This window comes from Protopterus annectens, chromosome 3.part0, assembly GCF_019279795.1.
Source record: "Protopterus annectens isolate FY-2018-M chromosome 3.part0, PAN1.0, whole genome shotgun sequence".
NCBI classification, from domain to species: domain Eukaryota; kingdom Metazoa; phylum Chordata; order Ceratodontiformes; family Protopteridae; genus Protopterus; species Protopterus annectens.
Genome location: NC_056731.1, coordinates 1,587,877,397 through 1,588,021,575, shown reverse-complemented (window position 1 = coordinate 1,588,021,575; position 144,179 = coordinate 1,587,877,397).

The window sequence follows — 144,179 nt, the reverse complement described above, 5'->3', positions numbered from 1 at the left end:
TTAAGGTGGCACTTCTCATTTCCAGAAGCCCAAACAATAAGTTGCCTGATCTTGAGACCTCCTGCATTTGCAAAGCATCCGTGTCTGCATAGTTGCTGAGACTTGGTTTAAATATAAAGAAAGCACTCCCACTATTCCTGGGTTTTGCAGTTTTGCAGTTTTCATGTCTTTGGACCTGATGACAACTATGGTGGAGTAGCCATATGTGTCAAGGAACATACTACCTCCAGGCAGCAACCCCTGGGGACCCAGAAAATGAGCTCACTGAACTACACATCACTGCAGATGGATTAATTATTAATTACTAGGTCATTACGGAACACTCTCTGTGTTCTGAATGATCTTCATATTAGCAAAAATTCTATTACTATAGGTGACTTTACCTACCCTTCAATAAGCTGGTACACTTATACTTCTAACATAGGATATGCCCCAAAAGTCCTAGACTTAATAAACAAAATTTTCCTTGAGCAGTTTGGTAAACAAACCTGAGGTAGGGTCCTGCCAAGGCATAAATGGTCATAAGACTCAATATCCTTGAAATTTCTATGAATCTATGAAAATTATACATATGATGGCAGAACCCTTATTGTACTCTGTGACTGGGCAGTTACCACTATGGAATTTCATATTATTTGTGTATAGAAAAAAAGTGTAGCAGACCAAGCATGAATTATTGTGGTATCCCCAGTTTTCATGGCATATGAAGAAAAGATTATATTCTGATAGGCTACATCTTTGGATGGGGGCTTGTGAATTAGCTCTTGAACCAGTCCACTGATTTCTTGCTGCAACAAAAAACCTCAAGTTTGTGTAGTAGAACAGAGTGGTCAACTATGCTGAAGGCCTTAAATTAGTCTGAAAAGATGGCAGAAGGTTGCTTTCTTTTATCATAGAGCTCCTTTTCCTATGGTGACAAATACTATGTCCACTCTTGGGGCCCAAGACCTTGTAGACTTAAGCAGAGTGGAGCATCCTTTTTCTTGCTTCCTTGTTTAAGCCCATTGGCTAGATGCTCCTTTTACGGGCAAGCCAAGAGCACTGTCTGGTTAAGTGATTTTCTCAGAGTCATAAGGCCAGCTAGAGGAAATCAAGGAACTCAAAGTTAGAATTACAGGATGAAGCAGAAAGTAAACTCCTATGGGTAATGTGCCCAACCCTGTTTGTCTGTCAGTAGTAAGGGGAAGATACAACATTCTGCCACTATACTGCTGTTTCTGAGGTGCCCACTTCTTTTGAGGAGGGAACGGCCAAAAACTGACACTGAACAGTCTCAGGAGATATGAATTATGTTGAGTTAATAAGAATCAGTTTACTAACAGCATCTGTGAGATAGTTTATGTGATTGCCTTGCTTGGTTTCTTGTTTGTGTACATGAGCACAGTATGTGCCTGGTTGCACACTGTCATTTGGACTCAAGACAAAGCTCTGTAATGTTCCCATACAAGTAACATACAACTACATATTGTTTTTTATGTATTTATTGTCTATGTTGATTTCTGCTGCACTGGTCAGCACTATCGTGCATACAGTTTGAAACACAATTTATGAAAGAGCTAGGGTCCACCTTCAAAATTTTGATTATTGCAGTTGCATTACTGTTCATGCTTTTCCACATCTGTGAATAAAAAAAAAAACATTGTCAGTACTGTCAGAGACCACTTTTCTTATGCTGAACTGAGCTCAGGTTAAACTCCTGCATTCAGTTTAACAGCCATTTTCATTTTATCTTTTTATTTACTACATTTAACAAAATATATTAAGTTCCGGTTTACTTATTCAGAGCAGGACTTAGGTTCACATATTCTGTGCCTGTTTTCACATCTGCAGCTACCTGAGCTTTTACTATGTGCAGGTAAGACAAATAGAGGAAGTAGAAACTAGTAACATGCTCTTATTGCACTTGAGGTTTTTGCAAGCGAGTAGATCATAAGTTTGACAATTAAATCCATGAACTATAAGGCTGAAATGGGAAAAGGGTCATCTGGTGAGCAGGCAGTATCTATAGGCTCCCAGACATAACTAAAATTAAAATCAAATTACTCAAACATAGAGCAACTTATTGAAGAGGCAGGAAAAGAGTGACAGAAGGGAATTCTGTCTGCTGCTGAGTATCCTAGAATTTTCATAGACAGGGTTGGAGAAGAATCACTGTAGATTTGATTAATTGCCTGGGAACTAGTGCAGAGGATTAAGGCTATTAGCTGTTAAGAAGCTGCTTTCTGTAGTCTAAGGTTTGATTCCTTCAGATTTCATTTGCTACTGCGGACTTTAAATAACTCACTTAGCCAGACATTGCTTCTAGGCTGAGTCTAATAAAAGTCCATGAGGATCAGTGTTCTACCTTTGTTTACAAATAAGTAATCAAGAAGTATATCTATAGCAGCTGGAGGACTGAATAAGATGGGGAAAGAGCGCTGATGTTGTGTTGTGCAGGGAAAAGGATGCAAAAAGAGTAATAGTGAATGTACTTACTACAATTAATGTCTATGCTGCAGTATGCAGAAGCAGCATGGAAATGGACCAGGACTAAATGGGATTATGGAAAGCTAACAGAGACAGAGACAGTGAGGAAATAGGGGACTGGTGGAAGATCGGAGGAGAGAATGAGGCATAAGAAACCACAAGTGACATCATGGAAAGGAATGTGGAACGCACTGGGGAAAAAACAAAAAAAAAGAAGAAGAGAAGAGGAAAAGTCCCATGTGGTTAAATAATATGGTCAAGAATGCTCTAAGGCTCAAGGAAAGGGCATGTAAGGAGTGGAGGAGGAAAGCCAATCAGCACTGAGGCATGCAAACATGCTAGAAGGGTTTTGCCAGAGAAATAATGCAGGCTAAGACAGGTCTAGAAAAGAAACCACCAAAAGTGGTAATGAATGACAACAAAGCCATCTTCAGATACTGAGAGAGATAAAGAAAGCATAGATAGAAATAATGTGTTGGGGCACAAAGATGCTATGGAGCAGCTGACCATTTTGAATGAAATTTTTGTATTAGCATTTAAGCTGGGGGAGTACTGATGTAGAAGGAAAAAGCTAGAATAGATGGGACTGCAGAATGAGGCAGAATGGTAGAGAAGCTTAGGGGAGGAGAGGGCAAGATGTGAGGAATAAATGGCCTGCCTCTGAGGATACTCTTACAGCTAGTAGTTGTGTTAGTAGATCTGCTCTGATAGCTGTTTAACAGATCTCTAGAGAAGGGAGTGATCTCAAAGGACTAGAGGAGTACAGAGGTGCTGCCTAATCACAAAGAGGGATCACTATTATTGCAAGGAGCTATAGGTAGTTAACCTGACATTACTGCCAATTTAACCCTTCATTAACACATGGTAATTAACCTGAGAAATTATAACGTAAGGCTATAATATGTGCTGGGTGATGAACCTTAAAGACCTAAGAAAATGATTCATGGTCATTACTACAGAAAGCATAAAGCTTCAGACTCCATGTGAGAAGGCGGCAGCAAGGGCATACCAAATGTTAGGGTGTATACCAGGGGTGCATCTCCTAGGAATTGGAAACTAATGATGCCCATTATCTACCAGGCCCTAAGGAAATCATATCAAAGGTTTTCAAGAAGGAAAAAGTCACTCTGTGCTATAGAACAGAAAGACAGACAACTGGGATGGTACAGGAAAGGGAGGCTATAGGACAGAAAGACAGACAACTGGGATGGTACAGGAAAGGGAGGCTATAGGACAGAAAGACAGACAACTGGGATGGTACAGGAAAGGGAGGGATTTTTTTACAAAGTATGACCTCTTTGCTAGAAAAGAGAAGAGACAGCAAAACATGAAATGAGCATATAAGACATAAAGGGGATGTGCAATTAGATTAGTCGATTAGTCTGTGCAGAAAGTACAGAGTGGGGTAGGAGGGGTCATGACTTCCAGATTAAATAAATTAGAATTCTTTCCTCATGTAAAAGACAGCAGAATGTCAGAAGTAGTCACAAGAATGGATACTAATGGTGAAAATAACTAAGACATTTAAAAAAGCATTGACCCATGGAGCAAGGCAAGTGAAAGGTGAAGTAGTACTGGGCTAGCTGCAATACTCAGGCAGACCAGACAGAATCAAAGCCTCCTTCATCTGATATTTTCATGTTATATCTTACATTCATGTTATATGTTTCTTTACAATCACTTAAGCTTATGCTATCATACATTATGTTATGTTTTATATTTTAAAGGCAGGAAATATTATGGAGAGAGTCTTAAAGGATGGGCTGACAAGCTGTCTGGAGAACAATAACTTCTATAATAGTAGACAGCAAAGGAAAATGAAAAAAAAAATAGCTAGGAAGTCCCATCAGTCTAAAATAATTGTATGACTTGGTTAAAATGAAGTCGACAAAGGGAGGCCAGAAGATATAGTCTCTCTGGACCTCAGCAAGTCTTTCAGTTCACTCACTTTTAAGAGGCTAGTGAATAAAGTAAGTGGGTGAAATAAGTAGTAGAGTTTCTGAGAGTAAAGTGCTGGCAGGGTAGAAGGACACACAAAATCACAGCAAGAAGACAGCTGTCTATGAAGAAAATAGTAGCCATTAAGCAGTAGAAGTAATATATGTATTGTCTGTCAATCATTTCGGAAACAAATATACTATCCCAGCAACACAATGTGGTCAAAACTTGCAGACAAATAATATGCAAGTGCAAGAAATGCTATATGTTCTTCATATTGGTCACTGCTGCAGTACCTTAAGTTATATGGACTATATCTTGCTAAGGATTTAACAGCAGGCAAGCTTCTAAAGCTTCGGAATAATTTCCATGGACCCAAACCATTAGTCAGCTTGAGCTGAGCTAACTAAAATTCATGTTTGGATGGCAAACCCTTCAGAGCTTTCCTGCGTCTGAAGGCAGCAATCCTCTGTGGGTTTCAGCAAATGCTATTCCATTGCTGGGCAGATAAGTCCCCTTTGAGAAAAAAAAACTTCCACTGTTTGTGAAAGAAAACATACTTTTTTTCTGTGAAAATGAAATATTTAAGCTAGGAAAAAGTATTTTATTGACTGCCCTGACTTTTGTTCACTTTTGAGTGGGAGAGTTACTTTTTTACTTCTGTGGTAAAAAGTTGTTAAAACTTATTTTAAACTACCTTTTCTGTGGAGAAATGTGTTATTTTACTTTTCGGGACTGTGTTAAGTGCTTAAAGTGCTTTTTACTGTGTACTGTCAGAGCAAAAGTTACTTTTTTTACAATTTACCTGTTTTATCTACTATGGCTGCTAGGCTGCCCTGGGAATCAGCCACCTTTTTCAGCTTAATTATGGAGCATCCTTCTGGTTCCTCAGTTTTGTTTTCTTCTAGACCCAAAAAGAAGAAAATTGTGAAATAGCCTGCTAAAGTGCCTCAGCCACAGGTGGGTGACTGATGTGCCTCAGCCCACTCATGTCTTTCCTTGAGTCCAAATAGCCATCATTGACCAGGAGTAGGCCCGTCATCTATGGCTATTGGAATACCCTTGGCTGACAAGGGAAAGCCACTCTTATTGGTCCTAAGAAAAGGGGAAGAGAATGTCACTCTGTCTAGCCAAAATGTTGTGCCCATCTCTATGGAGGTTATTGCTGGCAACTCTTGGTTTGTTTCTTTAGAAATTCTCCTCAAAAAGAAACAAAATATTAAACATATGTCTTCTCCTGTCTCAGTTACCCTGGACAGGAGTAATTTATTGGGCTTAGCACAAGGTTTAGTGCCAGGTGTTGACCCTTATATATCTGTTTCTGGATAAAGAAAATGGGATTCTTCATTTTCTGAAGAGATTCAAGAAGTTGAGCATCAAAATGATTTTGAAGAGACAAGTACTGTTCTGTGTCCACAGACTTCTGATTCAGATTATGAGGAGAGTGTATCTTTAGCCAGTACCTTTGAAGGATTATCTTTCTCTGAGACTGTTTTCAGAATGAATCAGTTGTTTTTCATTCCTCCTGCAAATATGAATGATTTTACAATGAATTCACAGAACCTACACCTGTTCCTCCTGTTATGTCTGCTTTGGCGGGTGTTTTTGTCACAGCTTGCAATTTCCCTGACAGTCAGCCTGCTGTCCCTAAAAAAGCAATCAGACTGCACAAAGTATCTCAGTCTTTTATGTTTTTATACACTCACCCCAGATCTGAGTCAGCAGCTATTGCTTTAGTGAATCCAGCTGTTGCTAATCATCTGGTTAATTCTAATCCCTCTCCTTTAGACATTTAAAGCAATGCTTTTGATAAGTTTGGGAAAAAGGTATATTCTTGTTCAATACTTGTTTTTAGAGTTCTCAACTGTCAAGATCAGACATTGATGTTAATACTTGCCATTTTTGAGAATATGAGGAATATGCTGGCATTTGTTTCCTCTTATGATGAAAAATCTGCTTGTGTAACTTAATTTCTTCTGTATCTCAAGTGGGTATTCATTCTATGAAATCTGCATATGACTTGGCTGATGCCATATCAATAGCTGCTACCACTGGCATTGTATAGAGAACTAGTTTTTGGACCTTCTGCTGCAGAGGTCATTAAAAAGTGTGACGAGAGAGAGAAGCTGAGTCAAATGATCTCTCAGATTTTTCTTTGTTTTATAAGGGATTAACACTCCCTCCACAACTTTCAATAAACAAAAAACAAAACAAACAAAGAAAATAAACACTCTCAGCAATCTGCTGGCAAGCAGGTGTTTAAAAAAGCAATGACAGGGAGGTTCCAAAAAGAAAGCAGGACCCCCCACAGAAAAAGGACAGAGTAAAAGTCTAAATGACTATATGTGGAATTTCATTCCCCACTCCCACCCTGGCAGCCACTTAATTCTTCCAGAAAGGCTGAACCTCATTTCTCTCTTTGGCAATGTATTGTTTTAGACAGATGAGAGTACTTTATCAAGGGTACAAATGGAAGTTTATTCTTTCTTTTTGTGGGATTCCTCCTCATTTGCCAGACTAATTTCTTCTTTTCCCTCCTGTTGCCCAGCATATGCTGGCTTAGGGGTTGATATAAGCTTTCCTCCTCCTCAGTAAGAGGAAGGATTTTATTCAAGGATGTTTCTGGTGCCAAAAAAAGGACTATTCTTAGAGACCACATTTGGACCTTTTCTTTCTGAACCAGTTTCTGATAGTGCCCAAGCTCAAAACCTATTATCCCTTATTCTATATCTGAGTTTCCCACTGACCTTAGATTTAAAAGATGTACATTCCTAGAGATCCAGATTACAGACATTTCTTAAGGTTTCTGTATCTGGGTCACATTATCAGTTCTTTGCCTTACCCTTTGGGCCATCTAGTGTTGCAAGGGTGTTCACAAAGTGTCTAGCTCCTGTGATAGCCTACTACAGACTGCAGGATGTTTGCTTATCTTTGCTGAGTCTTTTGTAAAGTGTCAAGACTCTCTTACTTGGGTAAGGGATCTCCTACCCAGGCTGGGATTACAAGAGAACATTCTGACTCCTTTTCACAGGATTATTTTCCTGAGGTGTCTCGTGGACACTTCAGTTCAAAGAGATTTTCTTCCACAGGGAAAAATAGATCTGTATTTACATGTATTCTTGATTTTTTTCCACTCAGTCTTCTGTCTCAGCAAGGGAAGTCCTCAGGATTGTGAGTCTCATGGCATCTATGATACCCATGATAGCTCTTGTAAGACTCCACATAAGAAAGATCCAATGGAACCTGAGATCTTTATGGTCCAGCTTCAACATCCCTTGATTTCAGATACCAGTTTTAAGGTTTGGGAAAAGGGAGATTATGTGGTAGAGACACCAAATTTCTCAGATTCCAGGTCTCATATTCTCCCCTTCTGCTCCAGCACAGTCAGCTGCAACATACAGCTCAGACTTTTCTTGGGGTGCAGTGTCAACAGGAATAAATTTTCAGGGTTATTGGAGCAAAAGAGGGACCAAAACACAAAAACATAAGAGATTTTAACTCTTTTAAATTCTCCCAAATCTCTGTTAAAAGAGAAACAACAAACAACATCGCTAGCTTTTATTGAAATTGCTCTCAAGTTAATCTGAAGGCACTGGATAAGATTGTTAAACAGGCTACAAAAATCATTGTCTCCAACCTTCAATCCCTACAGGATATATATTCAAATAGATGCTATGACAAAGTCCAAAAATTATTGAGGGATATACACCATCCAGTTCATGGACTGTTCAAACTCCTGCCAACAAGGATGTGCTACAGAAGCATTAGATGCAGGACATCCAGATTCCATAATAGCTTCTTCCCACATGCTATCAGACTTCTGAATAACACACCCATAACCTAACGCACTACATGGGTAAAACATTACTTGTGTGCAATATGTCACTGTTGTTTACATAAACTCTTTGGATGGATCACTTCATATATCTCTATACGCACTAGGAAAACTGTGAACTGTAAGTTTATGGTATATATTGGTGGTGGGTAAGTTTACATGTGCGTCTCTCTTATTTATTACAGAACTGTTTTTTTGCATATCCTTATATTTCTACTGAGTCTATTCCTGCTGTTGTATTTGTTGTGTTTCTGATGGAAAGAGAGCTTTCAAATTTGTTTTACTTTATTTACTTTTTTGTATCTTTTTTATTTTTATTTAATTTAATTTAATTAATTTAATCTATCTTCCTTCTGTAAACTGTCATTCATATGGTACGAGCCTGAGTACAGAATTTCATGCATTGATATAAACTTTTTCCTCTGTGTTGATCTGCATGACCATAAACACCACAGTGACATAAGCAAGCAAGGAGGAACCAGATCTTATCCTCTGTGCAGACTAGTCATGGTAGCTTGGGATATAGCTTTTCAGCACAATCTAAATCTACAGACAACTTATATTCTGTTAGAGCAAAATTATGTGACAGACAAGCTGAGCAGGACCAGGATAGACCCTCATGAATGGAAACTGAATCAAAGGGTCTTTCAAAACTTGTTCCATCTGTGGTGAGTACCTCAAACAGATTTTTTTTTTCTTTCACGCTAAACAATCAGTTGGCAAAATTCTGCTCAAGGACTTTATACAAGATGGCCAGGAAGACAGATTATTTTTCTTTTCCTTGGAAAGGAATGTTCCTGTAGCTTTTTCACGCTTTACACTAATATCCAGGTTACTAAGATTCAGAAGGACTCCCCATAGATCACTGTGGTGATTTCCTTCTGACCCACGCAAAAGTGGCTCTCCCTTCTTCTGGAAATGGCCAGGGACAATTACCTCAAGCTTCTTCACAGACTGGATTAACTCACACAAAACCAGGGATGTTTGATACATCCCAACCCCAAACAACTACAACTGACTGCTTGGATGATAGTGTTTTAATACCTTTTAAACATGTTTTCACTGAGGATGTGTGTCAGGTAATATTGGAGGAAAAAATGTCTGCTCTCATATAATAGTAAATGGAAAAGGTTTCCTAACTGATGTCAGAAAAAAAGAGTCAGCATCTATTTAGTTTCTACAGAATTTATGCAAGTTATTATCATATGACCTGTCTTACTCCTCAGTCAAAGTTTATTTGTCGACCATTTCAGCAGAAAAATGCCCATGGATTTGTTTCTTTCAATTTAGTGTCAGGTAAACATTTTTTTGAAAGGGGTGTTGCATACAAAATCTCCTGGAAAGCATCTAGCTACTCCTTGAGATTTTAATTGTTTTAGAAAACTTGTGGTTCTTGACATGGAAAAAAGTTTTACCTATTGCTGTGACCTCTGCAAGAAGACTGTCTGAGTTTTAAGCTCTTATGGCAGGTCAAACTTATCTCGTTTTCCACAAAGACTGTTTCTTTAAGAGCTAATCCTTCATTTATGCCTAAAGTGGTATCCAAATTTACTTTAAGCCCATCTTTCAATCTCTCTGTTTTTTTCCCCAGAACCTAAAAAATGAGTGCAAAATGTTAATCTATACCTTGAAAGTCCATGAACAACTTGGGTACTATTTTTGCAGAACAAAATCTTTCATGAACTCTATTCAGTTGTTCATGTTTTGTAAAGGTAAGAAAAACAGACAGCCAGTGTCAAAACAGACTATTTCCATATGGTTATCTCATGCTGTTTCTTTGTATTTCTCCCACCACAGAGAAACTATACCAAGCAGGGTCAAAGCTTATTCTACCAAGGCCTTGGCTTCATCTGTGGTTTTTTGGAAAGGGTTGGATTCTAGAAATAGGCTTTGCTAGGATCATTCTCCAGGGACTCCTGAACCCTCATCTTTCTTCCTCTTCTCAGTCTGTCTAAGCTATGGTAATCAACCCATATAGCTTAGGCAACTGCAGCACTGATGAATAGGAAGAACATGGTACAGTTGTGTAAGTAAACTTACCATAACAGTAATTGTTCAAATGATCACTACTGTAGTAGCCACTCTCTCTCCTTCCACCCTCCATTTTTTTAATGTTTTTATGCCAGGTTATGGACATTTTAATTTTTTATTTCAGGTTATGGACATTTTAATTTTTTTTATGCCAGGGTATGGACATTTTATTTTTTTTATGCCAGGGTATGGATATTTATTTTTCTTTTCCTAGTATTGTCCTTCTCAAAGCTTCAGTCTCCCTCTCTCTGTTGTCATGAAAGCTCTGAAGGGCTTGGCACCCAAACTTGAATTTTATGCAGTGCAGTTAAAATGACTAATGGTTTTGACATGTGGAAGGTGACCTGAAGATTTGGAAACTGTCCGGCTGTTATATGCTTAGCAAGATATAACCCACATTGCTAAGGCTACTGCAGTGATCATTCAAACATTTACGGTTATGTTAAGTTTACTTACACCACTGTACTTTCATATTCATAGTTATGACAAGCCCCAGAGCCTTGACTGTTGCAAGCTTAGTACTATTCAGCTAAAAACTGCATAAATATTGGCAAGTAAATCATTTTGTGACCTTACAAGTTTCAAAATGGGGAAAGAGCACTCTAAAGGTACAGTGTCTGCTGCTTTGGTAATGGTTCTCTAAGAAACGTTTTCTGGATAGGTTAAAAAATATTGTGCATTTCAGTTTACACCGAGCTCACTCCTTGTTTCTGGCAATAGCTACTATATAATTGCTATTTCAGCTAACAGATGCATTCCACACATCTGAGTGACAAAAAAGAAAAAAAATTACAGAGTAAAATTACCTCCTTAAATTCTCCCAGTCTCTGCATGCCCTTGGGAACAATGAGTTATTTCACAAATGCTAAAATGATGTTTTAATAAATGATAAGCACATCCATATATTATCTGCTGTGTTTCTTTGTTACGTGGGCAGTTACAGATATGGACAAGCTGGGGGAAGAGTATTACTGTGTGTGAAATCATTTTTACTAAGATGCAGCTATGCCAGCGTAAATTAAGTTCAGTAAAATAAAAACTCTTAACAGTAGAAATATTTCTGTGTAATAAAGAACATTCATTAACGTTGCTTCCTGCTGTATGTGGCAACTGTGACTTGGTTCTACTTCTCCACTGATTTGATCAGCTGGTTATCAGTAAAGTTTACACATAGTTGTGTGATCTATTACAACATAATAATTTAGGGAATTAATACTGCCAAAGGCTACCGTTTTCCAATATACTTCCTACCTAACTAAGTTGTTTAGACTTATTTTTTTCTTATTGCATCCATTGCAAAATTTTAAGTAGATATAATAACAAACTATTTATCTGTGTTACTTTTTCTTTCTTATATGACATGCATTGCAGCAATCTTATTCTTCTGGTATTTTACTGTACAGGATCAATTCACCAAATAAAATAACACTTAAAACACCTCATTGGCACCTCTGATTATTTATAGATTTTCCTTTCTATTGAACATAGGTAAAAATGCAGGACAAGTTATCTGTCCTTTGAAATTTGATGCAAATACAAATAACATGAAATGTTCTGCATGCTTCCTACTGACTGCTCTATACACTAACTGATAATATCATTATGGCAAGAAGTGTTTGAAGCTATCGCAGTAGTTATAACTCAATGTTTCATGTATATACAGCTGCCTGAGGAAAAAAAAAACATGATGCTGAAATCACAGGACAAGCAGAACATGCTTCACAGAATCAAATGAACAGTATACAAAGTTAAACATTAAGCAGTTGTCTACTTGTGAATGTAAAATGTGCAGCACAAAACGTTAAACTTTAGGAGTTAATGTTTATATGACTATGCAGAGAAACACAATGCTGTTAATTATTCATAAATACTTTTCAGCTACCTGCAGTGACAGCATTCTTTTTTGGGTTGCTAGCTGTTTATTCAGCATAGAATGTTGGATCTGATGTCAGTTTTCAGTCATTCCTCAACAATTGTGTTCAGATCGGAATCTCATATTCAACTCGGCTGCTTTTTACAGCTTGTGGATACTGGAAACTCTTGAGTTTCTTCCATATCCATAATGGTCTAGTCTCCCACCATATCTCAGATCCCATTTGCTGCCTTCATGTACAAACATTGTCACTGTTAGCTGTCAAGCTTTAATGTTTCTGATTGGATAAGTAATAGTTTGTAAATTTTTCACTATCTTTATCACTTTTTTCTATATAGACACAGCAAAAATAAGGAAACTGGCAGAAAATCTGGCCTCTCCACAAATGTAGCAATGACAGCAAAAATAGAGTGTACCAGAGCCACAAGTAGTAATAAATCTGTTTATTCTGCTAGTAAAAACTTTCACAGTAGAACTGCTTCCTCAGGCATAAAGTAACAGAATAAAAAACAAGTAAAAAGCTCATCCTTATACAATACAATTAGATGGCACAAATCACATGATCAATTAAACCACTATACAGTCAAAACATTTAAATACCCAGGTATTTTAAAATATTCTTAGAAAACAACTTATATAAATCTATATACAGTCATATACTTGTATACAAACAAACAAACAGCACCCTATACATACATTAAAAGCCTCAAATATATTCCTGTATATGAACAAATATATATATACAAAGTCATACTGTCTGACTTTATTTCTAAAATCTACTAACTCTGGTTTAAGAGTATAAGCATCATTCAGGCCAGGTGGATGTTGAGCTCTAAATCTTAATATCCATTTATTTTCTTGTCTCTCTCTAAAATTTTTCTTTTTTATATAGCTAATTTATTCCTCCCTTATCCTAAACTTTTCTTAGTGCAATTTAATTACCATTGTTGATATTCTTTTCTCTTCTTTACTCTTGTGGTAATTTCTTTAATTATCGTTGCTGGTAATTTTTCTCACTTTTCTGCTTTTCTATTTAAAAAAAAAAATCTTAGTATTATAGTGTCTGTTTTTTTTTGTTTTGTTTTTTTTTTTTTTTTGTTAAGATGGCTGAAAAACCCTCTGGCTTTAAAAAATACAAAGAGTGTGGGCATAAGATACCTCTCTTGGATTCCCATGACTTGTGTGTTTATTGCTCGGGCCCAGCACACTTAAAGGTTTTCTGTGATATTTATAAAGCTTTTAATAAACAGACCCTAGCTAATTGCAAGAACAAGCTTAATTTGAAAGGTCTTCTGCCTATGACCTTTTCAGAGTCATTATCTAAAGCTCAAACCTCCAAATCAGACAAAAGGGAACCCAGAAAGAGTATGTCAGACTCTTCTCTATCCTCTACTCCATCTTCCAATCCTACTATTGAGTCAGCCTGTAAAACATCAAAATGGTCGGATTCTAATACTAAATCTTTGGATCTGTCTATCTCAAATGCCAAATCAGTTTCATCAGATCCGATACCTTTGGATCTGAAACTGCTCCCATGGACCCAATATACACCCCCTTTGGATTCTGTTCCTTCCTAGCTGCCATCACCATTTTTAGAGAGATGCTGCCATTCTAGATCCCCTTCAGTGGCCTCTTATTCTCGTTTTTCCAGGAGCCTGACAGAAGCAGATGTGGATAGAATGATGAGGAAGTTTCTTTCAGCACAGATTCAGATGGGACCTCTCCCAGCTTTTAGCCCTTTGGGTCCAGAGTCCTTTACAAGTGTTACTCCACCCATCATGGTTCCTTCTCCAATCCAGTCCTTGGCTTTGAGCCCTTGGATCAGAGTCCTCTGGGTATCCATCTGTGTTGGATCTGAACACTGTTGTATCTTCTGTTCCGATACATTCTCTGAGTGCTCCTGCTTTGAGTGTGTCAGAGCTGGACGACTCTTGGAGCTGTAGCATCATTGTCAGATTCAAGGTGTTAGAGTTGACTCTGAAGTTGTCAGAGCTGTCTCTGCCTCTTGGAGCCTCAGCAGTGGACAGCTCAGCATCAACCTCTGCCTCGGGTGGGCTGCCTAAGGGTTAGGGGGAGACAATGGTACAGAAGCAGGTCTTCTTGGCTGCATTGGCCTCTTTCTCCCTGGATCTTTCTGCTTTTGATTGTGGTGGAGAGAGAGTGTTTTCTGTTTCAAGAGGACAGATGATTCCACTCCCCCTTGGATCTTCCTTCTACATCTCGTATGTCTTTGTGCCTTGAGACTCAACACTCTACTCTGCAGGGACAGCTAGCCCAAAGTCTCCAGGATACCCAGCAGGCTATACTTATATCTTCTGATAATTCTCTGGAACATCCCACTGACGAAGCCCCTAGGAACAGAAAGTACAAGCAGAGGCACTTAGACTCTCCTCAAGAATTGCTCACTGAAGATACAGATTTTGTTGAGGGGGAATGATACTCAAGATAACTACCTAATGATGTTTCCTTTGGAGACATCCTGGAGATCCTCAAGCAAAAGGGTGGTTGGTCTACCAATAACCCTTCCCAAGAGGAATCGGTATTCCTGGAAATCAATGGGTCTGGCCCATCTTGGGTGACTCTGCCCACCTATGAGGTCACTGGTTTGATCTCAAGGTGGACATGGAAGGAAACTGATAGGATCCTGGCACCACTGAAAAGAAGATAGTTCTGGAACAAAGGAGTACCAGTAAACTCCATGGTCATAGCGGCGGCCACAAAGAAGGAACTCACAGAGCAGGGTTCATCTGTCCATTCACCTAACAGGGAGTCTAGAGTGATGGACAGATTTAAAAAGCATGTATATGTTTCAGTGACCTTTGCACACATGTCGCTGAAATATTTGGCACACTTCACTAGACTTCAGAGGGACTTGATTAAAGAACTTTCCAAATCCCTCTCTGGGACCATTACTTCTGAGGCACAGAGCTCTATTGCCTCACAGTTGGCTACCCTACAGTTCCTCACAATTTCATCCATGAAGCTTATTTCACATGCAGCTGAAGGTACCTCAAGGGTGGCGGGTTCAGGCATTTCCATTAGGAGACATACCTGGATGCACCCATGTGATTTTGAAGAGTCCTTCAAGTCCTCCTTTGTCAGTGCTCACTTTGATGGAAGTTCTTTGTTTGGCCCTAAAGTTAAAGACACACTGTCCAGGTGTGAGCAAGATGGTAAGACCCAGTCTGCCATAGGTGTACTTTTTTTGACTCTTCAAAGAACCTTCTCCAGGAATCAATGAGGTGGTCAAAAAATGTGGTTCAGGAAGTCCCAGGGTCCTTTCCATGATCCACTTGGAGATAGTTCACCCAGGGGTGAGGGGAAACTCTAACAGAAGATGCCATCCATGGGGCAGATGAGGCCAGCAGAACCAGGCATCCAGAGATTCTTTCTTTGACAGACCCTACCAGACTGTCCACCTCTGGAGACAGTCACAGCTGTCTGGTGCAGGAATAGATGACCTACTACTGTCTCCAGAGTGGACAATCATGGGATTGATGACCCGCAATTGTCCACCTCTGAAGACAGTCATGGGTCATCTATTCCTGCACCAGAGAGCCTGACTAGACATTACAGAAGATACATTGGTTGCAAAGGATTATTTCCAGTGGTTATATAATACCCCTTTCCCTACCTACACCCCATCAGCTCAACAGTAAACAAAATTGTAGATGTTCTAACCAGTCAGAGGAAAGAAGCAGCACAAGAAATAAAAAAGCTTCAAGAAAAAAGAGTCAATAGTGCTCAATAGATCTTCAGGATGCATACCATCATATAAAAATGAACAGATGCTCCAATGGAGTTAACTACACATCTGTCTGGGAACCAGGCATTATCAGTTCAGAGTTCTGCCCTTTGGCCTCACCACAGCCCCCAGGGTACTCACTAAATGCATGGCAATAGTAGCAGCTCACTTGAGACTGCAGGGATTCCAGGTGTGTCCATACTTGGACGACTGGCTCATCACCACTCTGAGCAGGCATCTTCTGATAGAAGCACAAGAGTATGTACTCCATCTTTGCTCTTATCTAGGTATTACCATCAATCGCAACTAATCTCAGCTAGAAATATCTCAGACATTAGAGTTCATAGGGGCCTTGTTCAATATGGTATCAGTGACAGCCTCCCTTCCCTTACCAAGGGTACAAACTGTTCAATTTCAAGTAAAAAAGATAATTCAAAATTCTTCTCTATCAGCTCGATTGATTCTACAAGTCTTTGATCACAGAAGCTTTCCAAATTGGGTTTTGGGAGGCAATTCTTGGAAAAGAAGGTCCAAGGCACTTGATCCCCCAAAGAGACTGACATGCATGTCAGTGTCTTGGATATGAGAATAGTACATCTAGCATTGCAAGCTTTTCAAGACTCTCTCCCTTCTGGGACTATTGCAATTCAGACAGACAATATGTCAGTGGTGTGGTACAGCAAAAAACAAGGGAGTTCCAGATCTTACCCCCTGTTTCAAAAATCTCTCAGAGTGTGGCAATGGGTGATCTCATTCAATTGATTTGTGATAGCAATGCACATTCCAGGTAAATCCAACGTAATAGCAGACAAGTTGAGCAGGTCCATTTTGTTGCCTCCAAATGATCTCTCAACATAAAAGTTGTGGAAAAGATATTCCACCAATGGGACCAACCTTGCTGTGACCTCTTTGCATCTCCCTTCAACAACAAGTGCAGCAGGCTCTTTGCCCTGATCTTCCCACTAGGGGAATCACAGAGGGATGCTTTCCTCCATGCTTACCCCCAACCTCTCTAATCCACAAGTTTCTCCAAAAAACATCTTGATTGAAGAATAAAGTCATCCTCATTGCCCCTTATTGGCCTCGACAGATTTGTTTTCCCATTCTTTGGCCTCATCTAGTTCATCCTCCATGAATTCTGGATACAACTCCAGACCTCCTGTCACACCCGACAGACATGATTTACCCAGACATTTTAGTCCTAAAACTGACCACATGGTTTCTACACTTCCACTGATAGCTAGACAATACAGTCTCTCCTCCTCTCTCAAGTCATATTCTTTTATCTTCCCATAAAGCTTCCACTAGGAAGATTTATAGAAGTAAACGGAAACGATTTGTTTTTTGGGTACAGCAGAAAGACACTGACCCTTTTTCAGCACCAGTATATACAGTTCTTGAGTTTTTGGCTACAATTTTTAATGAAGAGGCTAGCTCCTCAACTATAAAAGTACAACTAACTGCCATTTCTAATTTTCATATAGGAGTTAACAATTCCACATTAGCTTCTTCAAAACTTTGTAAGGCCTTTATAAAGGGTACCTTACTTCTGAGACCTGTTTTAAAGATCCAACTTTGCCATGTGACTTGTATTTAGTTTCACAAGCTTTAACTCAATCTCCATTTGAGCCAACAGCAAAGCATGAACTGAAATTTTTAACCTGGAAAACTATCTTTTTGATAGCTATAACCTCTGCTCGAAGAGTCTCTGAACTTCAAGTTTTATCTTCTAAACTTCTTATTTAATCTTCATAAAGATAAGGCAACATTACAAACCATCCCATCCTTTCTCCTAAGGTGATGTCAAAATCTAGCATCAGTCAATTCATTTTCCAGTTTTCTTTCCAAATTTCATGAAAAAAAGGAGAATACATGTCACATTTGTTGGATGTTCACAGACAGTTATGTTTCTATTTGGATAAAACAAAATAATTCTGAAAAAAAATAAATTATTTGTTTCTTTTGGAGAATTGAAATTGGGCAAGCCATTTACCAAAATAGCTTTAGCCAAATGGTTGACTGATTGCATTTCCTTTGTCTATAACAAATTGGGGGTTTCTATGTCAAAACCTTTAAGATCCCATTCAACCAAGTCCATGGCAACTTCATCAATATTTTTATCCAGGTCTTCCATGGATGATATCTATGCCTCTGCAACTTGGGCTAATCCTAATAACTTTATTACTCACTATCATTTGGATCTGGTCTCAAGGGGAAAAACAGCCTTCTGCTCAACAGTGCTCGGGAATATCCTTCCTTAGAGTCCTCCTGGGATTCAGGTAGCTGGAGACTCTGTCTGTCCCAGTTGTTGATCAATGAATAAAAATTGACAACATCAAATAAAGAAGTTACGTACTGAGCATAACGTTCCATCTGTGTTGTCCATTTTCATACTTCCTCAACTTGCCTCCCTCCAACCCCTGCCATTTTGTTTATAACTTCTGAAAGAATGAGAAAGTACCAAGGGAACCAATGATCATACCTTTGAGCTCTAGATATTGGTTTCTCATTCTAGTACTGTTTCTAAATTTCTATGAAACTATAAGGCTAGCAAACAAGATATGAGATATAGTAGGGGACTAGAGCATTATGGGTAAGGGAGGAGCTCAAGAGTTACCAGTAAAAAGCAGCCAAGTCAGATCCGAGGGTTGAATATGAACCAGATTGTTGAGGAAAATGAAAATGGACAAGAGAAATGGAATGTTATGGTGAGTAAATAACTTTTTTTTATAAACACTGCAATAGGTTCAAATATATATTGTCATAATGACATCATCAGACATCTGCCCATTTTCTGCTGTCTATTTTTGATGGTAGTAGTGTTTCTCTGCAATATGTTCTTTACAGTAATGTCACCAAAGGGCTAGATATTTATCTTGATGCAGCACATATTTACTAACATTTTCTTAATGTCATTTTATAAAGTATGACATTTGTTGGACTGCACTGTGGGTTGATATGCCCTACTTTCTTTTTTTATTTATCTATCTAACTTTATTCATGAGCTACATAGGCTTGTCCTACGTTTCTAGTCAACTGACTTGCTCAGTAACACAGTAGGCAAAAGGATGTTGTAGGACTTAAACCCTATACACTTAATTACAGAACAGCTCAGAGCTTTAATCCTCTGTGCTAACTTTTGGGCAACTGTGTGTGTTGTCTATATATATATATATATATATATATATATATATATATATATATATATATATATGTGTGTGTGTGTGTGTGTGTGTGTGTGTGTGTGTGTGTGTGTGTGTGTGTGTGTGTGTGTGTGTGTGTGTGTGTGTGTGTGTGTGTGTGTGTGTGTATGTGTGTGTGTGCACGTGTATATACGTGATTAAATCATCACTGGTCTACAGCATAAATTTCACAATACAAAAAATAAGAAATAAAAGGGGGGAGTAGAAAAGAGGATTAGTAATGGAGAAGGTAAGAAATAGAAACTGAAGTTATGAATTACCTGCAAAGTGAGAAATTTGTTGCAGAAAATCCAACTCAGGTACTGTCACAGTGTGAAGGAATAATAAGTTTCCAAATTAAGAAGAAACAGAATATTTGGAATATGAAGCATCTAATCACTTGCCACATGAAGATGTTCTGGAGTCTTCAGTAGGAAAACAGTGCAAAGCTTCAGTTAGAGTTGCAGAGGAAGGAAGTAGCAGGAAACAGTGACACTTTTGATTTTGTGGAGTGATGGGCTAATACGTTCCCATGTGAATGGCCAAAGTATGATTCATAATGCAGTTGAAGAAATGTCACAGGAGGAGATTTTGGAACTTTCTGTAGAATGCCGATGGGAAACAGAGAGCAAAGAATGTGCCCTCAGTTTAGAAGAAAATGATCTATGGGAAGATTTGATTGATTTAATAGAGATGGATAGACATATTAAGATCAATGAATGAAATAGAGTACAGAAAGTAAACAAGACCCAAAATGTTAGAAGTCTAATAAAAGAGATGAACACAGTAATCAAGACTATTACTGGAAACCATATAACAGAAGCAAATAGGATGCACAGCTAAATTAGTAACATTTAAAATCTTACCACAAAAATGTAAAGCAATAAGGGAAAGGAAGGGAAGAAATAAAATGTCATCATGGAAACAACAAATAGAGAAAACTATAAAACAATTGAAACAATAAGTGTCACTATTCGAAGAGTACAGAAAAGGAAACAGATCAACAAAACTACTTAGAAAGAGAGGCATGATAACCTCAATGCACAGAATCAGAACAGACCAAGATGCACTATTGCAAACAATAAATTAAAGATATCAGAACAGTTAGAAAAACTTAGAGGATATGCAGAGAAACATAAAAGAGAAGTACAAAATAAGGAATTCATTGATAACCCATTACAGAGAACTGGTAAATAAAGCAAAAGGAATAGAAACACCACCAAAAAAGAAGAAATAGACACGGTTTAGAAAAATATTTATGAAGACCCTGTGGATCATAATAAAGATGCTGAATGGACAGAAAAATTAACAGAAACAGTAAGGAGTTCAAATGTATAGGATATGAAAAGGGATAAAGTACGAAGTCCATTGAACATGTGGGAGAAACAGACAAATGCAGGCTTTGTAAAACAGAACTAGAAACAGTTGCACATCTTGTTGCTGGGTATGATACACTAATGGCAAAGGGCTTGTATACTGAAAGTCATAGTAATGTGTCAAGACTGTTGCATTGGGGATTGTGCAAACATTACATTCTTGAAGTAGTTCTGAAGCATTGGAAACATGAACCACAAAGCATTATAGAGAATGATGAAGTTTATACCACATGGGATCACCCATTACTAACAGTTCAGAAAATGGGTGTGAGAAAACTAGATATAGCAGTCTATGAAAAGAAGACAAAAGTAGCACTGATCATTGAAATTACTGCACCCACTGATTACAGTGTCAACTTTATCACTCTCCCCCCCCAAAGGACCAATCACAATACCAGAAGAATGCCAGGCACCCAGCATTACTGCAGCACAGGTTAAAGCTGCATTGCCCAAGGCCAAGAATACAGCTTCCATGGGACCCGATAATATCCCTGGCTGTGTTCCACATAAACTACAAAGTGAACTGGCACCATATCTGTGTGCCCTGTTCAGTCACAGCCTCACCTCAGGCTTTGTCCCTACCGAATGGCGCACTGCTACAGTCATCCCTCTCCATAAAGGGGGAGCGACTACAGACTCTGGGAATTATTGCCCCATTAGCCTGATGAGTCTAATATGTAAAGCTATGGAGCGGATCATCATGAACCTGATTAACAAAGATACAGGAAATTTTCAAACTCTAGACCCCACGTAATTTGGCTTTGTGAAAGGGAGATCATGCCTGCTCAAACTGGTTGACTTCTTTGAGTCAGTCACCAGGGCTGTGGATGAAGGTAAGGCAGTGCATACATCTGGCTAAGACCTTTGATACCATTCCTCACTCTGGAATATAGATAAACTCACCAAACTAGGCATCAACCCCTATATCACTAGGTGGGTTGCAAATTGGCTCATAGGTAGAACACACAGTGTGAAAGTAGTGGACTTCAAGTCAAATTTGCTGACCAGTCACGAGTGGAGTCCCACAGGGATCGGTCCTGGGTCATCTCTTGTTCAGCATCTACTTCTCAGAAGTCCAGGCCAACACAAAGGGACTCTGGCTGACCAAGTTCGCAGATGACTGCAAGCTGGAGACCATTATTAACTCCCCAAGTGATGCAGACATCCTACAGAAAGGCCTCACTGAGACCAATGACTCACATCAAAACCATGGCCTTAAGTTTAATGCCAAAAATGGGTCATCATATCCTTTGGTAAAAACTCATTTCCCACTAATTATCACATCAATGGGAGCCCACTGAACACTGAAGGCATTATAAGACATCTGGGGACACAGGTTGACAGCAACCTCTCCTTCGACCACCACATTGCCACTGTAGTCAGAAAGTCCTTCCATGTAGCACATCTCATTACCAAGGGTTTTGCATCCAGGAAGAAAGAGGTCATCGTCTCTCTCTACTCTCCCCCCATTTGGCATGTACCTCACTAGACACCTGCAGCAGCTGGAGAGGCCACAGAAGTACCTCACGAAGAGGATCATAGGCATTAAACACATGTCCTACATGGACAGACTCAAAAGACTCCAGCTATTCCCTGTCTTATATTGCGTACTTAGAGGTGAGCTCTGCTTGACTTACAAAGCCATATCTGACCCAGCTCTGTTAGAAATGCTACATCTAAGGAAATCCCAATCCCTCTGCTCCACATGCTCCAGAGACCTCAACCTCATTATCACAATCAACAGAACACGCTGGAGGGACAGGTTCATCACCTAGAGACTGCCCATGCTCTGGAATAGAATTTCCATACATGTCAAGCAGAGCACCTCGCTGACCCTCTTCAAGAGAAATCTTGATGAGTGGATGGGTAATAGAAAGTTCACTCCAGGGATCACTCCAGTGGCTCTACTTGATAGAGGCACTGGGAACTAACGTCGGGCGGCACAATGCCAGGGCAGTTCTATGGGCTAGGCTTGTAAAGGCTAGTACACACCTATGAACCTATGAACAGACAGTCAAAAAGTCATAAATACCAGGATTTGCAGGCAGAAATGAGAGCAGGTAGAAGAAAGATAACCAGGCATTCCAATAGTAGTAGTAGTAGCAATAGGTCTCACAAAAAAGAATTTACAGCCGTATGTAGATATACTGCCAATACATATAACTCCATATGAATTACAGAAGAAGTCATTTCTGGGCACATTGCAAGTGCTGAGAAGAGCACTTTTGGCTAACATCAAAGATTGAAACAATACTAATTTCATGAAATTTAATCATGCACTGACTTAGGAATGGGGTCCATTCCCATCATGGTATTAAAAACTCAAAAGACTTGGAGAAATTAAAAATTAAGAGTTTACTGGAATAGGCTTGCTGATGTAGAAAAAGCTGCTTCCCACTGGCTTCAGCTATTAAAAGGAATTGCCATTACCCCATTGTTAGATCTAATGTGGTTACATATCTTGCTGCATGGGGTAGCTGTCAAATTTTAAAGTGCTGTTCAGCTTCCTAAAATCATCAGAGAGCCTAACTGCTCCATCAAACTTTGAGGCTCTTCCATTTGCTTTTTGACACTGCTATCATTCACATATTAAGCACTTTGTACTTTCTTTTGTACAGTCTTTCTATATGACTCTAGTATTCTGTAAGGTTTTGTGCTAACATTTTTTTCTAGGAATAGTCTCAATATGATGTTGAAACAGTACTGTTCTGCAAGATAGTTATGAAAACATTATTTGTTTCTTAACAGAAACTCTCATATCTCGTTTCTGTTTCTTAGACAGTGTGAAATCCACCTGCACTGCAAGCAAAGAGATCAGTTTTCTTTCTTCAACAGAAATATCAGCTTCAGATATTAAGCTAATTACAGAGGTTTGCACATTTTCATGGTCTTAGAACGTGACTAATCCATTCAGGTGTTCTTTTACCAGTCTGTCTAACCATATTGTTGACATCCATCTCATTTTTGTAGTGTTTCAAATGAGCCTTACCATTTAGCCAAGAAACTGTTTTCGGTAGAGAGGAACAAAAAAAAAAAAAACACCTCATCTCCAGCTTTGATTTCGCAGGTGCTTATATTTCTATTTCATAACTCTTCTTGTGTAGTCTGGGCTCTTTTCATGTCTTTCCTTACCATGAATATTGCCACTTTCAGCCTATCTTGTAAGTTGATATAGTGTGCTGTGTCACTTTTAAATGCAATTTTCACTTCCCATGGTTCTCTGTCAATATTTAATAGTCCATGGTTGTGCCTACTGTATAATGACTCTAAAGGACTGACCCTGTCAAGGACTGGGATACTTTTGCAATAACAAACAGGAGGAATGGTATCAAGTCTCAGTTTGCTAGCTTTTTCAATAACTTTTCTCAGCATAGATTTTAATGATCATCTAAAGCAACCCACTAAACCATCTGTCAGGGAATGGTAAACTGAGGCTGTTAATTGTTGGACCTTAAAAGTATTGGCAAAGTCAGTGCATTATTCTGATCATAAATGGAGTCCCCTACTCGGTTAGTACCATTTCAATGGAAAATAATTAGACTACCTTCTTTGCTATAGATTTAGCATTATCCTTACATAAGGTAATAATCTCAATGTACTGACCTGCATAGTCCAAAACAACCAAAATGTATTAAAAAACCCATTGCTGGATTTTACCAAAGGTCCAACAATGTCCATAGCAATATTTTCAAATGGTGCCTCTGCAATATGTATTGGAATCAAATGATTTTTTAATCCTGGATGAGGAATTGCCTTCAGTCATTCAGAGCATCCAAAACAGAAATTATCAACTTCTTTCATTATCATGACCAATAAAATCTTGTTATGACCCATACTTTAGTCTTGTCCATTCCCAGGTGTCCTCCCAGTGCATGACGATGTTCTAATCTCATCATTAGATTCCTGAAAGGTTTGGGCACTAATCGTTAATGTATTACCTCCTCTTTGTCCTTAATTACAATGCACAATATATACAGTAAGTCATCATCCTACTATATCTTTTTAAAGTTTAGCTGGCATACCTGGAAGTCAGCCAACTCTGCATGTACTTGTCAACTGTCCATGACCTGTGCTCAAAATTTTGGTCTATCCCTCCTAAAAGTGGCAATTGTGGAAGAAAAGGTGTTACATTATACTTAATAAATAATTAATTACAGTAATAAATTTGTCTGCTTCAGAATATGCATGTTAATTCATATTCTCTTATTTTGTCACCTTCTCAAGTTAATAGTACTAATATTTCAAAAGTTTCAATGACTGTCCCTGATTATTTTTGTATTAGTCCCTGATTCTGGAGATAAGAAGTTTTGAGCTATGTTCCTCACGGTCAGCTTGTTATGTGATAGATGGCATTGTCTCATTTTTTTTACCAATACAGACACCGAGATCTCAGAGTTTAACCTCTTTTTGTAAGAAAAAAAGCTCCTTCCAATATTCTTTAGCATCACTTGCTATTTCTACCACAATATTTTTTCTTGTTCTTATTATTTTGATTTATAAACCCTATGAGGAAAGCCTTCTTTCTCATGTTTAGTTTTTCTGTATTTTGGTTGCATGGAAATATCATTATCAATTTCTTCAAGGTTATTTTGGCTCTCAGTATATACTACCTTCTTTTTCTTTCTCTTTTCTTCTTTAGATTGTGTTCAGTAAAAGTAAGCATCGCCCTCACATTTTCATTTTCTTCTCTAGGTTGTTCTGCTTTTGCAAATGGTATACCAAACAAAATTTGATTTCAGATTTACTTGTTTCCTAAATTATTGAGCTATACATGTTGCCTAGAATATTCCCTTGTGTTGTCTGTTTTCTACTGACAGAAATAAATGGGGTTAGAACTGTTTCTTTCTTTCTTTATTGCTGCTATGTTTTGCCTTCTCATCTTTTGTCTGCTACTTAAAAGTTCTTAATTTCTGAGGCTTTCTGTTTTAGCTTGACAGAAAGTTTAAAATCCTGCTCAGGTTGTGCATTTTCCATACTTATTAAATGGAAACTCCACTTTCTCCTACAGTTTAACTCAATATGATTCCAGCTCTGCGTATGATCCGGAAACCTGCTTATAGTTTATAAAACTTTTATTTCCTCACCTTGGAATCAAATGATGGGAAAGACCACCCACATTTTTTAAGCTTAACTTCTCAGATAATTTACAGAGGACTTTGTCCACACATGCATGACATACCACAGACACAGAGAAATTTGTAGTCAGGTACTGTTGATAATCTTACACAAGTAATTAGTCCTGCTGATGTCAGGAGTTCAGGCGGCTGCTGTAAACAAGATGGTGAGGTATGAAACTGTTTTCTATCATCTTTATTGCAGATAGGAGGAGGACTTACACTGATTCACAGCTGCTTCCAATGCAGCCATGTCTTTCATAGCAAAACAGAGCAATTAGATCAGTCAATGGTTCAAAGACGGTTGTCACCTCTTCTGACAAATTTATATAAGCAGCATCACAGAATATCTAAGCTTTAAAGTTTAAAGGTTTGTTGTTTATACTGTGAAGAAAATGAAAACACTGTCATCTGTGTTAGCATGTCTGGCAGGAGATTTGTGTATATTCTCAAATTTACTTGTATTGTATGCTAGCATCTCTAATTGTGAAAATGTAAATACGTTTTTAAAATGTCGAGCATTTCCCTGTTTATTCAGAATGTTTAAAGAATGGCAGTGTTTTGACACATTACTAATTGCACATGTTTATGAGGGAGATTCTAAAGTACAAACTGTCTGTGGAGGATCAGCTGATCATTAAGTGATGTTATCAGAATGTTCCTGGTTGCTAGGTGATTATTTGAACAGATGACTGACAGGAAAAAAGAACTTTTTCAAACAGCTGATAGTTATTTTTTTTTTAAATAAGACAGTTGAGACTGTTAACCTGGACTATAAAAGAGACTGCTGAAGTCAGTTGAACGGCAGTTAGTTAAGAGTTGCAGTCAGTGCAGTGCTGTGCAGTGGATACCTGAAAAAGGACTCACTGAAAACTGTAAGCCTGTCTTTGCTTTGCTGTTATGTTTTAGATTAGATCAGAGGACAGTATTCTCTAGTTAGATTAGATCAATGACAGATTAGGAAAGTTTAGCTATTTAGATAGAGTTTTTCTAAAATGATGGATTTCTATCCTACAGTTTAATTTTATATTTCTGGTGATTGAATGTTGGTGTTTATTGAAAATTATTAATGTACATTCTTGTAATCATTTTACTTATTATTAAATGTTTTTCATTACTTTACATTGTGGCTGGACAATCGGTATATTATTTAGAGATTGGAGAGTGTTTATACCTGTTTGATACTCCCCAGGTCACCTTAAATGCCTGGCTGCTTCTGGTCATAGCTATTATTTATTTTTATATTTAATTTTTAATACTTGGTCACAGTTTTAAGGATGTGTAGATATATCTGACTCTGGTGGCAGTGTTTGGCATTTGTACTGGAGAGGGGACACAGCTGGAAATCTGTGTCAGGCTTCCCAAAAATGTTTGAGTGTGTGAGATATAAATTTATTTTGAGTGTGAATGAGTCAGAGGTCTTAAACTGGAACACATTGCTCTGAAGTGTATAATAAGGGATTACATTTGGGGTGGACAGAGGTATATAGTCCAGTCCCAGTAAATATAACATGTTGCTGTTGTGCTTTTAATGGAAATTGTGGAATTTTACTCTTGCATGCTCTGTGGTCTGGTGTTTTCTATGACGCTGCCATACTGGAGTCAGTAGTGAGGATTGAGGCTCCTTAATTACTGACCTGAGTTTTAAGTGGAGTACGTCACATTATTTGTGGCAGTCAGGTGGGATATTAACCGGATGTCACATATACTATTTTACATTTTAAGATGTCTTGAATGTAGTATCAAAGATGTCTGTGATATTTAAAGAAAAGTCAGAAAATATTTTTTCTTGTAATTCTTGTAAAGTGTCAGCACATTTACCAAAGTATGAGTGTGTGTGTGTGTGTGTGTGTGTGTGGGGGGTGTCAATTCATCTTGGACTACAAAAAGATACTGCTATTTATCCACACTTTCATTTGCAGCTGTATCATTCCTTATATACTGTAAAACAAGCTCTGAGACACACAAAGATGAGGGCCATTCAAGAGATAAAAGAAGCAGTCCTGTTACAGAAGGTATATAAGAAGACAGTGACAGACACTAATCCCATTATATGTCAATGGCATGGTAATACACCACTATTTCCTTATGTCTACCATGACTCATACAAAGCAGACCTGAAATGGATTATGGGAAACAGAAAGCCTTGAATAAAAATAAGATCACATTAATGTTTCAAGCCCCACTGACAGCCATTTTGCAGAAAACATATTCAAATTCTATACAAAGCAGCCAAAGTGTTTTTGAAGAGTTAAAATAGCTCTGAAAATAGAGATAGAGTAAAAAACATAGATTTTTTTTTAGTTCTAAAGTGGAGTTTTCCTTTAACTTCATTCCCTTGGAAAATTCCCTTTCATTGAGTGATTTCCTTTCTTTAGTGTTACTAGTCACTTGTACTACTTACTTCACAACAGATTCATGGTGTAAGCATTTACTGTGTAACTTCTTTCCTTCTGCTATCTTTGTTCCTATGGTTTGCTCTACCATATATTTCTTTAAATTGTACCATTTTTTCTGCCTTTGCCAAATGTTGTACCTTTGGGGCATTATAATATTATATCTTGATCTTTTTCTGATTCTTATGAATGTCTCTGGTAGTTGTTCCTCCACCCTTTTTTCCAGGTTACATTAATGTATATTTCCAAGCTTATTCACTTGCCTCCCCTCCTCAGACTGATACAAAGACTGTCAGAAGGAATACATTCTTCCCATTGCCTCCACAAATCTTTACAGAGAGGAAAATATTTCCCTCTTATCAAATCATGTACTGACCTGGAGAGTACAGCAATAGAGTGAAGTGTTTTCCCCAAATGCAGTATGCATTTCTAGTTAAGTAACGGGATACAGTTTTCTATCTCCATGAATATAGACTGCTTTTTTATTAAGGGTTTTCATTTTACACACATAATGTGCCTTTATAAGCCTGACCATACTGTCTGAATCAAGGTATCCCTTTAACTTTCTGTTATCAATTAAAACATTGCACTTGATTAATTTTGCTGTAGCGCAATAGGAAAAAGCTGACTCCACTATTTTTGTAGACAGTTCGTGATATTCCATACGCAAAATACATTAGCAGGCTTTTTATGGTTAGAGTTTTCAGACATATAACAGTGCTACCATTACTAGTACAGAATGTAGCTATGTGGTTCTTTTTTTCTACAGCTCAAACATAGTATGCCTATAGTTGATTATTTCTCTGTGTCACCAGAATTTGGTACATGCTTTATTATAGGTCTAGGATGCTCAGCTTGAAATATTGTTTCATTGCATAGCAATCCCTTTACTACTAAAACAAATTGTTCAGCATTATTAGCTTCAGTTTGAAAAAAAACACTTTTGTAAATAAGCAGGCAAATTCATTTTAAATGTATCAATAGCTAACATTTCTGACATTTTACTTTTAGTATGCTGACCCTCAGGACCTAACCATGGTTTAAGTACATGCTGTGAATTATAAAACTGAGATCTTACCATTTTGTTAAGAGAAAATATCCATCTCTGAAACTTCAGAGTTTGTGAGTCAGAGATAACACCAGTTCTGGCCAACAATACCTTTTGTACCTGTCCATAGTCCTGATAATCAGTCCTTTATGTCTTCATGAAGATTTTTAAATGTTCACTAGTAAGTTGAGAGGATTGTAGCCTGGTCACTTTGGTCTCATCCATCCTGGTGGGCTTTCCACTTGAAGGCTACAAGGTATGCCTCAAGATCTCCTCCCTGGTCAGCTGTTTCATTGGTAGAATAGTCTTTGGTATCGGCATGACTCTGACAACTGTCACCACCCTCTTAGCTGCAGCAGCAATGGTTTGTAGCAGTTGCTGCACAGACATCATCTTGGCAAACAGGTAAAGTTCAGTGCATTCCACATGGAAGCTCTCAGTACATACCACAGGAATTTGTTCTGTTTCACTAGTGTAAATGGTAACCATTTGAAATGTTCGGACCCACTAGAGTAAGTCTCAAAATGCGAAGACTGAATGGCCAAAAGAACAGACTTACAGATACTAAGTCCGAGATGCCATTTCTTGGAATTGGAATGTTCCCTTTTCTCTATGGTATAGTGATCTTGGAGTTGGTATATATATAAACATATATATATATATATATATATATATATATATATAGGTTCACTTTATAACATCGAAATACTGAAATGTCGAATTTCAGTATCTCGAAGCTATAAAGTCGAATGTTAGAAATATGACGTTCATAATCGCGAATTTCATATATGTCGAATATATGTCAATTCGGTTATGAAGTTGCGCCACGTAATGTCGGGTTTGTGTTTTGGTGGCGTGCAGTGCGTGTGTGGATGTAGGTGTTATGTCAGGTAAGTGAGTGTTTTGTAAGGGTTTTGAGTGGGAGTTTGAGTGTGTGTGAGGGATTGGAGAATGTGCGTGTGTGAGTGAGCTTTTGTGTTGTGTTTGTGCGATCTTGGAATTAGTATATATAAGTAAGGGGGTGTGGGGGGCGCAGCCCCCCTGCTTATGTGTGTGTGAGTTGTGTATGTGTGGTTTTTTTTTGTTTATGTTGTGATGTCGGTGTTGTGTTGTATGTTTAGTGTAGTGTGTGCGGTGTTTTCGGTTATGTGGTTTCACGGTTTTTGTTTGTCGGTGTTTTGTGGATTCGGTTTTATAGTCTCGAGATACTGAAATTCGATATTTCAGCATTTGAGGTTATAAAGTGAATATATATATATATATATATATATATATATATATATATATATAAGTTTAAAAGAGAAGATCGATTTTCGAGAGTTGCTCTTCTCCAGGTCTTTTCGGGGGGGGGGGGGGGGCAGCTTTTTGGCACTTGTAATTTCAAGTGCTGACATTTCAATAGGGAACTGATGAAAATTTGCTTAAACAGTTCAACTCACAGCATACATCACAAGAATACTGTCTGTCTAGCTGAGAGAAAGATGTTCAAACAAATGGACTGTGTGTAGGTAGTGAAAGCTGGCACCCTGACCATCAGAAAAAAGCTATAATAACGGGGCAGATGGTCAGGGCAGCCAGAATGGTCAGCGAAGAAGCAGATTTTTTAGAAGAAATGAAATATATCATGCAATTATTCATTAATAGGGAATATCCAGAACAACTTTGTATTCAAATATTTAATGAAGTAATAAATAAAAGAAAAAATGGAACATATACAGCAATTTTAAGCACTGGGGCAATGTCAATTAATAAGGAAGGTATAACGGACCAACAAACTCGTAATAATATCCCATTATATATAATAAAATTTGACGATTGTTCTAAAGATATAGAACATATCATTAAAAGAAATTGGGATTTCTTTATTAATGACAAAATTGGGAGAAACATATTTAATGGAATAATAAAATTTGTATATAAAAAAAGCCCCTCCCTTAAAAATATATTAGAAAATAAGAGAAATATTGAAAAATATACATGTTTAAGAGAAGGTAATTTTAAATGCGGAACATGTAGTACATGTAGTTATATCCACGAAACAGGTACTAATATTAGGATTAATGAATGTAATATAAAAATACATGGGCATTATAATTGTTATACCAACAATGTAATATATATAGCTTTATGTCAACAATGTAAAGCTTTTTACGTTGGAAAAACCAAGAGAAAATTTAGAGAACGGATAAAAGAGCATTTATTAGACATTCAGCATCAGAAAAATAGTAACGCCTTGGCAAGACATATAGTGGAATACAACGACCATAAATTTAAATTTATGGTCGTAAATCAAATAAAACACGACTTACAAGGAAGGATAACCACGTATCACTTGGATATGGAAGAACTAAAATGGCAAATATTCCTTAATTCCTGTATACATCCGGGTTTAAATGAATATCTGACCATCATGCCATTATTGAAATTGAACAGAATATACAATAAATGACATATAATATCAATTATATATAACAACACATCATGATTAAATTTGTCAAATATAAATTCATCAAATATATTTATAACAATATTATATGAAAAAAATTTTTTAGTAATAATTCATCGAAATATATTGAAGAAATTGATTTGAAAATGAATGGGTTGCACACTATATACATACAACAACATACATAAAACACTTGCATCCAACAAGAAAAACATGTATAATTGGTATACTATAAAAACAACATAAAGTCAATTGATAACAATTAAGCATACCACTAGGACATAGTTTCATTTTTTTTATACAAAGATTATATAGTATATTTAACATTTATTTGGAACATTTAAAAACTAATGGGTTTTAAATAACTATATATATGTTTGTTTGAGTATAAAACACTATTAGTGTACATTATGTACGATTCTTTGTAGTAATGTTTTATATATGCATTTGTAAGAATAAATATATATATAAAAGATTAATTGGATAGTTTATAAGCAATTTTAAATGTGTAACTATGCATAAATAGTCAGTTAAGATATATATGAAGTAGAGATGTATAAATGCATTGTATTTAAATAAGAAAATGTTTTTAAACAAAATCATTACTGTTTTAAGAATTTATGGCGGGAAATTAATTTGTTAATTGAAGGATTATTGAATAATTAATGGTGTATAAAAGGGTGAAGTAAAATGATAGAAAGTATTCTGAAGAAGTTCGTAAGGATGAAACCTAGGTCAATTACAACAATAAAGCAGTGTTCGATATTAAGTTGGTACAGAGTTTTCTTTGTGGATTATTGGAGTTGGTTGGTACCTGTAAGTCTTTGTTTTGGAGTCTGTTTGGAGCCTGTTTCATCTCCTTATTGGCATCGGCCTCACCTTGCTTATACAATAGGTAGTGAAAGGTATAGGTTCAGGACTTTTGGAATGAACAGTTTTGTCAAAATATGCCCACATTATCCATCATCCATGCATTATCCATCATGCAGTATATACAAATGCAGCTCAGTCTATTTGTTCTTAAAAACAACATAGTTGTATTAAATGCACCCAAAAAGCTGCTGCACTCTTTTCAGATAACAGAAAACCAACGAGTAACAAAGTACCTGTTCTGTCAAAGTTCCCAAAAAACGAAACAAAAAAAAACAAACAAACTGCAAAGTCTGATATACAGGTTCCAACACAGTCCAAAAGCTTTCCTCCTTTTGGATTTCTTGCAGGAAGAATGCCCAGATTTCTTTGAAGAATGCTACAGAGGCTTGCCTTTACTGTTGCTCTTCACTGAGGACTACTGTCCTAGACAGACAGACACACACACACACACACACACACACACACACACACACACACACACACACACACACACACACACACACACACACACACACACACACACACACACACACACACACACACACACACACACACACACACACACACACACACTCAAACATACATAAACATTTCTCTTCACTACAGGCTATATTCTCTGACTAGCATATCCATAGCTCTCCTTTTTTTTTTATGACACCACTTTAGGGGAATAATTGTCTTCATTAACAAAAATTATGTGTGAATCATCTCCAATAACTTTTATCTGTTTGCCTTAATGGAACCTCAGATTTTAAATGTATTTATTTATTTAACACTTATTGACCAGGAAAGTCCGACTAGGACACAGTCTATTTTCTGCAGAGGCCCAGGGAGAAACTCTCCAGATGCATGTCTTTAGAATGTGGGAGGAAACTCTACTACCCGGAGGAAACCCATGGGAATGCAGAGAGGACATGCAGGCTGCGCACAGAAGGCAATAATCGAAACAGAAAACCTCTATAAGGCTATGAGGTAAGAACATTAACTGCTGCACCACTGCATGGGCCATAAATAAATAAATAATTGTATTTACAATATTTATAACCACACCTCTGTTTACAGATGCATTATTTACAATATTTTGCTTTAGTCTTAAATCATTTTGACACACCGCTTAGCAAAAACTGCCACACTGCATTACTATCTCTCTCTCTCCTGATATATATATATATATATATATATATATATATATATATATATATATATATATATATGTGTGTGTGTGTGTGTGTGTGTGTGTATATATATATATATATATATATATATATATATATATATATATATATATATATATATATATATATATATATATATATATATGTGTGTGTATACACACACACACATATACAGATATAACATACAAGTATATGCATACACACACACACACACATATAGATATTCATATGTACGTGTGTGTGTGTGTGTGTGTGTGTGTGTGTGTGTGTGTGTGTGTGTGTGTGTGTGTGTATGTGCCTAATATAAAATTACTTTACTAGTTACCGATCATTTCCATTTGCTATTAGTAGAATTTCTTTTTGTTTCTGTGTCACTGTAATTTATCAATGCCAGTCATTATTCTGTTTGATTTCCCCTCTTTCATGTAAATTACCTAAAAGGAATTCTCATGTCCTCATATCTTCACATCCTATACAATGTTATCATTTCACACTTCTGAATTCTTTATTTTCCATTATCTCTTGTGTCTGTTCTCCAATGCTTTCTAATTTTTCTTTTTCTTTCAGTGAGACACCTGTAAGCTACTTATTTTTCTACCTACAACCTGCCATTCTTTTCCTCTTTTTTAATTTTGAAACACTTTTATGAAATTATGGTTAAGTCATAGGCAAACATACATTAACAGAAAAAAAATCACATTAACATTTTTCCATTTACATACATTATACATCACATACATTTTCTTTGTATCATAAGTCCAACATTACATAAATGGCTAAATTTCTGCCTTCCCTTAAACATCACTCCCCCTCCTCCTGAACATTATTTTGCATGTATTTCTTCCACAGTTTCAATTTATTTATATGTAATTTACTCCTTCCCTATTCTAAAGATCTCTCTTCCAGTTCTTTTGCCATTTTTATAATATTCAGTACATCGAATACAGTTGGTTTAGACTTTGATTTCCATTTTCTAGTAATTGCTTTTTGTCAACCAACAGAATTAAACTTAATAAGGCCTTACAGTGTCAAGGCAGTTTCATATCCTGTGTCCCAACTCAAAAGAATAATTTCCATAGTTATAGACATTTGTTCACCCAGTAGTTCTGACTGAGTATGATGTAAGGAATTTTTAAAATGTGGCAACTCATTACACTCCTAAAACATATGTTCCCAATTATCTCTTTCTTCCCCATCACTCCTCCAATATTTCTTGTCTACTTGAAGAAAAATCTTTGGAGTCTGCTTGGGGTATAAAAATACCTGTGCAACCACTTCCATCCAAAGATGCTAAAGCTTCAGTACTTTGTTGCATACTTGGATGGGATACATATGTCCTTCCATTGTTGTCTTGTAAATTGTTTTTCCAATCTCTCTTCCCCATCTTTTCTAACCTCTTCTGATTGATTTTTATAGTTATCATGCAATATTGTATATGCCATACTACTTATCTCTTTTTAACAGCAGATACTGTTCTAGATTCAACTAAAAACTCTACCAGTGCAGTTCTTTCATTTCTCTTTGCCTAGCCTGATATTAATCCCTGGTGGGGAAGGCAGTCTCTAGCCTGCACTCTGAATATCTTCTTGGCTTCATCCCACTCTTATCTTTCTTACTCTATTTATTTGCTCCCAGTAACTTGGTTTCTTTGCCAGTTTCCTACAGTAAATCCAAGCCCTCTGTTTCCTATTTTCTGTACCCCTACTTGCAATTACCCCTATTGTGAAAATCTCCTTTCTCCATTTTCATGTTGGCTTAGTTCTCAGAATACTTGTTGCTACTTTATGAGTATAATATTCTGTATGTTTTTTATTATTTTCCTTAAGGATCTGCATCCAAAATCCCACTCTCTCTTTTATTTCTTGAACTCCCTGCACTTCATTATCAACCATTTCCATTTTGAATTATAACCTTCTGCTTGTGTTATGTATATGAGCCTTAACTGTTCAGATCAGGTAATCTTAAACTACCTTGTTCTATTGGAATGATGAACCTATCCCGTGTAACTCTTGCTCTCTTCCCCTCCCAGATAAATTTCTTCAACTCTTCATTATTTTTTCTTTTTTTTAACTTATTATTAATTATTGTCCACAACGTCTCCTCTGTTTGATAAAAATATGCCTGACCCATATATTAAACTAAAGGGACTAAAAATGTTTTCACTGCTTGTATCTTAATATCCATATCGATAAACAAGAGCTTCCAGTTTCTCATTGTTTTGTATTATCTTTTGTTTAGTGTCTTCCCACATATCCCTAGCTACCACAACAGAAGCCTTTTCAAGCTATACTCCTAAATACTTAATCTTATAGTGTCCACATAAATATGGGTATTGCTGAAGCAATTTGTATGTGGGTACATAATTTACGGCTATAGCCTTTGTTTTATCTTCCTTAATTTTATATCCCCAAAAGACTTGACACTGTCTCAAAATGTTCCATAACACTGAAATGTCCTCTTCTGGATTTATGAGCTACAAAGTAATGTCTGCAAAAAAAAACAACTTTTCTTGATTACCATACCGGCTGTATCCTTATGTTTCTGAGTCTCTTATTTTCTTTGCCAATGATTCTAACTATAAAGCAAATAACAAAGGGGAACGAGGTCACCCCCTGCCTGATTCTTGTGTTCAACTTATTAGAGAGGAACCCTCCCACTTTAATTCTTGTCTCTGATCCTTCCTTTATCTTCCTAATTAACCTTATTATTGCATCATAGAATGCAAATGATTCCATTGCCTTACACATAAAATCCCAACATACTCTGTCAAATGCTTTCCCTACATCAAGACCCACCAACAAGCATGTTATTTTCTTACATTCTGCTTCACACTCCATTATCATTGTTTTAGTAATGTTAAAAGTTTGCCTCCCCCTTCACAAAACTACATTGATCTATCTATAGCTGTCAATTTTGGCAACACCTTTGCCATTCTTTTAGCTAGTATAGGCATAAACACTTTATAATCATGGTTTAAAATTGAAATGGATCTATATGAAGGAGGATCTGATGGGTCTTTACCTTCTTTAGGTAATACAGCAACTAAAGCTTTCTTCCAAGATGTTGTTGCTTCCCATCCTTGTAAAATACTATTAAACAAAGTCTTCCAGATCTTTACCACTTTCCTCCTACCTAACATCCAGACATATACAGGAATACAATCTGTTCCTGGAGACTTTCCTGCAGATTGATTATACATCATCATTTTATGCCATCTCCTCCTATCATAACTGTCAGTTGTTGAGCCTCATTTATTTACTTATTTATTGGCATTTACCTCTAACCTTGGCATAATTAAGTCTTCTACAAATATTTCCATTTGTGCCGTTTCTTGACATTTCTCTGCTATTTACAAATTGTTATAAAGTTTCCAGAATATCTCTAATAACTGTATAGGATCTATCATTATTTTTCTTGTTATAGTCTCCCTATGTTTGGCTACAAGCCTTTCTACTTTCTGCTGCCTAAGTTATTGTGCTAAAATTTTTTGTACTCTTGAGTTATTATCAACAACAGTTGCTTAACAACAATCTTTCTAAACTCATGCATATTATTCAGGCACTCCCTTATTTTGCACTCTGCATTGTGCCTCTTCTTGTTCAGTGAGATTCCCCTTATTCTGAAATATTTTTAATCTTTGTTGGCCCCTCTAAGTAATTCTTATTACTTCTTAATCATATCTCTTTCTTATTTATTTATACCATGTTTTTACACTCCATTTTCATTTTATCCCACTCACTAGCTAACTTCTGGAGATATTTTCATCTGCTCTAATAGCTCTTAAATAATTTCCACTATCCATTCCTTAATTTTTTCTCTTTTTAAAATTTAAGTGAGAAAGTACCAGTGCCTCATTTTTACTTCATTACCCTGCATTTTTATCTTAGATTTTATTGGTGCATGATCTGAAATAGTTATTGGATGTGCATCAAAACTTTCACCTAAATCCACATGTTCCTGTGAAACATAATTTCTATCTAGTCTAGCCCAGTTATTATACCTATGGAAATAATATGTACATTCTGTCTGAGTTCCTACTGCTGAATTCACTTCTTTCATACCAAATATTTCCATACATTTCTTTAGAAATCTACCCACGTTTGCTATATTTTTCCTTTTAGGTTCCCCTGATGCATCCTAACTATTGCAAATCAAATTCCAGTACACACCAAAAGTAATATTCCCTGCTGAAGGCTGATTACTTCTACCAACATTTTCTTAAGCTTCATAACAGCAGATCTGATAGTGTCTGTTAAGTCCACTCCTTAATGAATGGGATTTGGATCCAATCTAGGATCTGACTTTAGTCACTTCTAGACTTCTGGATCCTTAGCTCAGGCTCCTCCCCTTACCCATAATCTCCTCTTGCCTCCAAGATTATCTCAGAGCTTGTTTGCCACTCATAGTGAACAGACGTGGTCTGCTTGGTACAGACTTGCCTCAGCTAAGTTGTTTTTTTTATTACTTTTTATAGTAGTACTTTCATACCTTTCTGGAAAACTGTATTGTTCTGCTTGTCAGGGAGTTCTTTTCCTAATTTCTGGATAACCTTTCTCTTACCCATAAACTGTTTAGTAGGAGCAAATGTTTTTGCACTTTCTCTTCCTTTCCTTCCCTTCTCTTAGACTTGGGCTACCTACTGTTGGGTAGTTCTTCTTAACCATTGTTGGTATTGTGTTGTTGGGCTTAGCATTAGGTATTGAGTTTACCATTGCAGGTATTTACAGTTTAAAAAAACCTTCTACGTCACATCCACTTTTTCCCTTTTAGTTGAGTAAATAACGTCTGACAAGCCTTCTAGGTTGAAGAAATGCATGGATTGCAGCCACTAACTTCCTAATTTGAATGCTCATCAGAAATGTGTCTATTGCTTGGGTACTGCCCATTTGGAGGAAGATTGCTCTATTTGTATGGCCTTTTGCCACCAGGCTGTAATTGAAGGTAGAAATAACCTGGTTTTAAAGGGACATCTCTTTCCTTCTGTGGGAGAATCATCCAAATCTGTTTCCTCACAGTCTGTTGCCTCCCTGTCCAGTAAGACATCATTGGACAGATCTAGAGGGGAGAAGAGTGACAAGCCCGGGAACAAGGGCAAGGAGAAAAGGAAGCACTTGCTTGGTTACTCTCCTTCATCTTAGTCATCTTCAGCTCAGGCTTTGAAAAAGTCCAGGTCATTGGATCAAATGCAGTATGATCCATAACTCCCCCTTTACTGGAGCATAGGTTTTCAATGGGGCTGATTCCTCCCAGGCTACATTCCCCTTTTCTCCAAAAGAGACTGATACAAAGGTTATCATGACCTCTGTCCACCTCATCCTTGAAAAGGTCTGCAAGATCTACAAGAAGCCTAACAGAAGTGGATGTGTACAGAATAATGAGGAAGTGCCTCAGAACTCAAATTCATCTGGAGTTCTCCCAGCTCTGTCTCCCATCAGACCCATGAGCTCTTTTGCCCCTCCTGTGGTTGTTCTGACCCCAATCCACCCACTGAATTTGGAGTCTGTGGATCTGAGATTCCGTCAAGAGATGTCCACATCAGATCCAAAGGTGTGATCATCTTCAACTCTAAACAAAAAAAAGCCAAACTAGCAATGTTAAAGGATAAACTCTTTAATAACACTTCAACTCTGGCAGCTACTCTAATTCTACCGTCTCCAAGTTCTTCAGATCCCAAGCGGTCTTGGAGCTTGAAGTTTTGTCTCCAGCTTGGGGCGGTAGTGGATCGACTCTGAAATTGTTGGATCCATCCCTTCCATTCTGGATCATAAATCAAAGATGTCTTTCTGCATTAGATAGCTTGCCTCTGGTATCTATGTCTGAGCAGAGATGACCTTGTTTCTTCGATCATTCAGGTGTGGAAGTCTCAGGTCCTACCAGCATGTCTTGGGGTTTTCCTTTGGGCACTGTTTTTGAGGCAGTTGGGAGAGCTCACTCCACGGTGGGGGACTGGACTTCTTTTCCTCTCTTGGTTCCACCCATTTCACAGCTGAAAACCCTGGATCCTGACTCTTCACAATCTATTCCATTGGGACAGGTGGTTTCTATTAGCCTTGAGATGATCCACATACAGGACACACAACAGTCTTCTGAGTCCTCTCTGGAGCATCCCACCACTGAAGGTCCTTGGAAACATTCATGTAAGAGGAATCATACTGACTCTCCTTAAGAGTCCCTCACAAAAGACACCAATTTTGATGAAGGGGTGGGATTCCCCAGATCACCACTTGAGGATGTCTCATTTGGGGAGATCCCAGTGCTGTTAAGATAGTAAGGAGGTTGGTCTTTCAAAGCCAAAAAGGTGTTTTTGAGGCTTCAGGATCTGCATCAGCTACTTCTTGGGTGGTCCATCCCACTGATGAGATAGTCCACCTGATCCTTCATCAGGCATGGAAGGATTCAGATGTGATGGAACTTATACCAAAATGCCAAATAAATACCTTGTTACTCTGAAAGACAGGCATTTTTGGAGAAAAGGCCTAGCGGTGGGCACCATGATAGTGGTGATGGCCACCAAAAAGGAGCTTGCTGAGAAGACCTCATCTGTCCATCTCCCTAACAGAAAGTCTAAGGCTTTTGATAGATTTGGGAAGTGGGTCTATGCTTCAGTTACCTTTGCCTTAAGGCTGCTGAATTATTTGGTACATATTACACGGTTTCAGAGAGACTTGATGAAGCAGATCTCCAAATCTCTCTCTCATGATCTATGTTTGCAGAGGACAAGAAAACAATAGACTTGCAGCTGGCCATCCTTCAGTTCCTATCAAATGCCTCCATGTGTGCAATATCGAATGCAACTAAGGGCATTTTGAGAATCGCAGGTACAGGATTTGCCATAAGGAGACATGCTTGGATGCACATGTTACTTTATGGAGCCTTTCAAGACATTCTTTATGACCCTTATGATTGTTCGACTCTTTTCAAACCAAAGTTTGAAGACACAGTCTCCAGACGTCAACAAGATGGAAGGATCCTTTCTGCAGTAGGACTTTCTCTGTAAACCAGAAAAATGTCAAGAAGCTGTGGTTCTGGAAGTCTCAAGGATTCTTCCCAGACACTTCTGGAGATAAGTCCTCCCATGGCAGAGGGAGGAATTCTAATGGGGGACATCACCCTTGAAGCAGAGGTAGACCACAAAATCAAGGATTCTGGGATCCTTTCCCAAACAGATCTTTTCAGTACTCCTGAATGATTAATCAAATGCTGTACTCAGGAAGCAATCATGAGTGGTTATCTCTATACCCAGAAGCCTGCCATCCATCACTGAAAATGTCTGGGTGTGGATAACCATAACCAGTGGCTATTCCATTCCCTGTATTCCCATGACAAAAAAGTTCCCAATGTTCCACCCTCACAGAGAAAGGCGGCAGCTATAGAACTAAAAAGATGCTAGACAAACAAGTCATCTAGTAGGTCCTAACAGCCCATCAATGATTTAGAACTTTTAAAATGTCACAAAAAACCTCACATAAATTCATGTGTGCAACGGCAAAGAACAACTGTACTAGTCCCGTGTGCAAGGTTTTTTGTGATGTTTCCTGCTCCTGTTTCTCGCTGGGGGCTCCGGAATGAACACATGGATTTATGTTTAAGTTTCAAGTGTGTGGAATTTTCAGCTGGTGAGTTTAAAAATAAACTGTGTTCTATAGTGCTGGCGTCTTTTTGAAGCATATTGAAGTTGTTCTTTGCCAATGCACTAGTCCTGCGTGCGAGGTTTTTTGTGATGTTTCCTGTTCCTGTTTCTCGCTGGGGGCTCCGGAATGAACACATGGATTTATGTTTAAGTTTCAAGTGTGTGGAATTTTCATTTGGTGAGTTTAAAAATAAACTGTGTTCTATACTGCTGGCGTCTTTTTGAAGCATATTGAAGTTGTTATTTGCCATTGCACTAGTCCTGCATGCAAGGTGTTTTGTGATGTTTCCTGTTTCTGTTTCTCACTGAGGACTCCGGAATGAACACATGGATTTATGTTTAAGTTTCAAGTGTGTGGAATTTTCAGTTGGTGAGTTTAAAAATAAACTGTGTTCTATAGTGCTGGCGTCTTTTTGAAGCATATTGAAGTTGTTCTTTGCCGTTGCACTAGTCCTGCATGTGAGGTTTTTTGTGACGTTTCCTGTTCCTGTTTCTCGCTGGGGGCTCCGGAATGAACACATGGATTTATGTTTAAGTTTCAAGTGTGTGGAATTTTCAGTTGGTGAGTTTAAAAATAAACTGTGTTCTATAGTGCTGGCGTCTTTTTGAAGCATATTGAAGTTGTTCTTTGCCGTTGCACTAGTCCTGCGTGCGAGGTTTTTTGTGACATTTCCTGTTCCTGTTTCTCGCTGGGGGCTCCGGAATGAACACATGGATTTATGTTTAAGTTTCAAGTGTGTGGAATTTTCAGTTGGTGAGTTTAAAAATAAACTGTGTTCTATAGTGCTGGCGTCTTTTTGAAGCATATTGAAGTTGTTCTTTGCCATTGCACTAGCCTTGCGTGTGAGTTTTTTTGTGACGTTTCCTGTTCCTGTTTCATGCTGGGGGCTCCAGAATGAACACATGGATTTATGTTTAAGTTTCAAGTGTGTGGAATTTTCAGTTGGTGAGTTTAAAAATAAACTGTGTTCTATAGTGCTGGCATCTTTTTGAAGCATATTGAAGTTGTTCTTTGCCGTTGCACTAGTCCTGCGTGCAAGGTTTTTTGAGACGTTTCATGATTTCTATCAAGACAGAACATGTTAGTAGTCTGGTACATCAACAAGCAAGGGGGAACATGGTCCTACCCATTGTGTCTAGAACCATGAGCAGTGGGTGCTCTGTTCCAACTGCTTTCTGATAGCAATGCACATACCAGGGAAGTCAGGTGCTTTATTAGACAGGTTGAACAGGTCAGTTTTGCTACCTCATGAGTGGCCTCCCAGTTCAACAGTTTCAAGACAAATTCTTCACCAGTGAAATCAACTATGTTGCAACCTTTTTGCCTCTCCCATCAACTCCAAGTGCTGCAGGTTGTTTGCCTGATCCTTCCAGATTTGGAGTCACTGAGAGATGCTGTAATAAATGTCTGGTCCTGTGGTCTTCTCTAAACCTTTCCTCCTCCTCTTTTAAGCCCAAACTTCTTACAGGAAACTCTGCAGAGGAAGAGCATGGTCATCCTCATTGCCACCTTCTGGCCTCAAAAGATGTGGTTCCTCCTCCTCTGGCCCAATTGATACACCCATCTTGGGTGCTGGATCCTGATCCAGGTCTTTCCTCTCACCCATCTAGCATGCCTCACACAGACATTTGAGCCCTCAGGTTAATTACTTTGTTTCTCCACTTACAGTGATGACCAGTCAGTCCAGGCTTTCTTCCCAAGTTATCCACATTCTCAATTCTTTCCAGAGACCATCTACCATAAATGGTTATAAGAGTAAATGGAAAAGATTTTCTATCTGGGTTTCTGAAAAATAATTTGCATCCATTTTTCAGCTCCTATTTCAGCAGTTCTGAATTTCCTAACTTATGTTTTCCATGATGGGGCCAGTTATTCTAGTGTTAAAGTTCAGTTAGCAAATATTTCAAACTTTCATGTCAGAGAAAACCATTCTACTTTAGTATCTCAGAATCTATGTAAAGCCTTTTTGAGAGAGATACCTTCCTGATTAGGCCACAATTTAGGGATCCTACTCTTCCTTCGGATATGAATATTTTGCTCTAAGCTTTGATCCAAAAACCTTTGAACCGGCAGGTAGGGTGGACATTAAGTTTTTGACTTGGAAAACCCTCTTTCTAATTGCTATTGCCTCAGCCTAGAGAGTGACTAAACTTCAAGCTCTGTCATGTAAGCCTCTTTACATTATCTTTAACAAGGACAGTGTGCCTTTATGGACTAATCCATCTTTCATACCGAAGGCAGCTACCTGAGATATCTCTTAATCCGTGCACCAACCTACTGGTTTTCTTTCCAAATTTCTCATATAAAGGAGAATATATGCTTCATCTGTTTGGGAGTGCATTGTCAACTACATTTTTATTTCCACCGTACTAAAACTTTCATAAAAACAGATCAGCTTTTTGTCTCCTTTTCCAAAGTTAAGCTGAGTCAAGGTGTTTCAAAAGTATCTTTAGCTAGACGGTTAGTCAGCTGTATTTCTTACATATATAAGGAAAAAAGGCTTGACTCTACCCAGACTTGCTAAGACTCATTCTACTAGATCTGTTTCAGCACCTTCAATTGATGATACTTGCACTGTGGCCACATGGTCTAACATTCGCAGCTTCATTTATCTTTGTAAGTTGGCTGTACTATCCAGGAGTAAGACAACCTTTGGCTCAGCCATCCTCTGGAATATCCTTCCATGAGGCCACCTTGAGACCTAAGTAGGTGGGGACTCTGTCCCATCTGTCGAGGAATGTCCAAGGTATTGCACTTTACAGCTCCAAAACAGTGCTCTATTTCAGACACCCCTTTTTGGACTGCATTATTTTGTTTTTTCTTCAGTATTTCCAACCAGGATTGTGTCATGGGATTGGGGGCAATCTCGATCTGATGAACTCTTGGGGACAAAAGTGCATTATGTGTAAGGGGAGGAGCCTGAGCTGAAGATCCAGAAGTTTAGAGGTGGCCAAAGTCAGATCTGAGATCGGATCCAAAACCCATCTATTAAGGAAGGTCAGAAGTAGAAAGCACAGATCTATCATTATGGTAAGTACGTGACTTTCATTTTTTGGTGAAATATAAGTGTATGACAGCATATTCCTCCATCCTTGACAATATCTCCTTGCTACCACAAATCTACCATTGTTGACTTTTTTTCCTTCTAGTAATTAGCATAATTACTCCTTTTTCCTTTGTCCCCAATATTCTGCTAAATATCCATTCTGAAATCCTTTCTTTGTCAAATGCACATGTTCATTTCTTTCCATATTTTTCCCCTGCAGCTTTGCTATTTTGCGCAATTTCACACTGGGAGAGTGGAAATTGAGCTGTTGATGAGTGTGCGACCATCATGGAAGTTATCTTCTTTTCCTACTTCTTGATGTAATAATGTGCTTTCTTTCTTATCTTTGTTCTGTATCCTATTGGCTGTTTTCCTCTTCTCTTTTAAGTTAATAACGTAAAGTCCAAAGTCTGTTCATAGGTGGCTTCTTAAAGCATTGTTCCTTATACCTGTATATACCATTTATAGCTACATTTGGTTCATAATTATATTAACTACATTCCAACTAGTTAATGTTTTTACATTATATTTGGATTTATTTTTGGTTTTGTGTTTTGCTTGTTCAGTGTCACTCTACATTTGCACGTTTCACCTGTATTTCTTAGGAGTATTTATATTAGATATTATATGCTTTCATACATTTTGTTAATGGAGATAAACTTTGTACTGGAGCTTATCTCTGTGTACTACAACTCCAAATGGATTCTACCCAGCTGGACCTTATCCATTATCAAAAGTAGATAAATATATGATTTAATAACCAGTCTCCAGCTAGGGGAGTCATGAAGGCAGGTAGAATACAGTGAACAGGAGCAGTAATGGTCCTGTAGTAGCAATGGTAGTGAGAAAGTGAATGCTACATGGTGGTACTGAGAACAACAATAAAGACAAGCAGAAATGAAAGGGATGGAATTGATAATGCAGGAGGCTGCTGTGTTGAAATCCATTTACAGAGATGCATGTTCAAAGAATATTCAGCAGATGTCAGATTGTTGTATGGGTTTTCTAGCCTTTGGAGAGTCAGTGGAAGAACAAAGGTTTCACTAACTCATTCAGGGATTATTGACCCAGGAACAGTTCTGCAGTCCCAGACACCATTTCACCAAGCTGCCTTTGTTGCTCTGAGTCTCTTCTGTCCCACTAAAAAGTATTAAAATACTAAAAGTATTAAAATAAAAATAATCTAAAGCTTGGGCATGCAAAGTTAATATGCATATTCTCATGGATAATGAAGGCCTCCAGCTAGTACTGAAAGATTACTGATCAGATAATTAGAGGCTTAGTATTAGAACACTATAGTGTTTTTGGCCTTTATGTAGATCTAAAGTTGACACTTGAGTTGACAGAATTGAAAGGGAAACTCAGTAGTTATTTCCATATCATATATGTACATTAAAGTGTGTTATTTCAAATGAGATTTGTCTTAACCTTCAGTTATTTGAAGTGTTGTAATAACAGTTGAGCCAGGTGATGGATGGATCTCAGTTTGAATTCATCAAGGGCATGTCATGCTTACTCAACTTGGTGGATTGTTTGAAAAGGTCACCAAAGCCGAAAAGGTCACCAAAGCAATAGATGAAGGCAAAATGGTAAACACCATATACCTTGACCTGTCCAAAGCTTTTAACCTAATTCCCCACTCAGGTATATAATAGGAAAAGCTAAACAAGCTTGGAATAAACCCCTATGTCACCTGCTCAATTGCTAACTGGCTCACAGATAAGACTCAGGAAATCAAAATAGGGGAAGTTAGCTCCTAAAAGAAACCAGTCCAAAAATGAAGAATGAATGGTACTCCATGACAATCGAAGCAGACCCACAAACTAGAAAACTAAAAACTTTTATTTCACAGAATAAAGTAAGTGCTTTCACGTTTCCATGAACACTTCATCAGACTTTCAAGTACATTATCTAAAAACTCCATTTAAATACGGATTCTCATTTGAAACAACCAATAAAAATCATGTATAGGAATTCCTAGTTAAAATTTAAAGTGCCAATACTTTACATAAATATCCCTGGCACATTTAATACCTAGTTAAAAATATTTGGCAACTATAACTTTGTTAGCAGCTTAACAAGCATGTATACATATATATATATATATATATATATATATATATATATATATATATATATATATACATATATATATATATATATATATATATATATATATATATATATATATATATATATATATATATATATATATATATATATATATATATATATATATATATATATATATATATATATATATATATATATATATATATATATATATATATATATATATATATATATATATATATATATATATATATACATATATATATATATATATATATATATATATATATATATATATATATATACATATATAAATGTAACAATGATCATTATATAGGTCCTTATTAATAAAATAAAAATCAAAGTCAATGTTTCAGAGCACGGTCTATGAGAAAGGGTTTTAAAGAGACCCTCTCATTCAACCCATGGCCTCTGCTTCTCCTAACCTCTCAGTGGAATTAATTAGCTCTAAAACTAAAAACTTAAAGTTATGTGTTGTATCATTATGAATAACATGTCTAGCTATTGCATTACCTTCATTCTCTCTACTGATGGCATAGATATGTTCTCTTATTCTCTCTCAGAGTCCTATTCGTCTTCCCAACATAAAAACTATTGCATTTTTAACACATAGCTAAATAAACCACATTCCTTGACCTACAATCTGTGTACTGCTGGAACTCATATTTCAGATATGTATCTGGATGTATAAAACTGTTTGTATTAGCTATATATCCACATTGGTAAAAGAAACTAGTCACCAGTGGATTTCCTCAGGGTTCTGTGCTGGTACCTTTCCTATTTGGCATTTATTTTTCTGAAGTAAAAGCCAGTACCAAAGGGTTCTGGCTGGCTATGTTTGCAGATGACTGCAAACTAGGAGCAGTCATTGAATCCCCATATGACTTAGCCATCCTGCAGGAAGGTTTATCTCAAATAAATAACGGGTGCTAATATCATGGACTGAAACTAAATACCAAAAAATGTATTATTGTATCCTTTGGGAAATCATCTCCACACTGACAATATGCCCTTAAGAGTTGACCCAGTTGTTTAGGATTTGAGAACTTAGATGGACAGTGACCTCTTGACCAATATGTGTCCATTGTTGTAAACAAGTCCTTTATACTGCACAACTTTTAAACAAAGGAATTGTGTCTAGTTCTAAGTATGTCATTGCCTGCCTTTACTCAGCCTTCATTAGTTCCAGTCATTGAATGTAATGCCCCATTGGCACGTTGCTGTCCAGACACATGCAACAACTGGAATGTCCACAGAGATATGCTACTAAAAGGATATAAGGCCTAAACAACATGTCTTACATGGGCCGACTCAAAGCCCTTTCACTATACTTGGTACCCTACAGACTGCTAAGAGTTGACCTGTGTCTGGCATACAAGACATCCGCCGACCCAATACTGATGGAGTTACTACACATCAACAAGTCAAAGGGCATCAGAAATACTCAGCCTAGGGATCAAAATCTCTTCTGCAACATAAATAGAATGGTTTGGAGGGGCAGGTATATCTTGCAGTGGATACTGCTACTCTGGAATAGACTCCCCATCCACATGAAACAAAGTTCATCCATATCCATATTCAAGCACAACTTGGATCTCTGGATAGAAAACAGAAAATGTACCCTAAGACAGCCCACTGTACTATTAATGGACATAGGCAGGGTCCCCTCAAATTATTCATGATATGATCCAAATTATTCTCATTAGGGGTAATATGTAATTATTGACCACGGGATGGGTAAGGCTAATCTCTAGGCAAAAGGGATAAGTTAATTTGAGCATAAAAAGGAAAACTGGATAGACTTAAAATGGCCTGTAATGGCAGCTAGCCTAGTATTAACCTTTGAACCTATGGCTGTACTTCTGTACATCCTTCATGTTTGTACCAGGATATTAGTAACATGTCTGTTATCAGTCTGTACCAATTCATCAAAAACAACATGACAGATAATCTTTTGATGAGATTTCATAGGTTCATAAGTCGGTACTAGGCTATCGGCCCTAGGTCCTATACAAGCCTAGCCATAACAATTCTCTGGCTATTTCTTCCCACACTATTTACTTCCCTGGACCCCTGTCTAGCAGGGCAACTGACATGATCCTCTGGGTGAATTTCCTTTTTCCCATCCAATCATCAAGGTTCCTTTTGAAGAGGGCCAAAGACGTGGTCTGCTTGACATGTATGGGCAGTCTATTCCAGAGTCTGGGGAGTCTCTGGGTCAGGAACCTGTCCCTCCAGCATGTTTTGTTTATTATGATGGCATGGTTTAGATCCCTGGAGCGTGTGGCTCTGAGGGATTTGGATTTCTTTAAGTGTAGCATGTCCAGCAGCTCTGAGTTTGATATGGCCTTGTATGTTAAGCAGAGATCGCTTCTGAGTAGACAAAATGCGACAAGAGTATAGCTGGAGGTTTTTAAGGCGGTCAGTGTATGGCATCTGCTTTAGGCCTGTAATTCTTTTAGTGAGGTAGTTCTGTGGCATTTCCAGTTGCTGCAGATGTCTTGAAAGGTACATACCAAATGGGGTGTTGTATTCTATAATGGGCCTAATGAGGGATGAGGACAGTGGGACAGTGACCTCCTTTTTTCTGGATGAAAAGCCCTTAGTGATGAGGTGTGCCACATAGAAGGATTTCCTGACTGTCATGGCGATGTGGTTATCAAAGGTGAGACCACTGTCCACCTGTGTCCCTAAGTCTCTTATCACACTTTCAGTGCTTAGTGTACTGCCACCTATGTGGTAATTCATGGGTACATGTTTTTTCCCAAAGGGGATAACTATACATTTCTTGGCATTGAGCTTGAGCCCATGGCTCTGACACCAAGCATCTGTTTCTGTAATGCCCTTTTGTAGACTACCACATCATTTGGGGATTCAATAATGGCTCCCAGTTTGCAGTCATCTGCGAATTTTGTTAGCCAGAGTCATACAGAAAATGGCAACAAAAACACTGACTGAAAGTTAAGTCAGAGAAAAGTTCCTGCCAGGAATACTCAATATTTGTTCTATGTTAGCATGTCAGAAAAAATGCTATTTACAAGGTGTAACTAGGAGACTGAGGCAAAATTCAAGCAGGTACAATAGGTGCCTTAATAAGAAACCAAAATTTCAGCTCCAGAACTTGAATTAATATGTAAAATTGACTGCAAGCACTATAAATGAAGTGACAAAAATTATTTAAATTATTTGCTGTTACTTAACACTGTAGGGACTTAGGACTTGTGTCATGCAATGGCTCGCTATTTGGTACCAGTGTCACGACAAGGTTTCAGTAGCATCAATGTAAATACTAAAGTCAGTTTCATCAAGGCATGAAAGTGTGTTGATGCCATTGTTAAAAACACTGATAAGATAACACAGTACTGTTCTGAGTTCTTCTCATATTCTGTAAAAGATATAAATAAATTAGGAAGTACGTACTTCACCAGACATGTAGCACCAATTAAGTCACTGTCATAGAATGGCAGGCTTGTTTACATTAAACTGCATTCAGTCACCTACCTGTTGTACAGAGGAGACCTGATATAGGCATATAAATGCTTCAAAGGTGAAGAGATGAGGATAGCATTTTTTTAAACAAGAGCCATCTTAACTGAATTATCATATATGACACAGCCAATCATACATTTATATAAATGAAAACAAACCATGTTGCCATATTTTCAGTTACAGACATTATATATCACATTATCTTCTATGTAGTTGTTGTCAGTCAAACATTACATAACTCATTTGGTTCCTGCCATCCCTTTAACTTCATTCCTCTTCCAAAACATTATTCGACATGTATTCTTCCCACAAGTCCCATTTTATTCTATGTAATTTTTCTCATACCCTTTTCTAAAGATCCCAACTTCAGTTATTTTATCTCTATTACTATTTTCACTACTTCTAGTGAAGTTGGTTTAGACTTTGATTTCCATTTTCTAGTAATTGTCTTTTTGGCAGCCACTAGAATTAAACTCATCAAGCCCTTAGAATGTCTAGGCAATTCTGATTTTGTATCACAGCTTAAAAAATAATTTACTTAGTTACACCAATTTGCTCACCTAGTATTTCTAACAGAGCATTCTGCAGGGAATTTTTGAAGTCTGCAAACTCATTACACTCCCAAAAAACATGTTCCCAGTTACCTGCTTCTTCCGCTTCACACATCCAAAATTTGCAATCTACCTGAGGAAAAATTATTTGAAGTCTGTTTGGGATATAAAATACCAATGCAAACACTTCCAAGCAAAGATCCTAAATCTTCTAGACTTTGTTGCATATTTGGGAGCCATACATATGTCCTCCAATTGTTTCTTTGTGAATTGCTTATCCAGTCTCTCCTCCCAATCCTTTCTAACCTCCTCTGATTGAGTCTTACAGTTATGCAATATTTTATATGCCCTGCTAATTATCCTTTGTTAAATAGCAGGTTCTGTTCTAGATTCTGCTAAAGACTCTACCAGTACTGGTCTTTCTAGTATCCCCCTATTCCTTTCTGTTTGTCTATACTCTAATAGCAATCCTTAATGGGGAGGGCAATCTCAAGCCTGCAGTCCAAATGTATTCTTGGCCTCTTCCCATTCTATTACTTCCTCTCTTAATTATTTGGTCCCAAAACCTTGGCTCCTTGCCAGTTTTCTCCAGTAAATTCCAGCTCCCCTTGCCTATTTGCTATACCCCTAATTGTAATCATCCCTAATGGCAGAATCTCCTTCCTCCTTTAATGTGTTGGCTTTGTTCTTAGAACACTTATTTTGCTCTTTTATGAATAGAATATTCTGTATGGTTGTTGTTATTCTCCTTAAGGAACTGCATCCAAAATCCCAGTCTCTCCTTATTTCTTGAGCTCCCCCACCCCATTTCATCATCATCCCTTTCCATTTTGAATTATAGCTTTCTGCTTGTGCTATGTATAGGAGCCTTAACTGTGTAGCTTTGAGCTACCCCTTCAAACCAGGTAAGCCTAAACCACTTTGTTCTATTGGAAGGATCAAGGTGAGGATAACACTGAGTATTAACTTTGTGTTACATAGCAAGAGGACAAGGGATACAAAGACATGACTGCAGACTCAGCAACTCAACAGCTAGCATACTTGTCTTGGGTGCTGGAAGATCAGAATGCTGTTAGCTGTAATTCCACAACAGATTTGCATTAATTTTGAACCATAAAAAAACTTCAAATAAATTATTTCCAGTCCCAATTTTTTTTACATTCATACTTAAAATTATTTACAAGTGATCAATACCAAAGAACTTAACTAATTATATTTTTTTCATTCTTTTTCATTTTATATTTGCCGTCTTATTCCCACCCTTTCTTTCAAAAACCATTTTCTTATTTCAGCTATGTTATCATCTTCCTTCTTCTTGTTATATAACAAATTCTCACATCTTTTTTCAACATCACCCACATTGTCTCAAACAATACTTTGTTCCATTTATCAATATCACATTTCTTTACTTTATCATACTTCCCATATAATATATTCATGTTTATACATTTAAATACTTCCCATCTATATTCATTTTTAAATTTTTCCCCAAATTCTTTATTCTTTTTTCTACCCAAAAAATAATATTTTGCTGTTTCTTATCACTGTAATAAACACAACTTCTTTCCTGCCTCACTTTATTTTTCACATTGTCCTTCACTGGTATTGTGACTAATAAAATTCTTCACAAAAACATTTTCTGCTTCATAAAAAAACTCAAACCATTTTCTTCTGTCTTTTAGTGTCCTTTTTCATCTTCTTTAATTCTTTCCATGGGTACACCAAAATGTTTTCTAAAATCATATTATATCATTCTTTTCTTTTCTTTTCCCATCAACCTCACTTATTTAACTTCCATAATTTTGTTTTATTTTCATATTCTTTTTTTCATCTTGCCTATTTTTCTTTTTTCCCTCTTGTTTTGTTTCTAAAGATTTTATATTATACACATGACATATTACCTACCACTTCTTTTTTATTTTACCTTACTCATTACTCAAAATAAATGCAGAGATACTGTATGCACCACTGGACTTTTTTAAATTCAAAACACCTTTTTTATTATAAATTACCCCCTCATCAGGTTCATCATTAAACTCCAAATGAAGCTAAAAACTAATAATATTTTTTTTCATTTGATGGGGGAACATATATATTCCCTTAAATATGCTATTTTCCTGAAACATAAGTATTCAATGTACGTCTTTTTCTGAAATGATAAATAAAAAAAATTCTACAAAGCTAACATTTGTTCAAAGCACCTGTCTCCATCGACTTATTACACTTTCATACTTACCAAATGTCACTCCCAAAATCTTTACCTCCTTTCTTGCAAAGTATATTCCATTTATTTTTTTTTTATCTCACCAAATCCCTTACACTTCATTTTCTTTTTTGGCAGGCCAGCTTTTTAAACAAATTTTTGATGCTTATAACCTCTATAATTCATCGTTTGTTTCATTATTATAACTAAATCATCTGTATATGTCATGCATATTGGTACTATAACATTTTCTTCAATGTCCCAGCTTGCCTCCCTCAATTTATACTACATGACTGTAATTCTTCATTCACTACTAATACAAATAGGCACATACTAACTAGGCATCTCTGTTTTAGTCCTCTCTTAATACTTGATCTGATGTTGTGAATTTTCATTCTATCCTCAACTGTTGGGTTCATATCCAAACTTCAGATCTGACTTGGCCATTACTATAGCTTGTGGCCACCAAAAAGCTCTTAAGTTCTTCCCTTATCATAATGCACCAACCCTTAACATACCCTAAATCTCATTTGCCACTTCACGAATAGGACATGGTTGCCATTTCAGCTCTCGAGTTGTTGTTGTTCAAAGATGAGCTTCTTTAAATCTTTTTCATAAATCTTATATATTTCCTCACTTTTTCTATTGTACTAGTTGTAGTTCTTATTATCATAGATGATATTTCCTCCCTTTTATATAAGCTTCTGTGCAATCGTATTACCATTGTTGGCATTCCTAACTTTCTTATTTAAAAAAAAATGTTTTTTTTCTTCTTCTGTTCTGTAAAATTTTTTTACAGTAGTCAGAATGTCAGAAAAAATGCCTTCAGTGTTCAAAAAATGTGAGAAATGAGGGCACAAGTTGCCTTTATCAGATGTGCATTTCCTATGCGTATATGGTTTAGGCTCTGATCATCTGAAAGTTGATGCAGCATATGCCAAAATTTTAATCCTCTTCTATTGCTGTCCATAAAAATAAACTAATTCTGAAAGGGTTGCTTACAACACCCTTTTCTGAGGCAATTTCTGGAGCTCAGCCCCCCAAATCCAGAACTAAGAAGACCATTTTAAAATCTTCCAAACCATCAGGATCTTCAACTCCTTCTTCTTCTTTGAGTCTTCCAAGAAAAAACAGAAGTCAGATCTAAAGACTTCCTCAACAATTTCAGTGCCTGATCTGACAGCCCCTTCTTTGGCTCTGAGTACCTTAGATCTGACATTTTTACCTAGGACTAGGTACTCTCCAACTGTAGACCCAGTACCATCTAGAATTTCATTACCATTTCTGGAACTCTGACATTCAAAATCCCCATCCTAGGCATCCTCTTATTTTTTCAGGAGTCTAGAAAAAGCAGATGTGGATAGGATGATGAGATTTCTCATGGTGAAGATTCAGATGTGAGTTATGCTGATTCCTACCCCCCATGGGTCAGGAGGTCCATCTTTCTCTCACACCACCGATAACAACTCCTTCTCTGATCTGACCCATTATTTCAGAGCCCCAGGATCCAAGTCTTCCAAGTCCATCTGGTTCAGGTCTGAAGATGATTTTAGCTTTGGATCCAAAGATATTCCTTAGTGCACCAGCTCTAACGTCTTTGGAGCCAGATGACTCTCAGAGCTGAAGTGGCCCTATTGAGTCTGAGGTGTTGGAGTCAACTCTGAAGTTTTTGGAACCATCTCTACCCCTCAGAGCTTTGGCTCTGGACAGCTCAGCTCTGTGTTCTGCCTCAGACAGATTGCCTTTAGGAAGGAGGGATTCAATGGCCGAGAAGCCCAGCTTCTTGGCTCCATTGTCTTCTTCTTCCTTGGACCATTCTGCCTTTGATGTGGTGAAGAGGGTTTTCTCTGCTCTGTCACAGCAGACAGATCCTACACCCTCAGATATGTTTTCTGGATCCATGATGTCTCTGTGCCTTGAGCCACATCATTCTATGTCACAGAGACAGACAGCCCAAAGTCTCCAGACCACCCAGCAGGGTTTCACTGTCTCATCTGATACTTCACTGGAACATCCCACTGAGGAAGTCCCTAGGAAGAGGAACTGCAAAAGGAGGTACTTGGACTCCCCTCAGGAGTCAGCCACTAAGGATACCAATTTTGATGAAAGGGAAAGGTCCTCATGATCACCCTCTGAAGACATCTCATTTGGAGACATTCTTGAGATCCTTAAACAGAGATGTGGTTGGTCCTCTGATAGTCCTTCCCCAGAGGAGTCAGTATTCCTGGATGCTTTTGGAACTGGCCTGTCTACCTCCTGGGTTACTTCATCTGCCAATGAACTCATCGATTTGATCTCTAGGTGGGCATGGAAGGAACCTGACTCAGTTGAACCAATCCCCAAGATACCAGATTTGATTCTGGCTCCACTGGCAGACAAGGAATTCTGGAGTAAAGGGAAGCATGTAGATGCCATGGTTGTGGTGGCAGTCACCAAGAAGGAACTTGCTGAGCAGAGTTCCTCTGTCTATCCCCCTAACAGAGAATCTAGAGTATTGGACAGATTTGGGATGCATGTGTATGTTTCAGTAACCTTTGCCCCTTGGTTGCTGAACTATTTGGCACACTTTACGAGACTATAAAGGAACTTGATCAAGGAACTTTCAAAATCGCTTGCCAGGACCACTACTGCTGAGGCTCAATCTTCTGTGACTTCACAGTTGGCTACCCTTCAGTATATTTCAAATTCTTCCATGAGGCTTAACTTGTATGCAGCTGAAAGTGCCTCAAGGGTGGTGGGTTCAGGCATTTCCATCAGGAGGCATGCTTGGATGCATTTGTGTGATTTTGTGGAGCCCTTCAAGTCTTCATTTGTCAATGCACCTTTTGACGGCAGCTTGTTGTTTGGCCCAAAAGTGAAGGACACACTCTCCAGGTGTGAGAAAGATGGAGAGACCCTTTCTTCAGTGGGTTTATGTTTTTCAACCCCTCAAATATCCTCTTCTAGGAATCAATGAGGTGGTCAAAAGATGTGGTTCAGGAAATCCCAGGGTCCTTTCCAAGACCCACATGGAGATAGTTCCCCAGGGGCTGAGGGGGAAACATAAATGGATGATGAAGCCTAAATGGTAGAGGAGGCCCGCAAAACCAAGGGTCCAGGGATTCTTTCGCTGATAGACCCTATCAGTGCTCCTGAAAGGAAGCTCAATTGTCACCTTCTAGAGGCAATTGGGGGTGAACTATCCCTGATCTAGAGAGCTGGCTAGATATAACAAAAGATACATGTGTACAGAGGATTATTTTTAGAGGTGATATAATTCCATTTTCCTACCTGCTCCACCTGTATGCAAATTTCCTGATGTTCTACCTAGTCAGAGAAAAACAGCAGCACTAGAAATACAAAGGCTGCTAGAAAAAAAGAGTCATCCAAGGTCCCATCAGACCAGACAGAATCTGGAACTTACTCAAGATTCTTTTTAGTGGCAAAGAAAACAGGGGACCGGAGACCAATTTTGAATCTCAGCAACTTGAACAAGTCAGTTTGACACACAAAGTTTTAGGTAGTCATGGTTCAGTCCATTCTGCCCTTTTTGGCAAGGATGATTGGATGTGCTCAGTAGACCTTCCAGATGAATATTATCACATAAAAATAAACAGACAATCCAGAAAGTATTTACTCTTCTGGCTGGGAGCCAGTCATTATCAGTTTAGAGTACTGCCCTTTGGCCTCACCACAGCCTCCCACAGTGTTTACCAAGAGCATGGCAGTGGTAGCAGCTCACTTGAGACTGCAAGGCTTCTGAGTGTCTCCATACTTAGACAACTGGCTCATTACCTATTATGGGGTGGCCTAATGGTTAAGGTGTTTGCCTTACAAACACAAGGTGCAGGGTTTGAGTCTCACAAGGGATAATTGGCTAGGCTTAAAATGGCTCGCAATGGCAGTAAGCTTAGTACTAACATATGAACATATGAACCATATTACTGCCATAACCAGGCATCTATTAGTAACAGCAAGAACTGTTCAACATGGTATCAGTGACAGCTTCTCTTCCACTACGCTATCAGATTCCAGGTCAAGGAAATAGTTCACAATACCAAAATTTCAGCCCGGTTGATTCTTCAAGCCTTGGGGTCAATGTTGGCTGCCATACCTTTATTTCCCCTCACAAGATTTCATATGAAAATTCTTCACTGGATGTTAAAAACTCAATGGTTGATTCTTTATCATCGAATGTTAGCCCAAATAAGAATCACTCAGGCATGCAAGAAATACCTTTGGTGGTGGATTGGATCAGAGCAGGTTCTATAAGGCCGTCCTTTCATTCGCCCTCATCCCAAGGCCATAGTGACCACAAACACATCCCAGATTGGGTGTGTGGGGCACTTTCCTGGGGGAGCCAGTCCAAGGCACTTAGTCCCTTGAAGAGGCCAATATGCATATCAATGTCCTGGAAATGAGGGAAGTGCTCTTAGCATTGCAGGCCTTCCAAGACTTTCTCCATTTTGGGACAATTGCGATTCAAACAAACACTATGTCAGTAATTTGGTGCATAAACAAACAAGCAGTAACCAGGTCTTACCCTTTGTGTCGAGAAGCCCTCAGAGTGTGGCAATGTGTGATCTCATCCAACCATTTTCCGAGAACAATGCATATTCCAGGGAAGTCCAACGTGATAGCAGGCAAATTGAGAAGGTCCATTCTACTACCTCATAAGTGGTCGCTCAACATGAATGTGACAGAACTTATTTTCCATCAATGGGGCCAGCCTTTCTGTGATCTTTTTGCTTCTCCCCTAAAGAACAAGTGCAGCAGCTTCTTTGCCCTGATCTCCCCTCTGGGGGAATCAACAAGGGACACTCTACTCCACAATTAGCCCTCTGGTCTCTTCTATGCTTATCCCCCAACTCCCTTGATCCCCAAATTTCTTCAGAAAGCTGCCAGGTTGAAGAGCATAGTCATACTCATTATACCTTACTGGCCTTGACAGATTTGGTTCCTCTTCCTTTGGTCTCATCTTCTTTACCCACCTTGTATTCTGGATCCAATTCCAGACCTCCTGTCTCAGTCAACAAACATGATCATCCAGATATCTCATACCTAAAGCTAACAACTTGGTTTCTACAATTATGTTAATAGCCAGGCAACAGGTGCTGTCTTCCCCTGACCACTGCATACTTTTATCATCCCATAAGGCTTCTACAAAAAACTTTACAGAAGTAGATGGAAAAGGTTTGATCTTGAGGCACAGTGGAAACACATTGACCCCTTTTCAGCTCCCGTACAAAGTCTTCTGGAATTTTTGGCAAAAATGTTTAATGAGGAAGCTAGCTCCTCAATGGTTAGAGATCAGTTAGCAGCAATGTCTAATTTTCATATGGATTTAAGAATTCTCCCTGGCTTCATCTAAACTTTGTAAAGCCTTTTTTGAGAGGCACCCTCCTTTTGAGATTTCCATATAAATACCATGCTCCACCATGGGATTTAAATTTGATACTGCCAGCCTTAATCCAGTCTTCCTTTGAGAGAGCAACTAAATGTGATCTTAAATTCCTAACCTGGAAAACTATCTTTCTAATGGATATTACCTTGGCTAGGAGAATTTCAAAACTTTAAGCTTAGTCCTCTAAACCTCCCTGCTTGATTTTTCATAAGGATAGTTACATTATGTACCAACGCTTCTTTCCTTCCTAAGGTGGTGTCAGAATCCAGCATTAACCAGTCCATTAATCTGCCAGTCTTCATTGCTAAATTTGCAATGAAGGGTGAATATATGATGTCCTTACATTCACTGCTGCAGTATTCTTAACATATGGGATTCCCTGCTATGGAAGTTCGACATCCAGCCAGTCTACGAAAGACTACTGTTGCTTTAATGTATGCCAAACATCACCAAAATGCTCCTTGCATAGTGTAGGGCATAAAGGTGACATTCAGACCTACCATAATCAGAACTTCTTTGCCGCCAGTCTGAACATATTTTTTCACCATCTGTCTGTTTACCTGCATCTGTTTTCCACCAGGTGAATGCAGTTTTGCTCTCCACTGACTACCTATGTCTGTTTGATGACTTCTACCAGTTGCTGATAAGTGCCCCATTAAGGTTTTTGTTTTTTCTTGCTTTTTTGTGCTCCTTGAGGTTAATGTCATCCAGGAGGGGTAAATGCCACGGTGGTAATCAGAATCCCCATAAGGACCACCATGATGAGTGTCTTTTCTGCCTAGGAGCTTCTCATGACCATACATCTTGTTCAGTTTGTCAGGCGTTTGTCTCAAAAACCCTTGCAGTAGACTTTCTTACCTTTCCTTGTATATTGAGAACCAGCATCTTAACCTTCTTGCTAAGGATACAATGGAAGGAATCTCTCACCCTGAGAGCCAGCCATTAGGGAAGAAGAAGGTGAAAAAGGTACGACCAGAATCTTCCACTGTCCAGCCTCTGCCAGGTGTTTCTCCTAAGGTTATCACAAACCTGGAGGCTCATCCAGCTGTGTTCTTGGATTTTTCTGCCATGACTGTGTTGGAGGCCAGTAAGAATCCATCTGGCAGCATGTCCTATATAACTACCAAGGTGTACTGTCGGCTGATGTAGTAATACTTTGCAATTTAGGTAATCATGCCAATGGTAATGCTGTGACAGATGAACTGCACACTACTAATTACATTACATGACAGAGAGACACTTGAAAGACATGTATGTGTACAGTACAGAACCTAAACAACTATCATGTCTTGCTTGGCAGGCATGGGGATAGACTCCAGTAGCAGTGACTGCAGAGGACATCTGCATGGAATGTATGAATTGGTTGCAGCATCTTTGAACAGACACTCCAGGCATATAGCTATAACAAGGTACACATGTTATTTATTTAATTATATTTTATAATTATTATATTTATTTCCTTTATGTTATGCCGTACTTTCATATTTTTGCTAATGATTTTAACAGTTGATAACATCTAAACACAATTATTTACTAATAATATGGGCTACCTCACCCATTTACCCATAGTTCCCATGGAGAGAGAATCTCTAAACATTACGTGACTGATACTGTTATATTTAGTGCTACATAGCACCGGATTTGAACCCTGGTCTGTGTGTGGCAAAATGTACTACAGACAGAGCATTTAAAAACTGAGCTACTGAGTCACTGCTGACTACTAACTGACTGATATTTGCCTAGCGCTCACCTGGAACCAATGTAAGACCTGGTAATACTACTACAGTTGTATAGTAGAGTGCAGTGACAGTAAAACATGCATGCATGAAATACAAGCATGACAGAGACAGTAGGTAATCTATACATTAGTATATAAAATGCAGGTGTATACAATATATAGTTACTGGTTTGACATATCTGTGAAGTCAACAAACAATATCAGATCATGGAGTGGCCTACCTCACCCATATACCTTGTTTACCTGCTGTTTGTGGATGACAGAGCATTATGTGGACAATATTGGACTAGAAAAAGCCTTGAATGATACTTAAATAAGACATTTGGCTGCCACTATATTTGCAAACTATAGCTATTACTGTGTTGTATTGACTGCAGCACCTTACCTTACAGCCTGAATGCATACAGCTCTACTGCAATGGTTAAATCAAGAAAAAATGATGTACACAATTTACCTTGGTGTTATTGGCAGTGGTTCATGTGTTATTGCAGAATAGTTGGCATTATTCATTTCTTGACAAACAGCTCTAATTCCACACTTATTGCACTACAGACTTTATTGTATATACTTTCATGCAGTTTCTGGTACTGTTTCAAGTTTTTATTGAACAGCAGTTGTCAATATTCAGGTCTTGCAATACAGCTCTACTTCCACAGTTATTGCAGTACAGACTTTATTGTATATACTTTAATGCAGGTAACGGTATTGTTTCATGTTTTTATTGCACTACAGTTGACATTATTCATTTATTGCACTACAGATCTAAGTACACTTTATTGCAATACAAACTTTAATGTACATACTTTATTGCAGGTAATGCTTTACTCTTTTTTGCTTATTTCATTACAGTTAGCAAAATACATCCATACTCACCACACTCACAGTGCAAGCTGGTTAAATGCCCAGCATGTGCCTTGAGGTTGTGACCCCTCTCCTCTGAAGCTTTTGGGAAAGAAGCACACCATTATGTATACCAGTTTAGCAGACATTCAGATTAGATATTGGTGGTACAGAGGTAAAAGTACTATCATTCATGTGGCAAATTCCCCTGCCCAAAATTCTTGGACCCAGGTGTCCAAGAGATCCCTCTTACATCTCTTCAGGTCATCATGGTGGTGACAATACTGTTCACCTGTGTGGGGAACACCAGTTGCACTGGTAAGTTTCCATGTCAGCCAGTCTCAGGCCTCCACCTTGCACTCTGAGTCCTGGTAACCTCCCTGCAGAAGCCGGTCTTCATGTTTTTTTATAAGGAGTCTGACCATGACTCTGGACTCCAGGATGCCACAATGCTGCGCCTGAAAGTGCGAACCCTCACCAATGTCTGCCATAGTATCCTTCAGAGAGAGAACTCCAATGGGTTATGCTGTATTCCCACCTAGTGGGCTTAATATAGCCTTTTTTCCCACCCTTACATGTCATTGAGCAATATTTAAAAATGTGGTGTATCACTTAGCAGTGAGAAAACAAGCGCAGCTAAGCTGAGCAGTGTGAAAACCTGAAGACCCATATGCTTAGCAGTACTTAGCGATGTGCAAACCAGCTGAGCAAAGCCAAGCAATGCACAAACATTTTCAGCTGTTATTGTGTTTATGCAGTGCTTAGCAGGGCTTAGCAGGTCTTAGCAGATCTTAGCGGAGCACAGCAGGCCAGAATAATAGAATAATTGCCATAATTTGTATTTCGTAAATAAATGCTTATTTTCCCCTCCATGTATTCAAACCCTGCACCGACTGCTCATGAGGCTGTACCTCTACCCATTTAGCTACAAGGATATGTGGAATTCAGCTATACCTTTACATATACCTCTCAGCTGCCTATAAGCACTGTTGAGCACCACATTGTGCTGCACAAACCCGCTCAGCTATGCTTAAACATGACCTTTAAATAAATAATTAATTGCATCTGTTTTCTATTTTTAGATATCTGGCAGATGTCTTAGTGCTGCTTACCATTGCTGCACTTTGTGCTGCATCGCACAAACATCCTTTTTAAAATAAAATAAAACACTTAATACAATAAAATAAACAATTGACATTATACAATTGGACAGTGCAGGGAGTGTTTTACTCATCTGCGGACACAGTTGGCACTACACTCTCTACACTGATTCAATAACTGTGTTCCATGGCTCTTCCTCTGCAACACGCCATGATTTATATGCATGGTGCACTGCAGAGGGGGAACAGTGTACACGAACATGATAACATTCTGTGTATCCTCTACACTGTGCCTACACAAAGTTTATTAAATCCTAGGGATCGTATTACAAGATGTGCTTTGATTTTTGTGATTTGCTACACTGGGAGGAAGCAGAGTGTCTGGGGATTGGGGAGATTGTTATTGCTATTTTTTTTTATATTTCCTATTCTTACTTTTCCAACAACATGTACTTAACTCTCTACAAAATGCATTATAATGTGCAGAGCTTACTTGATTTTCTTTGAAGTAAAACATTTTCAGTTACCTGTTAGGCATGCCATTCAGACTTAATGGTAAAATGAATTAAGCAGTCCAGCATGCAGTAAGGTGCATGCAGGTCATATACCTGTTGTTTTATGCCCCCCCTCCACTTTGCATAAGGTGCAGTGACTAGCTCTGGTCAGCCATTTTCTGCGTGCATTAATTATTTTTTAAACAAGTTACATATTTTACAAAAGCAGGCATTTTGCACATCAATAAACCAGTGGTGCCTTACTTATCCCTGCTACTAACCACTATAAAAAATGTCAATAATCATTTACCATGTATGCATACTTTAAAAAATTAAAACCTTTCCTACAAATGCCTGTGTTATCTATAGACATCCAAGATCCCCCAAGGCAACAGGAGGACCAAACAGTGGACTGGAGTGAGGGAAATGAGGTACCTGGGCAATCCCGACTACAGCCCAGGTCCCAGGGTCAGCCGGAGGAACCAGCCACAGTACTAACTTATCTGCTAATTTGGAACTACTCCAAAAAGAACTGTCTGACAATGAATCTTTCTAAATGGCTTACCTTTGTACACAATTGCAGAAGTGATGCAGTCCAGGTACTTATAGACCTCAAGAGTTAAGTGAGAAAACTCAGTTTAAAAGTACAATTCCATGGCAAGACTAAAAATTGTGAAAATAAACCCATTGTTGAGATGACAAAGAGACCCAGCAGCTATTGCCCTTCCTTACACCATATACTAGCTGCATTTGAAGTAAAATGTGAAACAGACATTAGAATATTGCTACAGAGACCACCAAAGAAAAAGCATTTTAACCTCACACATGAAGAGAGAACAGCATTAATCGAACTAGGGTGTGATAAGTTTAGATGCATAATGAAGGCTGACAAGAGAGGGGGGATACTAGTGACTGATATTATAAATTACAGTCTGAGAATAGAAGACATGCTGAATGACATAATTTTTTATGAGAATTATACTTTGGATAAAATAAATAGAGCATACGGTGACTGGAATACCAACCTTATGGCATTATATAAAGAAGATCTGATTGCAGATAATTTGTATGATTGTTTATGGACCCCATGCCCCCATTTGCTCTAGTCTTTTAGATTACTAAAACCTCATAAAAATATAGATAACCCACCATACAGGCCAGTGGTGGTAAGCGGGGGATCCTGTAAGGAAGCAATGGCCATATACCTAGATTATCTATTGAAACTCCTAGCCAAGAAGAACAGATCATATATAAAAGATTCTATGGACTTTTTGAGAAAAATAAGAAACATTATTGTTGAAGCTGACAGCATCTTGCTAACAATCAATGTAGAGTCATATACTGCCCTTCCTCACAATTACTGCATAGAAACAGCTGTGGATTATTTTACAAGACACCATAATGGTACAGAAGCACAGTTAGAAAAGTTAAGTAAGCTCAATAATTTGGTCTTGGATTTTAACTGCTTTACTTTCAATGCAAAATATTACAAGCAAAAGAGTGGAGGAGCTATGGGGTGGCAATGGCTCCCAGCATAGCCAACATAGCCCTGTGCAAGTGTGAAGAAGATTTTGTGTTCAACAACAGAAATTTCATGCAGCACATCTCATGTTATCTTCTTTTCAATCGACAATATTTTTATTGTATGGAAAGGTGGCACTTTACAGCTAGAAGAGTTTATCAGATACCTCACTCTAACTACTACCTTCCTGCGTTTCACCTCCTCCCACAGCTCCAGCTCAACCACATTCTTAGACATGCTACTTTCCAAGAAAATTAACAACAGGAGAATTTCCACTGATCTTTACTGAAAACTGACGAGAGTGAACCTCTTATCCCACAGTAAAAGCCTGCATCTCACCAGGACAAAATATAACGTGGTTATGTTCCCGGGATATAGGTTAGCTAAAATAACAACAAGGATGGAACCTTTTCTGAGAAACCTCAACAATTTGGAAAATGATTTCTTAGCAAGGGGTTACAAGAACCAAATGTTAAGAAACATTTTTAAACCAATCAATGATCTTAAAAATACCAATGCACCCACACTAAACCAACCCACTGGAAGACTTTTAAAGAAATTTTGGACAATAAATCAAAAGACAGCTGCATACTGACATATACTATGGCTTTTCATTGTATCAAGAATATTATCAAGGAGAAATGGACCATAATAACAGAAAACCCTTATCTTGTAGACATTTCGGTTGAAGCCCCAACTTAAGTATATAGGAAGGCTAGAAATATTAGGAGCCTTGTGGAAGGAAAACCTAAACCACAGGAAAGGAACATGAAAAAACGTGAAACAAACTGTTCATTTTGCACCTACATTCAAGAGGCAGACTCTTTTTACGGGTCTATATTATAACATCGCAGTCTAAAAACTTTGAATATTATAATATCGAACCCAGTAGAGCGAACGCTTGAAATAACAAAGTTGCAGAACACCAAATACTTTCCTAGGGAAAGTATTCAGTGGGCCATTTCTGCAGCTTCGCTATTTCCTCAACTGTGGAGCGAAGGTTACGGACCGGGTTAAGGTAAGTGTGCGAATGAAGGTGAGTGTGCAATTGGGCATGGGTTAGGGTTAGGGCTCGGGTCAGGTAAATGTGCGATTGTGTGGACGTGAGGGTTAGGATGGGGTAGGTGAGTTAGGGTTAGGGAGCAGGTAAGGTGAGTGTGCGATAGTTAGGGACCTTAGGGTTAGGGTTGGGTTAAGGTAAGTGGAAAGCTAGTGGTGTTTGTTTGGTTTAGTGTAGAGTTTTGTGAAGTGTATGTGTGTGGATTATTTATTTTGGTGTGCTTGAGTTGTGTGTATGTTTGTCGGAACAGCAATTTTTTTTCCTGGGAAAATATTTGCTATTCTGACTGTTCGGTTTTCTGGTGTTTCGATTGAATGGGTTCGATATTATAACATTCTATGTTTTTAGTCTTCGATGTCATAATATAGACCCCTTTTTACTGCCCATATTTAAAGAAACTTATTAAGACTAATGCAGACAGAGACTGCATTTCTACATAAGTTGTTTACAGGGCTAGTTGCAATGGATGCGATGCATTTTATGTGGGAAAAACTATTAATAAATTGAAATGATGGATTGTCAGTCATATATCTGGGATCTGGTCTAAATGTAGAAACAATGCCCTGGCCAGACACCTTCAACTCCACAGAAGACACTCTGGGTTTAAATTTCAAATACCTGATCACATAGACCTCAGTGAACTTGAAGAAGACATCTCAAACACTTTAGAAAAACAAAAACATATATGGCAACTAAGACTGAACTCTTTTAGAAAGCCTGGATGAAACTATTATTGCTCACTGAAAAGGGTACTAGGCCTAAGAAAGTTGCCCCATTGTTTACAAGATTGAAGGTGTGAACTTTATTTATTTATTTATCTGCATTTATTATTTGCAATTATCAACAATTTTACTATTAACTTAGTAAATGTAATTTTAAAATTTAATATTATAGTAGTGGCTTATTAATTATTATTTTTAGCAGATACATTTGTATACAAATATTTATCTGTTTATAATATTTTTTTATATATGTATATATTTATTCTAATTATATCTTCATTTTGTACTATTAGAATCAGGGCACATTCGTAAGACACATTCTCATATTTTTTATAACTAGGACTTTTAATTACCGTAGAACTGCATTAGAGCAGTATATGCATATTCCACAGATGTTGTGACATTTTATTAATTCTTGTTTATATCCTTTTAGTGCAAACATGGATAGCTTTAATAGCTACATTCATATTAGTGAGGGTTTGAATGTTACTTATTTTAGCTGGTTCAGATAGAATAACTTCTGAATATTTTAAACTTTAGACTGTTATTTTTTTTAACAAACAGCAGAGCTAAATTCCATATAGCACATGCATTATTTTCATGAAAATTGACCCTTCTTAGGTTGTAACTTTTAATGCACAGTGTTTGTAAATAAATAAATATAACAACCCTATAAATATTGATATATATACAAAAATAGTAAATGTTTAAAATATTTAAAACTGGCATATAAATATATAATTATAAATTATATAAATATATAAAAATATATAAATATATTCAATATATAAATATATTCAATATATTATAAAATCTATGACAAATCTATAAAAAATCTATAAGGTTTATAAGTCTTATTATAAAAATATAATATAAATATATATTTATTTACATATAGACATTATTTGACATTGCTAAATAGTAATAGATAGTTATTTACTGTGAGGTATCTAGTAAGTGGAGTATATGTTTTAATATGGCACAAGTCTGTATACACCTTTAAGGTTTGGAATTTTAGTGATCAAACATTTGTTTAATTGTTTTATTGATGTTAATTAGTGTGCTGGTAGTGGTATAAAAAGCGCTGGAAAAATTTTTAATGTTGATTCTGAGGAGGTCTCCGGTGTGGAGACGAAAGCGCTCAATCTTGTTTATTGTGTCCTGTTCGAAGTTTGGAATAAATTTATTCATTTCATTTCACTTGGAGTTATTTCCTGAGTTGGACTTGGAACTATTGGTGGTATTATATTTGTGGACTGCCTTCATTATTATTTTTTTTGTTAATGAAAACATTTATGAGAGTATTGGCAATGCAACCCACGCTGGTGTGTTGCAGATATTTATGGATGGTAAATAAGTTCATTAATAGACTTGTAAATGTTGTTGTGGTCAAATTTTAGGAAAATTATTGATATTTTTCTAGGGTATTCCAAGAGTCATAGGGGCATGTTATTATTTATTTATTTAACATTTGTTTACCAGGAAAGTCCGACTTGGAATGAATCCAATTTTCAGCACAGGCCTGGGGAGAAATGCTCCAGATGCATGTAACATGGGAGGAAACTGGAGTACCCAGAGAAGACCCACACGAATGCACAGAGGACATGCAGACTCCACATAGAAGACACTGCAGCCGAGAATTGAACCGGAGAACCTCTTGCTGTGAGGTGACAATGCTATCACTGCACGGCCCACATTATTATGTTTGAAATCATTAAAACAGAATTTATTATTAGGTTTTACCTCATTAAAACAGACTGTTATTATACTGATTACATATGGAAAAGTTATGGAATAATTTACTGTGCTCAAGATGTTTTATGTGCTTACTCCAGCTGCATCTTATACAAAGCCATGCAATGGTACAATTCATTGAGTTCAGTTTAGCAGATCTTCATTTGCATAAGACATTTATAAATTAGACTGAATTTATGCCTATAAACTGAAGTCCACCATTTTAACTTGTGGTGACACCTGTTTTTCACCAACAGTCAGGGGGAAAGTGTGAGCAAATTGAAAAAAAAATTAGTAGTTTTAAAATAATAGTAAAAATACAGAATTAAGACTATTTGCTGACAAAGCTTATCAGAACAATACTTTGCCAGCCAGATATGACAAATATGGCTTTTTTAACAGTGTTAATAATCGGTAGTGTGAGAAAGTGTAAAGTGCCATTTTTTTCAGATGTGTTCATTGCCATACTTCATGGCCTTTTAAACAGTAACAGGGAAGTAGGGTAGCACTAGCAAATGCATTGCCATGCTTAGATTAAAAATACATATAATTACCTGCTGAAAATAGTCAGTGCAGATATCACACAGTACACTTTAGCAATATCTAGCACTAAACTGTCTCTCTGTGGGTGCTCTGAGTGAACTAGGTTTAACTGTGGTCATATATTTTCAGATTACATGTTACAGCATCAAAGATCAAGACAATGGGAGACTTCACACCTGTAGTGAACATTAGTGTGAGACAACTTCACACCTGTGGGGAACCACATTAGTGGGAGACAACTTCACACCTGTGGTGAACCATATTACAGCTTCACACCTGTGGTGAACCACATTCTAATGGATGCTTTTAGGACATATGAGAAACATTTGTTTAGGAAAGGGGGACCACGTCAGGCAGACAGAGTTATGACATGGAATCAGGTAGTGGCTGATATCAATGCTGGGAGTGGGGGGGTGATCTGCACATTGGCACAGCATTGGAAAAGAGCAAATGAACAAGTGGGATGTGCAAAAGAACAAAAGCTAGGCAGAATGCAATTGCCTTCAGCAGCACGGAAGGGAGCTCTTCCACAATCCTATCATTAGCACCAGATGAGGAGGACCTTCTGTCAATAAGGGATACTAATTATGATGCACATCAGGATGCAACAGGAATCATCAGAGGGGGTGTGAACACTAGCACTTTCAGACCACTGCAGCAACCACAATGTGGTACACAGGAAGGTTAGTATATAGTTAGTAGTAATAACTCATACTGTTGTATACTGCCAGGGGTAACAATGTAACTATGAACAATTATATATTTCCTCACTGCGTGCCCCATCTTCACTGGCCATGTAAGAAAAGTTCGCAACATCTGCATGGTAAGTATCTGCATCATGTGTTTATAAATAAAGAATTTGTGGTTGTCAATGTATAAACATCTTATCAGTTATTCCTTTACAAACTCATCACAAGAACTAAACATGCCCACTGCAGTAGCACAACAAACTAAAGTTGACAGCAAAATGGCTGTTGACAGTAATGTCATAATTCTCATATTAATGAAACAACCTGACCATAGTGGCTCACACTCACAACATTTACTGGCAGCATTCCCCCAACATCAGTTATGTATCATCATAAAGAGTGACACAGGGCTCATGCAACTAACTCAATAATGACATAAAATTACAACCTGAAGAGGGGGGACACCACATAGCTCACCACCAGTGTCTTGTGAACCACAAGACCACATTCAGGAAGATGCTACCATTTAAGAGTTAACAACACCCACAACTGTGCAAAGGGGTACCGGTAGAAGACATATATCACAGTTAGCTGCAGAGACACACAAGGCCGTGGCTGCCCAGCTGTAGAGGTACTGTGACATTGTTCAGGTTCAGTCCACTGATGCAGAGAGGCAGACACAGATGGTTAGAGTACTGTTGGATATACATGAAGAATTTTATCAGTACATGGGAATGGTGGAGGCCAGGGACAATGCTATGATGATCCTCATGAGCAGTATGGTAGCACACACAACATCCATATCTGCCTGTATTCCTAGACTGGTAAAGACTTACCAGAATCAAATACAAAACAAATCTGGACTTGGATGGACAGTGCCTGCACATGGGGGGGGGGGGGGGGGCAGTGTGGGCCACACAATGTGATTTTCCAGGCATAAAGAAAAAAGGAAGAAACAAAAAAATTTGCACTGTCAACCCTCCTCAACACGATGCAACCTCACAATCAATGTCTCGGTCCTGCAGCACCGTTAGATCAGTGACTAGATGTTCACCTGCATCCAGCAGGTCACAGCATCCTCCCAGTAACTTAGCACTAAGCTCTCATGTCTGCACTTGCTCATGATCACTAGGACAATCACCAACATTATCATTATGGGTTATTGAGTTTGACACACAGGCAAGATCTGAAAAACACCACTACTTCACATGTAAAAGTCTGATGTCATTATGCAGAATGTGAAAAATTCAGCAGTTTTTTGGGGGGCTTTCTGTTCTGCAAAATGTTGCTTCAAATGCAGTTATGTATACAATTATGTGGGTAATGAAGGTAGAGGTGAACAACTAGGGCCATGCATTTGGTAATATCATAACTTCTGCAGTAAAACACACGATTGCCACTACAGCCTTGGAACCACACAAATGATGTCTACTTAATAGTTTTGATGACACACAAAAATGGGTGTCAGTGAAAGAGCTACCTAATCTGATGTACAGTATCACCTGAGAGCACACCATATATTAATGGCTAGCATGTCACATGATATTTTTTACAGCATATTGAAAAATACAGATTCATTATGTCTTTACTTTTGATGTAGCCTGAAATACTAACAGGTAATAAAGAGTCCTGATCTTATGTCTGTTATAAAATAGAGTACTTCTGAATAAAGCTACACTTAAATTAATTATAATATTTGTCTTTATGCATTTTACTGTTAACTGTATAGGTAGGAGTTGTCAGTTAGGCATCAGAGTGCAGCTATGACATCAAAGCAAATATAGCAATCAGTGAATTTAGCATAAAACCAGAAATGTCTTTACATAATGGTGAAACTATTTGATGTACAGTGGCAGCAGGTCACACAATACTCAGCATAGTCCACAGGTAAAACTGCATACATCAAGTGTAATATATGTGATATTAAAGTAAAGGTATTAGTACCTTAATGTCATGGCCCATAGTGTTTGACTAGATGCCACCTCTCTGTCTGCGCAACTATATACCAAGCACAAGCCTGCTGCAAGAGGTCTCTTGTCACTGCCATCAGCTGGCCATCATCATTGTCATCACTGGTTGAAGGAACAGTAGCAGGAGCTACCCTGCCCTCACGGGTCAGTTGAGTACCAGGCAGACGCATAATCATGTGTAGAATGCAGCACACAGTAAACATCCTACATACAGTAACCAGCTCATACTGAAGGCTAACCCAGACTTGTCCAGACAATGGAAACCACCTTTAAGCAGGCCAAACATCACTCAGTGACAGTATGTGTCTAGGACAGGGCACTTCGTATCTTTAACCTGGTTAATGCTGTGATTACATAAGGCTACAAGCTTAAATCATTCTCAGGACAGGTGTAAGAAGATTACATATTCCTCCATCCTCATCTGTGGACTGTAAAAGATCACTAAAGCCCTTACGGTATCCCTGTCCACTCTGAATCTATCAAGTATTTCTTGATCAGCAAAGTTATAATGGCTTAATCATTGTTTATACCTGCACCTTTTCATCTGGCAAGCTCATCAGAGTGCAGCTATGACAAGCAAAAGAATGCAGCTATGCAATATCTTACAGAAACTGAAAAGAAATATTCACAAAGAGAAAAAGAGATTTACTTATAGTTCTGTCAGTGGGGTAGTTATTATATTTATTTATTTTATACTTTATTGACTAGACTGGACTTGGTGGGCACATCTCATTTGCTTAGGTTACCAAGGAAAAAAGCTCCAGAAATTATAGAGTGGTATAACAAAATCACAGGCTAACAAAATTTGCAGACAATTTCAAAGAGGGGCTTGTTGTTAAGTCACCATCTGACACCTAAACCATCCAGAAAGAACTTTCTCTAGTAAACTCTTGACACACTAAAAATGTGCTCAAACTAAATACTAAAAAGTGTAGCATCATCACACTTGGTAGACAATCCCATCAAGATGTATAGACAACACACTACTACTAAATGAAAATGTAGTCAGGGGCCATCATGTGACAACGATTGACAGGAAGTTCTTGTAATTTGCCTTGTAATTAGGCTAATTGCCAAAGGAACATCAAGATCTAATGAGGTAATCACTCCCTTATACTCAACATGGATCAGACTAAGGATCAAGTACCGTACTCTCCTCAGGATATATCTCTCTACATATATATCAAAGAATTAGAAAGACTGCAATGATGCCTATCCAAAAAGATCACAGGCCTAAAGTCCTTGAGCTATCAAGAGAGGCTAGAAGATAAATCCCTTTAGTATCTTATAGACTTTTGATGGGAGATCTATGTCTTGCTTATCACACTTGGTTCGCCCTGACCTCCTGTATCTCTGCAAATCCAACTGTAATGGCTTCAGCAGTACTAGAACCAGGAACCTTAAACTTCACCAGCAGATAAATAAAACATGGCAGTGAAGTAAGTTTTATTCCCATCCCTCTCCTAAACATCTAGAATAAATCACTCCTCCATATTTAGTAGTGTGACTCGCTGTCTTCCTTAAAACATAACCTAGATGACTAGATAGGCATTCACAAGTTTACTCCAGATTGACTGGAATCCTCCTCCTGGAGAAAGAAGGTGTGGCTTAAGGAAGGGAACTGAAGGCGTAAATGGTCATAAGACTCAACAGCCTCAGAATATCTAAGAATCAATGAATCTAACTGTTTGGAAATGCTTTGTTTTGTTGAGAGATCACATAACCTTTGAAATATGTTTTTTTTTTTTTTAATTCTTTTTATTGATTTTTAATCATATCATAACAAATCATATCCAACAACAAGACAAAATGATATGTACAAACGGAAATTTCTCTACATACACTAGCTATATACAAAGTCCATCTAAGCAGAACACCCAAGGAGGAGGAGGTTTAAATGTTGTATATTTATGTTAGTATAAATTCATACACCATTTTCCATGCATCCCTCTGTGAAGGATTTAGCCTCATGGAATACCACAAATATTTGTGAGCAGAGAAATGTTTCCCAGCTATCTATTTGAGTCCTTCCCATGAAAGAGCCGATCTATCCTTCCAATTTAGGGTGATATAGTATTTTATCAGCATAAAAGACGTTATTAGAAAATGAATATTCTTAATGTCCATGCCTACCGGGGGTATATGAAGGAGGGCAAATTGCCATGAGAGCGTAGATTTTTCATAGCCCATTTTTTCTAGTTTGACTCTGAGGGCACACCAAAGCCTATATGAGCATTTGCAACTCCAAAAGATGTGAATGATATCTGCTTCTATCATAGGGCAAAATTGGCAAAAGGGTGGGACCTCATTGTACATCTTATTTAGTAGAGCTGGGGTGTAGTATGCGTTATTTACTATCATAAGTTGGGTATACCTGAACTTTAGCAGAGGAATAGCTTTAGAAAATTTTTGAGTGGCTTGGGCAATGGACTTAGAGGAAATCGAGGGGTCTTGTTTTATCCAAAAATCAGAATGGATAGCTTCTTTCGAGCATCTGATTGCAGAGATTAATTTATAGGTGTGAGAGACCATTTTTTTTTATGAGTCAGTAGATTCCATAATACCTTACACAGCTCTATTTGGGGTTCAGGAATATCAGTATCCCTCCAGAATTTGCTGCAAATGTCCTTTAGTTGTCTAATCATGATGGTGTACTTAACCTTTGAAATATGTTTTAAGAAATCTAAATTCATACAGAGATTGGTCCTGACATTATTTCATAAAAAAATTCAAAGTAGTTCTTAAAAGAGGTTATTGACAATACTATATACTAATAATTCAAAGTATTCACTTAATTCAACAAGTGAGGGAAAGAAATATGAAAGATTAGCTGAAGACTGGCTGAATAATATGTCAGCCTAATTAATGGGTGCACCTTCTTTAAAGCATTGACTTTAGGTGAACTAGATCAAGAAAAAGTCATGGTTTTGCAGGGGTGAAGGAACTATACAGGAAGGGTAGATGGTTCAAAGCAAGCTATTATGACTCGGAGGCTGATATAGTAGAGAAATCTGAAAAATGTCTGAGTGAATTAATTGTCTCAGAGAGTGGTTGAGAGTAGACTGAATATTCCAAGTTCACTTCAAAGAGCAACTGAGAAATCTCATCTGGGAATATTTAAAAAATATAAGACAGGAAAAAGTAAAATTCATGGGTATTCAGAAGCTGTGTAGCTGAAAAACTGGTATCTCCTTAAGGAGCCATTTGCATATACCCCATGGGCTTCCACTTCAGGCAGTTTAAGGTATTGCACAGTGAAGACTAGCTTGACGAAGTCTTTCTTGCAGGGTTACTATATCTGAAGTACCAAAGGTTGTGAAGTCACACAGTGAAGCAATACTCATTAGTTATAAGTTCAATCCCTTCTGTCAATATCGTGGGCTACAGAACAAGAAACTTAACTCTTTTGAACCCAAGTAAATTGTGTGATACAGATGTTCATGGCTGACATCAGTAAAGCCATCACAGGATTATAGGATTATAATATAATAGGAAATACAAAGCAACTGAGTCCCAACATCATTTGTGCCTTGCCAGTACACACCCAAGGAACCTTATCATTGTCAGTATGATAATGATTCCTTGGAAATTTTATTTAACATTTGTTTACCAGGAAAGTCCTATTTGGAACAAAGCCAACAGAGAGAAACACTCCAGATGCATGTCTTTATAACAGGGGAGGAAATCAAAGCACCTGGAGGAAACCCACACAAACACATGGAGGACATGCAGACACTGCATAAAAGGCACTCCAGCCAAGAATTGAACCAGAAAACCTTCTGTTGGGAGGCAACAACACTACCGCTGCACCACTGTGCCATCCTAAATTTTAAAGATTCTTTGGAAATAGCAAGTCTTCCCAATACTGAAAAACTACTCTACAGTAAACACCACAGCAAGGCTCATGTTTAACCACTTGTTTAACAACAAGTTTCCTTTCACTTAAGAGAATGTTAAAAAGCCACACTACAAATAAATCACATCAAACAAAATACTATGGACAGAAACAAAAATGAAGTCTTGTGCTAGCACCAGAAGGCAGCAAGAGTTCACAGCTTCCAGAAAAGACAATACAGCATTGCTTAAGCAGCTTGATAGGAGCAAATACATTTCTAAATATATTCCATCTCTTTCAGTGATATGAGACATTAAAGGATACAAGATCGCTATTGCTAATGGAAGACAGCACTATTTTTTCATGAACTACTTTATCGAAAATTATGATTTTTAGAGATATTGTAAAACAACAAAGCAAAGCGACCACCATGGCTCCTGGCATAAACTTTCAATGGATATAGATAAGTATCCTGTTTTTTTTGGCTTATTTATACTGGTTATTGCTTCTAGAAATTTATATATAGCACTTTTTATTGTCTGCTGCATACTTTTTACTGTATTTTATTGCTATTAACTAATCTGCACGGGTAACTAATTTGTTTGCAGTTAAAAGCATTCTGTAGAGTCTCCTTGCTCCTTTACCTGTTTAAAAACTTTCATTTTGTGGCTCACTGCTGTCATAAATATTTCTGTAGTGTTTACTGTCTAAAAGAGTGTAGGCTAATAGCTTTGGTATTGGTCCCCAGCCTCCCTCCCTGTTGGTGTCATGTTATACTTGGTGACTTTGCAGTTGCCCGCCCCTACTGTAAATTTTATCTGGGACACTCCTCCCAGTCTAGTGTCATTAATTCATTCTACCTAATACAGAGACAACATCTGAGAAGGCCTTCTGTTCCTCCTTTCTCCCTTTCTTTAAGACAAAAAAAAATTGCCTGAATCTCCTTGTGTTCTGACTGTGCGTCTCAAACATTTTGGAAATATAGAGTATATTTTAGTGCATTTATTAATACTGTATTTGCCTTAATATTGCTACAACTCAAGTGCTCTAGGTTGCACTGAATTGTTTATGTGTTTTAGCTGCTTTTCTGTATATATAGACTTCTCTGTATATGTAGACTAGCTACTTTTTCTACTGTGTTACTGCCTCTTAAATCGTTTTTCAGTTGTGCACTTGCCTTGCTTCATTTAAAAAGTTTTAAATTGCTAATTTTGTAGAGTTTTAATTGCATTTACTGTTTAAGACTACACACTCGTGTGTTAGCCTTTTCTGTGTTTATTTACTGTATTACTGCATTGTTTAGCCTGTTTTAACCCCAAAAAATACTATCTTGTTTGCTTGTTTCCCACCTTTCCTAGCCAGTATAGTCCAGATCCAAGGCTTTGCTTGTCTCAAGACTTTATTTTCTGTGTTCAGAGCTATCCAGACCTTGCTGTGGTAGAGGGGGAGTCCTACTGCTTACCAGTGGGAGTGGTGAGCATTGTACTGCCTATCTAACATTAGAAGAGTGGTTTCCAGCTCTGAAATTGTAATTTTATTAGCCTTTTTGGGCTGATTTCTATCCCTTTCAACTTTCAGGCTTAAAAACGCGTGTGTTTGTGCATTTTTCATATCGTGCAGCACCGCAGGGCTACGGTTAAATTATTCCAGGTGCCAGAAAGTCTGCTCTTCAAAATTTCCCTTAGAACTAGCTGGTTTCTCAGTAGTAGCACTAAAATCTGAACCCCTGTGACTAGCACTTGCTCTAGAACCTGCTGAAAAGCACTAGGAAGCCTGAAACTGATACAAGCACTCAACTCTCCTTGTCAATAAGGAGAAATTAATCATAGGCACTAAACAGCCTATAACTGCAAAGTACCTTGGAAAGGTAAGGGAAAATAGCTCTTGTACTTTACAAAAAAAGCACCTAAACAGGCATGTCCAAGGGTCAGCTACCAGTGATTTCTCCTGTCCACCTGGTGAATCTGGGCATACTGGGGCAATGCGGCAACTGCCTCATGTACACAGACAACCCTCTCCTCCTAACACCCAACACTACAACCTGTGAGACATGCACTTACATAGCCAAACTGGAAGCAAAGCTCTCTCCAGCCAAGATTGTGCTAGACAGTCAAGAGGAGAAGGTTAACACCTGCACTACACCTCAAGCTACACATAGCCCTTCAAAACCCATACCATCAACACCCACACATAGCAGCACTAAACCCACATATGCAGAGGCCCTTAACATTAACCTGCCCAAGCAGCAAGGACTTCCGAAGCTGAAATGCAAACAAACACCAGTCACAACCAAAGTGACACATAGCTCACAACACCAGTGTGCCACCCAACAGCCCCTAAGGCAAGACAATGTACCCAACACTTTAGTCATAGGTGACTCTGTAGTCAGGCACACTGATGTCCCACTCTCCAGGCTGAACAAGAAGAAAATTACAGTCAGCTGCCTGTCGGGTACCAGGATCTGCCACATAACGCATGCACTCAAGTCACTCCACAACAAGTACAAATATGACTCTGTCATTGTCCATGTTGGAGTGAATGACTTGAGACATACCTCCCTGGACTACTTGAAAAGAGACATGGAAGAGCTCTCGAATCATGTGGCCCAGGCAGGTATGACTCTAGCCCTGAGTAACATCCTGCTTTTGCCCAGAATACCACAGTATAAGGACAAAATGATTGTCTTCAACAATTGGCTAAGCTTTTGGTGTCATTCAAAGGGGATCCAGTATCTGTCTGCCTGGGAAGACATGATCAACAAACCATGATGCTTTGCCAGAGATGGTCTGCACCTGTCACCCCTGGATTCAGGTTACTGGCTAGAGCTCTTGCCACCCCTATAGCACCTTTTTTAGGCAAGGTTCAAAGGACAAAACCACCACTGTAACAGATACAAGCATGCAAAATCTGAAGGTAATGCTACTCAGTGCTAGAAGTCTAAACCTCAAAATACACTCTCTCGAGGCACTCCTAAAAATGGAGAACATTGATATCTGTGCAGTAACTGAGACCTGGTTCAAGGCTCCAGAGAGCACCCCTGCAATACCAGGCTACAACTCTTACCACACTTTTCGGCCACCAAACCAAGACCAAAACACTAAAGATGGAGGAGTGTCCATATTCACCAAGGATAGTCACACCTCCAGGCTAGTTGCCCAACACAATGCATCTGAAATTCTCCAGGTGCAATTAACACTAGGTAAGACTGCAATCCAAATTGTAGCTTGTACAGATCCCCCACCATGTCACAAGATTCTCACTACACCTTTCTAAACATGCTGGAAAATATTAAGATACAACCAAACACCCAGATTTCAACTACGCTGCCATTAACTGGGAAAACTACTCAGGTACCAACACCTTTTTCCCAACGGTTCTTGGAATTCATAAATTCCAACACCCTGGATCAACTAATCCATTGTTCCACCAGGGGCTCCAATACCCTAGACCTGGTCATTACCAACATGCGAGATAGATGCTCCACACCAGTGGTCACCCGCTCATTGGTCAGGTCTGACCTTATTCAAATCACCCTTGACATCCACATCCTACCCCCCCCCCCAGTAAGAAAACCTCCGTAAAACAATTCTCCAAAGCCAACTTCATGCTACTCAAGTCAAAAGTGACAAACTTCATTTCACCCGTGCAGACGGGGTCTGAAAGTTCGACTGCTGGATCCTACACTAAGGCACTGTACGAGCACATCCACTCGTGCATGAATCATGCCATCCCAAATAGAACCAAGATGCTCTCCTCCAAAAAAAGGAAGCCATTCTGATGGACCCCTGCCATAAACAAACTATACAACAGAAGGAAGAAACTGTTGCAGAAAAGAGGAAAATCCCAGGATGCAAAAAACTCCCTTACCAGCCTCAGTAAGAAGCTGAGATCCCTTATAAAATCCTTAAAAGCTAGTTATGAAAATAAAATTGCCAAAGATTCCAAAGACAACCACAAGGCATTCTATAGTTATGTCAAGAATCTAAATGGCAATGCTCAGATCTGGTCTGAGCTACAACAGAATGGCATTAAATATACTGATCCCAAGGATATTGCAAAAATCTTGGCAGATCGATTTAGTGCCAACTTCACCCCCCTCTCACCCCCCTAAAGGGCCCATCTCAATACCAAAAGATTGCCAAATTCCAGTATTCACGGCCACACAGGTAGAAACTGCACTCTCTAAAGCTAAGAATACAGCATTCATGGAACCAGATGACATCCCGGGCTGTGTACTACATGAACTACAAAATGAACTGGCACCTCACCTAAATGTTATGTTTAATCATAGCCTCACCTCAGGCTTCATACCCACTGAGTGGTGCAGAGCTACCGTTATCTCACTCCACAAGGGGGAATCCACCTTGGATCCCGGGAACTACTGTCCAATCAGTCTGACGAGCCTGATCTGCAAGGGCATGGAGCACATTATCATGGAACTTATAAACAAAGACATTGGCAACCTTCAAACACTGGATTCCACCCAGTTTGGGTTCGTGAAGGGCCGATCTTGTCTCCTGAACCTGATTGACTTCTTCAAATCAGTCTCCAGAGTTGTGGATGAGGGTAAGGTTGTCCACACAGCCTATCTGGACCTCGCCAAGGCCTTCGACACCATCCCCCACTCTGGACTCATAGATAAACTTACTAAGCTGGGCATAAATCCCTACGTCACTCAATGGGTTGCCAACTGGCTTACTGACAGAACCCAGACTGTAAAAGTAGCCGACTCCAAATCCATCTCCAGACAAGTGACAAGTAGAGTACCTCAGGGTTCAGTCCTGGGACTGCTCTTGTTTGGCATCTACTTCTCTGAAGTACAGGCCAACACTAAGTGACTCTGGCTAACAATGTTCGCAGATGACTGCAAACTGGGAGCCATTATTGAATCCCCAAATGATGTGGATATTCTACAAAAGGGCCTTACAGAAACAGATGCTTGGTGCCAGAGCCATGGGCTCAAGCTTAATGCCAAGAAGTGTATAGTTATCCCCTTTGGGAAAAAACATGTACCTATGAATTACCACATAGGTGGCAGTACACTAAACACCGAAAGTGTGATGAGAGACTTAGGGACAGAGGTGGACAGTGGTCTCACCTTCAATAACCACATCACCACAACAGTCAGCAAATCCTTCTATGTGGCACACCTCATCACTAAGGGCTTTTCATCCAGAAAAAAGGAGGTCATTGTCCCACTGTACTCATCCCTCATTAGACCCATTATAGTGTATAACGCCCCATTTGGTATGTACCTCACAAGACATCTGCAACAGCTGGAAAGGCCACAGAAATACCTCACTAAAAGAATCACAGGCCTAAAGTAGATGCCATATGCTGACCGTCTAAAAAAACTTCAGCTATACTCTGTGGCATATCGTCTACTCAGAGGTGATCTCTGCTTAACATACAAGGCCATGTCAAACCCTGAGCTGTTGGACATGCTCCACTTAAACAAATCACAATCCCTCAGAGCCACACGCTCCAGGGATCTAAACCTTGTCATCACAATGAACAAAACATGCTGCAGGGATAGGTTCCTGACCCAGAGACTCCCCATACTCTGGAATAGACTGCCCATGCATGTCAAGCAGAGCGCCTCCTTGGCCCTCTTCAAAAGGAACCTTGATGATTGGATGGGAGATAGGAAATTCACCCCAGGGATCATGTCAGTCACCCTGCTTGATAGGGGTCCAGGGAAGTAAATATTGTGGGAAGAAATACCCAGGGAATTGTTATGGCTAGGCTTGTATAGGCCCTAGGGCCAATAGCTAGTACCAACCTATGAACCTATGAACTTATAAAATAAAAACAGTAGGATAAGTGCTTTCACACAGTCAGTGCTTCTTCAGATCCACATACAAAGTAGGTTGTTTTACATTTTTGCATTGGTTATCTCAGCATCCTTTGGTTGCTGTTTGCTTCTTTTTGATCTTTATTTTTAGAGATATTGATATACAGACAAATAGCAGCAAAAATGTGTCATTCCAAACTTTTCCTAAGGAAATACAGACACAGGAACAGGGATACCTCTGCACTTAGGACAGTATAAAAGGACAATAAAAAATCTGCTTATTTCAATGACAATCTAGGTTGCGATGTGTTTTTATGTTTCTGTTTTTGCATGTTTCAACATTTTGGACATTTTGGCATGTATTATTATTTTTTTTGATGAAAGAATGAAAAAAGTAACCTGATTTTCTTTTCATGGGTCCCAGTGGACTATTTCACAGTCTGCTGCCCTTTGTAAGAAATTTCTGTTGAGTCTGCATTATTAACTGTAGTATGTGAACATTTGCTTGCATTTTCCAAAAGTGAGGTTGCACAATGTTGAAAGCCATTTGCTGAGGCGTGTCTGCAAAATGCATTTAATAGATATTAAGTTGCTATTCTGCTACCTAGGTTTTGGAGTTGTATTGGAGGAATACAGCTACCATTGGTCTTGTAAATAAACTGCTAACCCAGTTATCCCATTGGTAAGCAGTAAAATAATCCGATTCGTTCACTTTCTGTGTGCAGGAAATTTATGTGCATAATTCCTACTCTTCACTCATGCTGCTGTCTTAATGGTAAACAGGCTAGAATATTGATTAGAACTCTGGAGTGCTTGCAGCCTTTACATAGATCCCAATGTGCTACTTAAATTTATGTAACTCAAAGGGAGATATGCTGCTGATGACTAGAACATATGTAACATATTTCTATATTAAAGTGATCTCTTTCAAATGAGATATGCTTTGACTTTCAGTTGCTTATAGTGTTGTACTACTGTATATGCCAGGAATTGACCTGTCTCACACCCGCACTCCATGTTTATGCTATTTTGTGCCAGTTTGTTAATAAGCTGGATGGCACATTGATGCAGCAAATACCACTGTCACCTCACAGCAGCAGTTCCCCGGTTTAGTTCTTGGCTGGGATGCCTTTTATGTGGAGTCTGCATGTCCTATCTGTATTCACATAGGTTTTAGTTTTCTCTGGTTATGCTGGTTTCTTCATGCATTCCAAAGGCATGTTATAGGTAGATTGGTGACTCAAATTATCTGTAGATGAATGTACAGTGTATGTTTGATATGGAAAAAATGTCTGGCAATGTACTTCCATTCCGCACTTACCTGGTAGACTCTGTGGATGGCAGTGGTTTCTCATGAGGACAGTATAAGAGTCAGCTGCTACTCAACAGGATTGGATGGATGGTTAATATGATATCTTGGTTGCTACCCTCAGACATGAATGAGGTTGGCTGAAAGTTGATAAAGACCTTCAGAATAGCAGTGATGCAAGTTGGAAAAAACAGACTGGACATACTGTACTTTTAAGTGCCCAAATCCTTTTTGCTGGATAGATTATCTACCAAGGTGATGTCATGCTCTAATACATATTTCAAATTGAAATTATTCCTATAAACTATCCCCTGCTTGGTCAAAACACAAACTAAATCATTGCCTTTTTTTAAACAACAAAACATTTTTACTGAATTATCACTTATTACATAGGCAATCATTGAATTATCACTTATTACACAGGTAATCATACATTTATATAAATGAAAACAAACCATATTGACATATTATCAGTTGGAAATATTATACATCACATATAATCTTCTATATAGTCATTGCCAGTCAAATGTTACATAGTTCATTCAATTCCTGCCTTCCCTTAAACCTCATTCCTCCTCCCCAACATTATTCTGCATGTATTGTTTCCACAATCCACATTTTTCAATTTAATTGTCTCCTACCCTTTTCTAAATATCCAACTTCCAGTTATTTTATCTCTGTTACTATATTCATTACTTCTAGTATGGTTAGTTTAGACTTTGATTTTAATTTTCTAGTAATTGCTTTTTTGGCAGCCACCAGAATAAACTCAGCAAGGCCTTAGCATGTCTAAGGAATTCCGATTCTGTATCACAGGTAAAAAAAATACATTTCTTTAGTTAATTTGCCCACCCAGTATTTCTGACAGAGTAGTCTGCAGGGAATTTTTAAAGTCTTATCATCTCATTACATTCACAAAAAATGTGCTCACAATTACCTATTTCTTCCCCATCACATTTCCAACATTTGCAATTCAAAGGAGGAAAAATTCTTTGGAGTCTGCTTGGGGTATAAAAATACCTATGTAAAGACTTCCAAGCAAAGATCCAAAATCTACATTTTGTTGCATATTTGGGAGCCATACATATATCTTCTCATTGTTTCTTTGTGAGATGCTTATCTAGTTTCTCTTCTCAATACTTTCTAACCTCCTCTGATTGATTCCCATAGTTCTCATGCAATATTTTATATGTCCTACTAATTATCTCTTTTAGCAGCAGTTTCTGTTCCAGATTCTGCTAAAATGCTACCAGTGCTTGTCTTCCAGCTTAGGATTTCCTAGTCTTTCCTCTTTGCCTATACTCTTATATCAGTCCTTGATAGGGAAGGCAATCTCTAACCTGCAGTCCAAAGGAATTTTTGGCTTCTTTCCATTCTATTACTTTTCCCTCTCTAATAATTTGGTCCCAATACCTTGATTCCTTTGCCAGTTTTCTTCAGTAAATTCCAGTCCCCTCTTGCCTATTCTCTGTACCCCTAATTGCAGTCACTCCTACTGGCAGAATCTCCTTTCTCCATTCCGATGTTGGCTTAGTTCTTAGAATACTTTTTCTAATTTATGAATATAATATTTTTTTAATTTCTCCAAGTCTTTTGGGTTTCTATTACCATGATAGGAATGGACCCCATTTCTAAGTCAAAGTACAATTAAAGTTCATGAAATTAGTTTTGTTTCAGCTTTTGATGTCAGCCAGAAGGGCTCTTTACAGCACTCGTAATGTGCCCAGTAATGACTCCTTCTGCAATTCGTATGAAGTTACATGTATTGTTAACACATTTAAATATGATTGTAGATTCTTTTTTATAAGACCCATTGCTCTTACTACTATTGGAACTGTTTGGGTATCTTTCTTCCACATTGCTCTCATTTCTGCCTGCAAATCCTGATAATGTACGCAAGACCCTGTAATCACTGGGTGTAGCGATTTCAATGATCAATGTTACTTTTGTCTTCTTTTCATGGACTACTATATCTGGTTTTCCTGCATCTATCTTTTGAACTGTTGGGAATGGGGGATCCCATGTGATGCAGACTTCATCATTTTCTATGATGCTTTGTGGATCATGTTTCCAGTGTATTTCAGCTATTTCAATACCATAATGTTTACACAATCCGCAGTGCAATAGTCTTGTCACATTATTATGCCTTTTAGTATACAGTCCTTTTGCCATTAGTATGTCACAATCAGCAACAAGTTTGCAACTGTTTCCAGTTCTGTTTTACAAGACCTACATTTGTCTGTTTCTCCCACGTGTTCAATGGGCTTAGTTAACCACTGTGTGTGTAGCCCACTGTCTTAGGCCACCAATATTAACCTTTCATCTTTTGGTTTCAATTCGCCTCTCCTTAACCATTCCTGCATTCGATCCTGATAAACATGAGGTTCTTCCAGAAGTTTTCTATACTTGTAACTATATTTATGCATTTTCCACATTTCTTGCCTTCTCATCTGATCTTTCACCTTATATTCTTTCTTTTCATCTTGGCACATTCAGTTGTTGCCTGAATTTTGTCTTCTTCGTGTTTGATTTCCTTTTCCGCTTGATGCCACTATGTTGCTAAACTAAGCAGGGAAGTCATCTTAGATTCATTCTCCTCATGTTTCAAAACTTTCACTACATTTGGGTCCTGTGAGGTCAGCAGATGTGTATGCATTCCCACAATTGCAGATCTATACATGTAATCAATTTCAAAGACGCCCATACCTCCTTCGGAATGGGGAGTATATAATCTTGGCATGCACTCTTCTTTTTATAAATCATTTGGTGAGTTTGAGGCATCCTTCTTGTTTTCCTGTCTATTCTATCCAACACATTTTAATATTCTGTATAGTTATTATTATTCTCCTTAAGGATCTGCATCCAAAATCCCATCCTCTCCTTATTTCTTGAGCTTCACCTATTTTATCATCGCTCCTTTCCATTTTGAATTATATTATAGCTTTCTGCTTATACTATGTATAAATGCCTTAATTGTATAGTTCTGTAATATCCCTTTAAATCAGGTAATCCCAAACCACCTTGTTCTATTGGAAGGATCAGCTTATCCCACATGACTCCTGCCTTCTTCTCATCCCATATGAAATCCTTTAACTATTTTTTAATTGCTATCCACAGCTTCTTCTCTGTTTGATAAAAATATGCCTGAGCTGTGTATAAAATGAAAGGGACTAAAAACATTTTCACTGCTTCTATCTTGCTATCTACATTCATAAAACATAGTTTCTAATTTCTCAGTTTTTTATTATCTTTTTTTAAACACCTTTATTGAATTATCACTTGTGACAAAGGCAAATGTACATTTATACAAAAGTAATCAACAAATTAACATTAAAAAACATCATACTTCACATATATTGCTATATATCATATAACCTAACCAACATTATATAAATTATTCAGTTCCTGCCCCCTTTTTAAACAAGAAACATCTTCATGAAACCATCACTTATGACATAAGCAATCATACATTTACAGTACATAAATGAAAACAAACCACACTGACACAATCCTAGTTGTAAGCATTTTACATCACAAACCATACTGACACACTCCCAGTTGCAAACATTATACATCACTTATAATCTACCCAATCATTTTCAGTCAGACATTACATAGCTCATTTAAGTCCTGCCTTCTTTTAAACCTCATTCCTCTCCTGTATGTATTGTTTCCACAATTCCCATTTTTTCCTATGTAGTTTGCTCCTACCCTTTTCTAAAGATCTCAGTTCCAATTGTTTTATCTCTGTTACTATATTCACTACTTCTAATATAGTTGGTTTAGATTTTGATTTCCATTTTCTAGTAATTGTTTTTTTGGCAGCCACCATACTTAGACACAGAAAGGCCTTACCATGTCTAGGCAATTCTGATTCTGTAGCATAGCTCAGAAAAAACATCTCCCTCATCACACCAATCCGCCCACCCAGCATCTCCAACAGTGCATCCTACAGGCAATCCTTAAAGTCCACCAACCCACTACACTCCAAGAAAATATACCTCTTTCTTCCTGCCATACCTCCAACATTTGCTGTCTACATGAAGAAAAATTCTCTGAAGTATATTTGAGGTATAAAAATATCTATGTAAACATTTCCAAGCAAAAAGCCTAAATCTTCTAGATTCTGTTGCATATTTGGGAGACATACATATATCCTCCCATTGTTTCTTTGTGAATTTCTTATCCGGTCTCTCTTCCCAGTCCTTTCTAACCTCCTCTGTATCTGATTGATTCTTATAGTTATCATGCAATATTTTATATTTTATATACTCTACTGATTATTCATTTTTTAATGGCAGCTTCTGTTCTAGATTCTTCTAAAAACTATACCAGTGCTGGTCCTTCGTTTAGGACACCTCTCCATTTCTTTGTCTATACTCTGATATCAATCCTTGATAGGGAAGGCAATCTCTAACTTGCAGTCCAAATACATTCTGGCCTCTTCCCATTCTATTACCTTTCCCTCTTAAGTTATTTGCTCCCAATACCTTGGTTCATTTGCCAGTTTTCTTCAATAAATTCCACCCCCTCTTGCCTATTCTCTATATCTCTAATTGCAGTCATCCCTATCGGCAGAATCTCCTTTCTCTATTCCAGTATTGGCTTAGAATACTTTTTGGTACTTTATGGATATAATATTCTGTATGATTATTGTTATTCTCCTTGAAGGCATGCATCCAAAATCCCAGTCTCTCCTTGTTTCTTGATTTCCCCTCCTGTTTCAACATCATCCCTTGAATTATAGTTTTCTGCTTGTGCTATGTATAGGAGCCCCAACTGTGTAGCTTTAAAATACCCCTTCAAATTGAGTAATCCCAATCCACCCTGTTCTGCTGGAAGAATCAGCTTATCCCACTTGACTGTTGCCGTCTTCCCATCCTAGATAAAGTCCTTCAACTCTTTATTAATTGCTATCCACAACTTCTCCTATTGTTGATAAACATATGCCTGACCTGTGTATAAGACTAAAGGGACTAAAAACATTTTGACTGCTTGTATCTTATTATCCATATCCATATAACAAAGCTTCCATTTTCTCAGTTTTTGTATTATCTTTTTAATCTCTTCCTACATATCCTTAGCTGCCACACCAGAATCATTTTAATCCATACTCCTAAATACTTCATTTTATCATGTCCCCATAAATACGGATATTGCTGAACCAGTTTGTGTGTGAGTACATAATTTACCACTATTACCTTTGTTTTTATTTCATTAATTGTCTCTCCTTAGCTGCCTTAACAGAATCCTTTTTAATCCATACTCCTAAGTATTTCATTTTATCATGTCCCCATAAATGTGGGTCTTGCTAAATCAACTCATGTGTGAGTGCATAGCTTACAGCTATTGCCTTTGTTTTATCTTTGTTAATTTTGTATCCTGAAAAGATGTGAAACTGTCTCAGAATGCTCCACAGCACTGAAATGTCCTTTTCTAGTTTTACAGGTACAAAATAATATAACCTGCAAATAAAGCCAACTTTTCTTGATTACCATGCCAGTTATATCCTTTAATTTCTGAGTAATTTATTTTATTTGCCAAAGATGCTGAATATAACACATACAGCAAAAGGGAAAGAGGGCACCCCGTCAGGTTCCTGTGTTCAAACAGAACTTATCAGAGAGAACCCCCACACTTTAACTTTTGCCTCCAATCCCTCATATAGCCTCCCAATTAACCTTATTATTGTGTTAGGGAATACAAATGCTTCTATTGCCTTACTCATAAAATCCCAGCTTACCCTGTGGAATGCTTTCTTTGCATCAAGGCCTTCCAATAACAGTGGTATTTTCTTACATTCTGCTTCCCTCTGGCTCATCATTGTTCTATTAATTTTGTCAAAATGTTTGCCTCACCTCCTTAATACCACATCGATCCATATCTATTAGTTTTGGTATCACCTTTACCATTCGTTTAGTCGTTATAGACATAAACACTTTATAGTCATAGTTTAGAATTGAAATGGGCCTATATGCAGGTGGATCTGATGGGCCCTACCATCTTTAGATATCATACCCACCACAGCTTTTTTCCAGGAGGTTGGTGCTTCTTCTCCTTTTAAAATACTGTTAAATAAAACCTTCCAGATTTATATCACTTTCTTCCCTCCTAGCTTCCAAACTTCCACAGGAATAGCATCTATTCCTGGAGACTTTTGTTTAGATTGATTATACAACACTGTTTTTATCCCATCTCCTTCTGTGATAACTGTTAGTAATTTATCCTCATCTACCTTGGCATATTTAATTCTTCCATAAACATTTCCATTTGTTTTTTTTTCTTGATTTCCACATTTCTCTGCTTTATCCAGATTTTCATAAAATTTCCGAAGTATTGGTAATACCACTACAGGGTCTCTGATTACTTTCCTTCATATAGGCTCCCTAAGCTTCCAACAACTCTTTCTACTTGCTGTTGCCTGAGTCATTGTACTCTTAAGTTAATAAAAAAAATGTAATCTTTCTAAACTCATACATGTTATTGAGGTAATCCCTTATTTTCTCTTTAGCACTCTGCAGTTGTGCCTGTTCTTGATCTGTGACATTCTAATGTTCCGCAATATTTTAACCTTTGTCAGTCCTTGTAAATAATTCTTGTTAGTTTTAACTAACTTTTTTTTTATTTTATTTTACCCTAACTTTAGAATCCAATTTCATTTTATTCCATTCTCTAGCTATATTTTATGAAGAAACATGTATCTTCCCTGTTTACTCCTGAATAAATTCTGCTACCCATTCCTTACATTCCCCTCTGTTAACAGATAGGTGGGAAAGCACCAGTGTCTCATTTGTATTTCATTACTTTGCATTTTTATCTTATTGGCACATGATCTGAAATAGTTTGTGGATGCTTATTAAAACTTTCAGCTAAATGCACATGTTCCAGTGAAATATAATTTCTGTCTAGCCTAGCCCAGTTTTTGTACCTTGGGGAATAATATGCAAATTCTCTCTGAGCTCCTACTACTGAATTCACATCTTCCATACCAAATATTTTCACATATTTCTTCGAAAATCTACCCTCTTTTGTTATATTTCCCTTCTAAGTCCTCCAGATACATCCTCACTGTTGCAAATCAAATTCCAGTCTCCGCCTATGAGTAATATTCACTGAAGAAAGCTGATTATTTCTCCCAGAAATTTTTAAGCTCCATTTTTAGCAGTTTTAGGTGGAATATAAATACATGGCAGAGTAATCCTCCTCTCTTGCCAGTAGCTCCTTCCTGCTACAAATCTACCATTTTTATCTCTCTTCTATCATTATTGGATATCCTCTAGCAATTAATATAATTACTCCCCTTTTCCTTTGTCCCAGATATTCTGCTGAATAACTATTGACATCCTTTCTTTACCAAATTCCCATACTCACTTCTTTCCAAATATATCTCCTGTAGCATAATTATTTGCACTCTGCATTTTTAATATAGTTCACTACTCTTTCTTTTTTGTGTATACCTGTGAAACCATTCAGATTCAAAGCTAATATGGAAATGTTGCTTTTATGAAAATAAGTAATTATTCCCACTTGTTATTTATAACAGCTTTTTTAAATGTCAAGTTTCAGCTTTTGTGTTGCATGCATACACTAATGTTTGGCAGATTGATCTTTTACAAGTTGTTTCTTGTCATATCTATTTGAAACTATGTCACATCTTACAAGACTTTTTGTTTAATGAAAACCTTAAACACACACACCCATAACATCCCCATAACCTATTAACTTAATACAAACACACAAAACTTTATACATCTCTTAATAATAAAGTTTAACCCTCCTAATAGGAGCAATTGTCCTAGACTGACAGCTACACTCACAGGCTTGAATTGACCTGCAACAGATGTTATCCATGCTGTGATGCATTGTACAGTGTGTGCTTCTACTTATACTAAGTGCTGTCTCATTTTGTCTTATCTTTATTCCTCTCCCAGATGTAGAAAACTTGAATGCTTTCAGAAAAAATATATCTTTTAGCTATTGAAAGAAAAAAAAGTCCCCAGTATTTACTAAAGCCTACGCGGCCATTTTCCACCATGTGCACAGCATGGCGTGATGCATAGACTGGTGGGGAAAGTTTTAAATTAAGTAAGCACAGTGTAGAAGTGTGCACCCCTGAGCAAACAAGGTAAACACCATGGCATGCTAATTAAAGCATAAGCAGCTGAATTACATGCTGATTAACCAATCTAACATGGTGGAGCTATTCAACAAGCTATAAAGCATCAGTGTAGACTCCGTGATGGTTTTCCCTGCAAGATCCAAACCTTTTGGAATACAGCCACAGAAAGGAGTCTACACTGACAGAATGTTAGGGGCTGCTAATGTTTTAATTCATTTGTATGTGCTGCAGGCAGAAGCCAATGCTGCTGCTGATGGTAATAGGTCTAGTCCAAGAAGGAGAAGAGTTTTCAGGCCCCATTTGACTTTTTGCAACCTACATGATGTGGAAATTGTAGAGAACTACACTGTGGACAGTGACACACTACAGGAACTCTAAAATCTCTGTAGCTCTTAGAATCTTAGCTACAGGTATGTTTCAGACACCAACAGGGAACATGTTGGGGTGTCACAGACATCAGCATCCAGGATTCTCCACCAGTTCCTGAATGCTATGCTCCCACATACAAGTGACCACATATATTTTTTCCATTGTTCTGAGGAAAGGGCCAGAAATATGCAGGTGTTCTACTATATAGCACACTACCCTGAAGTACTGGGTGCCATAGATTGCACACATATAGAAAAGAAGGCACCACCTGGGGAACAGAGTAGGCTGTACATTAACAGAAAGGGTTATCACTCTATCAACTGCCAAGTTGTGTGTAATGCCAGGGGAATTATCTTGAATGTGTGTGCTAGCAACGTTGGCAGTTACCATGACTTACATATCTGGCACACCTCCCAGCTGTACCAGATGTTAGTTAGGGAGCATATCCTACAGGATCATGCACTGTAACCATGGCTGATGACACCCTTCAGAAATGCACACACACCCATGGAAGAACACCATAATGAGGCACAAACTCAAACCATAAATGTCATAGAGCATGTGTCTATGCTGCTGAAGTCGTGGCTCTGGTGCCTAGATACATCTGAGGGAGTCCTGCAGTACAATCCATGGACATGTACAGAAATATTCACAGTATGTGTCATGCCACACAACCTAATTCTGAGGAAACAGCTTCAGCAGGATCAACAAGGGATAGGGGCACACATCCCAGCACCAATGCCAAGGTCACCACAGCCACAGACAGATGAGTAGTCAGAGGGGAACCACTAGCTGCTGTGGGTGTAGGCAGATCTAGGTGTACTCAGTATGTCCTTGTCTTGGCTAAGAGACAACACATAGCACACTCACTCATTCACCACCTAGGGGCCTGAAACCTTCCTCTTACACACACATGCATATAGTAACAATGATGCTAGGCAGTTCATACAAGCTTTACCTCCCCATGTATTGGCTGTGTACTGTTTGCAGCAGACAGAGTCAGCTCTGAGCTGCAACTGTGTCACTGCTGCTCCTACAAGGTACATCTCCAACCCAGAGTGTATTGTGTAATAATATGAATGAGTGGCATATCCTTGTATCACAATAATTGGTACTGTAAGCAAGTAAGAGCCGGGAGATTGGTACTGAAATTATCTTAAAATGTGATAACAGAGATCTGTGTGACTTATATGTGTTCATTATTAATAGTAGGCCTCAGGCATAAAAGATTCACACACTCTTAACCCTGAAAAGTAGTGATGGTCACTGCATGAGTTTCTTCTGTAAGCTGGATGGGCCTGGAAGAAGTTAAGCAAGAGGTAAAGGCAACATTATCACAATTAAAAGTAACACAGGTGGCAATACTTTTAGATCTTTACTTGTGCATTAACTATACTATCAACAAGGATGTGACTGTTAACTCACACCTAAGCTAATTACTGTACCAATCTTTATTCCCCCCATAAAAAATGCATGTGACAAAGAAGTAATGTATTGATTTCAATTGTTTTACTATAAAACAGTATTCAACTATTGAGATAGCAAAGCCTACATAGAAGCTCCTCCTGGGATGTGGTTGCTGTCTCTGACACTGTTGCTCCCACATCCAGGGCATGCTGTACTGCACTCTCCTGTGAGCTGTCTGGATCCCTGATATTGGCCAGGAACTCTTTATTGGGTGTTAGTGGAGGTTCCCTAGCAGGCCCACCTCTCATAACCATTTGGTCATGGCCCACTGCAGCTGCTCTCCTCTGTGCAGATATGATTATGTTAGTGGCCCTGTGGCACACTTGCTCATATGTTCTGCTGTGCCCCCCCCCCCCATGGCATTCAGATTAGCAACTAGCTGTTGTCATATTTGCATCCTAAGTGCCATATCTCCCCATCCTCTTTTCAGCAGAAAAGCACCATGCTGTCTAAGGGCATATACTATGACCTGGTTCTTAGCATTGGTGAACGGGAGTCTCCAAGGATTGACATGCCTGGGTGGCATACTCCTAGGTGTCGTATAAGACAACAGAAGGATAATACACATAAGTATCACATAAGTAAGGAATACTTGCTTCCAGATAAAATAGAAAAGGTAACCAGTCAGTATTACCCCTTGTAGAAACATATACAACAGTCTACAGATGTGAAATACAAACATCAGTCAGGATGCCAAATAAGGAGAATAACAAGAGCAACATATCCTTGTTTGTGCCATAACAGTAACTCACTAGTGCCTCCCCCCAAAAGACCAAGAAAAAGACACATTTTCTAACAAACCATCTTTGAAATGCTAAATGTTCTATAAAAGGAACTGTCCGTGAAACATTTGTACATATTACCACAATGCATTCCATTTTCATGTATTGGTAATCATGGATACCTTTGAAATGGCTTGGCAAACATGCCCATGCCATCAGTACACTTCTAAGTAATGCATACAGATAAAAGTATAAAATTCTTTGTTTCTGAAGTTTCTTAAATACATTCCAGCATATGCAGTATGTAGCTGAACAAATGGAAGCATACCTTCTGAAGTTCAGTACTCTTCTGTGTAGATATAGCCTAAAGTAATAGCGTATGTTCAGTCTTCTGCACATAAACAATTCTCCCCACCATCAGTTTGTCTAGCTACACAGTTGCCTTTTTATATGGTATAGATTCAGGGCACATGAGATATGAACTCATTAGAATTGTTGAATCTCAAAAGATTGGATCCATATAGGGATGTAAACATCGTGCAGACACTCCCTCAGTGTTTGGTTTTAATGGATTGCAACTGTGACTGATTAGAGTTGAGGAGAAGAAAAACATACCAGCACTGCAGGCTGCCTTACTTCCAGTGGGTGTGTCAGGTCAGATCTACAAAGTGTTAGATGTAAGGTTGGAAATATAAGTAAACAGCACACAAGTCACAGGTTGTGTTCTTTCACATCCAACCTGCCCTTCATTTTTTTTGGCAACTGCATATGATATTATTTCTTCTTCAAGCTCAGCCTTGAAGAGTGGATGGGAAACCACAAATTTGTCCCAGGGGGTTCCACCTTTGTCCCTCATTGACAGGGGCAACAAGTGCTGACTGAGGTTCCTTTTTGGGGATAAACTCTTGGCTATGCTTGTAAGGGCCCCCAAGGTCAATATCCTATTAACCTCCTATGATCCTATAATATCCTCACGCATTTTAAGGCCAATGATATAGAATGGCTTACACGCTGCATGTCTCAGATTATTGCTCAGATACATGAATAATGGCCAACAATCACAGACATGTAAGACAGAGCTGTATATTTACAAACAATAGTCATGACAGGTTCTGTGATCACTAGGTGCACCACATCCAAAACTACTAAATGTACAAATATTACTTGTATGGTTTGATATCACTGTAGATGCTGTTGCAATTGGTTGTGTGCAGACTCAGTTCTTTACTGCAAAGCTGTTTGTGTGGCAAAGAGGGATAAGACACCCATCCTGTGTTCTGAAGGTGCATTGGATTGAGAGTTAAAATCCAGACCTATGTAGTAATATTTCATGGGTACTAACATTTTCTAGTGTGTATGTCATAGATTGCTTTTCCTCATTTCAACTATCTTACCCTTTTCGTTTTTTTTTTTTTTTTAATTTTTTGACTAGTGTTTGCATGATGCACTGCTTAGCGCAAGCACTGGAAATGTTGAAAAATCAATGTCAGGTCTGGCTGTGCGTATCTGGTTTGCATGAAGCACTACAGTGTGCAAACTGGACAACTGGACCCACCAGGAAGCAGACAGGACACAGACAGCCAAAAATAGAAACCAGATACATTCAATTAATACTATTGGTCATTGAGCATACCTGCTAAGTGACATTGCTCTGCAGTGAACAGTGAGACATTAAGCATAATTAGTAAAATAGGGAATGTTATATAACTAGTCCTGTGGCAGCAGGTATTAAGAGAAGGGCTGGAGTACAGATGGTCCTGGTTTCCAGTACAGGGTGTGCAACCTTTGTTTTACTGTTCTGACATTGCAGTTTATAGCAATGAACTGCAATATAGACAAGTGTTTTCTCAGCCTTCTTATAGCAGCAGGTGAAAGTGTAGGACTACCATACACATGGTCCTGGTTTTAAATACAGCATATTCCATATACTTTTACTGTTGTTCCACTTCCCATTATAGCCACTCTTGCTTAGAACACTTGACATAGTGTAACTGATATCAATTCTATGCATGAGGGCTGAAGCACTAGTATTATGTCAGTTATGTATTTATTTATCTATGGATTACCACATCGATTATCAAATTTATGACTGTGGGTATACTGTGTACTATATTCCTGTAAGTATATTTCTGCTATCTGGGCTACTATGGCCTTCACATTTGTCTAATACACATACAAAACTGCCTGTACATCCAGTAACCTTGAAATTGCTTTTCTTCCCACTGTTGTGCTCCGCTTACCATCGCACAAACATGATGCTCGGAGGTGCGCACTGCTGAGCACTGTGTTTATGCAATGGTAAGCAGAGTGCAACATTTTCAAGCAGTGTGCGTACTCCCAGTAAACATGATAACTGAACTTGTTGGGAAACCATCACTCTCTATTGTTCTTGATCTGTGGTAGACATGGCAAATGTTTCTGGAGAAGGTGTCAGATTTAGGGCACAGAGATGGGGTGTCCAGGACTCCTGGTGAAATACCACTGTGCCAGGCTATTGCAGGGGGACCATTCTGGCTCCCAGTATAAGTCAGAAGCTTGGGATAGCTTGGCCTGGACTGTATCCAGTGTCACCAGTATCCTGCACACTGGTGACTAATGTAGAAATCACTGTAATGACCTATGGTAGACAAAGAGGGATACCCTTGATGCTTGGATTGAGGAATGTAGGACTGTGGACATCCCACAGATGTGTAAGTATCAACTATAGAAAGCACTTATTAGACTTAAAAGCTGAATATAAGCAAGACTCATATTCATAATGGTATTCTGTTCTGTTTTATTCCACAGCTGCCATGGAAAGGGAGGTCAATGTAAGAACCCAGTGGGGCTAGACTGACGAGGATGAGGGAGGCATGTGGTATGTATGCAGCAGACGAGTAGTGTTACTGTAGCATTAAAAGTGAAATATAGATTTTTGGTATTTTATAGAGTTGTATCAAATTGAGCATGCATATCTCAACTGTAAAAGCAAGTATGCATGCATTAGTCTGTAGCACAAATGAAGAGTAGAATATTAGACTTTAGTCAGAGCTTATGGGTTCAAATACCACACTTTCCAACTATACAATACTGTTAATTCTTCAATTATGTGTAACTTAAAGGTTTGATGTAAAGGTTCTATACCGGTGGCACACATGCCCTATTGTAAACTGTAATCTGTATAATTGGAACATGCATATGTCCACTATATGCACATGTCAAGGAGTATTTCCTGCAATCTGTACTATAGTGTGCATATATTAGGAGATGGTAGTCTTAAAAGTAAAAGTTATCTATTAGGGGGTGGTAGACTTAAGAGTAAAGGTTAAAGATAATATTGTCAAATAATTGTATTAATGCATTGTATGTTATATATGAAGGTACTAATCTTATCTATTTTTTTCTCTCACCTTAACCCTTATCTCCTTTTTTATTTTATTTTTATTTATTTCATTTATTTAATTTTTTGTTTTATTTTATTACATGTAGTCAAAATGTATCCATGTTATTCATGTGTACCACATCACAAAATGCTTCACAGCACAGCAGGGTAGGCCTGCCCCACAGGATTCACCTGCCCCCCAACCAGCTCTGGCATCACTGCCCAGTTTTTCTGGGAGCCAACTTGGCAGCACCACCTCTGCTGCCACTGCACTACCTTTTCCTTCAGGTAGTCCTGCCCTAGTAGCTAGTCCAGTGGTCCCCTCCTGGAGCAGTGTCAGAGGTGGTGATTTGCCAGGGATGGTGCATAGGGTTGTGCACCGCACTGTTGGTGCATGCCTATGCTGGCTGGAGAGGCTGCTGTCCCCTTTTTTATGTAGTACCAGGCGGAGGAGAGGGAGCCATCAAGCTCTCTTGCCAGTGGCAAAGTGAGGTGACAGTGATGACAGTTTAGTGGGTGAGGACTGAATTCTCACTGTCACCCAGCTTGATGACCATGGGTTCTGGATGACCACACCCTCACCCTAATCATGGTGTCCCCCAACCTTTTATGCCCATCACCATCCCTGTCTCTTGTCTTGTTTGTCTTGTCTGTCTGCACTTGCTTCCTCACCTAACCAACTTTCCTGCCCAGCCACACCTATGCCCCTTCCCCAACAGTCCTCCCTTTCTTTCTCAAAAAAAAATGGTCACCTGTCCTGCAAAAAAAAAAAAAATCATCCTATACATAGCTCTCCATTTTGCACACATGCCTTCTTTACACACTTGATTTGGTTCAATTGGCTATACAACATGGTTGTGTTGTGGTCACCCCTCTCTCTGTCAAATTCAGTTAATATTTTGCACATATATACTGTTAAAGTTAAAGAAATGGATAGCTATAGTTCTTTCCTACTTCCCTCCTGCACATTCCTGCCCTGCTTTCCCGTTGTTCTTCCCCCTGCTTGCTCTCCATGTTGCCACTGTCCTATCTTCTCCATTTTTTTCTTTAATGCATTATTATACATCAACATGCAGCAACATTACTGTGTAAGTAGTTAAAAGCATTACATGCAGCTCTGTTCGAACCCAATACCATCTGGCCCGAAAAAGAAGTGTATCACTGCATTAACTGCATTAAAACATGCTGCCACAGAGTCAGTTAAGTAGCAGGTGTATTCCAGAGACTCAGTACTAACTGTCAGATTTTGTTCTTCCTCCTGTTTGCTCCACATTTCACCACTTTCCTATCTACCCCATTTTAACACTTTTAATCTGGTCAAAAAATAGAATTACACACCACACACATAAGTAGCAGAAAAAGCAATGGATCCCTTCACTTTTTGGGCTCCATGTTTGTGAGGAGGTGTGCATCATGCATCAATGTGCAGCGATGGTGAGTGACAGCAAGATTCTCTGTAACGAAAAGCATTTTAAAGTATTAGATACACCTGTGTTCAAACCCAGTACCATCTGGGCCAAACAAAGGAATGGATCGATGCATTAACATGTGCTGCCACAGAGTCAGTTAAGCAGCAGGTGTATTTCATAGACTCAATACTAACTGTCAGGCTTTAGCAATGTGGCCTGTGTTTGCACACTGCTTACCTATGCACAAACATGTGTATCTTGCATGTGTATGCTCTTGCTAACCATTGTGCAAACCTGCTGCTTGCCATACTAATTTACTGTTCATTTCCTGTGTATGACATGAAATTACATGTGTAAATATTACAAACTGAGGACCCTACCTAACAATATGTCACATATTTACAATACATTAAGCTGCTGCCACCACCTCAAGCACTGCAACCCTGGTGTCTCAGCTCTTTTTCCCCACATATATCAACCACAATGCAAAATGTAATATCAAATGCCGTGTGCTATGCAATGTGCATCAATCTGGTAATGTCCAGAAATACAACTATAAATCCATATGCTTAAAAACACTTTATCTGCAAGGCTAGGGAAGGAATCAGCATGGGTCATATCTACAGGGACATAGATGACCTTCAACACACTTGACCCTACTCATTTTGTTTTTGTCAATGGTAGATCCTGCTTATTGAACCTTGTGGACTTCTTGGATACTGACCCCACAGACCTGGATGAGGTATACTGCTTATGTTAACTTCTCCAAGGCCTTTGACACTATCCACCATTCATGTGTCATAGTTAAGATCTCCCATATGGGAATTAAACCAATAGTACAGGGAAAGCAACTGGCTCACTGACATAACACACACTCTTAAAGTTGAGGACTGCACTTCCACAAATAGTCAATTACCATTAGAATACCACAAGGATCTGTGCTGGGCCCTCAACTGCTTGCAAACTACTTCCCTGAAGTACAGGAAATTGTAGATGCCCTGTGGTTTACCAAGTTTGTAGATGACTGGTAAGTGGATGCACTAATATAGATCCCCCCAATGATGGTAACATATTACAGAAGGAGCTGCCACACACACACATGATTGGTGCCAAACTCATGGACTGAACCTTAAAGCATACAATGGCTCATTGTCTCCTTTGGCAGGCAATGAAGTACCCTTACTAATTATGATATATATATAATGATATATATATATATATATATAGATAGATAGATAGCACCCCTCTAAGCTCAAACACAGTGTTGTGACACTTGGGAACACATGTTGGTAATAGCAATCTACACTTTCATCACTATGTGTCTATAGTGGTGACACACACATTCTGCATTGTGCACATCATACATATTGACATAACATCCAAGACCAGGGTGGTCATACCTCTGCTGTACTCTACCCTTGTCAGACCACTAATTAAGTACAATACCCCCTTCTGTCTGTACCTCATCAGACACCTGCAGCAATTGGAGAAAACACAGGGCTGTGCCTGGGAGACTACAGGGCCTTCAAACATGACAAACATGGAAAGACTAAAAGATCTATCAGTGTACTCAGTATCAGCCAGGCTGCTGAGAGGTGACCTATGCCTGCCCTACAGAGCAGTCTCAGACCCTGTCCTACTGGAAATGCTGCACATCTGCAAATCAAACGGGACAAGAATAACTTGGCCCTGGGTTCTCAACCTAGCCTGTGACATAAACAGAACATGCTGGGGAGACAAGACATATCCCCTAATGACTCACACTCCTCTATAATACGGTCTCACTGCAGGTGAATTAGTGCTCCTCAATGACCCTATTCACCTATGTTTGGGTGATTGTAAACTCACCTCTGGGGTGTCACCTATGTCCCTCATGGACAGGGCCAGTTGGCGCTGCTCACAAAATTACTCTGCTAACAATGACCATCCACCTATGCTCAGTAAGGGTGCTTGTGTTTTTACACAGCTAGGCTTCTAAACATCATAGGGCCATTAAGCTCGTAGCCTGCTATGTACATATGAAACTATGAGCCTATGCAGGTCTTCCAACATTTTGTTTCCCACACTGCCTGCTGATGTCATCTTCTATAAGTTCACCTGCAGTCTTGTAAAAGTCAGACTTGTGCTGCGGTGCTTGTGTAACATACTGTGTTCTGTAGTCTGTGTAATTAGTTAGGTAGGGGTTCTATTCTCACTGCCTTCAACTGGGAATGTGTGTGTGTGTGTGTGTGTGTGTGTGTGTGTGTGTGTGTGTGTGTGTGTGTGTGTGTGTGTGTGTGTGTGTGTGTGTGTGTGTGTGTGTGTGTGTGTGTGTGTGTGTGTGTGTGTGTGTGTGTGTGTGTGTGTGTGTGTGTGTGTGTGTGTGTGCGTCTAGCCAGAAGAAGAGCTGAAGTGTGTGTCCTACAGTTACCACTCCAGTCCCCTAGACTGACAGTATTTTGATGTTTGCACATGCCTACACATCCATTTCATGCAGGCCTCCCAAATTATTCTCTCCAACATGCACTGCTGATGTCATCCAGTATAAGTTTATCTGCAGCCATATACAAGTCAGACTGTGCTGTGGTGCTGCCTTAAGGTAATGAATTCTTTAGCTGTGTACTTAGATAAGTAGAGGTTCTGTTCTCGCTGCAGACAACTGTGTGTGGGGGGCTGCAGTTATCACTCCAATCCCATGAATTGAGAGTACGTTCATACTTACACGTGCCTACAGATCCATTTCATGCAGGCCTCCCAACTTCTTCTCTCCAACATGCACTGCTGATGTCATCCACTATAAGTTGACTTGCAGCCATGTAAAAGTCAGGTTTTTACTATGGTGCTGCATAAAGTACTGTGCTCTATAATCTGTGTACTTAGATAGGTAGGGGTTCTATTTTCACTACATTACAAAGAGCATTTTACACCAGTATGTGGGACACTGTTATATTCTCCTCAACAGACACTGCTGATTTCATCAGCTATAAGGTGTTGTCTGAGACACTCCAAGTTGGACTTGAGTTGTGACACTTGCATAAAGCACTGTGTTCTGTAGTCTGTGTACTTAGGTAGGTAGGAGTTCTAATCTCACTGCAGTCAAGTGTGTGTGTGTGTGTGTGTGTGTGTGTGTGTGTGTGTGTGTGTGTGTGTGTGTGTGTGTGTGTGTGTGTGTGTGCTGTTGCTTGACATTACAGAGTAACTTTTACACGAGCATGTGGGGCAATGTTATATTCTCATCAACAGACACTGCTAATGTCATCAGCTATATCAGATTTTTGGATGTGCAGTACTCCCACCAGGGCAGGGTCAGAGAGTGGCCTGGAGGCCAGGCAGAATTCACCTCATCCTATACAATACAGATTACAGTGACATGGCTTTTAATCTATCCACATACATCATAACATGGTTTGTAGTCCCTGTGTTATCTTGCTGAGGAAGTCCCGTAGTCTTTCCAGCTGCTACATGTGTCTGGTGAGGTACATGAAAAAGAGAGAATTATACTCTATTAGTGTTGTGATGAGGTTTGATTACAGAGTTGTCATACAATCCTAATATCTCAATATGATGGCATGACATGATGTGGACAACTTAGGCTTTCAGCACCAGCAATGACACTTGGTGGGTAAATTCAGAGTGCTATATACATGTGTTCCCAGTGCTTGCATCACTAGGTTTCTGCAGAGCAGGACTGTTGTCAATGCTGTCATTAACATTGAATTCCAGTTTTCAGATGGACAGCATTACTAACACACATTTCTGCATTTATTTGTAGATTGTATCCCTTTGTCACTATTAAGTTGTGTGTGTTAACTACTCATGTACTGTGTTATCACCATTGGTAGACTCAGTGATTGCATGATTGCACACAATATGCAAGAATCAGCAAACCTGGTAAGCCAAAGGCCATATACTTTAGCCTGAGCTGTTGAGAAATAGAGTTCAAACCGTGAAGGGCCAAGCACAAAATCCCTGGGGTTTGCCAATGGTGACAGCTCTACTGATATAGGTTTATTAATCAACTTTCACATGATGTGCTCTGTCAGCGAGCCAGCTGGTTATCTATCCACTGACATAAGGTTAATTCCCAACTTGGAGGTTTTCTCAATGATACCTGCCTGGATTGTGTCAAAACTCTAGCCCAAATCACAGTAGGCAGTATGCACTGTCTTACCTTCATCCAAGCCTATCACGCAGAATCAATGGCTGTAACAACATCACAGATCACCTATGGCATGACTCAGCATGTACACCTTCCTGATTCCATTGAATACACAATTCAACACACCCTCCGCATGTCCTATGTTCCCATGCATGCATGTATAAAGACATCCTGAATCTTCTTGACTGTGAGCTAGACGAACATGTCATCATGGACCTCTTCTACATGTACACTAGTAATATTCCAGGTGTGTGCAACAGACCTGTGTGAGTTGTTAATGCTCCATCAACTCTGTTACATCTGATAGATGTCCTCAAAGAGGTCATCAAGGGCATGCATGATGATAACAGCATCATCTTATGGAACTTGACCAGGTGAAGGCATTTGATACAAATCCACACTGAGGGATTCACTCAACACTGTTATATGTGGCCATAAACAGCTATATCACCAAATGGGTAGACCAGTGTATGACATATGTGGGATCTCACTATGTTGAAATGTGTGACGTAACCTATATGTCAGGTCCAGTCATCAGGTCCATACATCAGAAGTCAATGCTAGGCCCTTTCCTGGCCATTATTTAAGTCATGGACGTCACAGATATCATAGACATGCTGTGTCCAAACAGCTGCCTGAAGGAATACATATTGTGGGCAATCAGTGACTCCAACTGTAATATTAGTATAATACAGACAGTATCAACACATACCAAAATCTACTGCCACAGCCATGACAACACTTGCATTGACAAGAAACATGGAGGGATTTGTTGAATCAGGAAACAAACACACCATCCAAGTATAATGTGGACATCACACCATATAATCAGACCAATAGAAATGTGACTCATGTTCTGAGGTAGATGGTAAATGGTACATCCACCAGCATGTAGTCACAGTGCTGACTACTCCCTTGAATGTAACACAAGTACTGGCTATGTGAAGGACATGCACATCAGAGGCCATAATACCTTCATGATTCCCAGCCTTCATCACATCAATAACTGTGTATAATGCACCCTTCTTCATGTACCTTCATACACATCTTCCAGTGATGTGTAACTGAAATGTACCACATTTGTCTCAGTGCTCTGTCACACAGCTTATTGGCCATACCTAGGTGTTTTTTCTGTGAAATATAAATGACTGTCTGATGGTACAGAACACCACTCAAGTTGTTACACCAGATGCATGGGTGCTACCTGTTCTGCTTATACTACATACATAGGTGTGTGACAACATTAATGGCATGTATATCATTTGTGACAGCTTGGATAGTGCCATATACATATGCCATGCACACAAGGCAACTAGTCTGTATTGCCCATACTGTCACATACAGCTAGCTATAGCATTCTCCCTCCTAACACTTCCTGCAGATGTTACAGTGCCAGGACAGTGTGGATGGTTACCCTCATAGAGTGTGGATGTATCATAAGAGTTGTTCAAGTGCATGTGTGCAGGCTCATCTCTTATCACTCCACATCACATATATTATGTCAGAGGCATGGGATTACTCGTGGTATTATTCTGATATTGTCCATGATTGTGGTTGGTTCTTGTAATGTTTTCCATGATCCGTTACCTGTGGCCACCTTGCTGGAGACATCTGCTGAGAGTACACTCACCTTTAGGCATATCAGTTTGCACAGCTTCACAGTATGTACCCTACGCCAATTGTATGTCAGATCCCTGATAGATGTCCTCTGCATTATTCATGTAAGGATGCTTATCTCACACATACATCCTCCCCATTGTTATGTCACCTTGTGTGACAGTCACAGACAACACATTTTCACTATGCAGTTCACATCTATATGGTACAGTCTGTATTGTACCGTATAGATATGTGCTTGGTGCTGCTGCTACAACCATCTTCCATTGACATGCCTCCACTGCTGTACATGAGGGAGTTTCACCTGTCCTCCTTCCTTGTGTTCATTCCAGCAAATCATCTGTGTGTCCCTATTCAATACACACATTTCCAGAGTGATCATTTTACATGGCAGTCCATATCCTGTTACAGATCATTAACACAGCTTCAGTACAGGATGCCAGGAATGAGTTATCACAATACTCTCCACTGTAGGTACACTGTCCTGTACCATGCTTGGACTATATACTTCACATTCATGCCTCTCAACTGTCCAGATATTCCCAGGATATCCAGATGTTTTCCTTTTCAAATATGTGGCTTTCAGCCATATTACTGGGATGATCTCTGGAATGATGTGACTCAATATTACTTACGTTTGAGTGCATACCTCTCAACTGTCCTGATCTGTGCAGAATGTCCAGTTTTTGTCTCATATTTGTGATCTTTTCCTCATAACATTTTTCCTGGAAAATCATTGGCATGTCATTGCAGAGTGAAGTCAGAAACTGATGACTGATAGTTGAGTTTCAAACTTCATGCTCTTCAGAAAGTTCATGGCAATGTACAATCTATTTATTCTATCAACTTCCTACATTTTGAATTACAATATTAAAAATATGTCCCTATTTATGGGCCTTAGTCAACCCATTTTTATGGTTTGTCATATTTCTCGCTCTAAGAGGCTGTAAGTGTTACATTCTAACACATTCCTATGTGACATGTATGTCAAATATGTCCCTATTTCTGGTTATTTGTCCCCTCATTATGTTGGCCTTTGTGCAGATTTGTTGCACAGAATGACAGCTATTTGTGAAGCCCTGGTGATCATTATGGCATTCCTCACAAATCCGCGGACAGTAGTTGCTCTGCTTTACAAAGAATTGATATCCGCTTTCGGTTACAAAGTTTTGTTGCAAGAAGCACTGTTGCAAGCCATGAAGTCTAGCTTAGGTGCACTGCACCTCATTGATATGCATTGCAAGCTACTGTGCACTGTAGCCCTAACATTTAAACTCCATGTAGGCTATCTGCGAAGCCTACACAGAGTTTATTGAATCCTGGGCAGTGTGTTTTTATTACCCTTTCCAACTTGTCTCCATAGAAACATAAGAATAAGATGTATGGTTGCATTCAGTTACAATCTTCTTATTTTGCACTGTGAACATTTGTTTGGTAAAGGATACATTTTTCATTACATTCGATGTTCTTTTATTTACTTGCTTCCACTTAAAACTTGTTGTTAGATCAAGCCAAGGGCCTCAATCCAGTTATTTCCCTATGCAAAAGTAAGAAAAAATATAATTTTTACTTATATCATGCTTTTTGTCCAGGTTTTCTTCTCTTTTTTTACATTGTAGTGCCTAAACTTCTTAAAATTGAACAAGAAGAAGAAAGAAGTAAAAAGGTAGGGGGCACCTGTTTACTTTAGTATCCCTATTGCACACAAAAATAACTAAAAAAGCTTTACTATATGACAAAAAAATCATCCTAAAACCTGGTAAACATCCTAACCTTGCTATATAAAGGAACTTTAGTTTGAACTTCAGTATCCCACCACCCTAGAATGAAATTAGTATAGGAGGGTGTCATGTTTGCTCCCATGTCAACCCCCTTAATTTTTTGGTAATAGCAACCTTCAAAAAAAATAGTGCAGCTCTAATAAGGTGTTACATGTGTTTATCTTATCATTACTCCACTTTTTGGTTTTAGTCAAAAAGAAGTTTAAATATATTATGTCTCGTCTATCTTAGGAATTGATGTGAAAGACTTAACATCAATAACAAAAAGCAAAGTTTCTTCACCATTAAACTTGTAAGCATTGAGCTTGTTAAAAAAAAACAAGAATCTTTGATGTAAGTTGTTAAATTCTGAACTATAGGATTCAAGAATTTGTCTAAATACATTGAAATACCCTCTGCAATGCAGTTTACTGCTGACACTATAAGTCTAAATGGTGATTGAGTCCTTTTTTATATATTTTGGGAATACCAAATAGGACTTCTATTCTAGGATTAGTGTTGTACATAAAATGACATTCTTTAGGCTGTAAACAACCTTAGGCGATAAGATCTAGCAACACATTTGTTATCTATTTATACTGTTTCTGTAGTTCTTCAATCAAGTTAATTTATCTATACTCTAATTCATTAATTAACAGACTTCTCATGCCATCAACATAGCCTCTTTTGTACATTATTACCATAGCACCATACTTATTGGCCTTCATACATGTCAATTCAGTATTTTCTTTTAATGTTTTTAATCCTTATCTTTCATGTATACTCAGATTATGTTAATCATGAGTGGGTTTATTAGTCAAAGCTTCTATGATCTCCTTTTTACAAGTATCCTATAAGTTTTATAAAGTGAGTATTAATGGAGGATTAACAACAGATGGTTTCATTAAGTCACTATTTTTTAAACTTACCTCAAGCAACAATAATTTAATATTTAGTTTACACACAAACAGTCTCAGTTATTTCAAAGTGTCCAATAAATTAGCCCTCCTGGCTAGTGCAAAATATAGTCATTTGGCCAAAATACTCAATTCACCCTCAATAAAGTTTCATTGTTTAAGTTAACAGTAGGGATCTCACCTTCACACTTTTCAAAACATTCTTCCTCCTGGTATCCCCCATTGCCCTTTCCCATGCCCCAACCTCTGTTGCCTCTCTGATGGCCTTGATGGTTGTGAACAGTAACAGAACTTCTGCAGTTAGTGACCCAGATGTCCTTTACCTTCTTGGCCGAACGTGTAGAAAATGTAGAGATGGAAATTCCACTAGATCCTCTAAAAAACTTAATTGGTAGACATCACTGAGGTGTTTCTATAGGGCCAGTTCAATTTCTTATCAATGGGGAGCAGCAGGTAGGCAGTACCATTTTAGTAGGTTGTGAGATCCCTCTGTAGTTTCTGCTGCTTCTATGCTATGATAATTTTGTTCTTTTTGTCTACCAATTCAAAAACAGTAACTAGTGGTTACAATAATTATAACAGTCCTTAATAGTTCTATCCAGTTTCCCAAGTTCATCACAAACATGGCGTATACCCGAGAACAACTGTGACAGATCTTCACAAGAATCTGATGAACACAGTTAAGGATACTACAACACATCATTTGAAAAACATGGTTAAAGGGTGGCAAAATAACACATTTATTAGTATTACTGTCTCATAGAGCTTGGTTCAAATGTTTACTTCATAACTTTTGTGGCTTCTGTACAGAGTGTCCACCGTATTTTTCTTTCTTTTTTTTTTCTTTTTCTTTTTTTTTTTGCTAGGTGATCCAGTTTTTCCCCACACCCCAAATCACATCTCAGAGTCATGGCACAGATAAAGTAGCAATAATTCGATTGTCTGTAGATGTACATGCTCTGTGTGAATGTGTGCATGTGCATGTGTGTGTGTGTTTGTGTGTATATATATATATATATATATATATATATATATATATATATATATATATATATATATATATATATATATATATATATATATATATATATATATATATATATATATATATATATATATATATACACACATATATATGTGTGTGTGTGTGTGTGTGTGTGTGTGTATATATACATATATATATATATATATATATATATATGTGTGTGTGTGTGTGTGTGTGTGTGTGTGTGTGTGTGTGTGTGTGTGTGTGTTGACTCCCCCTGACCCTGAACTATATAAAGTGTGTATTAGAGAATCAATGACTTAAAGAACAATCATGGAATCAAAATAGTTTCTTTACAAAGATACTCTACAGAGAGAATGGCTTACTAGATTCAAGTAAACGTGAATTCAGAAAGTATTCTAAAGAATATGAGACAAACCTGAGTTTGAACATCTTCTAGTCTGGGTTTATCAAAGCATTTTATACAACAATGTCTGTACATGGTTATTAAAAACTGAACAGCTTTAACAGAGTCATATAATGGTATTTTACATGAATCAGTGAAATCCACTCTGAAGGAAGAAACGCTGCTTCACTCAAGCTGCAGTTTAGAGCTAATCATACATTAGTTACTGTATTATCTTGGAGGCAGTTTGGACAGTACTGTGTCTTTTTGTCTGAAAACAAACACATTTCCCATGGGGCTGCTTGATATAGAAAGGCAATGAAAGAAACCAAAATGGACTGTCTGTCATATGTGAATAATATAAGTAACACATGTAGGTGCAAAATAATGCATCTCTGAAAAAAATGGTATGAGTTAAAGGCTACTCAAGGGAAAACAGTATCAAAAGTTACGTGTTGATACCATGTGATCTCCAGTATGAATAGCAGCATGAGGATGTGGGTGTACTGAATACTGACAAGGCATCTTCAACAGTTAAAAAAATAAGTTATTATCCTTTTATATACAGTGATATAGATGTCATACTATAGTATAGCATAGAACCATAACATCCCATTTCTGTATGGTCCTATAAAGAATGGAGTTAGTTTAGAGCAACTCAGACAAAGTACAGTTCTGTCAGTCAGAAATTCACCATAAAGCCTTACATGTTGTTGTCTGATACAAGACTGCCCGTATCACAGCTGCTTAAGATTAATGGGTTGGGGAACCATGGGTTGTTGCTTAATACCCAAGGAGAGGTTTGTTTGTGCCCAAGTGTACAGTGTATTTCTGTTGTATTGGAGTGCTGCCTTCCACAAAGTGAACAAAACAACATTTCCTGTGTGCTCTTGATCAGTCTTTTCCCAGAGGTACAACAACCCCAGAATGAGAATAATAAACTAGATGACATGAGCAAAACAGTTTTTCACTGTGTGAGCTTGATCAGTCTTTCCCCTAGGTGTAGTAACCCCAGAATGAGAATAATAAAGTGGGAATGAAGGAGGTAAAGTGCCCCACAGGGAGACACAGGAAGGCTTGTCAATTTGTAAAAAGTACTTTTTTATTTTTGTTTTGGTTCATTTGTTGTAAACCTCATAGTCTTGATCATCTGTTATGAGCAAATGTATACAGAAGCTGTGGATTTTAAACTCAGTTTGGTGGAATTTCAGAGTTGGTGTGTATTTCTTCATGGACTTGTAGTGTATTCAAAAACAATATTAGGTTCTTGAATCTGTGACAATGCACTGTATAGTGTGGTAAGCAGCACACCTTTTGTCAACTCTTCTACATTGTACTGTGCAGTCGAGTGCCATACGTACACTGCATTGAATTATCTAACAGTTACATGTCTACTTCTCACACATTATGTGAATTTACATGCATACTATGTCTTATCAAGCATCTGTTTTTACATTCATCATACACATTAGTCCTTTGGGTCTGGCTTTCATTATACACATATCACGTACTCCACATCTGCATGATATCTGGGGAGTGTGGCCTCTCCATAACTTACACTCTTCTGTCTTGTACTGTTCTTTTAAAATTGCTTTACATCAAGAGGCAGTCTGTGTGCACCACTTCTAACTGTTGGCTTTTTAGCATACACTGTGCTGTGGGTCGTACATGATGTTTTTTTTTTTTGCTTCTCATGGTCCATCTTCTGGTGGACAGTTTACTCTATACTATATATATAATGAGCACTGTGTCTTCCCAGATGCAGTAAAGACTCCGATATCATGCATCTTGAGTAGACATTACTGTGTCTGAATATGCTTTTCTAAGTACTTTGCTTTTGCTACCATCTCTTGGTTTGTACTGCATGTCAATGTTGCTGAACCATAATCATGCTACTAGGAAAACAGAACCTTGCTGATATGAAAAGTTTTTTTCCGGTGTGAATATCCAGTGTTGTTTTGTAATTCTACCTCCTAATGCCCTGGATTTTTCATATCCACATTCCATGGAACATAGCTTTGTAGCTGGCATTAGATACTTGTTATATTATATCAGCATTTTAAAATGGTTCAACATTTCATAGTAACAGGATTCTGCATGATAGATCCCAGAAATTCTTTCCGCTGACTTCAGCTAGCATGCAGTCTCAGTGGAGAGGTTTCAGAAACTGTGCAGCTTCCATGTTAAATTATAAGAACAAAGAGGTCATTTCCTTTGTGTAAACATGATGAAGGGTGACAACTTCAAAAGCAACCACCCTGACCTCTTTTCCTGTTACTGATGGGAATCCTATGTTAGTTCTCAGTATGTGGTACCCCTGTTCCAGGGTGTGGGAAAATTGTAGGGATCTCAAATATATATATATATATATACACACACACACACACACACACACACACACACACACACACACACACACACACACACACACACACACACACACACACACACACACACACACATATGTCTTCAGCTGGAAATGAAAATAAAATGGCAATATGTTTGCAATCCTTAAAGAGTTATTGTATCATAACTCTTCTTAACTCTTTTAAGAATTTCTTACTGCAGGAACTTAAGTTCTGCTTACACTGCAGTATGGAAACTGGTGCAAGTGTTGTAACTGATATCATATAAACCTTCCCAGAGTAAATCCCATAAAGAATGCTGGCATTTTCTATAAAAAGTGTGAAATAAAAGGTTATATCATGCTTAACTCTGTTTTCCATAATACTGTAAGATGAGTTTTTCTGATAAAAATAAAAATTTTAAACAAGTAAAACAGCTTTTTTTGTTTTATTTTTATTTGTGCATTTATTCATTTGTTCGTTTATATGATTGTTAGGTAAACTGGACCACAGATTATAATATTCAGCCATAGCCTAGAGATTTGTAATGAAACACCACATCTGTCTTAGTTGAGATGCAAAATATTTCAACTCATCTAAAGCTCAGCTTATTTTTGATATAAAACATTAGAGAGCACACAGTTACACAAAACTTAATAAATAACTTCTTAAAGCCACTCCCTAAGCAGACAGCTGCTAGAAAGGTCACTGAAACCTCTGAGGTTGCTTTGGTTCAAGAGCGAAGTCATATTGATTGGACTTAACTTTATGCTCCCAACTGCCCTTAGGAAGTCCTTGCAATGTTTATGACTACTTTAGAACATATGTAAAATAAACTACACTCATTAAAAACCAGGAGACTGAAAGTCAAAACAACACCCTGGCTAATGCAACTTTTAAAAACAAGAGATACAGCTTGATAGAATGGAAAAAGACATTTGTGATGCCAGTAAACACCAGGATTTCTTTGTCATCAGAATTCAGGCACCAATATAGCTAAATCCAGCTTCTGCAGGAAAGTACAACTATCTCAGCCTCAAAGTCCTAAATATCATTGGAATATAGTAAAAAGCTATCGGGATATGTGTGGCCACAGTGGTTAGTGTTGTCACCCCCCAGTAAGAGGTTCTTTGGTTCGATTCTTGGCTGGAGTTCCTTCTGTGTGGAGTCTGCATGTCCTCCCTGTGGCTGAATGAGCTTTAAAGACATGTGGGTGGGTGTGTGTGGGTGTGCCTTTTGTGAAGGTTGAGTATCGGGCTGGCAAGTTGGCCCTGTAAAAATCCACTGCCAATTAATCTGTGGACTGGTGATCCACTGTGGCAACCCCTAACTGGAAAAGCCGAAAGACATTGCTTTTTTTTCTGGACATAATGCCTTTAAAAATAAAAACAGCTCACAAGACTTACAACCACAAAGTATACAACAGTCTAACCAAACCCACCTCAGAATATTCAGATTCCCTTTTGTAATGTTACTGCACCACCACCTCCTGTTATATTGCTGTCCAATTACTTAGGTTACTCCTACTTTCACTTTAAATCCATCACAAGAAAAGAAGTTAAGGATGAGATGAATACAATTCCTTCTAGCTCAGCTCCAAACTTCTACACAACTTCTATGCATTACACGCTCCTATACTTAAACAAGGAAGCCATCACTTTGCAGGACCACTGGCTCATATTTTCAGTCTTTCACAATATACCTTAACTGTACCAAAACTATTATAAAAACAGCTATAGTTTCTTTCCCAAAAGTCACATCACCTCAAACATCAGAAGGCTATAGACCTATAGCTAATCTAGAAAGAGTCATAGTCTGCTTATCTAGCACCCCAAGCTGGTCCCCTAAATCCCAAGCCATCCCTTAGCTGCTTCAATGTTCTAATGAAGAGCAAAAAAAAAAAAAAGACATCAGCTGCTGACTATAGTAGGACCACTTCTGTACCAGCATGTCAATATGGTTGCAAGAACTCTCAGTTGGACTCTCTAACATTTTGCACCTGGGGAGATTGCCCGTTTCATCCCACCCTTGCTACACTACTCACTAGCTGAGGCCTTTAAAAGTTTAATATACAAACAAATCATTTGCTACATCTCACAATATGATATTTTCAGATATAAACAACATGGCTTCAGACCTACATACAGCACAGCTACAGCTATGTTCTTACAAACACCAAAAAAGAGCTTTTGAATGTGTAGACCATAACATTCTTTTACAACAACTTAACAACTTCTGTTTCTCTGATGAGGTATGAAAATGCTTTCTGAGTTATTCACTTAACAACCTTAACTAATGTCTCTCATACTAACATTACAAATTGTATGTCCTCTATGGGTGTTCCTAAAGGATCTACATTTCTGAAGTAAAAGCTAATAGCAAAAGGCTTTGGCTTACTAAGTTTGCACATGACTGCAAGCTAGGAGCAGTTATTGAATCCCCAAATGACTTAGCCATCTTGCAGGAAGGTTTGACCCACATAAAAAATTGGTGCCAAAATCAAGTACTGAGACTAAATCGTTGTACATGCATATCATCAACCGGGATGGTCGAGCATGTATGGCCGATAGGAGTGCAGCAACATCTCAAAAGTGCGATTGCAAGTGTTGTGAATAGCAAAATCCCATCCACTTTTTGACCCTTGTTAGCACTCGTTTTATGGTGAAGAGCAGCCGGAAATGTCGAATTTGGTGTTTTTACGACATTCCAACTATTTGGCATTACGAGATTTGCAGAAGAAAGTCAGTAAAATGTATGGTCGAGCAATGTGAGCTTGACCATATGAATATAAACTGACTAAATTCCATCAAAAAATGCATTATTGACTCCAAGAGTTGACCCGGTTGCTCAGTATTTGGGAACTTATGTGGACAGTGATCTAACTTTTAACCAACTTGTGTCCATTGTCATAAGAAAGCCCTTCTATATTGCACAGCTTACAAATAATGGGATTGTGTCTAGATTTAGGGATGACATTTCCTCCTTTTATTCAGCCCTCGTTAGGCCAGTCACTGAATATAATGGCCTCTTTGGCATGTATCTGTCCAGGCACATGCGACAACTGAAACACCCATGCAGATACCTTACTAAAAGGATACAAGGCCTAAACAATATGTTCTACATAGACCATCTCAAAGCCCTTTCACTATACTCAGTACCCTACAGACTGCTAAGAGGTGACCTGCAACTGGCCTACAGGGCATCCTCCTATTCAATACTGATGGATTTACTGCACATCAGCAAGACAAATGGCATCAAAATACTCACTCAAGGGATCAAAAAAACGAACCACAAACTATAAATGAAGAAGGTGACAGTAATCCAGAATGAATTATTCCACAGCAAACACAGTTTATTGAGCGCTTTCATCGGCCTTAAGCCATTGACATCATCAGAATACACTTGTTACATTAATTAGCATGCTGAAATACTCATTCCCTGTCACATGACCATGAGAAACCCCTCCCTTCATTGATTCTTTATGTATAAAGATTTTATGCAAAACAGTTGTCATAAAGTGCTGTAAGTGCAATAAATAACAATAATAAATATATAAATACATAGAAAGCCTAAATAGTGTGTGTGTGTGTGTGTGTGTGTGTGTGTGTGTGTGTGTGTGTGTGTGTGTGTGTGTATATATATATATATATATATATATATATATATATATATATATATATATATATATATATATATATATTTATATATATAAATATACATGATATATATATATATATGTGACAAACAATGTTAAAAAACATTGGTAAATCTGTAAATTACATCTAGATTTACCAAACATTCATAAAATACTGTTTATTACAAAACTGTTAAAACCATGACAACCTATTGCACTTGTGGCTTACATGTGAAACTCTGATCTTAATCTTAACAAGCTAGAAATGGATACAGTCTCATTCAAACCTGGGGGGACTGTTGCATTGCATCTATGTTGCCATACTAATTCCTTATATTCTAAATACATTTAATTTGGTCCATCTCTTTTTCCTTTGTCAACTATTTGCTTTAAACCTAAAAATTTAAAAGAAATGTCCACTACATTCAAAAATATGCTTAGCCAAAGCATTACTCAGGTTCGTTCTATGTATATCATACGTGTGTTGATATATGCATTTATTAAGGGCATTTTTTGATTTCCCCGTGTAAAACTGTCTACATTGTTGACAAGTTACGATGTATACTATACATTTACTGAGACAGTTAAGCTTTTGTCTCAATTTGACCTCACCGTAGCCCATAATATAAACATTCTCTATTTCTTCAACATGACAGCATTGTGCACATTGCCCACATTTTCTCATATGCCCTTGGCTCTTACCAAGTGAATTTCTTTCTATTAAATTCTTAATATTGGAATTCCTCTTGTAAATATTTTCTCCTACCTTCTCCCTGTTCTCAAAATCATTAATCAAAATGCTCCAATTACTAGAAATAATTTCCTTGATGTCATAAAAACACTGGGCTATATGTTAAAATCATAGCCCGGCTGTACATTTTACCTGTTGGATTACACATATTACTAGTGCTCACTCTATCAGTCTCTACACTGTTGGCTGTAAAGTTCACACCTAACAATGGGAAAAAGTGTACATCAGTTCTTTTTGTTTTTACTTCCAATAATATGGGGTCTATAAATACATCCGGGTATCCCCTTCTTAATAGCATACCACTCAGTTTCTCAGTTTCTTCAATAAATGTTGCAAAATCACTCACCATTCTAGCCAACGTCACACCTTGCCCCTTCAACAATGACCTTTTCTGGTGTAAGGGGTGACAACTTTCAAAATGTAAAAGGGTGTTGGAATAGTTCGGCTTCCTATAAATGGTTGAAGTAAAACACTTATTCATCTTGTCTTTCTTTATCTCAATGTCCAAGAAATGTATGCTATGCATGGCTGTCTCCATGGTGAGTGCTAAAAAAGTTGTACAATCATTGAAATAGTCAAAAAACCTGTCCAAATGTTCTTGTGTACCTTCCCAAAAAATAAGTATGTCATCCAGAAATCGGCCATAAAGTTTGCAATGCTTGAACAAATCATTATTGAGCACATAATTAATTTCCCATTGTGTCAAGACAATATTGGCAAATAGAGGGGCACACGCTGCCCCCGTTGCCACTCCCACCTTTTGCTTAAATAGTTGATTGTCAAACACTATGAAGTTGTTTTTGAGAATTAATTCCATCAGTGTTCTAAACATTAAAATTCTAGTATGTCTCAACAAATTATTGAAACAAAGAAAGTCATAAAACCATTGTGTGCCAACTTTATGGGGATAACAGTAAATAAATATTTTATGTCAATAGTGACTAAAATTAAATTGTCACTATACAGGTTAGCATTAATTTTACTTAGACAGTCCCATGAATCTTTAAGTACATGTTGTTGTTTTTCCAAAACATTTTTCAGGTGGAAATCCACAAATTTGGTCAAATTGAAGGTCTTGCATGCTTTTGCATCCACTATGGGTCTCAACGGGGGGCACTTACAGCACTTTATGACAACTGTTTTGCATAAAATCATTATACATAAAGAATCAATGAAGGGAGGGGTTTCTAATGGTCATGTGATGGGGGAATGAGTATTTAAGCATGCTAATTAATGTAACAAGTGTATTCTGATGGTGTCAATGGATTAAGGCCGATGAAAGCACTCAATAAACTGTGTTTGCTGTGGAATAATTAATTCTGGATTACTGTCACCTGCTTCATTTTTACTCAGCCAAGGGATCTAAACCTCTATTTCAACACCAACAGAATGGTTTGGAGGGACAGGTATATCTCACAGAGGATACAGCTGATCTGGAACAGACTCCTTATCCACATAAAATTCAAGCATAACTTGGATCTATGGATGGGAAACAGAAAATGTACCCAAGAAGTTCCCTCTGTACTACTAATGTAGAGAGGTACTCCTATATGCTTTATTCCATGCATAGGTCCCCTCAAATTATCTATAGTATGATACCTGTTATTCTCATTAGGGGTAATATATAATTATCAATCATGGGATGGATAATTTCAATCTCTAACCAAATGGGATAGGTTAATTGAAGCACCAAAAGAAAAATTGGCTAGGCTTAAAATGGTCCACAAGGGCAGCTAGCCTAGTACTTACCTATGAACCTATGATCCTATCAGTTTTAGGGCCATTGCTATTTTCATCTCATATGATAAAGCAACATCTGAGGTACTGGTACAGCAACAAAATAAACAGTTTGCTTAAACATGTGTTGACAAAACATATGCTTATACCTGGTCTTTTAGAGACAATTAAACAAACTTTGTATTAAGAATTCTAGAAAAATTGAATAAATTATGTATTTCATCTTATGATAGCCAATATGTTACATTATCAAGTGCACCATTTCAGTCTAATCCTGACCATAAAGAGGTCACCCATAACAAAACAAATGGATACTCATTGCTTAGTCGCAGGAATGCAGAGACCCTTCAGAAAAGCAACACACTGATTTACTGGAAAATCAATAAATAATTCAGAACATAGGTTCATAGGTCCATAGGTTGGTACTAGGCTATCAGCCCCAGGGCCTATACAAGCCTAGCCATAACAATTCCCTGGCTATTTCTTCCCACAATATTTACTTCCCCGGACCCCTGTCTAGCAGGGCGACTGACGTGATCCCCGGGGTAAATTTCTTATCTCCCATCCAGTCATCAAGGTTCCTTTTGAAGAGGGCCAAGGAGGTGCTCTGCTTGACATGTCTATTAATAGGAAAGAACAGCCCTAAATGCCCATCTTAACAAAAAAAGTGTAATGTTCACCAGAGATGATGTATTTAAATAACCAGTGTATTGGAAAAAAATGCTGAACAATCCACAGCAAATTAACATTGTCTGCAACCATGGAAAAACAATGGCTGTCCCCACTACTTGAAGCTATTCCAGCACATAATGCTGAAATCCTTCACCCAGGCTATAGAATTATGTGAAAAGTGGAATCCTTTGGGTCATGTGTCTCCTCCCAGCAATGTATGTTTTTACTTCTAGTGAGTCCTGACAGCTAACTGGAAAGTATCATTGCTTCCTAGAAAGGCAGGAGGTAATTCTACATTCATTCATTAATTTTCCAAAATCCATTGTATCTATTTCAGGGTTGCTGGCTTCTTGGAGCCTATCCTGGCAAGTAACAGGTATAAGGCAGACAAGTAGTCTTGGAAGGGATGCCAGCCCGTTACAGTTCATAAGGATCACCATTGCACCTACTAGCATGTCTTTGGAAGCATGAGAAACCTAGAAATCCCACAAAAATTCAAATGAAAAAAAAATACATCAAGTCTCTGCACTGAGGGCATCCTATCAGAAAATTAAAGCATAGAATGAAACTTTGTGAGTCAGCAAAGCTAATCACTGCCCCATTGTATTGCTTGATTTCCATAGTCTGAAGTAAATTAACAAAAATCATAATCTCCAACTGCAAGCTGCACCTTAAATAAGTTCAGTAAAAGTGATCCACAGATATGAAGAATTTTTCTTGGATCATGGATTAGCCATGAAGATGTATTTTTTTAAGATGCTGCCAAACTGCGGAAAAAAACGCAGAACATTAACTCACTATTTAATTATTGAACGATTCAACTTCACACCTTCAACTAGTTATTATATATTTGAATGACCTGTTTTCTTCAAAGGTCAGCATTTATATTGTGCAAGGTGTTCTTGTGTTTTTGTATTACATATGTTATCATTCTGTTTGTATTTGAGTTTTCACACCCAAGCTGAGCTTTAAATAGGCCCACGTGGATCTGTACTATACACCAGTTAAATCTAAACAAATAAATACATATATAAATAATTAGGACAAAACCACCATTGACTTCCAGTATAGAAAACTGAAACGTACACATTTAATAGAAGTCTAAATGAAGTTAAAATCACAATTATTTTTCTTCAAAAAAGTAAAAACATAACTAGTCTCTCAGCTTGTTGTCTCTTTTACACCTTGCATAGAGCAAGTAGATTGAACATAGCTGGTTATCCCACAATTACTAGTTATCTGTTGTACTTGCACATTTTTTTAATCTGAATTGGTCAGTCTTGAACTTTGTAGCTATTTTTGCACCATATTTATACTTAAAATATATGATTTATATATTACTGCTAGAGGTTTAAGAACTATGGTAGCTGCAGACAGAGCCAGATCATGGTCTAATGGGGCCCTAGGCAGGGTAATAGACCACCACCACCACCCAGACAGTCATTCCGGTGCCCCATTATTTGGCTTTCTTCCCCCAGTTAACATAAATACTGTTTTCTTCACTTTTACAGTGATTACGGAGACTGTATTTAATTTAAAACTTTTATTTCAAGTTTTATTGCACACGCACTGATGGCCATTTGCTAAATTAAAAAAAGTCTCAAACTGAAAAGAGACTTAGCATGGGTAACAGCAAACTTTCCTTCCTTTGAAATTCACATTAACTGAAAATGGTGAGTTGCAGATTTAGTGTTACTTGGGCTCTGGGCTATTTTCAAACCATGGGGACCGGTACACATTTTTATGACCATGGACAAATGCATGTGTATTTTGATTTACCTTCCTTATTCTTTCAAATTATATTTGTTGTTTGTTTTAAATTATTGCTCTTGTTTGATATGGTAACATTTGTTACAGTGCATTTTAAATTTGTAGATTTGAACTTTTTTTTTTCAGTAAGCAATGAAACAAAATCTATGAGCCAATAATGACAAAAGTACCCTTTTCCGAACTTTGACCACAAAAGTACATTCAAACTGATGTCATTATAATCTGCCAGTATCCATATTTAACAATTATGGTCACTTAATAGACTGTGTTCAAAACTGGCACAATTCCGAAAGACTTGCAAATGACCACTTACACTGACAGCAGACTGAGAACAGGACTTTTGGAATCTTAATAAGAATAATGGCATCAAATATCCAGGTTTCAGGTAAAAAGACACTTTACTGTAAGAGAAAATTAAGCGCTTTCACAAACATATAGATCGCTTCATCAAATAGTACTCTTTGGTCCTGTTTTTGTTGTTTTATATCTTTTGGAATCTTGTCTGTGTAGCAAGCCTGTTTATAGCTAGACCTTATGCCAAAGTAAGTCACTTACACTGAGAGCAGGCCTTTTGGAATCAGGGCAGTCTTACACAGAAAGCAACGCTTTTTGAATCTGGTCCATCGTGTCTAATTGTGATAAAAATGGCCATGGTCAAGTATTCCAATTTGCTTTACACAAATCCTCACTAGGCCTGCAGAAACAGACTGTAGAATACTGGAATTAACTATAAATAACTGAAGGAAACTGGAATGAGGCTGGAATGAATGTCTTTATCTTTTAATTACCCAGAACTGTGCGAACAAGTGCCAGTCTCTCCTTTATGTGCCAAATCTTCTTCTACCATTCAGAATAAAAGTCTGCATACACTGTAGCTCAGCTAAGAATGTTTTGTTATATACAGTGGCGGTAGATGCCAATAATATCCAGATCAAATCTTATGGTTTACAATAACAGTGCTGATAAATTGAAATAGACTGAATTATTATGCCCATAGCTTCTGCACTCATTATACTCAGAATTATTTCTTTCCTCCAGAATAATATAATTAATATTCTGGAATGCTGGATATTTGACCTGACTTCTGTACTCACTCTAAAGTGTCTGTACCAAACTTCTGAGGACTGCACTGCAGTGACTTTCTGCATATCAGTCCAAATGAACTAACTAACTCACTTCTGTGTCTGAAGTAGGTCTCATCATAATACCAAAATTCTGTAACTTTCCTAGAAGTTCTACATGCCTCTCTATTTTTGGTTCCTAAGCCTGTTTGTACTTAATGTACTGCACATTCTGTTGGCGCTTTTTATTCTTATCAGTATTCTTGACTGAAGGTTACTGAAACATTCCTTTCTATGGAATCTGCATGTAAAATGTAAAACCAAGATATATGTCTGCTTTAATATGGTTGTATTTCTATGCCTATGCAAAGAAAATATTATATTCATATCTAACAAACTACATTTAAGTGAAACCTAATCTTACACAGACTAATAACTTTTTAATTTTATCAGCTCAGTGGGATGAGTCATTTTTATCTACAGACATCCCCCAAAGCCAGCAATTATAGTCATTTATGGACTGCATCCTTCTGAAATGTCTGTTTCAAAAAATAATAACAATAATAATGACCAAAGTCACATATTTCAAATTTATTTCACAAAAAACACACACTATCCATAGCATTCCAAATTAATTCATACATACGCTATTCCTGAAACATAAGATTAAAGACTGTTTAAAATGACCAGATGATAAGAGTGTACGGTACATTCATTCACAGTGAGCCCCCACCCCTACCAGCAGTTACAGACACTTTGTTAACTGTGTACATGCCTTATTGTTGTGAAGAAATAAATTACATGTACTTTATTGGTAAGTTTGGATGAACTACATGAGCCTGTATAAAATCACTGACATAATGGTATAAGATCCAGTCATGTGTAACACAGTTTAAATAGAAAAGAAAAGAAAATAGAAAAAGCAGCTTCCCCTTTTTCAGATGAAAAGATAAATGACCTTGTGTAGTAGAATTTTGCAATACAGTTCATAACAGTCTAGAGATTTTACACTGCCTGTTTGAAAATTTGTTTAGATGTTTCTATCATTTTCACTCTGTTTTTAAACATGTTTCTGTGTAGCATCCCACAATCCTAATGGATATGGGAAGATTTGGGTTAATATTACGTTATCGAATCATGAAATGGCGAACAACCAAATACTCAAAAAGGCCGTTCATCGAAGTGTGTTTTGTGGAGTCGCGGTACAGTGGAGAATGAAATCTTTGCCCTTTCCCTACTGTAGTGCAACCTCGGAGTTGGTATATATAATTAGTGGGGGGTGTGGGGGTGCAGCCCCCCCACAACAAATGATTTCATGAACGGCCATTATGAGTATTTAGCCATTTGGCATTTAGTGATTTGATAACGTAATATAGACCCGAAGATTTATATGCTATTTGCTGTTCAGAGTTTATGCTAATTAGATATTTTTAATTAGATGTTTCTACTTTTCAAGGGCCTTTGTTCCTAGTTTCAGTGTCTGCAGATTGAGAAGTGTAGTATGATTTTAGTCTTTTGTTGTTACAATTGTAACAACTGGAGATTATTTTACATGATCCTCTGCTGAAAATGAGCTCTGCCCAGTTGCATCTTTCCCTATCAACAGATGCAAATAAAATCTGGACAGCTCATTGATTCAAAGCTTTCCTCAGTAATGAAAAACAGGCCTTCTCAAGCAGAAATGGTATGTACCTGTATCTAATAACTAGGTACTCATGATTGTGGAAACTGTACCCAGTTCAGATGGCCACAGAGAAACTGGTAAGTCATTTTCTGAGTGTATAACTTAAATATTGTTTACCATATGACACATGGAATGTGAATGCACCATGTGTTCTCTCGTGGCATTCATGATGACTGATGAGCAGCATTCTAGTACAGCCTACAGGAAGACCACTGAAAACAGTCCTCCCAGCTTCTGAGATGAGGTGGCGATCTGCAGTACAGAAACCTCTTCAGTTCCTTTAAATCTTTGTAAACACAGCATCAACCTTTCTATAAGATGAAATTTTTTTGATCCAGCCAGACTCCTAGGCAAAGGAAAAACTGAACCACATCAAGATTAGCGTGCTTCTTACTTGTACCATCCCAGTTAGAGAGCATCTAATGATAATGTAGGTTCAAAACCAGTTACCTAATTCAGAAATGTTTGGGATGAGCATGCAGACAGCCTTACAAAGACTGGGGAATGGACTAGATGTTAGATACATACGGCCTTTGCTTTACCCACCAAATGATGATTAGATTTAGTGTGCCATGTGGTCTTCATTTAACATCAAAATGTATCTTCATATGTTAGTGAGTTCATTTTGTTTTTGTCTTTACTCAGACATCATCCCTTCAAAGTGAACCAGGTTTTTTTGATGTAATTATGTAGTATGATGTAAGATGTGGATTGTTTATTTCTTTATGTTAAGATTATTCATATAAAGGAAGGCCTTAGTGATTGGCCTGTCTGTTAAAATTGTGTTTTCATAGTCCGAACTTGCAGCAAACCTGAACTAAACTTGATGGCATAGCCATATGTAAAAGGACTAGACCAAAATGCCACATCTCTCATGGACAACCTAAGCAGTGATCAGTGAGAGGTGAAGCAGCAGTTGAGAAAACATACTGACACTTGCTAACCTGAGTAAAGAGGGTGTCCTTCATCTGTCCTTCATGAGAATGCTTGGGTCACATTTCCGACATACCAGCTTTATACTTCTTATCTCCTATGTACTTATCTAGACTATGCTTAAATGTGCCTAATATGCTACAGTCTGTCACATAAATGGGATGTTTGCTCCATATTCTTAGTATGAGCTGCATCAAAATGCTGTCTCTTTTAACTTGTGTTTTGTTTTGTTATTCACTGTAATATAATATACTCTTCCATTTCTTAGTCATGGGTGTGTTCAACTAAAGTCAACCCAGTTTCATTCCTTAGTTCATCATTTATTGTGGCCTTAAAAGCCAAGCATAACTTCCTCCTTACTAATCTATAAAGTACACTATAGACATCCAGTGCCTTTAATCTGTCAAAGTATGGCAGAATCTTTAGATTGTTTACTGTTTTAGTGTAGCGTTTTTGCACAGTCTCTAAAGTTGTGATTTCAGACATTGATAGATAACAAAATAATAAGTTATATTTGATTATGAGTCTGACCAGAGATGTAAATGCACTTTTTAATTCTTTAGCATTTCTTATATGGAAAGTATGAAGAACTAGCCCCATTTGTTTCAAAGTTTTATTTTTGATATCATTAGTAAGCCGCGGTGGTACAGTGGTAGCACTGTTGCCTCACAGCAAGAGGTTCTCCCATTTGATTCTCGGCTGGAGCGCCTTCTGTGTGGAGTCTGCATGTCCTCCCCATGGTCGAGTGGCTTTCGAAAGACATGCGTGAATGGGCATGCCTTCATTGAAGGTTTGGCGTTGGGCTGGCACCACGGCACAGTAAAATCGACTGCCAATTATTAGTGGACCGGCGTTTCACTGTGGTGACCCCTAATGGGGAAAAGCCAAAAGAAAAACAAACAATTTTTGATATCATTAACATGCCATCTAAAACTCACCCCAGGATTCATGAACCTTGCGCCAGGCGCAGGCGTAGCGTAGGCGGTATAATGCCAAATATGGCCACCGAGCGATTCAGGTACGGTCCAATTCCACGTGCACTACCGGCGTACACCAGATCTGCACAGCCCTCGGCTTAGGTATGCTAATCACCCCATGCGCAGTGCCGCACCATGCAAATGAAGGTACATAGCGATTCATGAAGTGATGCAGGCGTAGCGTAAGCCCACAGAAATGTAAACCAAAAAACACGGTTTATATTTTTCCAAACAGAACATCAGAGCTATGAAAGTGGACCAGACTCATGTATTACAAAATTAACATATGCAAATGGCTAAATATACAGCCAATGGCATAAGAAAAGATGCACAAAACCTAAAAAACAACATTTAATGTCATGTCCACAGTAATGCAAAGTACAACCGCAGGACATGTGTGCACAAACGGGAACACTAAGAAAATATATACAAATGTCATAAAATCGCAATGTAATACAAATCATGATTTCACCATAATACTCAATGGTATGCATGGTACACCACAACCAAGCTGCAAGGGTTGCTAAATGTCTGTGACAGTGTTTGGCGCTGTAACTAGGAATTAGTAGTCAATGCCATGCAAATGAGGCAGGTAATAGTGAATCACAAACATCCCGCCGGACTAAGGATGTACCATACGGAGCAGCGCTACAACACCGAGGAGTGGTTTATAGGTACATATGACATCAGCAGTGGGGTGTGCCACCGTAGCTGTAAGCAAATTGGAGCAATGCAAATCCAGCCTGGCCATTGCTAAGCAAAGCCACAGGACAGAGGTGGGGAGGTAGGTATAGCATTGTTTAGCTGAGAGCACATATGGTGCCCGAAAGCGCATGTGTACGGGGATGAAAACGTGCCCAAAACCCGGTAAGCAGACGCACGCACCACGCACCATAGCTCAAACAGGAATGTCAGGGGAAGAAAATAAGGAAATGCCACAGTAGGGTAATTGGAGTACAACTGAGCAATTAACACCTATTAACTCACAGCGGGCAATCGATGGCAGCTGACAAGTCTGCTCGCAGAAACCTGCAAAACAGGATAGGGGAGTGTCAGATTGCAAAGAAAAGAGAACTGTCATAGCAGAGCAAAGCAAACCTGCAGTAGACTGGCCATAGAACACATTACGCAAGATAAGCCAGGTTTAGGAAAGTACAAATGAAAGCAGGCTGCTGGATGCATGCCAGAAAATGGGAGGTGAAACATGAAGAAATGTAAAGGGAAGGGCAAGAGGTAATCCACGGCAGCCAAATGTAATTCAACACCAAAGGCACCACAATAGTAGTTCCTGTCGTAAAACACATAAGATACCCTGTAGCTACGATTGTACATACACACCCTATGACATCATCAGTGTTCACAGCACAATAGTATAAAGTGTGAAAGCACCTCACACACACCTGTGTATTCCCAAACACTGCACCATAGGTGTAAACATACGAGGAACTTTTACAATGTACATGTTGGGAGCTGCCATAGCTGTGATTCATCACCATGTGTTAGTGACTGAAGGTGTTGTGGAGGATGATGCTGACAACCACTGCAGGCCCCAGAGGAGGAGAAGAGTGTTCAGACCAAGGGTAACCTACCAGGGGCTACATGATCTGGAGATAGTAGAGTGTTACAGGGTGGACAGGGACATCTTACAGCAAATAGTTGAGCTGTGCCGGCCACGCCTGAGATCCAGAAACAACAGAGGGGAACCCATCCCAGTGGACACGAAGGTATGTGTAAGCTTGTGAATACTAGCCACAGGTACCTTTCAAAGGCCAACTGGATATATAATGGGGATCTCACAGGCATCAGCATCCAGGGTACTACACCAGTTCTTGGATGCCATGTTACCACATGCCAATGAGCATATATACTTCCCCTGAACTCAGGAGGAGTTGGCCAGCAATATGCGTCTCTTCCACCATGTGGCACACTACCCGGAGGTACTGGGTAATAGACTGCATGCATATACATATCAAGTCACCACCCGGTGAGCATGGTAGGCGCTACATAAACCGCAAGGGATACCACTCCATCAACTGTCAGGTCATGTGTAATGCCCAGGGCATTATCATAGATGTGTGTGCTGGCAGCCCTGGAAGCTACCATGACTCCCACATCTGGCATGCCTCACAGCTGTATCAGGTATTTGTCAGGGGGGACATCCCACATGGCCACCTTGTGGGGGATGCTGGCTATGCACTAGAGCCGTGGATGATGACTCACATCAGAAATGCACACACACCCATGCAAGAACGCCATAATGAAGCACACGCACAAACCAGAATCATCATAGAGCGTGTGTTTGGGATGTTGAAATCACGGTTCCATTGCTTGGACATATCTGGTGGAGCCTTGCAGTACATTCCAGGCATGCGTGCCCACATCTTTATAGTATGTGCCATGCTACATAATATGATCCTGTGGAAACAGCTGCAGCAGGGACATAATGGTGAAGGCCCTCACAGCCCACCACAATTGCCAAGGCCATCACAGGCACAGAGGGATTCAGACCACGAACACCCTGTGCCAGCCCCAGTAGGCAGATGGAAGTGTGCCCAATATGCCTACGCCTTGGCAAAGAGGGAACGTATAGCACATACTCTGACAATGTAGGCCCATACGGACTGACACACCTCTCCACCTGCACACACAGTAAAATGGATGGCACACACACACGACCACCTGTAAATTGTAATGTATAGGTGGCCTACTGTGTGAATCCTACATAGGCAGCCCTCAACCATTGCACACACAACTGCTATTGGAACAAGGAATGTCAACACCTGAACAGTACATGCACCTATCAGCATATGTTGATACTGTATGTGTAGGTTCCTAGGTACATCGGTAGGTACACGCCCGATTGTCAGAGGCCATTCATCAATTGAGGCAAACAGTGTCTGCTGTCACCACCACATCGAGTAACCAACTGACCCTCAGTGGAGCAGAGCCAATTGCGGGATCCATGTGTGTAATCACTGTTCCCCACACACTCTGCATGGATTCCCTGGTGTGTAAATGAGGGGCTCCATACAATGTAATCATGGATGTAGTGGCAAAGCATCGGGTGTACCCATGACAGGTATCTGTCACCCCAGCATGCTCCACCTATGGTTGTGTGAAGGTGTAGCACATTATAGTATGTGGCTCACTGTGACATACATTCCCAATGCTGGGGCACATCCATTAAACATCACTTGGACATACCATTAATAGGTCTCATTCATATGTAAACTAACTGAGTTACCCATTTGATTGCAGTATGGAGTAACAGATGTAGTACAGTCCACATACAAAATGTCATAACACGTGTACAAATCCCAGATGCCCAAGTGGTAAATGCACTGTTGTGCATGTTCCCGGTACCATGTCCTGGAAGGGACGTTACGTAATCCCAAAGGCATGAATAATGGATGGTGGATGCAGGTCATCAGATCAGATTTAGCACATGTTAGCGGGAATATGCATTGCCCAGTGCTGGTAAGCGTCGTTTAAACATGACTATATAGATATGAGCGAAACAGGGCTAAGCCTCTCTGAATATCACGCAGATCACGGTCAATGATGTCCAAAACAGGTGAAACTAGCATTATTCACCCCTGTACTAATAGTGCCTGCTCTGAAGGGTAAAACGACCACTGCCAGGAGTAGAACACGCAATCATGTACACAATCACCTAACACTAAGGTACCCAAGATGTACCAATGGCAGGTGTGTAATGTGACAGGTTCAAACACAAACGTGCGGAGTCCAGGAAACAGTATACACTGACATGTACACAATGAAAGATGTATTCTCCCTCTCACTCTCTCTCATATATATATATATATATATATATATATATACATATATATATATATATATATATATATATATATATATATATATATATATATATATATATATATATATATATATATATATATGTATATACACACATATATATAATAGAGATAGAAAGGGAGATAGAGAGATATATGTTGATATATACAGATTCACCTATATCTGCAAATATATAGCTAGAAACTCCAACAAATGACTGACAGAGCGACCAAGGCAGCATAAAAGCTCTTACTTAAAACATTTACTGTAACATGTAGGAGGTAAGCGCTTTTGCATATAATGCTTCTTCAGACCTATAAAAATAGAAAATAAATACATTCATATATATATACAATAATGAATTCAAAGCACCCAATGGCAGAACATGATCAATTAAGTCCAATATTACTTAAAAACACAGTTCATCCTAAAATTTACCCACAACACATAAAATACAGATAAAATAAAAAACAATAAGGTAAACAAATAAAATAATATAACACATTCTATCAATAAACAAGAAATCTTACCAAAAGAATACAATAAACCTAACTAAACAATTATTTGGGTATCCTACGTTTTTTTAAAAAAGGCTTAATGGACGCTCGTTCATTGAGCCCAAGACCTCTGTCAGCTCTTAATATAATCATCCAATTTGTCTCTCTAAATTCAGTATGATTACGTATGTCACCCATGCATATACTAGGAGCAATGGTATCAATAACTCTAAATGAGAACTGGTGTAACTCTCCATGTTCCATAACATGTTTAGAAAGGGCATTATGCACAATGCCCTTCCTGATACTGTAAATATGCTCCCTGATTCTTTCACGTAGGGACCGATTAGTTTTCCCTACGTAAAATGAACTGCAGATGGTACACTGGGCAAGGTATACCACATTAAAAGACTTACAATCCGCATTCACATTAAAAGAGAAACTTCTATTTAAATCAGGATGATCAAAGGTCTCCGACCTATTGATGAAACCACAAAAATTACAGCTCCCACATGGCACAATAATACCTATTCTAACAAAATCACTTTTCAAACTTCTATCACTACATAATATTCTCTTTAAATTTAGTTTATTCCTAAAAATAAACGAAGGACTAGGACCAACAATACCACCTAACTCAGGATCTACTTGTAAAATTGACCAGTGCTGTTTAAATATATCACAAATTATTTGCTGATCTCTCGTAAAAAAACAAAGGGATCCTCACAAACTCAGAATGTTTATCTGCGGGAGATGCTCATCCCCCTAACTCAACCACCTTGAGTCAAGATGAGTGTAATGTGCTATGTAAAGGTCTAATGTTTATTCCTTCAGATAATAGCAAGCTGACTGATACTGTGTTGGATTTGAAAGTGTTCTGTAGGAATTTGATGCTACGCTACCAATATGGTAATAATTCACCTATTAACAACACTGACATTGTACATCCTTGTATGTTTGAATTTAGACAACTGAGTACTTTTGTTCCATCTAATCATCCTCTTGTAGAGGCTTACTTGAAGTTAACTGAAGATAGTATATATAAATATTATAATGATTGTTTGGGACATTCTAGACCTGGGAGGAAATTTAATCTCACCTTTAAAGAAAGACAGGCTTTGAGGAGCCTAAAGGAGAATTTGAATATTAGTATTAGACCTGCTGACAAGGGGGGCTCAGTCGTTGTTATGAATAGTGAACATTATAATGATAGTATGAAGAATATGTTAAGTGATGTTAGTTTCTATCAAAGGATAGAAATGTCTGAAGTTCACAGAATTATTAGTAGAATTAAGCAGTCGGTGCAAGAAGTTTTTGAGATCGGTTTGATCCCGGAGGAAACTTTTAAATTTCTTTTGGTATCTGATCCTTTGATACCGGTTATCCAAGGACTACCTAAGGTCCATAAGCATTTATTTAATCCTCCCATGGGCCTGATTGTTTCTGGTGGTGGATGGATTACAGAGCCTCTATCTATATTTATAGAGAAACATCTGAGACCGGTAATCAGTTTAAATAAGACAGTTTTACAAGATTCTAAACAATGTCTCTTAGATTTGTATGAGTGTATCCTGGACACTGATAATATAGAGAATATAACTTTTGTGACGATGAACATCCAGTCATTATTCACAATGATACCTAATGAGCTTGGATTGGGCTATATACAGCAATATTTGAAGTTATATAGCAGTTATGGCTTAGCTAAGGTTGATTTAATTTGTTTCCTTTTGGAGATTGTGTTAGAAAATAATATTTTTATTTTTAATAATGAATTTTTTATTCAGAAGCATGGCGTAGCTATGGGCACTTCGTGTGCCAATAGCTACGCCAATATGTCTCTGGCATATTGGGAGAAGGAAGCTTTGTTTAAAGTAGAAGCTTTTATCAATCATGTTATTTTGTATCGACATTTTGTTGATGACATTTTCCTCCTGTGGAGTGGTACCTCTGGAGAACTAGAAGTATTTTTTGAACAGATCAATAATTTGTGTAGATGTTTGAAATTTACTATGACCTCTACGAGAGAGAGGATTGAATTTTTAGAGCCTTTTATTGAGAAGCTTCCAGGGCCTTTAATTAACATGGGAGTGTATTGTAAAAGCTGTTCTAGGAATACCTTACTTAGTAGAACTAGTATGCATCCTAACCACATTTTTCGTAATTTGATACGTGGACAGGGCATAAGAGCCTCGAGACTTAACCCCACGTTTGAGGGTTTTCAGTCTGAGATTGGGGTCTTACAACAGAGGTTAGTTTCACGAGGGTATCAAATCAATGAGATCTTAGATAGTTGGTCTGATTTGAGTACACTCAGAGAAGGGACAGCTGCCCCTTATTATGGACCCAAGGTGGTTGAGTTAGGGGCACGAGCATCTCCCATAGATAAACATTCTGAGTTTGTGAGGATCCCTTTGTTTTTTACGAGAGATCAGTGAATAATTTGTGATATATTTAAACAGCACTGGTCAATTTTACAAGTAGATCCTGAGTTAGGTGGTATTGTTGGTCCTAGTCCTTTGTTTATTTTTAGGAATTAACTAAATTTAAAGAGAATATTATGTAGTGATCGAAGTTTGAAAAGTGATTTTGTTAGAATAGGTATTACTGTGCCATGTGGGAGCTGTAATTATTGTGGTTTCATCAATAGGTCGGAGACCTTTGATCATCCTGATTTAAATAGAAGTTTCTCTTTTAATGTGAATGCGGATTGTAAGTCTTTTAATGTGGTATACCTTGCCCAGTGTACCATCTGCAGTTCATTTTACGTAGGGAAAACTAATCGGTCCCTACGTGAAAGAATCAGGGAGCATATTTACCGTATCAGGAAGGGCATTGTGCATAATGCCCTTTCTAAACATGTTATGGAACATGGAGAGTTACACCAGTTCTCATTTAGAGTTATTGATACCATTGCTCCTAATATATGCATGGGTGACATACGTAATCATACTGAATTTAGAGAGACAAATTGGATGATTATATTAAGAGCTGACAGAGGTCTTGGGCTCAATGAATGAGCGTCCATTAAGCCTTTTTTAAAAAAACATAGGATACCCAAATAATTGTTTAGTTAGGTTTATTGTATTCTTTTGGTAAGATTTCTTGTTTATTGATAGAATGTGTTGTTATATTATTTTATTTGTTTACCTTATTATTTTTTATTTTATCTGTATTTTATGTGTTGTGGGTAAATTTTAGGATGAACTGTGTTTTTAAGTAATATTGGACTTAATTGATCATGTTTTGCCATTGGGTGCTTTGAATTCATTATTGTGTATATATATATATATATATATATATATATATATATATATATATATATATATATGAATGTATTTATTTGCTGTTTTTATAGGTCTGAAGAAGCATTATATGCGAAAGCGCTTACCTCCTACATGTTATAATAAATGTTTTAAGTAAGAGTTTTTATGCTGCCTTGGTTGCTCTATCAGTCATTTGTTGGAGTTTCTACTTTTTATTTACTTGATTGAGCGTTCGTTCTGTGGATTATTGCTGACTTTTTTGTGAAATATATAGATAGGTCAATGACGTGTACACAACCATGGAGGTAGAAATAAATAGGATACTGCCAACTATGGAATGTGTCACATACCGACATGCATAATCACGAGGCTTAAAGACCGAAAGAACACAGTACCGGAACACTCGAACCGCGTGTAATATTATCACGATATTAAGGGACATTCAGTTATCGATGCCGGTGTTGCGGTCCACGTAGGTACTGTGTTCAACTGTGTTTGTGATTGCTGTAGTCTGTGTATGTGTGTGTTGAGGGTGCCGTGTGCGTTTCTGTGGGACTGTAATGTGTGTGTGTATGCATCGTGTGTCTGTTAGTGCTAACTCGGAGGTAGAGCAATACAGTAGATGTGGTCATAGTTGGCCATAGGCATACGGTACCACCTGTCCCACTTTAAGAGGGACAGCCCCTCCCTGGGAAGTTGTGTCCTGACAAAAAATATTAAAAAGGGCAAATGTCCGAGATTGTAGGACATAATTATGTCCCATATATTATGTAACAGTTGCATTAAATAGTTATGCCTGTATCTACAAAACGTAAACGTTACATGAAACATGATAAGTAGCTAAAGTGCTACAAGAATAAGTATGTATTCAGGATAAAAGTATGTTCTATCCTGTGTACTGACCGTGGGTATGTGTCGGCCTGTAAACACCGATGTGTGTCCTGAAAATGTCCCACTATGGCCATTTGAAAAGGTGGCAACACATGCCAAAGAGGCTCAGTCACCAACACAACTGCAATGAGTGCAAATATCTGTTACAGAAATACATGAGACAGCTGTCATTTAGTAACATTCCTTTACATATCACTGTATTTCCGGAGGTATGGAAGTATCAACCTCACCTGCATATCATATAGAAACCAATTAACAATGGCTCAGTGTATAAGCCCGTAACAACCATAGTTCAGTATACTAAGTGATAGGTCTTCAATTAGGGGAGGAGCCCACACACATATATGGAATATGTAGAAATGCAGTCCCCACAAACCTGTATATGCTATGTACACCCACCTACATCTCCCCCACACCCGAAACAATTGCAATACAGACTGTAATAACATCACAAACATCCACTCACTCAATTACATCTGCAGAAGCGTTAACATACCTTGTGAGAGACACATTTGTAAAGGTGCCATGTGAAATCGTAGCTGTTGTATAATGGAACAGATGGCGATGTTACAGGATTTGTTTGCAATAGTCCCGTATCAGACAGTTGAGATGACAGGTACACTCACATGTAGAACCACATACTCTAGCCGTCACACACAATCCACGCGGGACATGAATTCAAAATATCCGTGTCTCTACAAATATCAGTTGCAATTCCTCACAACAAAACACATACAGGCCTTCTCCCCAAAGGAAGGGCAAAAGGGCAACGCCCAAGTGGAGAATTAAATTATACCCCACTGTTGCCGCGTAATTGGCGAATGGAGTAGCTGCACAGCTGATGTGCATGTAATAATTTACTCAGGAACACCAATTGGCGTCAGGAAACCACATGTTACAGGTATCAACGTATATAAGGATGACTTGCCATACATTCAAACCGTATGCTCATATCATAGAACCGTTTAAACAGTAAAGGTGTAAGAGAGATATTTACAAAGATTCGGAATGCTAACAAGGTATGTAGAACACTCAGTATGTTAGTGTACGTAGAGCCTGTTTTGTATTAATTAAAAGTGTACGCAATGCATAAAGTGGGAAAAGGTATTCTGTAGTGATGTCTTGTTGAGTATAGCAACGCTTGTAGAAATTGTGTGTCCTGCTGTGGGCCACAAGGTAAACATCACATACACCACAAGGGATGTTACATGAGGGTTTTAAACAGAACAATTCCACACCACCCGCCGTCAGTGGTAGGGTATGTCCAACAAGTACATGCCATAGCAGGGGATAGTATATGTTGATATACTGTCACAGTAGGCATGTGTATGGGCGTATAATGACAATAACATGCCTAAGGTGGTCCTGCTGTGCAAGTATGCTTTGCATTATGGGATAATGTGTAAAATATGTGTAATGTACAGTATTGTAGGTAGATATGTCAGATATTTTACACAGCACAACTGTTATATCATGCAAACAAAAGGTATCATCAATTGGCATGTACGATACACAATAACAGGATACATATGGCTTGTAGTCACGGGACACTGTAACAGCATGATAGCTAATTGAAATGAAGAGCTACTCAATTAACCATGCACAAAGAACATGTAATAGCTTCACAGGTACATAGTGAAGTACTATGCTGTCTGGCAAGTCTATGTGTAAGCCCAACTACAGTGTTTACACTGGCGGCACCTCTCTAGGGTAGTGTCCTGTCTGTGAACAGCAGAGCCATGTGTTACCTGCACCTCTGTACAGTACAGCCACTGCAGTGATCCCTGGTGTATCAGTGTGACCGCCTACAGAGTCACCTATGACCAGTGTGTTGGGTATGTTATAACACCCTATTGGCTGTAGTTGATGGGCACACATGAGTCTGTGGGCTATAAGTAATTGTTGTTGTGTTTGGTATTGGGGGCTGCCTCTGGTGCCTACACAGAGTATGGAGAGATTCTACAAGTGTTGTACTCATACTATGTGTGGCCTGTGGTGGTGGAGATCTAGTGAGACTATGTGATGAGTGGGGTGTGTTGCAAATGTTAAATGTCCCCACATGAATGTCAGGTCCAGTCTGGGTTGGTGAGAGCATTACTCCCAGCATGGCTACATATGTGCATCTCCCACAGGCTGCAGTGTCGTATGTTGGGAGGTGAGCATTGACTGTGTACATGAGACAATTGCTCTATTGCCACATGTTTGTCATATTCATCATATAGACAGGCAATAGCAATGGTACGTGACACTTGGACATGCCTGTATATTCAACCATGTCTCACAAGATATGTGAGTTACGTGTGTACAATAGCTGTTGTATTGTAACCAAGCTGGAAATGTAAGGACAGACAGTGTACTTGTAAGACATGAGATGGAATGGGTGCTATAGTAATCAGTAGCTCATGAAGTGCTCACATATTCTGAACAAGTGCTGAGCATGAATATGCAATACAGATAGGGTGTTGGATAATATCAACCCACTGCAACCCACAAGTGGAGATGACAGTCATAATTGGAGGCACTGCACTATTACCCTGCTGAGTATGGTCTGCAAGTCTATGAACCTTTATCAACGTAGATGTTAGCAGTACAGAAGTAGATGACCATACGGATGATTTCACACTGCATAGCATACCTGTGACAGGTCATAGGACATCATCACCCATACCATGTTCCAGCTACACTGAGTATACTAGATGTACCTTCGTATGTCACAGGAGTGTTCTACCAGTGGCCTGTTGACAGAAGCAACACTACAAAAGGTGTCTGAGTGACATGTGCATATCACACCAGTGGCAGCTACCATAAAACAGGGTTAATGTTGTGTACTCACCTCTCAGTGTAGCCCATACCACACAGACAAATGGGAGGCATCTGTGTATGTAAGGATGTGAATGTCCATGACCTAGGAGCAATAGCTGTCTCAGTGTTGTGGACAACATACAGAATGGGCTTTGTGGGTGAGGTGTGTGACATTTGTGGACAATCTGACAGCTGATAATAGCATTGTCACTGCTAGGTGAATAACCCTGTACCCATTAACTACCACCTAGGCAGCGGTCAACATTATGGACACTGTGTAAGGGATGGTGTTGTGCAGTTCACCTCCCTGAGTTGGTGACGTCTCCAGGCCTATTAGGTAGTCATACGAGGCACCCATGTCATGACAGAGTGCCAACCATGAGCATGGAGATCATTGCACAGGCATACTCAGCACTTGGGTGACCAATATCGGATCACATATCACCTTTAAGGGGTATTGGCCATGCATGGATGGGCGATACCAGCCTTCACAATCCTCACCTCCACTATGCAGCATGCTGGCTACCTTGCATAAAGACATGTGCTACACTGTGATGTTGGACATGCTACACATACATATCCAGATCTGAAATACATACGTCATGGACAGCCACCGTCCCACTACAAGGATCGCCACATGCTGGACAGATCCCTGTGCCATACATGTTACATACTCCTGCCATACCATGCAACCCTGTCCATCAAAGCTGCAAATGTCATCTCTGTCATACATGGTGCAATGACCGCATGGTAGATGTATTATTAACTGTCTGGATCAGTAATGTGGCACTGATGCACCTTGCGGTGGCAAAATGGCTGTCGGATACAGCTAGAAAACCTTTCCCATACATGCTATAGTTGATAACCATTCCTGCGAATGACGTCCGGCTAGCCATTGTCCCATGTCTATCACATGTGCAACACAGGCGATATGTGGCAGGATGTTGAACTGCTGTACAGTGCTGTGTAGATGTATATGGCAAAACACATGCATGCAAAGGTTTCCATGTGTATGTGTGCATTGTCACTGCTCATGTCCATTAAGGCAGTGTATGTGTTGATATGTGACATATACACAGTATCAAGGTCAACAGCATTACTGTGGACACATCCAGGCATGTGCTGATAGGTAAGAACACAAGTACAGGCAAACAGACATGCCCACATCAAGGCAGCATTCACATGGAGTATGAACAATGTAATGAGGTGACACACATATATGGTGATGATATCCAATGTATAATGGGTGTTACATGTGTGTGACACAAACATGGCAGTCATGTCAGTGTCACGACGATTTGCAAAGATAACTGTTCAGATGTACTAGATTTAATACAAATGTATGTGCAGCTGTATCTCTGTACATCTCTGTGATACTGTGACCTGTCTCCATCATTATGTCTTCCAGATAATGCCTCTTTCATGCCTGCCAGCATATAGCCGCCAGGAGGATGATGCCCTCATCCTGTACCTCCATGAGAACTACGAGGTGTTGTTCAGCCATGTGCCACAGCTTGCCCAGCAGTGTGACAACCTGTGGCAGGACCTTCGCAGGAGGGTTAATGATGTGGGTGGTCATAACCGCACCTACCAGCAGGTGCACAGACACTGCACAGACCTGATACGACATGCAAAACAGCGTGCCAATGCAATCACCAGGGAACAAGGTGGAACAGGTGGTGGCCCACCAACCCAGCCCCCACTCACACACACTGAGGAGCTACTGGCCAGCCTGGGGACACCCTCAGAACAGCATCCACAAACATTAGCTGCCATCATGGAGGTGGGTGTCTCCCAACCAATGAGCCTGGAGTTGCCTGGTAAGTCACTACTGCACATATGACTATTATATCCCATTTAGTTGCATGTGTCACTGTACAATATGTAATGTAACATCTTATGCAAGGTATGTTTACACACATGCCGCATACTATGGTATGCTACCCTGTGTATGCACACATGCAGACTATATGCTATTGTACAGGTGAATGTGTTAACATGCACAGTGCACCCTGTGGCTGTCATACAGTCATGGATAATGTTCAAACTGCTGTGTCACCCCTATACAGGTACCTCTGGCGTGCTGCACAGACATCAGTCCGTTGCAGATGAGACAGTTATCAGTATCAGGCATGTTAATGCATATATCTATACGCCATGTGGCCAGTTAACACATGTACACATAATGTATGGCCCAGTCACGATATACAGGTTGCATCTGTCATCATTCACACTGGCTACCCATGTGCAATATATACAAACTAAATGAAACACCGACATGAAACCCCAGTACCCGTCATTGCTAGATGTGTGGACAGCTGTGCATACAATGGTGGAGGTGTTCAATGTAGGCATATGTACTATACATTGGAACAACACATGTGTGGTACGCAAACAGTACCACATAGTGAGCTGGGATATGGGCAGCCCACAGGAGTCACCATTGTGTAATATGCCCCTGCAATGGGTGCACACATTGTGATGTGCCATCTGACATGTCCAAGACAGGTAGTGTTCCAGCTGCAATATTGTCTCACTATCCCATAGTAGATACCCCACATACCAAACATACAACCCGTTGTCTGCATAGCCTTATGGACATGACATATGTGACATCTATGGGTGTATGTCATATGGGACAACACAGACATGTGAGATAGATGGCCATCACAAACATTTGGCCAACACATGTTCACACATGGCCATGGAGGATGGCCAGAGACATGTAGCCACACAGTAGTTGTGATGTGTATACACCCTGTTGCACATTGTCCACACATGGTCCAACTATAGCCTTAGTTGACTGATTATATAGTTGATGTGGAACACTGGACATCCTAAACGCCTGTGCACAGCTAGTGGAGGTGTCACTTAATTCGACCATATAAGATGTGTTGACCATCACGACTGTGTCATAGCATGACAGTAGTCACCTGTACAGCTTCCACAGACATTAACACCACATCAGGCCACAGATTCCGTACATTTCCCTTGCTGCTGTAGGACATCACTGTCAGCCGTGCACCTCGTGTGTATGGTACATTAATGTCATGTGGGACATGGTGTATTGACAAGTCTGCCATGTGTGGACATGGTTGCCAGGCAGCTAAGACTTTGTAGTTGTTGTGCAGGGGTGTCATCTGTAGGTCTTCCAGTGACCTGTCACATGACACAGCATGGTTTGGTGTGTATACACCTCAGCGACGTGGGTCACAATCCACAGTTATGTAATGTGTATGCATGCAGTTATGGCTATGCACTGTGTGTGTATTACACACTGTATAGCACTATAGATGCCTCATGATGCCATGCAATGGCACAGTGTCTGTACTTCACACTATATAGCAATGTAGATGCCTCACACTACCCTTCAATGCTCATGCACATTTGTTAAAAGTGCATTCTATTTGTAGGGCATACAGACAACCCTGCAATGTGATACCTATTACAATGCTGTACATGTGTCAGGACACCATTGTGTCAGACATGTATGCATGTCAATGCACACATCAGCAGATTACATGTCAAGGTCACTTCAGCCATGTGTACTGTTAACCTGTGCTGGTCCACATGGTGCATCACAGGGATGCATGCTTACTACCATGATTGTGTGAACTGCATGGCTACTGATATGACATCTGCTTGCTGTTGTGTGCAACCCAGGGAGGTATGCTAACTACCACTATTAATGTCTGAGCTGCATCATCTGTATCATCTGTATCTGTATCTGTCTGCTGTATCACATGCATGCTGCATGCCGTCTGTCAAATCACATGCATGGTGTGTCTGTGTGTCTGTGTGTCTATTGTAATGTAGAGTCTTTCTTTGCATTCACAGGTGATGTAGGTGCGTTACCCTCCTGTGGTCCATCTGATGTTAGTGTCCCCACAGATACTAGCAGTGATGAACATATGCATGAGGTACAGGCATGGTTGTCAGGGGCTGAATCTGTGCCAATGGTTGCCATCCCAGCTATGTCCCCCTCTTCCCCGCACACAGTTCTCATGCCAACACATACCCCATCACCAGTGGCCATACAGGAAGGACAGTCAGCGTGTGTTAGCTCAGAACAGGAACGTGTGGTGGCTACAGAAGGTGTGTCTCCACACCATGGTGTCAGTGTAATGACTGCAGATGTGCCACACAGGCATGTGGCCAGTGCTGCTCATAGGAGGACATCTGACAGACATGCACCTGCAGGACAGAGCGCAGCAGCTGGTGTCACCAGATGCATGTTCCAGACTGTAATGGCGGCACAGGCACATGCTGAACGGCAGAACAGTGAAGGGCAGAGGCTTCAGAGGGCTGCTATCCGTACTCTAAATGACAACATCCAGGCATTGGCAAATGCTCAACAGCAGATTGCTGATGTTCTGGACAGGCGATTGGGTGACATGGTTGGAATCCTTGACTGTGGCATGGCAATCTGCGAGTGTGAGCTGTCTGTGCTGGAACATCTGGTAGGAGTGAGGCATAGGCCACGTGGACGTAGGCCAGCTACACCACCTAGTGCAGGTCAACGTGAACGAGCCACCTCACATGCCCGCTCCCATAGTGCCGGTAGCAGTAGCAGTGCAGCTGGTGCTGCGCTGTCCACACCAGGCCACAGCAGGCCACATGGGCGTGGCCCTGGACGTTCCCAGTGGGGACATGGTTCCAGTGGACAGGTGTCATCGGACAGTAGCCAATCTGTACCTCCGCCTGGTAGTGCACGTGCAACCCCTGGCAGGCACAGGTCACGTGGTCGTGGCCGGACACAGTGAGCTGTACATCCTGGTCTGTACAATCTGGAGCTGTCAATAATACCCCTGTGTAGGCCTGACAAAAAGCAGAACTGTGTGCACACATACACGCACACAGCAGAGACATCTGTAGGGCACCGCAACACCCACATGCATATCGACCACACATGTCCAATCAGATCAACGGACCTTACCCACACACATGATGTCATCCACTGGTGCAGCCTATGCCCCTGGCAAACATTATCACCCTGTGCATATGATGATGCCTGTGCCACATCCTTGTCATCCACACCATTGGTGCAGGGACATGCTCATATGGTCTGAGGCACAGGGTGAACAGAATAGTGAGATAAGTGTATATGACATTAGTTGTGTACTGTTGACACACACCAGACATACCATGTAGTAAGGTTTATAATGCATTGTTATATGTTCACAGTATGTGTCTTGGTAACAATGGCAATAGCATGTTGGTAATTATGCCCTGCTTCCCTCCTTAAGGTCCAATTGCATGTGCCATTATGTTACAGTGTTTGCAGTTGGAGTGCATTGTTGTATGTTCACAATATGTGTCTTGGTAACAACAGTAACAGCATGTTGGTAATGATGCCCTGCTTCCCCCTTAAGGTCTACTTGCATGTGCCAATAAGTAGCAGTGTTTGCAGTTTCACATGTGTAAATGTGGAGTACTCACAGGCATGTATGGCAATACCAGCATGCTATACGTAGCCTCAGCCTCACTGTTAGAAAGGCTACCATTCCACAGATGTCCACACATCTACTGATCCAGAAGCATGTGGGCTGTTTAATAGGCTACAGTGGCTAGAGACGTGATATCCATACCAGGTCACATCACAGGTATGTTGACATGGTGTGGGAGGTTTACACAGCGGTCTGGCCGATGATAACATTAGAGGCCACTTGATAGCATGAGGCCTCACTGTGTAGCAGTAATACCCTGTCACATTACAGGATGAGAACACACACAGACATACACAGAATCACACAGTAACATGCCCACACTCACGGGGTCAACAACACTATAACGCACACTCGATAGTGTTGAGGTGAGGACCCCTGCCTATGTGGTAATCACCCTCACAGTACTGTGCACCCACACAACGCGACACAGAGAATGAACATGTACAGGTAGCCAGTAAGGCTGAGACTGATGGCATCAACAGGGTAGTAGACTGCATCACCATGAGGGGTTAGGGATCCTCTCTGTTCTGTATGGTAGCATACACCCTCACTCCATGCACCAGACAGCCATACACACACACACACACACACACACACACACACACACACACACACACACACACACACACACACACACACTGTGGAGTCCACAAATGTCATTCACATACAGATAGCTGACATGTGTGTGATACACACACCACCCCTGCCTACGTCATGCTTTCCACACTGCAGTATGTACAGATCTCTACAACAGTGTACAGGGGTGTGTAACAATTGGGATGTATTCCCCACCATATGTGGTATATATGGTCACACAAGCAAGCACACATGGCAGTACAGTGAATGATACACCTGCTATATGATGATACGTCTGACAGACATGCAGCAGTATTGGCCGCATTATGTGTACCAACGCTACCTTCGGCAATTGTGCTACTATATGCACACGGGAGGATGTAAGTGTTACAGGTGTCAAGTGACTTACAGTCAGTAACACCCTCACCGCTGTGTAGGTTGTATGTCTTCACCGTCAAGTAACAGTAACATAGCGTACTGTTTGCACATGTAATGGTAGGATGGATTGTGACACACCTGTGAGCCGCCTTCAGCAAACATCCATCTGCAAAAGTGGATCACCACTTTATGTACACACATCCATCCATACCTGATGTACATCCTACCGCACTGTCAGTATTTCACCATATACAGGTGTCAATGATGGGGCTGCATTGCAACTGCATGTTGTAGTTAGGCACAGATGAATTACATACATCAGCTACTGCACATGCATGGTAGCTGCATGCACACCACTACATGTACATGTGTGTTGGTCCTACATGCCTGTCATGTAGCCATGTTTGTATGCATTGCAATTGGTGGACATGTGTGATGACATACATAACACATGGACTGTTGTATGATATGATGGTTGTCATGGGTAACTAGTACAGAGGGAATGTTACCTCGGTCAACATTGCTACCTTATGTACTGTTAGCATTCAACAGCCATGGACCTACCTTCCATGTGCATGCATGTGATTGCTGTAGCCACTTGTCTGCACGGAGGACAGCAAAAGCTATGCTATGTACATATGTATTATGTGTGTGTGTGTGTGTGTGTGTGTGTGTGTGTGTGTGTGGTCCATGTACATATCCACTGCAATTACATGTATGTCGTATCCAAACATGTGTGTTCTTTGGTGTACAGTGACAGTCATCTGTTACAGCTGTGTAAGACCCAGGGCCCCTGTTATGTGTAGAGCTGACCTGGTTATGAACAGTGGTATCATTGCATTGCATAACACATGATGGAACCCTGTCAGTACATGTGTAGTCTGCACAGTTGCTGTAGACCTATGTACAGTCCACTGGTCATGAGTCACATGGTGTTGTGGTAATGTATGGATGTGTGTTGCTGGTCCAAGGACATGGTGATGTCTGAGGCTACATAGTAGAATGCAACATTTACCTCTGTGATCTGCACCTGAGACATCTGTGATGGCTCTTGAGTGTGTACTGGTCAGTACATGTGAGTGGCCTTCATGTACGTGGGAACAGTAACACCATACTGTGCCCTTCTGTGTTTACAATCCATGTGCATGCAAGACAGCCCTTTGCTACTACTGTGTGAGCATGCCCAGTACGCCATTGTGTAGATGGACACACAGTACATTCCAAACTGTGCCCTTCCGTGTTTATAATCCGTGTGCATGCAAGACAGCCCTTTGCTACTACTAAGTGTGTGAGCATGCCCAGTACGCCGTTGTGTAGATGGACACACAGTACATTCCAAACTGTGCCCTTCCATGTTTAGAATCCGTGTGCATGCAAAATAGCCCTTCGCTACTACTAAGTGTGTGAGCATGCCCAGTACGCCGTTGTGTAGATGGACACACAGTACATTCCAAACAGATGTGTGATAGTAAGTGTGTGAGCATGCCCAGTGACACCTTGTGTCGGTGATGTGCCTCTGTGTATGGGCATGGCCATTGACATCCTATATAGCGATGGTGGTCATCCAAGCAACAGATGTCCATACCCCACGTCAGGATGGATTCCTACATTGAACACACTGGTTGACTGTCTTGAAGGGTGTACTGTCTGTGGCGCGTCTCATATCTATGTAGTGTTGTAATAGTGCTCCATAGATAGGCAGTTGTCCCGCTCACACCACTGCCATGTGTTTGTCTATGTCTACCTTGGGACAGTAATATGCTTTTAGACTGCTCACTCTCTATACATTCCCTTTCAGCGTCTTTGCCTTTGCAGATGATGTCATCCACCTAGAAGTATGCCTCTGGGAGTGCTGTGTTCCAATAATCTCGGTAGCGTGTTCTGTAACTGTGTAATGCTGTAGTGTGATAAGGTAGTTAGGTGTATGTTCGACTCCCAGCCATGCCAAGCGTGTGTGTGTGTTTCCAGCTGCCTGGGGACAGAGCTAATGCTTTTAGATGGCTCACTCTCCATACATTCCCTATTGATGTCTTTGCCTTTGCGGATGATGTCATCCACCTAGAAGTATGCCTCTGGGAGTGCTATGTTCCGGTAATCTCGGTAGCGCATTCTGTAACTGCATAATGCTGTAGTGTGATAAGGTAATTAGGCGTATGTTCAACTCCCAGCCCTGCCAAGTGTGTGTGTGTGTGTGTGTTTCCAGCTGCCTGGGGACAGAGCTAATGCTTTTAGACGGCTCACTCTCCATACATTCCCTATTGGTGTCTTTGCCTTTGCGGATGATGTCATCCACCTAGAAGTATGCCTCTGGGAGTGCTGTGTTCCAGTAATCTCGGTAGCGTGTTCTGTAGCTGTGTAATGCTATAGTGTGATAAGGTAGTTAGGTGTATGTTCGACTCCCAGCCCTGCCAAGTGTGTGTGTGTCCAGCTGCCTGGGGACAGAGTAATGCTTTTAGAAGGCTCACTCCCCATACATTCTCTATCGGCATCTTTGCCTTTGCGGATGATGTCATCCACCTAGAAGTATGCCTCTGGGAGTGCTGTGTTCCAGTAATCTTGGTAGCGTGTTCTGTAACTGCGTAATGCTGTAGTGTGATAAGGTAGTTAGGTGTATGTTCAACTGCCAGCCTTGCCATGTGTGTGTGTTTCCAGCTGCCTGGGGACAGAGTAATGCTTTTATACAGCTCACTCCCCATACATTCCCTATTGGCGTCTTCGCCTTTGCGGATGATGTCATCCACCTAGAAGTATGCCTCTGGGAGTACTGTGTTCCAGTAATCTCGATAGCGCGTTCTGTAACTGCGTAATGCTGTAGTACGATAAGGTAGTTAGGTGTATGTTCGACTCCCAGCCCTGCCAAGTGTGTGTGTGTTTCCAGCTGCCTGGGGACAGAGTAATGCTTTTAGATGGCTCATTCCCCATACATTCCCTATCGGCATCTTTGCCTTTGCAGATGATGTCATCCACCTAGATGTATGCCTGTGGGAGTACAGTGATGCTGGAACTCGGTAGCGTGTTCTGTTACTGCATAATGTTGTAGTGTGGTAGACTAGACAGGTAGGTGCTCGATTCCAAGGCATGGCAGGTGTGTGTGTTTGGCAGTTATACCGTATGTGTTGGTATCTGTGGGTGGCTAGCTGCAGAGTGTGTTTTGTTGCTGACCTATATAGTGTCCACAGCCCGCATATTCTGCCAAGACACTGGGTTGTCAACACATACATTCGCCAATAGGTCTGGTGAGTAACTGTCAGCAGCCCTACTCTTACCCTTGATACGGACCTGTGTGACGCAACAAAACACACGTGCCTTGATAGTAACAACATTACATGATGCAGGTGGCACATGTAGTTTCCTTTTCATTCCTGTCTAATGCATTGTTGTCATGTGGTCCGCTGTTGTGATATAAATGCCATATCTACATATGTGTGTACATGTATATGTGTATATATATATATATATATATGTATACAAATAATATATATGATATCTGTAGATATAGAGGTGGACATAGATGTCTGGGGATATCAGCACTATTGAATGTTTGTGCCGGATGATCTGTACGTGATAACCTGGGATCTATGTATATCTGCCATGGCGTGGTGGTAATGCACATCATCTGTAGTGTGCAGGGTCACGGGTTGTAGTCGTGTAGACACTGGTTATTTTGTTGCTGGGAAGACCATGGGACATCGAATATGGTGATAGTAAGGCACCTGTTGCCAGTTGTGTACGGATCTGAGCGACACTGAGCAGTGGTTATTAATTTGGAGGTTCGGTATGGGTCATATAACTATTCATTAGAAGACTATACTATGCAGATGAGGTTGACAATAATGTATCCCATTTATCACCAGAGTGTGATGCTGGTCCCTGGAGTGTATGTGTGTAGTCAGCTGGGTGCAGGTCTCGAATATAGTTGACAGCATGGGAGGGCGGTCAGGCATACTGTAAGTACATTGCAGAATTGTGCATCGGGAGTGCTCCTGCCTTAGCACACCTAAGCTAGGGGTGTGTCTATACCTGCCTGGTGACATTAGCAGGGATGACAGCAGTGGTGGGGTAGTCAGGGTGCACAGGCTGCACAAACAGGTGTTGATCAGCACAATCAGCAGATGACATAGCCAGCCCACACCTGAACAGTACGGTAATGCGAGCAAGCAGCATACACACAGGTTTTGTCCGCACTCTACACCACCAGTGTATACCTGCAGGGACATTTCATGACACAGTCCAACCAAATGAGATGGGCTGCAGCAGGCAACATATACCAACATGTGCAGGAGGCTGGGGCAGTGCAGATGTGTATGCTGCCGAACAACCCTTACTGGGGTGACATAAGACTTTATAGACCCAGGGTGACTTATCAGGGGCTACATGGGCCATGGGCTGGGGATGGTGGAGCACTATGGGGTGGACAGAGACCT